This window comes from Gobius niger (assembly GCF_951799975.1).
Source record: "Gobius niger genome assembly, chromosome: 6".
Classification (NCBI taxonomy): Eukaryota; Metazoa; Chordata; class Actinopteri; order Gobiiformes; family Gobiidae; genus Gobius; species Gobius niger.
In genome coordinates this window covers 11,685,255-11,820,588 of record NC_136857.1, presented here as the reverse complement: position 1 = coordinate 11,820,588, position 135,334 = coordinate 11,685,255, and the positions used below count along the sequence as shown (strand labels likewise).

Here is a 135,334-nt window from a genome sequence, read left to right as displayed (position 1 = left end):
TTTGTTTTTTTGGGGTGAAGTTATGGTTGTATTTGTTGCAGAATCATTCATGAAGACGGTTACTCAGAAGAGGAGTGCAAGCAGTACAAAGTGGTGGTCTACAGCAACACGATCCAGTCCATAATGGCCATCATCAGAGCAATGGGCCGCTTGAAAATAGACTTTGGAGATGCAGCTCGGGCAGTGCGTACTTCTTTCATTTTCCTCAAGCTGCAGGCAATAACTGTGCCAATTTTATCACCTTATTTTCTTCCTCATTTTAAGTTTATAGTACGTTTCTACAATGCACCCATAAATATCCTCTTATTTTTTTCACAAGCCTTTTTCAGGAAATATAGGCTTTTGTTGGGGAACGGTGAATCAATACATTAACATATAATTCAGATTCATATTTTCCTCCTGAAGTATGTCCTTGGGGGTATTATGTGGAATTCAGAGAGCATTCAAAGAGCTCATAAAAGCTCCAGGGGTTATGAACTCTATCAACGGAGGACAATGTTACAGTAGCTGGTCTGCTCATTCAGTGCTTCTTATTTCAAACTTTGTAAAATGCTTTTGTATTTCACCAGGATGACGCACGGCAGCTCTTTACCTTGGCCAGTACTGCGGAGGAAGGGGTGATGTCTGCCGAACTGTCCCGTGTGATCCGCCGCCTCTGGTCCGATGAGGGGGTTCAGGCCTGTTTTTGACCGGTCCCGGGAGTACCAGCTCAACGACTCTGCAGCATAGTGAGTCTGTGTAATCCTCCCTCGCACACACAAACTGCAGAGGTTTCACACAGCTCCTGTCCAAGGGCAACCCGTGATCATAATTCCTTCAGTGTGATGGGTGGTAAGGCTGCCAGCTGGTTGAAAGGCTCACAATAACACCCAAGTGTTGCAGCTATTGTGGGATTTTGAGATACACAGTAGTGCAGAAGGGATAAATATTCCTGGTGAAATGTTTTAGGTTCAAACTTTCTTGTCAGATTACTCACTTTCAGTTGTATTTACAAACACTACCTTGAAGTAAAGTATATTATTTTGTTTTCATCCTAGATGGATTCAGAGAGCACAGATTTTTTCATTTATTTTTTTAAATACATTTTTTTGCACACAAACCATACAAAACCAACAGAGTTGAAGACTCTGTTTAACAAGACAACAGAGTTGAAGGAAAGGACGTGCATACATTAATGGATGGGGTGACCATAAAAGACCAAAAGAATGACATGAATTTGCTTTTGTATCATATAGGAGAGGGCACAAATTTGAACATTGTTTGCAAATGTGTGTTTGTGAGCTGGGGTTGGGGGAGATAAAAAAGTGCACTCTGGCCTAAAAACACAGGCCTCACCCTTTAATATGTGAAAACTAGGTTCCATCCCTGGACTGTGTGGACCTTTCTCTAGGAAGTTTACATCTTCTCCCCATGTCTCAGTGGGTTTCCTCTGTGCAGGATGGGTCAAATGCATTTGTGTCTTCAGTTCCTCCAGAATAGTAGATAGTAATAAGACCTTATTTATTTTTCCATGGTTCTGTGTGATGATAACATTTTTATTACGTGGGCTTTCCTGTTTTATGTGTTGGCTTAATTGTAGATGGAACATGTCATGTCGGTGCATGTTTTATTGCTTTGCATATTACTCCCTGCCGGAATAAAAGCCTTTGACTGTCCTTATATTTAGACATTACATACTGTAATAAAGTGGTTTGACTATATTAAGACAATTACTGGCTAGAATGTATGAAATTATGATACAAAGCAGTTCAGTTGCTGAAACATGAAGGCTGTGTCTGATAGTGAGGTTTCCTTTGTGAAGGGCATGGCTTTTGTTGTGAAAACAGCTGATCTGTCGTGGCTCTCAGTGCATTTTGTCCACACAATGAGACTCAAGGGCCCAGTGAAGCTAAGTCTGTTTTTACTCAACCCAATGCGAGCCCAGTGTTTATTATTCAGCAAAATATGAGCCCTTATTTAGTATCACTCTGCGCAGTCCCAGATGTCGAACAGACCTCAGTGTAGACATGTCCGAGCAAGAAGTGGATGGCTGGAAAAGCAGTGAAATATTTGGTTTTGTGATGTTGTAGTTGCATCACTCTTTGTTTTGCTGCAAATTTACAATTTAGATTTACATTTCATCATCACAAAGTTCAAAAACAAATCTTGGCTCATGCTTTTGTATGTGAAAGGCCCAAAGCTACACATGAAAATCAACCAATGACAAGTATTTAGCTAAATGAAGCTTCAGCGCAAATTCAACCTGGAAGACCTACCAGCTGCACTCATTCATCGCCTCATCACCGGAAGCTCTCACCAATCATCCAATCACAGCCCCAGCTCAAGCCGCACCTTCACAACAGCCGATCACCGCAGTGTCTCACTCCTGCTCCAGCCACTCATCGCCCAGGATCCCCTTCTCAAGATCCCTGGTCATCACTTAGCCATTTCCCAGCTGTGCTACGATCCTCCTCCACCCCTCCCTCCGCCTGGCCTCTCCTTGGCTCTGCTTGTCGTCGACGGGTCCGCCTGGGTTCGCCTTCTACCACCAGGAGTGTCCAGACTCCGGGGGAAGATTCTGTCAATTGTTGTTCAACGCCGTGCATTTTATATTGTTAATTCAATGTTCCGTCGGACCCCAAATCATGATTCATGTTCAGTAAAACTCTCCCATTCTGTCTCTGTGAGTCTTTTCAGGTTGAAATGGCATTTGTACTTTCACTAGAAAAGAGAAAATATTCTTCATAACTAACTATACGTTATAGTGATAATATTTAAAACTCAACCTGTCCATGGTTGTGTGTGAGAACTGTTCAATATATCTTAAAATGATCAATATTACGCAAAAACTTTCCATTTGAGGTTTATCCAGTTTTGTAACTCACATAGCACAGATAATGCTTTATCTCCTCATATTTTTGTAGCCGTGTTTGGGAATGATGTTGTTTCTAAAATGAACAAAGGCAGAGCGTTACACACGGGTCACGCTGCTGCCACGGTTCTGATGCTCAAACTGCTGTTTCAGATCATTTGCTTTTGCAATTTTGTAAAATAGAGAAGCAAAGGATTTTAGAGGAAGCTTGGATTATGCAATGCAACATGGGTTCAAACAGCTGCATAACTGATACACATTATTTTATTACATTATACAAACCTGTCCTAATCCTTCATTAGATAGATGGCCAAAAAAGAGCAGGGCTGAAGAGCATTTAGTCTCTTAACTCCCACCTGAACCGAGCACATTTTCTCCGGTTTTGCTTCTTCTAAAAGCTTCTTGCAAATAAGCACCAAAACAGAGATGAGAACGAGACATGAACGAGGATGAAAATGCAACAAAAACATGACAAAAGCCGCAAAAAAGCGACGAAAACAAGACAAAAATACAACAAACAATGCTGTCTTAACTTTATAAATTCTGCCGTACAGGTCCATAGGTTGTGAACTGTCCAGTCAAGAAGCTTTTAGATTTGGGTAATGCTGAACATGCAGGATAAGTGCTTGGTTAAGGCAGGGGGTTAAGAGGTTTAAGGGATGTTTCAGGATTTTGACATAGGGCCTAATTTCCTAGTTATCTAGAGTGTTGTTGATTTCTGGAGATTTTAGATTATTTTTTAATTCATGCAGTCCTTATATTTGAAGAGTTTAGTGGTGCTAGGCTAGTGCTAGGCTAGCGCATGGTATCTAGTAGCCTGCATTAAAAAACGTTGCCATATCTGATTTGTAGAAAGCTCCTTTGTGAATTCCATGTGTACTGTAGTAATGCCGGCCACAGGTAAACAAACTACTGTAGATCCGGTAATCGAGCAGACAGGACAGATTACTCTACCCTGCTCTGAAACCAGTGTTTGCAAATGCCTGGTGTAACTCTCTTGTATCATGTGTCCTGCAGTTACCTGAACGACCTGGACCGCATCTGTGAACCCGGGTATGTCCCGACGCAGCAGGACGTGTTACGGACCAGAGTCAAGACCACGGGCATTGTAGAGACACACTTCACCTTCAAAGATCTCTACTTCAAGTCAGTTCATTTGTGCTCTCTTTACGTATTGTATAAATGGTGCTACAGTGAGCCCAGAAAGTAAATGTTCCCTTTTACAAAGTCCTTTTTTTTATTAATTGTATGTAGTTTAGTTTCAGACTGCTACATGTTAAAAAAAAGTGGTCTGAAAACGCTCTGGACTCGCTGTAATTAAAGTTTATATGGAGTGAAACCCGGGGGCTGGTTTATTGTTCGAGTCAGCAATAACTGTAAAAGTCACAATAAAAGTTGCTTCTCAAGACAATTAACAAGCACCGAAGCTTTGTCTACGTTACAAGTGTGAAAGTGTGTATTTTAGTTTTACAATGTTGCTCTGGCTCTGTCTTGCGTTGGATCCTAGCAACAACAAAGACAAAACTTTGCCCTCGCAGCTCATATATCTACTGATGACTTCTGCAGTACTTTGAAGTACTTGTATTGCAAACACAGAGAGAGACAGAGTGAGGCCGCTTTGGAGTGCAGGTTTACATACTGTAGCTAGAATTGTTTTTATTGAAGATTTAGAGTCAAACAATGCACTGGAGCTGAAATATGTGCTCAAAGAAAAATTCTGTAAAATTATCTCCTGATGTAGTTGTTGCCAGTCAGTGTTGGGGGTAACGTATTACAAAAGTAACGAGATACAAAAATATATAACTTTTTCAAGGAATATAATGTATTACTTAAACAAAATACGGGAATATATTAGTCATTACAATTTAAGTAACTCGAGTTACATATATAATATATGAACACAAAAAGCCAAACTCCCCCAAACAACAGACAGTTGTCAGATCTGCAGTTTTCTGTAGTTTATGTCGTCAAACAAAACAGAGAAAATGGGTGAAAGAGAAGGGAAAGGAAATCTTTGACTGCAGTTTTGTTCAGTGGCATTATTACTATTTTCTGTTTATATTTTGCGAAATGTAACTCAAAGTAACTCAAAGTAGTGTAGCTACAATTTAGAACAGTTATATGTAATACAAACATATTACCTTTTTATAGCTGTAACAACTGATACAGAATGATATTTTTAAAGTGACTTGCCCAACACTGTTGCCGGTTGTATTAAAGTTAAAGTAAAATAAAGGTTTTTTTATGTAATGTAAATGTATCCCTGATCTTGTGGGTGTAGAAAATGAGAAAAAGCTAATTCTATGTGGAAAAAAGACAATGTGTTTAAATGAAAGCTGAAACACTAGCAAAATAGCAAAAAATAATTTCAATCACCCCAGCGTTAAGTTGTGCTCGCCCACCTCCAGGGGTCCCCGTACCGCTGGTTGGAAAACAACAACGACCCGTTCTGTAACTCTCAATCAGAGTTGCGCCATGTTTTAACATTCATGAAATGTATATCTGTGGTAAAAATCCATTTACTGCACCATTAATTGAAGGCACAGCCTCTAAACAAACCCACGTGAGAAAAAAAAAATCTTAACATTGTCATTATCAAACTTCAGCATTACTGCTACTGTTACAATGGTAGTAATGCAAATGTAGTAAGGAAGAGTCGCTGTCGAGGTTATTACAACCAAACCTTTATTTATTGCTAAATACTTCATTCCGTAAAACATATCTCATTTATGTATTGTTTATTCCTTGTTTCAGATTTAAGTAGACAATCAGGTTAATTTACCTGTTTGTGGAACCTTGACATTATGATCTTAGTACATTACATAAATTAGTTTTTTTTTACCTGTTCGGATTAGTGTTTTACTGAATTTGGGTGCATTAGGCTTTGGATTCATAAATCCAAAAGCCTGTCACTGGGTTTTGCTTTCCCAACGATGACCTCCATACAATTTAACTGATTGCATTGTGTCCATTTACATTATTTTGCCTCTCGGGCCTCCTAATAAATAACCTGCCTTTGTAACTGTAAGAAAAAAACAACTTTTGGATGATTAAAGTGCACAGCATTTGCCCATTTTAATTTTGTTTTGTTGCAGTTTCTAGTAGGACCAGGTGCAGGCGGCATAAACATGAGATTATGAAGGAGGGCACCAGTCAATCGTTTCTGTTGATTTAAGGGACTCATAAAACAACAAACTTAAATGCATAAAGAGTGTTTTAGTAAGAGCGAGTAGCTGCTGTTAAAAACATTCATATTTGACTGCACTTGTCTGTGTTTCAGGATGTTTGATGTGGGGGGGCAGCGCTCGGAGAGGAAGAAGTGGATCCACTGTTTTGAAGGCGTGACAGCAATAATTTTCTGTGTGGCGCTCAGCGACTACGACTTGGTGCTGGCAGAGGACGAGGAAATGGTAAAGACCCATTCTCTTCCCTCAATTCTGCAATATGGTTAATTGGTGGATCTAAATTGTGCTTTGTGTTTATGTGTACACTGTCCAGCCCATCCATGGGCTTCTTTCACATGACTTTGTTTCCGTAAATGCCATTTTAGGACCTTTGACATTTCAGAAGATGCTTCTTTTGAATTGCTAATTGGGTTGGTTGCTCTTTACTTAGCAGCACAGTCATAACGTGTTAATTGGATGGAAATAAAGTGGAAATGGAAGGATAACATGGGGTATGGGGTAGGATTACAGTTTACAATTTTTGCATCTCCCTGCACAATTAAATCACTTTAAAAAGCTCTATTTAATGGACTTTCATATTTTATTTCGGCAGTCCCTTCACCAGAATGACATTCTATTGTGCCCTATAAAAAAGTAGTGGACCTCCCCAAGGCGGTGCATGGATTGCAAGGGGGCCCAGAGCTTTGTCTTTTAGTAAATTTAAACCTGTATTACCTTATTTAAACCACGAAAGTAGGAGGTAGTTGAGTAAAAAGTCTCAGGTGTTTCTAGTTCTCACAGACCGTCCTGCACATCGATTGTTCCCTTGAGTTAATTAGGTCGTCTCAGCCAGAGTCAGACCGCCAGACCACCAGTGCCAGCACTGTGCTAATTTAGCCTCTGACTTCCTGGTTTGCGCTAGAGGAAAATGTGCTCTATTTTGACACAAAACAAATTTCGCGTGTTTAATGTAGATCTAATATGATGCCAAATGAAGTTTACTCTACAATAGCAATACTTGGTCTTTGTTTCAGAACCGAATGCACGAGAGCATGAAGCTGTTCGACTCCATCTGCAACAACAAGTGGTTCACGCTGACCTCCATCATCCTGTTCCTCAACAAGAAGGACCTGTTTGAGGAGAAGGTCACGCGCAGTCCTCTCACCATCTGCTACCCCGAATACACAGGTACAGCTTCGGCTATGAAAGCACACACTTCTCATACAAAATACAGTTGCACAAATATGTCAAACAGGGGCAGACCAGAATTAGGGCTGGTCGTCTTTTGGTGCTTCGGTATAATCCTAATAATGCTTTTTGCAGTGCATTATTATCAAAAGCCAGAGTAATAAAGCTCCAATTCACAAGCAGCGACTCCTTTGAGCAATGCCAGTCGTTTTCTATCATTGATCGATTTTCAGTTTTCTGGTCTGTAGGTCTCATTGTAATACATGGGAAGAAGTGAACTGAGGCATCTTTTTTTTTTTGTCATAAGGAGCAATACCTGAGTCAAGCAGGGAGTTTGAGCATTACTAGTTGGAGTATGAACTTGCAGGGAATCATAACAGAGTTTCTGCAGGGTTTTACAAGTTATTAAATGGATTGTGCCAAAATCCTTGACCTCTTAACCCCCGCCTGAACCGAGCACATTTTCTCCTGTTTGGCTTCACCCAAATCTGAAAGCTTACTGAAAAAAGTGTCAAAATAGCAACAAAGTGAGACAGAAACAAGGATGAGAATGCAACAAATGAGCGATGAAAACGTGATGAAAAACATGACCAAAAAAGTGATAAAATCGTGACAAAAATTTACTGCAAATTGACAAAACATTGACAAAAAAGTGATTAAAATAGTGACCATAATGTGTGATGAAATGAAACGCAACCAAAAGCAATGGAAGAAATGGCAAAAAAGTGACGACAACGCAGCAAAAATGTTTAGATTTCGTTTTGTTGGTCCGAGCTTCTCAAATGAGGTGTTAGATTTGGGTAAAGCTGAACTGGAGAAAATGCACTTGGTTAAGGCGGGGGTTAAGAGGTTAAAGTGATAGTTTATCATTTTGCAAAGTGAGGAGAGATAGAGTGAAATTTGAAAGTAAACGATCAAGCTCCCTCCCTCCCCTCCTGATTGGACCTGACAGGCCGGTTCACAGGAAAAGCTCGTCTTATTGGTCAACGCAGGAGGAGGTGGTAGATTTGGCACATTTTATAAAATTTGTAAAACATTTAGACTTCCGGACTATCACTATAAGACTTTAAGTTAATCACAAATCCCAATGGTGGTCTTGTTTCCAATTCTCTTTCCTCTGTTTGTTTAAAGAGACTAGATGCAAGTTGCATTTTATTCTCGCTACTGCCCTGCTTGTCTTATGCGTAACTGCAGTCTCTGTATCGAGCTCGTGCATGATGGCAACAACTTTTTGAGTGACAGTGCAGAGCAAGTTGTGGTGAATTGATCTGGGCGCATTCTACACATTAGGACATTGCTGGTAGGGAGAGGAAAACACATAATTGGATTTTTTTTTTACTCTGTGTAGTCCCTTTAATGTTTAGAAATTATATATTCTCCTATTTCTTTTTTCTTTTTCTTTGGCAATAAAATATAGAATTTAGCATTAAAAAACATTACATTTGACTGTCTTCGGCCTGTATAAACCCTGAGTAAGTCCCGCCCTCTCTTGTTCCTTCTCTGCTGTAGGTGGACACTCTTATGAGGAAGCAGCAGCGTACATCCAGTGTCAGTTTGAGGACCTGAACAAGCGGAAGGACACTAAAGAGATCTACACGCACTTCACCTGCGCCACTGACACCAAGAACGTGCAGTTTGTATTTGATGCTGTCACCGACGTCATCATTAAGTTCAACCTGCGAGAGATCGGCCTCTACTAATGCAACAGTACAACTGGTATGTGCTGTTAAACATTCATATGACCTGTGTGTTGCTTTAGGCATTTTGGACGATTGTCATAGGTCACATCTTATCAGATTTCACATTTTTAAATCTCCATTGTTTAAACCTTACACAGTATAATGACATATAACCATTGATTAGTTTTCAGCTTTTCTGCTGGTATTGAAATTGTAACGAAAGATTTCTTGCACTGGGCACTAGAGCTATGTTTTTGCTGTCTTTTATTAATTGTTCTACATACTGTCTTACTGTACTTTGACTTTCTTCACAGATGTTATGAGCTGAACAGCGTATGCCTTTCCCGCAGATGGCCAATTGTAAAATAGGTACCAATAAGGACTCTACCAGTATTGGAACAGACACAAGGATCTTCGATGGGTCTTTTCACAGAGATTGTGGCACTTTCTTGTGACCTCATTCTATCCGAGGAGTGAGAGGGTTTGTATCTGGAGTCCCGAAGTTTTACAGACTTTGTACGAGGGTTCTCAGCTGATACACCATGTTGATCATATGTACCTTGTTTGGTTACCCTCCGCACCACATTTTGAACTAATGTAAATGAATGCACTTGTCCACCCATGTAGCTTTAGGCGTTTGTGGTATTTACTTGGATGTTGTCGTTTTTGGATCATCACAAGGGTCGCTTTTTCCCACTTTTGGACATTGAACTAATAATTTATGTACAATACGCTTCTTGTTTTCCAGTTTTTATGTATATACAGTAACAATGATTTTATCTGTATTGTTTCAACCACGTTGTACTGAATAATATTTTTATACTTGACACATCACTGCGGCCAAGAGGGGACAGTTTTTGAACAATTATTACTGGGAAATGTCAAGTGTCAAGTCATGAGCAGTTCATATAAATAAATAAATAAATAAATATCCTGTGGATATTTATGATTTTAAAAAATCATGAGGCTGTTTTAAGATAAGGATAGATATTGCATATTGTGTGTTGCTAATCAACAGTCACTGGCTCCTTTAGTTTAAATATAGCAATAGCCCATTTTTTCAGATGTTTTATACATTTTGTTGTTGTTAAAACATTAAATAATGACACAAATGTACTTTTCTTATCTGTGTTTTTTGTGTCTGTTATTATATACATTTGTGACACTTTCCAAATTGTAGTTTAGTTGATTGTTCATGGACAATCAACATATATAGTACATAAAGTAAGGAATTATTTATGGATTTAGCTAATTCTTCCACAGATATTTGTGCTGATCATGTGATTTGACCTTGTGTACCCTTAACCCTCTGAGCTGAGGGTCAAGGGTACACAGACACTCACAGAGGATAAACATCATGTGTGAAGCAGGCGAGATCCTGTGATGCAGTTGTGGGAGTGTTGACATCTATGGTTTACATAAACAGCGCTGTCTGTACCGTCCTCTTTTCTCATGTAACTCTGAATGACTGATTAATTACTCTCTGATTGGTTCTGCGCTCAATGCCTTTATTGTAATCACTTTCCATATGTTACTGTTTACAGATCCCACACTTGCATAACAGCACTGAGCTGTTTCAGACCTGTCCCTCAGTGTCCCATGCTGTAATTTGATGATGTGCGGCTCAGAGCTTATGTGTTACACAAAATATACATAGAACAGACTTCTGCGGCCAATGTTTTTGAGAAACTCTTTAGCGATCTGATGGATTTATCACAATGGCTTCAAATCCTGGTGGCACCAATCCTACAAAACTATAGCTATCGTCAACATTTGGGGAAGATGAAATGAAAAGAAAGAAGTTGTTCAAACTCACATGTTATTGGTAAAAGACACGTCCGTGGAGTAACATTAGCCAAAACTCTGTGGAAAAAGGTTTAACAAAACAGCAGCAGAAAAACTTGGTAACTGCTGGAAAGCCGCAGTATTAATTTCGTCGACTAAAATATTTAGTCTTAATTTTAGTCTAAGTGGTATTTTTGACGACTAAAACTGAATTAAAAGTTTCTCATGAGACTAAAACTAAAATGTCCAGATATTTTAGTCGACTAAAATAAGACTAAATAAAAATGAAAAGGAGAGACTAAAATCATCCAAACTTCTATTGACCGTCTGAAAGAGCCTCATATTATGTAAATTCTCTGCCAAAGTATCAGGTCTGAGCTTTGTTCATGTGGAGCAGCTCCATGAAGCAGAGGAACAAGATTAAATATGATTATAATGAATATTATCAATGCAAAGTCGACTAAATTTGTGTTAAATTTAGTCAACTAAATTTACTTGCAATTTTAGTCGACTAAAACTAGACTAAAATTGAAGATATTTTTTTGACTAAAACTAGACTAAAATCGAAATACATTTTCGTCAAAAGAATAAGACTAAAACTAAATTAAAATATGTTGTCAAAATTAACACTGTACTATAGTACTTTAATATGAGTGCTAATTTCAGGATTTTTGACAAAGGGCCTCATTTCTTTTAATTGATGCAGTCCTTGTATTTGAAGAGTTTAGTGGTGCTAGGCTAGTGCTAGGCTAGTGCTAGGCTAGTGCTAGGCTAGTGCTAGGCTAGTGCTAGGCTAGTGCTAGGCTAGTGCTAGGCTATGGTAACTAGTAGCCTGCATTAAAAACAGTCTGACCCAAGCACAGTGCACCTGAGGCAAATCACTTATAACACTACTACTACTACTACTACTACTGATATAAATGTCTGTGTTGACTGAATAATGTTTGAAATATAACTATTTTGCATTTAAAAGAACTTATATTTGAGCAAAATCAGCTTCCTGGTTGTAAGCTACGCAGCGGCGGAGTGATCTGCTAGGCATTACTCTTTGGAGGACTACCCGCTGCAGTTTGCTTACACACCCAACATCGGAGTGGAGGACGCTGTCATCTACCTGTCGGAGCGGGCGCTCACGCACCTGGAGCACGCCGGGAACGCTGTGAGGGTCATGTTCTTTGACTTCTCCAGTGCCTTCAACACCATCAGGCCGGCGCTGCTGCGGGGGAAGCTGGAGGACGCGGGAGTGGATGAACATCTCACCGCATGGACCATCGACTACCTCACGGACCGACCACAGTATGTGCGGCTGCGCAGCTGTGAGTCTGAGGTGGTCGTCTGCAGCACCGGGGCCCCTCAGGGCACCGTCCTCTCACCGTTTCTCTTCACCATCTACACATCGGACTTCACATACAACACGGACAGTTGTCATCTCCAGAAGTTCTGGGCTGTTCAGGGCTGTTTGTCTAAGGGGAACGACCTGGAGTACCGGTCAGTCATCATAGACTTTGTGGACTGGTGTGAGCGCAACCACCTGTGCTTGAACACCAGTAAGTACCGCACACACCGCTGAACATCCAGGGGGAGGACATTGAGGAGGTGGACAGTTTCAAGTACCTGGGTGTTCACCTCAACAATAAACTGGACTGGTCCCACAACACCAACGCCCTGTACAAGAAGGGCCAAAGTCGCCTCCACCTTCTGAGGAGACTGAGGTCGTTCGGAGTGAGCAGGCCTCTGCTCAGGACTTTTTATGACTCTGTGGTAGCCTCTGCTCTCCACTACGCTGCCGTGTGCTGGGCCCCGGGCAGCACAGAGCGGGACAAGAACAGACTGAACAAGCTGGTCAGGAGGGCCAGCTCACCTCCATCATGGACAACACCTCCCACCCACTGCACGGGACTGTAGAAGAGCTGTGCAGCTCTCTCAGTGGCAGACTGAGACACCCTCAGTGCAGGACGGAGCGCTACCGCAAAGCCTTCATCCCCACTGCTGTCAGACTGTACAATAAGACTGTGAAGTAACGCCGACTGTAACAAGTGAATTTCTCCTTTGTGAGATTAATAAAGGTTTATCTTATCTTATCTTATCTTACCCGATGATTTTGAAGAGGTTTTTACCGCAGGCTACGAGTTACCGTAGACATGCGCTAGCCTAGCACTAGCCTAGCACCACTAAACTCTTGAAATACAAGGACTGCATGAATAAAAAAAATATATATCTACAGAAATCAACAACACTCTGGATAACTAGGAAAAATTAGTCCCTATGTCAAAAATCCTGAATTAACCCTTTAATATTTTCAAAACTCCATTGGTTTAACATTACACTAACTGAGAGTTTGATGTTGTTATGACGACGCCATAATCTCTTTTGTATGTTGTGGCGTCACATGAAAAACAACACATTTACTTTGCAATAAAACACAAAGACGTGGTGATGTTAATGCATCTTTATTTTATGTTTCTAAGTTTCATAAGAAAGGACAAAGTTGCCATTTTCACTCCCCATTTGAAATAAAACATCCTCCCGCTAGTGTTCCCTCCTTCTCATAGGTTTATGAATAATCTTTCAAAATAAAGTGCTCTACTCTTATGTACAAAGATGACTATCATGTTGGACTTCAAATTTAAATTTAAAATGAAATAATTACATCAACACTATTTACGATAGATACATTTACAATGTTTGGATTGTCATCGTAATCTGGGCATATCTGGTTTATTTACACAGTTATTTATAAAGGGTATTATCAAGACCACAGAAACTACTGTACTCAGAAAGAAAAGAAAGAAAAAAAAAGCATGAAAGCCAATGAAGCTAGTCAAATTATTTTAGCGTTCCCCAAGTTTTATTGCTTTTATTTCTTATTTTTAGTTTAAATTGTAAATAATAATCACAACACAGTAGCCACAGGGAAGCAATGAGAACAGAGTACTTCTAGTTTATTTTACATCATTCACTCCAGCAGCTTGTGTCCACAGATTTTGAGGTGTTGGGGCCCAGTGGGACGCTGTCCACTGCGGGACGCCCCGTTTGGAAATGGAGCAGGACTTGGCAAGGATAAACCTCTGCACCCCATATGTACACTTCTTCATGAATGCCAATGTGTGAGGGGTTAAAGTTGGATAAAAACTTCTGCAAAAGAGAAAAAATAAATTCGAATGAGTCATGTGAGAGCTTTTGTTGCCTAAGAACAAGGTTTGTCCAAGGACATAGATGAGTCATAATGCATAATAATGTCTTCTTCTTTTCTGCTATTTTCATACTGTATTTTTAATGCTCTAATTTGCCTAATCTGTTCACGTATGAAACATTACAAAGACAGAAAGATCTATGAATAGACTGAAATATAACGTCATCCAAGGTTTTTGTTCCTTGTTTTTTCTTCTTCTTTCTTACTAATGATTCACATAAAGCAAGCTATCATGGGTATTTATATTTTAATCTTATTATTGAGATTTAGTGCTTGGTTATTTATTACACATTTTCAAATGGCAAAACATTTTTATCTTTCTAACACAAACTTTCCTTGTTTCCAGATTGAGATTTTTTGTCTGTGATGAGAAGAATTTCATCAATAGTTAATCTGATCTGATTTGTGGGTCCTAAGAGATTAAAAAATTGAACCATTGCCATAACTATTAACCTCTTACCCCCTGCCTTAATTGAGCACATTGTCTCCAGTTCAACTTTACTTAAATCTAAAAGCTTCTTGACCGGAGAGCAACAATGTAATGCCTCATTTGAAAGCTAAGGCCTATAAAACTGATCTTGACGTTTTTGTTGTGTTTTCGCCATGTTTTTGTTGCTCTACTCTCACTCACTCTTTTCCCACTTTTTTGTTGAGTTATTGTTGCTTTTCTGGCATGCTTTTGTCATTATTTTGTTGCTTCTTTTGTGGGGTTTTTTATTGCTCATTGTGGCTTTTTTGTGGCTTTTTAGATTTCGGTAAAGCCAAACTGGAGAAAATGTGCTCGGTACAGGTCGGGGCTAAGGGGTTTTAACAAGTCAAAAGCTCTCAGAATGACAGATAAAACTTCCTCTGTTTTGTCGTTATGGAAATGTCTTCTAAGTCTTCTAACAACATGATTGCAACAGTTACCTCTCTACGGTCCGGGGCTGCTTAGAAAAGACCGCAGTCTTTTAGATTTTCTTTGATGATGATGTCTGTCACGGCGTTGAACACAATCTCCACGTTCTTGGTGTCAGTGGCGCAAGTCAAGTGGGAGTAGATTTCTTTCTGGCCCTTTTTCATGTTCAGGTCCAAAAACTGTTGTCTGATGTAGTTGGCGGCGTCGTCGTACGTGTTGGGTCCTGCAGGATTATCGGAAACATAAGAGTTGAAAACTAGTTGATTCATTACTTTGAGACATGTTTGAAGTGGGGAGCCAAAATGCTGTCATTGTGTGCCTAAGATTTTTTGTTTTGGAAAAAAAAAACCTCTGGAGCCCTGTATTATCCACATAATACATTATACATTATGAAGACATCATTTATATTTGCTGTCTCTTTCACCCTTTTGAACCGAACCTAAACTTTCCCATCCAAATCAAAGGAAACTCTGCGCCTGCTGCTCACCATCATAGTCTGGGAAGCAGATGCTCAAGTGAACCTTCTTGATCTTCTCCTCAAACAGATCCTTCTTGTTGAGGAAGAGCACGATGGAGGTCAGCGCAAAGAATCTGTGGTTGCAAATACTGTTGAATAAATGCAGCGACTCGTGCATGCGGTTCTGTGAGAGGGACACACACAGGAGTTAGTTATCAGTGGATTTATGCGCAAGGATCCCCACAGGCAGCCCTTGTGTCCAAACTCACCACTTCGTCATCCTCTACCAGCACCATGTCGTAAGCACTTAGGGCTCCACAGAAAATGATACAAGTGACACCCTCAAAACAGTGGATCCACTTCTTTCTCTCTGACCTCTGGCCTCCCACATCGAACATCCTGAGAACCAGACAAAAGATGAGAAACTTTAAAAGGGATGTGGTGCGAAATTCTGGGCCCTGGTAACAATCCCTTTAGGTGAATCATACCACACTTTTCACTTGTTATAGTAGCTTTTAATACACTAAAGTGCAGATAGTAAGAAAAGTGTGTATGCATTCAGAAACAATTCAGTATTTACAAGCAATAGTTACATGAATAAAGCAAAGGCAGACATATAGTGCTTTTTCAGATGCTTTATAATTTTGTGCATTATTCATTCGCTCCATACTTGGTGATGCCTCAGTAGCCACAGCTGTCCTTGGGTCGATTGCGCTAATCTGTGCCATCGGCCCCTCCGACCACCACCAACCCTTCACTCACACACTACATTCACCCAGACTACCTTGTGTGCCGCCAACTAGGCCCCACCCTGCTTAGCTTCCGAGCTCTGACAGGATCGGGCATAGTAAAGGCGGTATGGCCATGAGGCAGATTATCTTGCTATGTTCAACCACAATTCCAAAATCATTCCATTGTCAGTGGAATAGAACCTTTTTTGTACAGCACTTGTCGCACCGAAAGCGCTTCACACAGTCACACAGTCACACATCAATAGAGGTTATAGATTTCTAATAGTCATAGTGTACAAACCTGAAGTGCAACTCTTTGCAGGAGAACTGCTCTTCGATGATACCAGTGGTTTTGACTCGAGATCGCAGCACATCCTGTTCAGTGGGCATGTAGTCAGGCTTGCGGATTCGGTCCAGCTCCAGAAGGTAGCTATGGGATAGAAAAATGAAAATTGTATGTTATTTAAAGCAGAGATTGTGTTAGATATATTGGTTTTCTTAAATGTTTGAAATATTGCATAGAAATTTCATTGGGGATAAAAAGAGAAAGAGTCATGGGTCTACCCAAAAACGAATGTGTCTGCTCATCTTTAGCTCAGGGAAACTCCCTAAACTGTGCTCAGTTTGTTCCCCATTTCAATAAAAGCTGTATACGACAGTGGATACTTATACATCTTTGCGCTTTGAGTGCTAAATGTAACTGGCAAAGTGCTATAAAATTAGACCATTTTACCATCTAGTGGATTCAGGGAAACGTAAATTTCCCCCATACAGACCTACAGAAATATGAAACAATTGGGACTCATTTGTTACATCTTGTCGGCAGCAACACATGTATCTCTACACACATTCCAATGGTGAGATGGAGGAGCACTCACTATCCAGCGGAGTCGTTCAGTTGGAATTCAGCAGCCCTCTCGAAGCCAGCCTGTACCCCAGAGTCATTCCACAGTTTCTGGATGACATCAGCGAGCTCTGGGGGCATCGTGCCTTCTTCAATAGAGTCTGACAAGTTCTGCAGCTTCTGTGCATCCTCCTGTGGGTCACAACAGACACACATCAGCAACATTAAACCCATTAGATCATGGTGTTATTGAGTTAGGGGCCTAATCATGTCTGGCATTCATCTTTGATAGGTGTAATTGGAGACCTGTCCGGAGGAGGAGCCGAAGTCGACGCCCAGCATTTCCATGCCTCTGATGATGGCCAGAGCAGACTGCAGGATGTTGCCGTAGATGACAGCCCTAAACTCCAGCTGCTCCTCCTTTGTATAACCTCCTTGATGCAGAATCCTGGAGACAGAGAAAAGAGTGAGGTTATAAGCACTGATCAGAACGGTAATATTTAATGACTATGCTGTGTCTGTATGGGGTCTTATTATTATTGTCAGTTGAGCATTTTACCAAATTTTCCTTTATTTTGTCCCACATAAGTAGTGGCAGAAGTACTATCTTATGGTAGTAGTGTCATTATTATTATTATTATTATTATTATTATTATTATTATTATTATTATTATTATTATTATTATTATTATTATTATTATTATTATTATTATTATTACTATTGTTGTTGTTGTTGTTGTTGTTGTTGTTGTTATTATTATTATTATTTTATTGTATCTCGGCTTCTTCCAGCAATTTATGGATTGTCTCTGTCATGGACTTGTGAGCTGTTCCCATGAGGGCAATCTTCTGCTCCTCTTTGGCATTGGGATTGTCAGATGGGGTCCTTTAGGCTTGACCTAATAAATAAATTACTAAACAGGCAAGGAGTGTTGACAGTTCTATAAAAATAAAATAATTGTTTCTATTAGAAATAACATTTACCATCACTACTATACAAAAATACTAACGCGTCTCCTCTGACTGACAATGACTAACACTGCCCTCTGGTGGGGAGTGTCTGTGCACACAGGCATTAGCCTTTCACCCTTGGTAACACAAGCATGTGCTTGGACAGATCAGGCCGCAGGCCCGGACAGACTGGAAGTTGGAGGAGCAGCCTGGGCCTTGATGCTAACACCGATGACAACAAAAGCCTTCTCTGGATGCCACTCAAACACACACTCAAACCAGCCAAACTTACTTCATCTGTTTGACGATGGTGCTCTTCCCTGACTCACCAGCGCCTGAAGAAACACAATGAGAAGGTACATTAGCCCCCAACTGTTACATCTCAACTTTGTTTCTCTTTTGCCAAAACACGATATTATATGAATTTTAAGATAGTTATTTTTATTGATTTGTGTCCTGTCTGTCTTATTTTTAACATGCAGGTACAGAAGAACAAATCAATTTTAGGCCCATGGTTAAAAAATAAATAAAAAGAGTTATTGTGCAAAGTACCATGAGCCTAATATTCCCACAAATTCAGTGTTACTTTCAAATTGTAATATATTCTATAAAAGTAGTTACAGCTTTAAAACTGTAATATGTTTGTATTAAATATTACTGTTTCAAAAATGTAACTTGAGTTACTTTTAAGTTACTTTTGAGTTATTTTTGGCAAAGTATAAAATAGTTAGAATGCCACTGAGGGAAAGTACAGTCAAAGATTTTCCTTTCCTTTGCTTTAGTGATGTTTGCTACACACAATTGCAGATCTTATACCAATGTCCAACTTGATTTTTTGCTGCATTTTATTTGGTGAGTTTGGTATTTTTTTGCTAGTGCATCAGTGCAACCCATTTAAATGCACTTGTAGCTCGAGTTACTAAATTATTATGACTAATATATTACCGTATTTTGTGTAAGTGATATGTTATATTCCTCAGTAGTATTTTTTTGTAACTCATTACTTTTGTAATAGGTTTACCTCCAACACTGCCCATATTAAATAGACAGGCATATTATCATCAGCACCATTGCCATTCATAACCACCTCAATCGTTTCCCCTTTCATATCTATATTCAAGTTAAACAGGATTATTTTGAGTGTAAATAAATTTAGTAAAAGGGATAGATAGATACTCTGGCCCACACTTCAGCATAGTATAGCTAATAACTAAAGAAGAAGACGATCTACATTCTAGTTTGTTGATGTGTGTGAGGCGTGAATACAGCTTTCTGTTTCCCCAATCTTATGTAACAACCTTTTGCATGATACTCTTCAACGAAAAGACAACAACCAAATGAAAATATTGCAACTCAGACAGAAGGATGTGTCTGAGACATTTGTTTGGATGCACTGTGCAAACTACATTTTCCACAGTCTGGAAGCTCAGAAAGGGTGAATATGTCCAAAACGACACCCTTGAAATATTTATAGACAACGATTCAAGAGTCACAAATCCTGCAAAATGGTTGCTTGTATTTTCACTTGTTTAGCAGTAAATCATTGTTGCACCAAGTTATTTTTGAGTAGAGCCTGAGGGCAGATGGGAGCTAACCCTGTGCTAAACTCAACCTGCTAACGTCACAGACAGCAGAAAAGCTGCAGGCGCTAAGCTCAGACTTACAGTCCAACATTTTGTGGCCTTGTTCAACCCTTTTGACCAGGGGTTTGCTTTGTGGCAGGCTAAAGAATTAAAGCCGAATCTCCCAGTCGTTCCCCAAAGTAAGGCACCACTTTCTTCAAATTCCAGTCTTCTAACTCTAACATTATATACTTTATGATCTAACTAATTGGTAACAGAGCTGAGCAGCTTTGGACATAATGGGTTCAAAGCAGCTGGAAGCAGCTGGATTGTAAGGATTGTAACTGGCAGAAGACGGTTTGGATTTGGTCATCATCACACATACTACAAACTCATTCAGCATAAATATAGACTTGTGTATCTAGCAATTGCAACTGTGTCCACTCTGTTGCATTGTCCTTAGATGCATCTGCATAACATAATATCAGGCTCTAGCTCTACCTAAAGGAATAATAAGAAGGTTCACAAGACTTCATTATTAATGATTATTGCAAAAACAAGATGGAGCATTGGAAGATAGAAATTTATACACTTTCAATATTTATTTTATTGTTAAGCTATAGATGAAGCACCGTGTCATTGCCAAGCAGCCTATAGGTTGGTTCTACTCATTTCCATGTGCATTATGTGACTACCAACAACTGCACTGTTATACTACGAGACTTTACTGCAATGTTTATCATCTAGTTTTGTACATTAAACACATTTGTCAGTTATTCTGTAGTTTCTGCAGAGGGATCAGGGCAGAGCTCAGGTGGATCTGCTCTAAACCTGTTATGGCTAATCGGATTGACGTATCGCCGTTGTGCTGTGATTCATTTAGACCAAAGGCTGTGATCTCTTAAGCGCCAATGTCCTTCCATCACAACAGAAAAGTCACTTCATAAAGAGAATCAAATTACCACATTTAGGTTCAGTTGATGCTTATATTCTCTTTTAATTGTATATTAATATTTTTTATATACTAAGCTTTATGAAAACCCAGCTGAATCTTTTCTTGTTGTGAAGCAGTATTGTTAAAAGCAAAGGCTATAGCATTGTACAAAATTACACACCTCACTCAGACAGTGTTGTGTTTCTGTTTTGATGTAGCTCCAGTAAATGACTCCGCCAGGGCCTTCCAGAGTCTCCTCCTGTTGTTACTTAACTGTCTCTCTGTCTAATCAGTTCAATCTTAATAAACTAATGCACTGTTTTTCACATGGATCTGAACTAAATCCTCTGAGCATATCTTCCATAAGCCAGCTGGCTTGAGATGGTTAAAGCTCTTGGCTCTCATTCAAGATTGAAATATGCTGCAAATGACTTCATCAAATGCACTGAGACAGTGTCATTAACTAATGAGCTCAGAGCCAGTCTGATGCCGTCTGCTCCGATAACGAACTACAACCAGGTTTTATGTACATCGGATTGTTTCATTAGAAACCCAGACCTCTGCAAAGGCCCAACAGACCATCATGTTTTAGTTGTGTAACTTCACTTGAACCTCGATGACATCTCTTGCTGTTTACACAAGTTCTGCCTCTATGCACATTCGTTTATTTCCCATAGCGTATTTTTGTCCAAATGCAGAACTTAAACTACAGGTAGAGATTGTGCCCATGATAAACAAATCATGACCTGAACTTCACTGCATCTTCTACTCTACTAGACTGAAGCCAAGTGTCCACTTACCAAGCAGTAGTAGCTTGACAGTTTTTGCCTCCTTGTCTGCATCTGCCTGGAGTTGCTTTTCCAATTCCTTGGACTTTTGGTCCTCCGCACTGGCTCCTGCTCCCATCTCTTGATCGAGCTCCTCTAGGTCCTCTAGGATAGATATTTTGACAGTTGTCTGTGAGCAGTTGCAGAGAAACTGGGTGAAGCACTAATCGTGCTGAGAGGAGATTTCCGAGCGGAAGGAGATTGAGAGGGAGGCGCTTGAACCTCACTGGCTCCTTGCCTTCTCAGTTAGGTGATCAGTTACGACCCCCTTCAAGCTTTAATTCAATTCAGGGCTAGCCTTCCTATACAAATCCATAGTCTTAAGGCTGCGACTTATGTCTTGATTGGCCAGTCAATCCAATTAGTCTGTATGGACCAATAGTGAATGATGTACATCACAGAAGTGAGGAGGCAGCGAGTATCATCAACAGATCTTCATTTCTGATTGGTGCATTTGGTGTGGGCATTACTGGAGTTACTGATGTGGGCATTACTGGAGTTCAACACAATCACAGGGACTGCGATAACTTTGTCATGGCTTTACATGTCTGCAACAAATTGATGTCTTCTACCACATTCCTCCCCTGCTTTCTAAACTGACCATTTCCATTGACTCTTTAGATAAAACATAGTTTCGTTCCACTGACTGTTCGACTCTTGACTTGTGTTATTCACATGGATAGAGGCAGGCCTTAAGCGCCTGTAAACTACTTAAAGCTAAGTCGCTTTAATCCAGGTGGTGTGTTAGCAACTAAATAAAGCCACTGTCGCTGCAGCGCTCTCTTCTAAAGGGTCTCACCGGTAAATGTGTTGACCTAAATGTGCTGTACTGTGCTTGCATCTGAACAGGGCCTAACATCATATATATCCACATATATGTCTTATTTCATTGTTGGCTCATGAAGTCATCAGGTCAGGTCCCAGAGCATGGCCTGTCCTGTTCTCCTCTGGCCTATTCCACGTTGACTCTGTCTCAGTCAGAACTTTGCAGTTGCTTGATCTTAATACATTAATACTTAATATTGAAGTTGTTGTTGTTGTTATTGTAATTAAAGTGCTGTAAAGATGCTCACCAAAACACCACATCTTTTACCTGATCTTATCCATGACTTTATCCATAACCATCAAGTAATTCAGTGTTGGACGTGAGAACACTGAAGGAGAGATGTAAATGGTTCTCTCTGCATTAAATCATTGTTTGTATATTAGTGATACTTTAACTTTTCAAACATTTGACCAAAGACTCCCTTAATCTTTCTAGTACAAAAAAACTTCTAATTGAAGTACAAAAAACTCCCTTACTCTTTGTTTCTGCCGTTCTGACCAGTGCCCTTCATGGGGCCAGACACTCCCAGATCCTGTTCAGTGACGTCAGGATCAAATGAGCTCAACGGGGAGATATAGGATTGACAGAGACGGAGGAAAAATGACACAGCCCACTGTAACGCATGCAAATATCTTGTTAAAAATACTTATTGAATATGTGCAGAGATTAATTATAGTTGCAGTGGATTTACAAATTGCATTGAACCTTTACCAATGTTACAATAACATTTAAACTTTGGTCCTTTTGGCATTTGTATGTAATTACTTTGATGTTATTGCGGTTTTGTTTTGAAAAGTAAAACCCAACATATAGCGGTAATTATCCAGCCAAAGAGCAACTTTAACAAACTGTTCCAAGCGGGCTAATCGAGAGGGAACTAGTAATATCTCTCAGCCAATCTCATTACAGGACGGAGGAAAGCGAAGACCTTCTCTGCTCAGGCCTTGCTCTCCTGATCCTCTGTTAAAGGGATTACACCCGAAGCCTCAGAGCCACCCTCCGTCAGGGGTTTAAGTCACGGGCCAGAGGGGAGCAGCAGAGACACTATTGTTGTGTTTCTTTGATGTTGAAGTCAAGAGAGATTCAGATATATGAGCTGGACTAGACACTGATATCGGCTGTACGGAGCTGTGCAATAGTGTTATGAGCACATATATTACTTTAAGTGGCGGACATAACTTTATGCTGGAATTTGCCTTTAAAGTGCTGCAAATGTTTTGCCCTGAGATAAAGTTTTTTTTAATTTATTTACTGGGCCTATCCACCTGGTACCAAAACTTAAAGTCACTGCTTTCTGAACTAAGATGAAAGTTTTCTCGAAATAGTGGTGCCATTTTTTGTTGTTTCCAGTTGTGATCTTTTTCTATGAATTAGAGAATTGCCCATATTATCGCCTCTGTCTGACATATAAACATTATGAAATTAAACTCAATCTCAACTCACTGCATTAAAATATAATCTTTATTAGTTTTTTAAAATCAAAGAATTACAAAAGATTGATAATCCAAATAAATACTGTATATATTCTGTATGAACACCTGCACCGATCTGGACAAATCTTCCTGGAGTAGCGTTTTTCAGACTGTAGTGTGTATTAATCAAACACTCGTAACATAATAAAGTCTTTGTGTAGGTATTTATTTAGATAAGTTGAAAACAGCAACAAAAATGTGTCCACATGTGTATAATCTCCACAATGTTAATGCTTCTGAAGTCGTTTAACATCAATGGGCGAGTTAAGGCCCTCTCTCTGGGCCTGATGGCAAGGAGCTGACATTGCTGCAATAGCACCCTCTGGTGGCCATGGCAGAGTCCAAAAGACACTTTGTCAACAGGATTCCAATGGACATTTTGCATCTCCCTAAGTTACACTGCTGTAAAGCCTGGCTCCAAAGAGTTTCTTTTTTTAACAAAACGTGCTGTGACCCATGTGAGAACACTGGGCTGGGTAACATATTTTTAATGACACTGGTTTTTGTGCAGCAGAATAATAAAATGTAATTTTGTAGGACTACAGATGGAATTTAGCATAGTGCTAAATCTGGTGCAGCCATAATTTTTATGTAACTGCACATTGTCCTGATTAGATAAACAAAACTAAAAACTAAAAACCTAAGTGAGTGACAGGCTATGGAGCACTGTGGAGACTTGTAGTCGGTCGTCCCGTTCGTAGACTGTATATATAGACGGCTCCTGCTCACTCCTCCCCGTTTACCATGATGACCAGCATGTTCCTAAAAAGGGCAAAAGGGCGGGATCTTCACTGTAGACTCAGCCTGTGTCTTGCAGCTCCAACGCTAACAGTCCGGCCCTCATTAGTATATCTAGGTTTAAAATGTTTACTGTGACCTGAAAAATCAATGGTAGATATTTGTTAAAAAGCAAAATAAAGACATGCTTTCCAACACAACTTAAGTAATCAACCTTTAAAAAACAGATTTTATCTTATGGAAATTCCTAGTAAAATAAAGGTTAGATCAAAATGTATTTAATATTTAATATAATAATGATATTATTAAGTCCATATTGGACAATAGTCTGACGGAATCTTCATTTTCTCCTCACTCACTGTTCCAATCCAATTACAAACTCACCCTAAAATCATTCATTTTAATCACTTGTCATGACTTCTTTAAAGGGACACTGAGTAACATTTTGGACTATACTGTTGCCATCAATACAAAACATGCCCCTAATAACCAGCCCGACAAAGAAAATGCTATTTCTGCAGTGGATTTGTATTAATGGATTTGGATGAGATCCCGACTTTACCGACTCCCAGTTACAGTCATGCCTCAGGAGAGCTGAGCCGCTCACAGCAAAGGCACATGTTTGTTTGCACATTTATGAGGGATTTTTCAATGAGGAAAACATCTGTCATGAAATAAATGCTTAAATTAAATTGTTATGTATTGGGTGAAATTCTACGCGGTGTGGCTTTAAATAATCCCTCTTCAAATATAGGTGCATTGTGGGATGTGCCTCAGCTCAGTGGCGTAGGTGTGACTTTAGGGAATCTCTCTCTGGTAAGAGTTAAGAGTTCACTGCGTAGGCGTAATCTGACATTTAAACCATGAGAAACTTGTAACTCTCCCATTGTAATATCACCACATTTGTGTTCAACATTTCACCCAGAGATCATACAAACATATTTTTTTCTTATTTATATAACATGTTTTTGTTTGTTGTTTGTATTTTATTTTTCACTAATATTGCTGATGACAGACCACGGAATGAATGAAATATATTAGATTCCTGTTGAGACATTCTCAAAGCCTTCCAACCCCTTCAAAACTCATAATTTACTGTCATTATTCCTCCGCTAGAGGGCGCTAGCTACTACTACTAGCTTCCACTTCTGCTATCACTGATGGTACAGACATAAACAGAATGGTTGCTGAATCTGACCCCGTTTACAGTATTTGTGTTGTGATTCATATATAGATTTGATGCAAGAATTTAGAGATATATAGGCTGTATTATGTATTACTTTTACAAACCGTCTTTTTTCAATTCATGTGTTGTAAAAAAAAAAAAAAAAACGAAAAAGTTGCTTACTTAGAGGCTCAGGAAACAGCAACAAAAACAATAATTAGTTAATATAATAACAATATGTAGCCTGCCCTGTAGACCATTTTTATTTTATTTTGATACTGGTGGACGTTGGTGATAGAGCTTATTCTTTGGGCTGGTACATGCAGGACAGAGCTGAAGCAGAGACATGCCTAACCCTTTTTTCCTAAATGAACTACTTTATCACGACTGCCATTTCATTCCCACATTAATTACAACTTTTCTCCTCATTGATTTGTCGGGGGCACAGATTGGTGGTTGTCATGGCAACAGCAGCAGGCTTGTGCGCCTGTGCTGCAGTGTGCTTTGGCGTGGCGAATGTGCCCTTAGCGTGGCGGGGAAGCCGATGGTCCTCCATCATCACGCCCCCTCCATCCTGCTGCCCTCTCCCCGCGCCGCAGCTCTTCACGGGGGTGTTTCAGGGGGGCGGGGCCTGTTCCTCTGCAGAGGGATGCTATGCAGCCCCACGCTGGAGCAGCCACTGTGGAAACCCCTGCTCTGAGGCACGTAAGCATGGACACTCACTCTGCTCTCTGTCCCTCCTCCAGCTCACACCCTCTCCCTGTTTCTCTTACAGATTCCCAGTCTCTCCTCTCATTTCACTTTCCCTCAGCCCGGCGCTCCATGCAGCCCCTTCATCCGCAGGTCTGACTCACGCTTCTTCTCTCCTGTTTTCTTGTCATTTGAAGAAGCTGAACGGAACCGCACGCCCTGGTAACAGCATGTCGTCCAGCCTGCCCCTCGGGACGGCCACTGGGGCTGCTAAAAACAAGCCCCTCTCGCCCTTTAAGAAGCGTGGGAGTCTGCAGTACACCACCAGCACAGGTGAGTGAGCGACCCACAGACAAACGCCTTCACACTGTGCTGACCTTTTACCACTTATGCCTGTTAATGTAGCTACTTACCCTGTAATTGTAGTTCATGTAGGATCAGCACCAGCGCTTCTAAGAAAGAAAACAACCTCTTCGCTTTTTTGAAGGAATGAAACCTGTTGATTTACTTCACTCTTCACAAAAAACTGTAATTACTATATCAAATTGATTGAATTTGACACTTGTAACCTTGAGATTTACTCAAGGGATGCACTCCATAAGCAAATCATCCAAGCTTTAATAATTGGGTTATTACAGTGCAGCCCTTGCCACTAAATTACTTGGGGCAAAAATGAGATAAGAGGCTGTTAATTATAATAGCAGTATGCCAGGCTTTATTGAATGGAGTTTTGTCCCACTTCTATCAATATGCTTCAATTCAAATACAGAGAGTATGGTTAAGAGTATGGTAGAGAGTATATCAACGTTCTGGACTGTGCACCAAAACATACGCTACTTATACGTTTCTTGACTCAATGTTGACACTTATTTGGCTTCTGTTGCCATGCAGAGACATCATTTGCAAGCTCTCTATAGATCTTCTCCGTTCCTTGTTCAACCATTACAACATATGGTGGATTATGCCAGATTGCATGTTCGTATTAAGCAGCACCCCCACTCATATTTCACAGTGAATCCGCCTTGTCTGTTTCCTTCGGAGCGCGTTAGATAGGATGACAGTGTAGTTTATTGCGTCTGACAGTGGGTCGTGTGGTCCATAGTAAAGAGTGTGTAGGTTGGTACCTCAGGACCTGATCCCTCGGCTGAATGAGAGGATTAGTCAGCAGCACGGTGATGCATGCTCACTAAACATAAGCTTTCAGCTGAAATACAAAGGGCTGAGGGAAGGAGGATGACCCCGGATGTAACGTCAGTGATTTGAGTGGATCGTATTATTTTTTAGGGGTGCTTTTGTCTTTGAAAAGTCAGAAAGACACTGGCTGAATATGTTGTGAGATCTTTAAAGTAGGGCTGTGCAGTTAAAGGAAATCGCGATTAACACTATGACCAATCCCAACTTCTCAAGTATCGACATGGAGCTTTTTAAAGTTTATATACTTTTTACTTATGTCTGTCTTCATTTTGTTTTTGAACCATATCAGTAAAAGCATTTAAAAGCAAATGTTGAGATCAATCCAAATCCATTTTTGCCATTTTACCACTTTGCACAGCCCTATGTCAAAAGGTGCTGCACTATTATGCATCATTTGAGCTTTAAATACTTTTTAAAAATGCTCTGGGAAACTTCAACATTGGTATTTTAATATTCATAATGCATTCAAGTTAAAGTAACTCAGCCCTAATTTATTTTACAAAACACCTGGATTTATCCTGGCATGAAAGGGATTTTTGAGGGATTCTGAAAAGGTCAGAATGAGTCCACGGTCGGGAATCCAAACACACACAGGCGGTAGGGGTGTGTTTTTAGCTCTTGAAAAGACGACAGGCTGAATATACTTTTTTATGGGAGAACAGCCTCGTAACATTGTTTAAAAAATGTCAAGTAAGTAATCGCTTTGCACTGGTTGCCAAATCAAGTAACTCCACCCAATTCTGCTTCTTGTCCATCCATCATCTTTACATTTTACAATATCTATAAATGTCTTGTACATTCTTCCACTACACCTCCTAGTTTTAGCACCATTCAAGCCATATATTCAGTGTCCTTCTTATGTACCTGTGTATTCCAATCTGAATTTTGGAAGCCAACAATCGCTGCCCCTCTGTTTTCATCCTTCACTGTCTTTCACTCAATCCTACACTATCCCCTCCACCTTTTGCACTTTTACTAGTCAATGCCATTTGTGCTTCGGACATCACACTATCCGCCTGCTCATGCTTCTTTGTTACTGAAGTCTTCCACCTGCTTTCAAATAGTCTGCAGATAGATATGTGTTCATAAAGATTATTAAGCAATTTATTATTTAGCATGAAAGATGTCTTGTTGCACCTCGGTATCCAGAAATTGGTTTTGCAGAAATGTCAATGAAAATGTTGCCCAAAAATAAATACACAAACAAATCAGTGTTTATATTTCGTTATGAGCTCTACGTTTATGTCAAGTCAAATTTTAGATAAACGTTTTGTGATTTATTTCAACTGTCCATTTCTGTTACATAATCCATCCACAGTTTTTGTCCCTCTCAGAGGTTCTTGTTGAGGACACATTTGATGAACTGTTGTGCCGGGGCTGTGATTACCGTCAGAATTGCCACAAATCGATTTCATGTCTCCAGTGTCTACCCCATTATCAGGACACTTCCTAAGATTGTACTAGATTGGTACTTGGAGGCAGAAAGTGGCTATTACCGAAATCACTGCGGAGCTACAGCCTTTGACCGAGACTGCTGCCAGCGTCTTTAATATTGAGAGCAGACACAGGGTACAATGAAGCCCCAAAGGTTTAATATGTCCCGAACGAGATCAAGATAACCTTTGTGTGTTGTGTCTGGGAAGCATCCAGACAGACATTTCACTAAGCAGAGATGACATTTTGGTGACGCAGCCGCTTTTGTGTTTGGAAAAGGGCGTTTGTAGAGGAACTGTTTACAGTCACTGAAAACAAGATGCAGAGAATGTGACACCATTATCCCACGCATTTGGCTAAAAGTAGGTGATGATTCTCACGTATTTTTTACAGATATTGTACAAGTCAAACATTTGCAGATGATGGAAATGGCATTGTTGATTATTGATATTGATATGTTGAGTTTATGGGTGTATATTATGGGAGTTTGCATGTTCTCGCCACGTCAGTATAGTGCCCTTAGACTGAAACATGTACAGCAGGGTCTTCACTGGAGCCTGGACTGTTCACTGAATCTCGAGGGAACTGTCCTGGGTCGGTAAATGCTCATATGGAAGAGCGGTACTTGTTATATGTAGAAGGTCAGTGGTTCCCCAGGGCAGCTGTGGCTATGATAGTGGCTTAACATCAGTAAGTAACTAAGTATGGAGTGAATTAATAATAACTACAGTGTAACGCTTTGAGAAAATTACCAACACAAGCTAGTAATGTGCAATATAAGTGTAAGTAGTTTTTTTCCTACCAGAGCTGGTGTTGTTTATATTTTGTTATGTGAGGCTGCTGCATAAAGGATGTTGATTTGATTAAGTGACTTTTCTGACCATGAAGGACAACTGCACTGGCTTTGTTGTCCCACAGAGGCTGCTGTTGTTTTTATCCTTTGACCCTTTGAGGCTCCTGTGAGTGTGACCCTGAGGTCACCACCGACCAATGAGGACCGCTACTGTTGAGCTGTTTATGTTTGAGGCTTTGGTAAATGGATTTCTCACTAGTCTGTCGTATACCTTTAAAGCTGTTGAATTCAGGCTGCTAGACAGTATCCCGTAGCTTCAACTGGAGCAGAGAGAGCCTCTCCCACAAATTTAGGTTGTCGGCACGAATAATGAAAAATATGTCCCGTTTACAGACAAAATGTAGACCTTCTAAAAGAAATGTTCCTAAAATAAATCTTTAAAACATTAAACACTTGGGCCACATGTTTTTGGTTAAACAGTGAAAGTAACTCATGCCCCTAGAGGCCATAAGCGCCACTGCAGGTGTCGTAGCATGTTGCGTTTTTTTACTCATTTATTGTCCGTGAGAGTAAATACTACGCTGACAGAAAAGACAAACGGAGAGTGGGAATATTGTACATCCAATTACACAATGGAGATCATTTTCACTTAAACTTGGCTGGAAATACTGTTTAAGTGGCGCTAGCCCGCAGTTAGCTTTGCCCGTTAGCCTGTTAGCTGCTTCTTTGTGATTCTATTAGTGTGTATTGGTGGCTCTGACCCGTAGGCAGCGAAATTGCAATTGTGTTTTTCTGGCCAGATTAAAGACCTCCCAATCATCCATTTAACATTTGTATTACCCTCAGAGGGACTGCGGAAAGGATTTATTAATGCAAACAAGTTACTTAGTACTGCTTTAAGTAGTTAATCACATTCTGTCTTGTAAGTGCGATAGTCATAAGATTTGCAATTGAAATCAAGACTCGAGGTGTAGTGAGAGAAGACTGAAGAATCACATGCTGCTTCAGAACATGTTTGTAGATGCTAAAGATATTGTATATAATGCAGCTATAACTGCTGCCTTTTCAATGAGCTAATTACAATAGCAATTTTGATTTGATTACGTTTCATCTTGCAACCAGTTAAAAGACCATGGAACGTGATCATATTTTCAACCTGTTTCTCTTTGAATTATTAATGACAGATTCGATGCGGTTCTTCACCCAGTGCCTCGTGTCGTGATCATCTCTGTGCCCTGCTGGCACTATAAGGCACTATAATTTCAGTGCTCAACATTGATCGCCTAAACGACCGCAGCAGCTCCAGCCTGGTTGATTGGTCTAATAAGCATCTCTTGGTCCTTCTATCTAATCTAATGAGCCTTGTGGCTGTGAGCTGGAGAGACTATTAGACATGCCTGGATGAGTCACCCGTTTCAAAGGTTATTCACACTCTACAAATACAAATTTACTACTGTCAATCTGCCTCTTGCTCTTTTTTCCTTTTTCATGCAATGTCTCCATATTTATCAGGTTTTAGAAGGGTTTTTGTGGCTTGAACTCAGCAGTGGCGGGTGAATCACTTTCCGAGCTGTGAAAAGGCTAGTTCTAAGATTAGGGCACCACCCACTCTCCAGTCTCCCACTCAGAGCTCCATGCTGCGTTTGCACTTGTTGAACCACTTCAAACCATCACGAGCTCTGTAACTGTACTGGCTGCATCATTTGTAAAAGACTCGAGTAAAAAACACTCTCAAACAGTGATATGTTTCATAAATATTTAATGCACTATAACTGCTACTTTGTTCAGTCGCAGTTATAGTGCATTAAATATTTTGACATACTTTTTTCTTTGTAGAGCTTTACTGCTCATTTTGTTGATCGAAACACATTGAAGACGCAGTGAGAGGGATGTAATGGAGATGATGTACAACACTGATTCATTATTTCCATCTTAATACTACTGATTTTAAACTTTTAAAAGGTTATTCCATCCATGTTTTTTTTTTCTTTCCTGATGGGACCAGGATTCATTGGGCTCACATTGTGAAAGTGTGGTTCAGGGAGCGTTAGGGCTGCTCGATTATTGAAAAAATAATAATCACGATTATTTTTGTCATAATTGAAATCACAATTATTCAAACGATTATTTGTTGCCTTTAAAAAAGTCTTTATGTTATTTATATAATTATTCATTTAAAAAAAATGCTGAATATTTTCTGTTTTCTGAACAGTCATAAAAGTACAAATGATTTTAAGTATGCCTCGTTTAAGGAGAGGTCTCTGTTTCACACCTGCCCCCTGCTGGCCAGCCCTCACACCTGCGCAAGTAAACTGAGCAGCGTGGCCTGATGACATCATCACACAGCACTGTTTGTTGTCAGGCAAAAGCATGAGCCATGCATGTGAATAATCCCAGCACCATGAAATAATGCAGCTTTGCAAAAAAATAAAAATAAAAATAAAAACAAAACAAATAATAATAGTAATTCTTTTTTTTTTTTAGATTATGCTAATTTTGTAAATCGAATTTCGATTAATTGCACAGCCCTAGGGAGCGCGAGACATAATTTTCACACATGGATTGGCCACCACAGAGTCCAGATCTCAACAATCATTGGCAATCTTTGGCATGAGCTGCTGAAGGATTTTAATTTTCATATTGAGTGAAGCGCCATGAAAGTAATGTCTTTCACTTTCATCATTCTCCTGTAATGCCCAAGGTCTCAAATCAAACTGTAAGTCTGAGGTGCTGTTGAGTAAATCCTGGCTATCACGCTCATCATATCTGTAGTCGGTTGGTTAAAGGCTGGTGCTGTACATTCACAGAGCCAAGCACACATAGAAACAGGTGCTTTCTGCGTCGCTGGATTTTATACTGCTGTCATTGGTGGTGGCATTGCAGGTTGCGTTTTCACACCTCACTGTCTGTGAACATCAGCTATGGCCTCGAGGGATTCATGGTCTTTTCATTCAGCGTACAACTGCTTTAAAGTGAAGAAAGAAACTAGCCTTTACGTGAATGATCATGGCTGCAAAAAAAAGCCTGTCCTTTTTGAGGAGGAGAGCAAAATTACAGGCATTTATGTGTTATTTAGCGAGAGGCTATTATTTCGACATTTGTTGTCAGTTGTTTTAATTTTCACTTTTTCCGTTTTGTCCACATCAATTTGACTTTGACACAATCAAAAGGAACTACACACTACACACTAAATCGTTCTTTTTCTCCTCACCCTTTCCAAACCATTGTATAATAGCGGACCACGGCAGCACTAAATTATTTGGCGCCTTGCTTTTGCTGCTAGCTGTTGGAGAGTGATTGTTTCCATGGTGATGCAAATTTTAAGTTGAGTTAAAACCAGTATTTTGGATAAATGTCTGCTTTTACCATGTACTAAAGGACAAAACAAATTTTATTCCAATAACAGAAAATTACAAAATCAATAATAGCTCCTTTAACATGACCGAGTGTGACAGAGATATTGAGTATTTTGAGCATTGAAAATCCATGTTTTAAAAGAATTCTGTAAGAAATGGGGACACAGTGTTACTGGGAAGAGAAAAAGAACTCGTGGCCCTTGCTAAACCAATAAATAAATAAAAAACAGTATTAAGTAAATAGATGTATCGATTACAAATAGCATTACTATATGTCAAACTTACTAATTTAATACATTCGTCACAACGTTCTGGATCTTTTCTCTCAGTAGGGAATGTGATGAGTACGTATGGTGGCTCCATATACTGTACATACTGTGAGGTTCCTTTATTGCACTTGTGAATAGGGCTGATTAAGTCCACATGGACAGTCGCACTGCAATGGAGAATGAATGCGAACCTGGCATATCGCCGCAAAACCACTTCAAGCAACATAATAGTCACTAAATAGCCGGTTGTTCTACTATGATAGTCTGGTTTTAATGGGCTTTGTTGACACCGTGGGTAGGTGTGAACTTTGACCGGAACATTACCACGCATGCGTACTACCAATTCTGATTTGGCTTATTAAAATGCACTTGCACTCGTTTTGCCCGATTGCCTGTACTCTTATAGAATGCACTTTTAATTCATTTTTGTACATGTGCATCAAAAGTATTTGTTTTTGTTAGTAGAAATATTAGTTGAGGCTTTGCAATTAATGGGAATTAAACTGAAATCGCAATCTCAACTTTGGTTACAACAATTGACATTTTTAATCATCAGGTCTCAATGTTGTGGCAGTTGCAGCACCTCGTTTGGAGCAGTACAATGAGAGATGGTTAATTAACACGGTGTGAAAAGTGTTCATTAAGCTGTGGTTTATTTCAAATGTTTATACTAACTATGTCCATGGAGCATATTTGTAACAGCTTCATTATTTGTTTTTACTGTGAAGAAATTAAAATAAATTGAAAATTGCTGTCGCTTTATATGAGGAGCCCTATATTAATATTTGTATTAAGGGTGAATTATTATGCAAATCCACTTTATGGTATCAAGGATTTACAAGATGTTTAAACCTTTAGAGTCACCTATTCATTAATAGGATACATTTAGCTTTTTGCTTTGGATTAGCTCTCATGAATATACCGTATTTTGCGGACTATAAGACGTTCCGGAGTATAAGTCGCACCAGCCTTGGCAACTCCCTGGGCATGGAGGCGTAACTGCACCGTTGACAAGCCTCTCCTGGCAGCACGTTGTTCAAGCACCCATTTGCGAACTCGTTCCTCTCGCTGTGGCCATCTAGCCTTTAGCTTTCTTAGTTTTTTTCATCGCAGTAAGAGTAACCTCCGCCTTTCGCCAGTCACTCACAAGTTTCTCGCTCGCGTCACCCTTTCTTTCTGCCACTTGATTACTGTTTTTTAAAGGACTAGGCCACCGTTTTTACATACTGAGATATGTTCTTACCTTAGCTAAGACGAATTACCCTCAGTCACGTAAACACAGCACAGACGGCGTTAGCATTTACCCTCTCCTCCTCTCCTCTATTGCTCCAAACAAGGTGAAGATACAAGCTGTAAGGCGTAGTAATACCAGGAGTACTTCGACATCCGCGCTGTAATATCTTCACTTTACTGTGCTGATGCCGAAGTACTCCTGGTATTATTACGCCTTACAATATAGTATAGCGCCCTCTAGCGTATGTCAGTGTGAAAATAACTATCCTGTGAAATTATATATTTTGATATTTAAGTCGCACCTGAGTATAAGTCGCACCCCCAGCCAAACTATGAAAAAATGTGTGTGACTTATAGTCCGGAAAACGCAGTAATTATCAAGCGACATAGCAGTGTTTTCCAGTATGGCCCTGGTTTGTTATGCAACACACTGTGGATGGCCCTTTGAACAGGCCGCGTCTCTCTCACTCCTCTGTCACACCTTGTCACTGTTACATGTCCCGCTAGATCTCAGTCTTTGTCACACGCACTGATGACCGGAAACAAACGTGTCCAGTTAAATGTGAAGCCCCGTCACTCCCAGATGTGATGAAATAACAAATAACTACTACAACTAATCAGGCTAATTGTTACTAATGATTGACTGGATATCGGACACACCTCATTGTGATAACCTTTAGACGCTCGACTCTATGTTGTGATTCCTATGTTTCTCACTGGACTTTTGGGTGGGACTGGCCCCGGCTCTTGTGGCTCGTACTTAGGACTGTGCTGATTAGTGGACTGTGACATCTGCTGCTGCGTCTCTCATCAGCACCTTGCAGGTAAATAATGTACATTTAATTTTACTCTTTGCACATGACAATATGAGATTTTATTTATTACATTTAGTCAAGCTTTTTTAAACATATATTAAACACTCGGCTCTTATTTTATGTTTTTTGAATAGCAGAGAAAGAAGTGGTTGATTGAAAACGGTTTCCATCTCTCAGGCATCTGGTGCAGACATTCTTTTTGTGAGCTTTTGTTGTTTCCTTGGAAATAGGGATTAACGTTCAAGCAATTAGTGTTGAGCCTTTACTTGCCATTAGGGGGAGTCTTTTTAAGTCTTTTTCAATTGAATGTCAGAGCAGCTTAATTAATTTTCATCAAGTTTGTCTTTATACATAATTCAATTGCAGGTATTTTGTAAAGTTGGTCTGTTTGATGTGCGTTCATGTGTTTGCTTTTATTCTGACAGCTGACAGATTAACTGGGTCATCTATCCCAGGGGTGCTCAAACTTTTCAGGCCACGACCCCAAAAATTACCACGTGAACAACCCGGGACCCTCACTGTAAAAACAAATTAATAATGCAGTTATTAGTATCGAGCAAAAAACATTTAAAATCTTTGTTGTTTGACATTCATTCCCAAATGAATGAGGTTTTCCATTAAGAATAATATTACATTTTCAATGTTTTTCTATCCTTATAAAGAATGAAAAATTGTGTTATTTATTTTATGATCAGTTTGTAATTTTGTGATAATTTCTGTTGCTACAATTATCACCCCTACAGTCCCGCCCACCCTGAAACCTGCTCTTGGACATTTAAAGGGGCTAGATGCAAGTTCGTCATTTTATGCTCACTGCTGCCACCTCAGGTCTTAGGCGTAACTGCAGCTTCTATATTAAGCTCGTGCATGACGGCACTTCGGACCCGAATTAACACCTTTTTGAGTGACAGTGCAGGATTTTAGAGGCAGTTGTGGTGAACAAGATTGAGCTCATTCTATACACTAGGACATGGCTGGAACATTTAGGAGGAGGACAATACATAATTTTAACATTTTTAAACTCTGTATAGTCCCTTTAAGTATAACAGTGACGGTAATTCCAGCTGGAACAATTACTGAATATAACCAGATTTTGTCACTCATTGTAAGTCAAACATTCCGACATGAATGTTTGCTTAAGCGACTTTACTGTGTAGTGCTGTCACAATGCTCTGGTAGATATGACACAAGACAAGGATTTTGTAAAGCTCGTTTTGGGTCACACTATAGTTGCACCATCTCACTAACAATAAAACACAGACATTGGGTAATGCTATATTTTTGTGCTGGTAAAAATTGTAAGCAAGAGTTAGACTTTTATGCTGTGTTTTCGTGGAAAGGGTGTAGATCTCAGTCCAATTTGGCATTAAATTTTGCAGCCCAATTTTATTTTACTTCTATTCCTGCCCTGGTGATAATGGGGACAGTGTTCTGGCCCTTTCATTTCTCTCAAGTGTGAAAAAAGAGGTCTTTTTCTTTTTAATTCTACTGTGGTTCAAATGCAATCAACCCCCAGTGACATTGTCAGACCTCAGCGCTGAGAAGAGACTGTTTTCCACACGCACTCACAAACACAAACATCCCAAACACATGGTCCCCTCAGCAAAACATAGCCGGGACTGTCCCACACGAGCGAAAGGGGTGTATTTAACGCCACAGTAAGCATCTTGCACCGTGCAGCATCCTCTATGTCCGACCCTCCCCCCCCCTTGTCCCCTCCTTCAGTGGTACGACCCAGGAACATGTCTGAGTTATTTAAATGAGCAGGGAGAGCTCCAGAGGCAGAGCCAGTGCAGGGGAGCGACAGCTGGCCTGGACCACGAGGCGGACAGAGGGGAGGGCGCGCTGGGATGAGTTCATGGATCGGCTTGGGACGCACTGTGTATGTATGACACGGGACAGGCGAGAGCTGTAGCTTTGTGATGTTTGAGTGCTGCTTTTGTCCTTTGCTTCTCTCATCCTTCATGTCATGCTTCATTTCTTGAGCCTGTATTCAGAGGGACAGCACTTGCTATCCCGAACCAGTGGCCATTTGGTCCTTCTCCAGCTTCCATCCTTTATCTGCAGCCTGGCACAAGACTATAGGATACAGGCACGGTCCACTGGTCTCGTCCCGTACAGGAGCTGCCTCTTCGTCTCTACACTCCCCTCTCCTCTTCCTCTTCTATCCCACTCTCTGCATGTCCCATGGTGCCTTTGTGTAATTGCCCAGAGCAGTGTAGTCTGTGGAGAGGTTGTGCATTGATTGCCCCTCCAACAAAAAAACATGCATTTTCTTGCATTTTCAAGAGTTTTGTATTGGGAAAACAAACCAGCAGAGTCTAGCAGATCAATATGTTTGTTGCCTACACCTGCAACTGTGGGACCTTTGCTGAGGTGTTGTTTTTAAGACTGCCTGGGTACTTGGCGCTGGTTGTTATTGCTTTAGTCCACGGCGCCCAAGGGGGGAAATGTAGGAAATGGGAAACATAAAGCATGCAGCTGCAGAGTCAAAAGCGTTATAGTTTACAAAGACTTTGATTGGGCTCTTTCGAGGAGGCTGCCGTTTCGTGCAGTGAGTGGCAGTAATGATGAATGATGAAGCACCGAGCGTCATCAGAGACGCACGGCGGGCACTGCTTCCTGCTGCAACATCCGAGCAATGCATCAAAGTCTTCTAGCTGTCAGATTTACTGTAGCTTTGTCTGAAATAACAATATGAAGGTGTTTTAAATGCACTAGGCTGTTTGGTGGTTCCTTATATTTTGCGATTTGACATGGTTTTGGCCAAACAGTACAAGCACTATAGCTGTAATATGCATAAAACTTTGTATTGGCATATATATTGTAGCCTAGGATGAATTTAATATGTATTGGTTAAAGACGTTTCATCAATTTGTAGTAAACTAATGCCATCATGTGCAGACACCACCCACACAGCATATTGCATTGTCTCAAACAAATTGCCAGAAAGTATGATCTAAGATTTGGATTCTTTACTTGAGGCATTGATGTGTTGTCAGATCAACTAAAAGAAAAAAAATAAACATTTAGAAACATGTTGGCATTTGTTTATGTCTACTTAAGCTTAAAGTAGGACAACTAAGAAGTTCATGGGCACGATGATGGGCCTCTGTTTTTAAATCAGCGTTTATTTGTGCCTTGTTTACTGTGCTCTGCTGTTGCTGTGGTACAAGGAGCTTTTGGTGAGAGGCTCGCACAGCAGCCACTGGGAGTCCGAGGGGTTTTTTGTGTGGGCTGTAAAACCAAATGTGCAAAGCAAGCAGGCCGACAGGTGCTACTGATGTGTACAAACAGAGGTGTAGGTGGAGGAGAAACCGCTCGGGAATCCCCCTCCCACTTTGGTTTGTGCCAGTGATAATATATACCTTCATTAGTTAACCCTGGTGGGCATTGTTAATAGGGTTATGAATCTCATCACCAGAATCCATTTGTGCTATTGACTAATTGGTGATTGAGTCCGAGCATAGACAGCCCATGGGTTGTTTCCAGTCTGCAGTGGTAAGCATCTCTCAGAAGAGGGAATATATTGCTTCACAAAACAGTATTAGCATGGTAGTAGGATGGAAATAGCATATTAATAACGATCAAGAGTGATAATGCTTTTTTGCGTGTTTTATTTACCATACACTAACCACGTTTCCTATAAATCTACACTATGCACAATGAAACCTTCCTGTCGCCTCAGGAGGTTCATGCAAATACAGTTCAACCCAGTACATGCAGAATATAAACAGATTATACACTAAAGACCCAGGATGTGACCTTTGAGCTGAGTGACCTCCCTGAGTCCCTGCTAAAGCTGTAACTGTGCACAGGATCTCGTCTCTCAAGTTTCACCTTGAGAAAAGATGCTGCAAGACAAAACTAATTTAGAGATGGGAACGTTTGCTGTAGATTACTGATGATAATGTGAGAAAATGAATGAATTGCAAGTTAATTTAATGGTTTCATAGAGATGAAGTCTGGGTCATGGATAGAGCCAGGTTTAAATGGTGGGTTTTAGTGATTGAATAAACTAGTTATTATTAAAGGGGGGTATTATGCAAAATCGACTTTTTCAAGCATTACATCATGTTATTATGTCATTCCCTCATTAAAAACATGCCTGAAGTGTTGCCTTGGCACATTCACGTATTTTTGAGTAATCTGTAAAAACTCTGATGGCGGCCATTTTAGGGATAGGTTTGCCTGAGTCCTCCTAGGAACGCCCCCACCTCCTGGAGACGCCTCCGAGCTTTCGTCACCAGCCGAGTAACCAACCACTGCTCCTCAGCAGAACCCCCTCCCCACTGATGCCACAGACAGCGTGTGGAGGGGGCGTGCCGGAAAGAGTCAGAGGTTCTTAAAGAGACAGAGGCCTATTTCAAGACATTCACTACAGCCATTTTGAGAGAGCAATTTTATACAAGGCAGTTATTCTAATTTACTGCATTTACAGACCAACCGAAGGTTGCGTCATCATTGTAGTGTGCTATAGACTGGTGCTATGTGATTGAAAAAAGCATAATACCCCCTCTTTAAAGAAACTGAAAAAAATCCCATATAACTCTATATAGAAACAATGATTCAACTAAATAATAAACAGCTTCTTACATAGATTAGGCTGCTTCTTTATTTCCGGTTGAAAATGTGTATGTGGAGTGAGTAAACTGGCCCAAAACTCATACACAAATGGTTTTGCCTGCATTGTCTCCCCTTAAAGTGCATATGACTGTAATATGCATGCAGTGGAAATTGGTTTGGCAAAGCTGAAGCTCGTTTGACCTCTTTTAGCAGCTTAGAGGAAATATAGAGCTCGGATTCAGTTCCTCCCCTGCACGTGTGGCCTTTCAGATCAATAAAAAATTATGGCGTGTACATATTCGATTGTTAATTTCCAGTGACTTGCTCCTGAGCAGTGTTGGATGAGGCGTTATGTAACCATAGATGCAAGTGATCCAAATATAGACGCCATTAGGGGATTAGCCCAGGGTCCGCTTGGCTTGGCTCTTGTGTGTCCCGGCCTGGATGGGTGTCTTTGCCGCTGGTCGCATCCTGCCCTCCGCTCTGTCGTCTGCTGTTATCTGAGCAAACTGAGATAACAGGGACACTGTGTCACGCACAGATGAGGCTCATCATAAAGTGCTGTGTGTCTGTGAGTTGACATTGGTGAACTGGATAGGACGTGTTACAGTGTTTTCACAAAGTGGATGCTGACCTATATTAGAAGGATGCCTCCAAATCTCCTTGTTGTATTATGAAAGCATTATTGCAGTCGACGTAGTTTAGCTGCATGAACAGGAGGCCAGATTGACCAAGATGCTGGCCCTCAATCTGGAGATATGGATCCCTGATAGGAATTCAATTTGTGTGGCTTTTCTGTGATTTGTTTTGGGTTTTATAGTGAGATATTTTTATTAACACTGAAAGAGGGAGCCACTAAATTCAAATGTTAGCTCTGGTCCAAACTCATTCTTCTTTTTCTCACACATTTGCCACCATCCCAATTCTTCACAGGCACAGGTTTATAGGAACATTTCACAACTTGCAGTGTCACTTTGCAGGGTCACTGTCACAGAAATGCTTGAAAACGAGCCTCAAAGTTCATGAAATTGATACAAATGTTTTGTAATTAGATGTTTTCCCACAAATGTCTCAGTTTACAATAAACTTAAGGAGGACAAATATTTTTCCATTCCTTTACTAGAAAAAATTCACGTATTGTGCCTTTTAATATTATACTAGTTTCTTATAATATTAGGTCAGATGCTTTACATCAGGGCTGGCAACGTCAGGCCCGCGGGCCAAATCCAGCCCTCCAGCACAGAACCTCTGGCCCTCTGGAAGTTTTGAATAATTTTGAAGATGACACAAATCTGAGATCAAATGCCTGTTAGAGTACTCTACAAATGTGTGAAATACAGTCAATTCTTTCAATTAGGTCATAGGGCCGTGTACGGTCCATTTGTTTTCAATACCGATACCTGAACGATACTTTTTCAGATACATATACTCAAATATTTGTCATCTAGAACCAGAAACAGAACAATAATGTGTGGAAGATCTGCAGATTTACAATTAATCTCCATTGTCAAGAAATGTGGAATAAAATGGGGGAATAATTTTGGGGTAAAATTGGGTAAAAATAGGGAATAAATTGGGGTAAAACTGGGACAAAATAAAATGATAATAATAAAAAAAATGTTTTATTTTTTTCTAGACTGGTATTGTTTAACTGTACCCAGCCTCTATCATGCACCTACAACACTGGCATTTGAAGAAAATGGTGCTTTACTTAGGGAAGATTGGGAGGTCCTCAGTCTTTTTACAGTGACCAAAATTGTCCCTCGTTGAGCAAACTTGTTGTTTTCATCTTGTTGCAACTATTGGTCAACCTCCAAGTTTTCAAATAGCTGCCCTTTGCACTTGGAATTATTTTAAGCCCTAATAACAGATGGTTCAACGTAACCCACCGCTTTTGCCATTACTGCATATCTCAGTGCAGATAACTTCCCTTGTGCTCAGTGTTATTTAGACACTTTTTACTCATTTGACTGCTTCTCATACAGCAGCTTTGATAACATATTTCAATAATGTCATAAAATCCACTCCACTCATCCACTGTTTGTTTTCATTGATTTATAAAGTGTCTGTCCCATTGCTGCCTGCGGAGGGCACACCTGGCGAAATTGAGATTCTAACCAGCCTATGTCTCACTTTTTCCACTTGAATGAAACAAAGCAAGTTTATTTTTATTCGCACTGGTCACGTCGCATCTGGCAACACCAACACCACATCTGCCAAACATTCCGAACATTGTGCCCCCCCATTTAACCAGCCTCTGAGAACCAGAACCTTGTAGTTAAAGTGCCTTCACTCCCACCTTTTCACACAAAGTCCCCCCATCCCTCCCCCTCATGAAGTACATTTTTGCTCGTTCACTCTCATTATAATTTGCCAGAAGAGCTTGTTCACCTAATTGCCTGGTCATTTCAAATCAGTGCTTGTCGTCTGGATCCTTGGCCAATTAGTTTATCCCTGTTGCTCCAATACAGTATGTGAGCTCTGGTAAGAAGAAAAAAATAGTGTGGGTGGGTTCATTGAAAAGGTCACAGTAGAGTGGTTTTAGATGTGATTTTTGGATTCAAAATTGCTTTCTTGTGTTAGAGAGAAAGTTGGTGTTGAGGGGGACGTGTTGATTGGACAGTGTTGAGCGGGAGGTGAGGAACACACGCCGAGTTTTGGTAACTGATCACACGACCACCTCTTAATATAGATAAGATACAACTTTATACATCAGAAGTTTCATATTCACCCAATTCGCCTCTGTTTTACCGGTCTGTTTTTCTGTCCCTCCAGCCTTGCAGCCACTTTAGTCTCCTGCTGTTTGGGTGGGGGTGACACGGGTGGAGTGAAATGTGAAAATGTCCTGAACCCTGTGAATGCCATTCAGCTCTGCTCGTGAAACATTGCTTTTTCAGTATTTTATCCACATGTCACTTTATTTTGTAAAGTGATACCACAGCTGTGAATTTTCTCTCATTGCAACAGCCAATTCTGTATTTGCAAGCGAAATAAACAAGTCCGTGGCTGCCCCATCATCATCATCATATCTCATATTAAAAGTAGTGTTTTCATGTCACCTCTGTAGATGATGGTAATTTTTGTGGGGTGGTTTAACCTCTTAACCCCCACCTGAACCAAGCACATTTTGGCATTACTCCAACCTAAAAGCAAGAAGAAAACGAAGATGAAAAGGCGACAAAAACATGTTTAAAAGTGACAAAAAAGCAACATAAGAGCAACAAAAAAGTCACAAAACCTCAACCAAAAGTGGCAACAATGGAAAAAGATCAGTTTAAGTCAGTTTTGTAGGTCTTAGCTTTCAAATGAGGCGTTACACTGGCCTAAAGGCTGTAAATTCTAGTCAAGAAGCTTTTAGATTTTGTAAAGATGAACTGGAGAAAATGCGCTCGGTTAAGGCGGGTGGTGAGAGGCTGAAGAGACACTATAACTGCACTGACCTTGTGTTGCCTTATACTGTATATCATGAGGACGTTCCTCTTTTGAAAGAGAAAAACCTTCAAAATTCAGTCACTGAGCTTTAATTACTGGAGGCAGAGCTATTTTGCTATAGGATCTAATAAACCTAAGTGGGCTCATTCTAATTTCGATTTGGTCTTGAGAACCAAGACAAAAAAAGTCCACATAATATATTGTAAACATAACCGCATTTTCTTTTTTTGTATTTATGAATAAATCAACATTAAAATTGCTATGTCGTGCCATGTTTTCTCTCATAATTTGGGGCACAAATAGGGCATGTTTATGAAATGTTTCCTTCCAATCTTATACCAATCTTATTTAACCTACTGGAGGGTATGAATCCTAGCTTGGGCAAATTTGAACCTGTGTCATGCCCCCTTTCTTTCTCATTTCCTTTCCAGCTGCCCTCTTCCTATAGACACAATCAAAAAGTAGAAGAAGCAATTCATTTCACCTTATAATGTAGTGTTTTGCCTGCTGTGACCTCTGTCTCCGTCTAAAAATACCCAGACACAGAGTGAGCTGTCATTCTAGCACTTCACTGCATGAAATATTTAGCGAGACAGTAAATATTTTAGCAACAGGTGCATTGTTACAGAAAGACCAATTAACAACAGCGTGGTCGGGAGTGCCAAACCTTGCCACGGTGCGGAGAAGCTGGCAGCTGCCCCTCTCAAAGACCCTCCGCTTGTTTGTCCCCCTTGGCTTTCCATGACGACTGCGTCCCTATAAACTCCGGGTGCAGTTGAACAATAGTGGGGTATTAGCCGGTGATGTGCTGATGGCTCTCCACCTGAATGCTCCATTGTGTCTTGAGGCACCAACAGCCGCTGAGCTCAGAGCAGACTCAGGAACAAAGACCTAACAGGCTGAGCTTCGTTTGAACATCGCAGAAACATGCACTAGTTTGGCTCTGAATTGTAGCGGAGCGTTTGACAACAGGTTTTTGAACTCGAGCAAATCCAAATGACACAGATTAAAGCATTTTCTTCATCTTTGCCGTCTCTCAGCAGTCGACCCGCGCGGTAAGCGGCACCTGCTCACCTCGCAGCACTCCTTACCCGGGATCCCAGTGGCTCTAAAGCAGTCCATTGACCTGCGCACATCCATGGACGGGAAGTACAAGGAGATTGCAGAGGTATTACACAAATAATACTTTGAAATAAAATGATTTGAATATAAAATTAATGACTTAGTCGAAATCGCAATTTTAGTGGTTGCATTTAGTAAATTGCGAGGAATGCTGTTTGTAATATGATGTGTAAAAGCATCTAAATTATTTTTCTACATTGGGATTTGTCATTTGTGCAATAGGTTAGCAGGTCATATTTTAGTGTTCTCTCAAATGTTAACGCTCCTGGACGTATTTAAAATGTGAATTTTGATTTTTAATACATTATCATCTCAAAATCATCACAATTACAAGTTTTCCCTGAATACTTAGATTGGATGTAACCTAATAGTGATGCACAAACATACTGAAAATGCAACACCAGCTTTTGCTTTTCAACCACTTACATAACAGTGATGCATAATGTATACGGATGTATATTCATGACTTCACACAGAAACATCTCAGACGCTTAACATACAAGCATTGGGCTGCAATCAGATAGAAATCTCAATTTCAATGGTCACAATTAGCAAAAACACTTATTTAGTGTCCTCTGTATATAACAATAAAGATTTATCATGTATTAAACCTGTTGACTATTAAATAAACCTATATTTTGAAAAAATAATCACAATTCAAGACATAATATTTACGCAAAATTTGCGGGAGTTTTTTTCCAAAATGTTGCAGCCACATCACATAGTAATTGAGTTCAGTCTTAAATACAATTGTATTGATGTTTATTCATCAGTGCAGGTATTAATTTTCAGTGGCTTCTTCTGCACCAATCACCTAACACCACCCACACCAGATACACATGAATAGGACCTCTGCCATTGCACTTGATTCAAATCACTGGCAGTGGTTGTTTCGTTGAATTTGCTTGTATTGGTTGAGCGTGAACATTTCTGGGTGTCTGTGCAGGAGTTATTCTCCCGCAGTCTTGCTGAGAGTGAGATGAGGAGTGCCCCATATGAGTTTCCAGAGGACAGTCCCATCGAACAGCTGGAGGAGAGACGGCAGCGCCTCGAGCGCCAAATCAGCCAAGATGTCAAGTACGTCCTTGATGTGTAGATTAAGAACAATTGGTTAGAAGAAGAAGCAAGTTTCAACTCCAAAGTTCTGAGAAAATACTCAGAAAGAATGGCTTTAATAAAGTTTCCTTAGTTACTCCTATTAACTAAACTGCTAAGCCTTTTTTTTTTATTGCATTAAGACTTTCAATCAAGTACATGATTAAGAAGCTTTAGAGAATTTGGAAAAAAGACACACTAGTGAAGCCATGTCACAGGTTAATTCCTCTAAATACAGATGCTATAACCACATCACCTGTACTCTCCGTGTGTAGGTTTGAGCCCGACATCCTCCTCCGCGCTAAGCAGGAGTTCATGAAGACTGACAGTGCCACTGATCTGGAGTGAGTGTGGCTATTACCGTTTCATTGTTACAACAGTGGACATAAGAATATGACCTGATGTATTGATCTGTCATTAGATACATGAAGGAGCAGAGCCAGGCGCCTGACTTTCCGGAGAGAGAGCTTGTCCCGGAGAAAGAGTATCAGAGAGTCAGTATTTCTGGAGAGGAAAAATGTGGGGTAAGGCTGATAAAGAATACAAACTGTGCATGTTTGGCCTGAAAAACATCTAGTTATTTTTTCTTTGTATATCATCCAAGTGCTATGGAGGTGCCAAAAGTGTTGAAACAATGCTATGTAGTATATTTTCTCTGTGTTTATTTGGTCTGAGTTATCTCATAGTTTTCTTTAATTATATTCCCTCTGTGCAGGTTCCTTTCACAGACCTCCTGGATGCTGCTAAGTGTGTGGTAAAGGCGTTGTTCATCAGGCAGAAGTACATGGGGCTGTCGCTGCAGAGTTTCTATCGGACGGCAGCTCGATTCCTCCAGGAGCTCAGTGAGAGGCCTCTGGACCTGGAGCTGTGCGAGGAGGACATCCCAGAGACCTCATCCACTGCTGGTGCGCAACTACACTCAGTCGATACTGTGCACGACTCGTAGCTTTGTGGAGGCCAGATGTGGGATGTTTTATTTGGAGCCCTGCATAGACAAACATTGATCTCATTTATGCTATTCCTCTCTTTATAATACACCTCCAGGGATCACTGCACCTCTTAGAATGAACAAAAGAAATAAATGAATGACATTTTTTTTACTTAAATCTAAAAAGTGACTTGACAGAATGAATATAATACTATCTATATTATCTCTATATAATATCGCCTTCAAAAAGGTTCATGTGTGAAAAGGAGAGCCGTTATAATAGCAGCATATTAAATCGCTACTCCTCGCTAACCCGTAACAAGGCCCTCCCACGGCCTTCTCACCCCATCTGTTCCCCCTCCAGACAAGCTGTGTCCCATAGAGCTCTCTATAGATCAGGCCGACGGTGTACGCTGCTGTCCCACGAATGTAACTCCGTCTGTCTCTTTCAGGTGCAACTGTGCACCCACCTGCTTCTAAAACGCACCCCTATGACAACCATGACGGCATCCCCTCTGACGTCGGCTACGGGTGCAAAATGGTCAACGGCGTCATGCATGTGTACACCAGCAGGGGCACTATGGACAAGTGAGAGGATTTCATTACTTTGTGTATTTACGTCACCACTGTATAGTATTCTATACATGTGAGTTTGTTTCCTCATAGTTTTTTTTTTTCTACATTGTGCTCTTTTCTTGTGTGTCCTTGAATCTGTCATAGCAGAAATATAATTTACCAGACTAGACTTAAGCAAATGGAGCTGTCAGACTTGGTTCCTCATTGTTTACCCATAATTCATAGCTCATATTCATCTCTACTTGACAAACAGTGCTGTGCAATAGAGAAGAATAGTTGTTTATTTCAGCCCATTTATTCCTTTGAAATATGTGATGCAGTGAGATGCAGTCTCGATGAATGAAAACGGGTTTGCTTTTTGTTTATTGTTTGCAGGAGCACAGAGCTGGACCTCCCTTATCCAGACCTGCAGGAGTACATCGCTGACATGAACGTCATGATGGCGCTTATTATCAACGGCCCAGTGTAAGTTCTGCCTCTCTGTATCTTGAAATGAAAAACACAAAATAACAAGCCTCATTTTAATTCTATGTATAATTATATGTCTCCACAGCAGATCTAACTCAAATAGTATATAAGGGTTGGCTTTATACTTATATAAGTACATTGTAGCTAAGGGGCTAATTTCCCTGCATTGTCACGCACTCACAAACACGATCATTTGTCTAAAAATTATCTGATAATTGCAACTTTTGATGGAGATAACTGTGCAGCCCTAAACAAAGAGAAACAGCAGGGAGGCTTTGTTTGGTTAAATACTGTAACTATTTCTTTTGAGCCAATAATTGAACATGATCTAAGTAAATATTCGCCCACTCTTGTTCTTTCCACAGAAAGTCCTTCTGCTACCGCCGCCTTCAGTACCTGAGCTCCAAGTTTCAAATGCACATCCTTTTAAACGAGATGAAAGAGCTGGCAGCACAAAAGCAAGTCCCCCATCGAGACTTTTACAATATTCGTAAGGTAAACTCCGCAGCTGTTCATACGCTCACATCAGAAAGAGGCTGCTTTAGAAATGTTAATGAACCCCATTGTGTACATCTAGGTTGACACACACATCCATGCGTCTTCGTGTATGAATCAAAAGCATCTGCTACGCTTCATCAAAAGGGCAATGAAGAAGAGCCAGACAGAGATCGTCCACATGTCGCGAGGGAAGGGGCAGACGCTCATGGAGGTGTTCGAGAGCATGCACCTCACAGCCTTCGACCTGAGCGTGGACACTCTGGACATGCACGCAGTGAGTAGAGTGGCCATTTGACGTCACTACTAAATCAGGACTCAGTATATAAAGACAACATAATTTACTGTATGCCCTTTATGCAGTGGATCTGGGAAGTTTTCAAGATTTATTCCTATTCCTGAGATTTGACACTGAATATGTGAAAAGTAGTGTTTTATTAAATATTTTACACTCAGGCCTACGTTTATAGATACTATGCCTTTCTGTATCATGGGCAATGAATGTCGTTCACAACTGGGTCTGCAGTTGTTGTATTAGGTCTGAATACTTCCAAACTCTCAAAATCTCTCTTTTTATTGGATTATTCTGTGTATATTTTTTCAAACAGACAATACATTTTACATGATTTAAGTTGCTACATCATGCAATAGATGTACGAAAACTTTCTGAACCCACTGTATATAATGTAGATGTGCTGTTTGATTGTTATACATTTCAAATTTAAATATGTTTATTGACGTTCTATAGCATATAACCTTTATTTGAGTTGAATTAAGCTCTATTTGCACACCAGTGTGAACATCGCTCTTTAACCTGTTGTTTGCCGAACCCCCGACCAGGGGCAAGGGTTAGGTTTAGGGTCAGGGGGTAATGATTTGGGTTAGGACCGGCAAATGTGATGTAAGGCAGCACGTTCACACCAAAGTTGACCAAACGCGTTAAAAGCTTCAGGTTTACATGCAAAATATATGGTGGACATGCATCTAGGAGCATCGAAAGATCCCACCGTGTGTCCCGCGCCTCCTGTGCAGCGCGTTTTGAAGCTTTTTGTGCGTCATAAATAAATAAATACTGGGGGAGATCCTGGCATAGACCATGGGGTATAATTAAAGATCCATTGGACATGGCAGTAGCAAAGAGGCCACGAGGGACTAGTTAGCCCCAAAACAGCAGTTATTCTTCAGGCAAGAGCTCCTTCCAAGACACAGCTATGCTTCAGAACACACGACGTATCGCACAACGCTTAATGCATGCATGGAAAAATAGGATTGGTTCTATTTTGAGGAATGCTTGTGAGTTGCCTCTGGTGCGCGTTACGCACAGCTCAGTGTGGCCACTCCAATTCACCTTCAATCAAAACGCGTCAAAAAGGGAATGCATTTACGGTGAGCAGGGTCATAAATGCGCAGAAAACGAGTCACCGGCGTCTTGACACTCAGTGACATCGTCCAACTAGGGGCTTTGGGCGCGATTTTGAAAAGCGCGAACGTACCATAACTCTAACCAACCCTATAATGGCAGATAACAGGTTAATATGTTGTGAAGCTCTATTCAAAGTATTTTCTATCTACACACAGTATTCTGTTGCCAAGCAGCTGTATAGCCTGCTGGTAAATGCTAATATGGTGCTCATTTGTATTCAGGACAGGAACACATTTCATCGCTTTGACAAGTTCAACTCCAAGTACAACCCGATCGGAGAGTCCATCCTGAGGGAGATCTTCATTAAAACAGATAACTACATCGAGGGCAAATACTTCGGTCACATCATTAAGGTGCGCACTGTATAAACACCTGGTAACACTAGGTCATAATGGTAGAGGTGTCTGTGTGCCTCTAGCTCCCTCTGCTGACTGCTCTGTGTCTCTGCTCTCTCAGGAGGTCATGGCCGATCTGGAAGAGAGCAAATACCAAAATGTGGAGCTGCGACTCTCTATTTATGGGCGCTCCAGAGACGAGTGGGACAAACTGGCCAAGTGGGCAGTCAAACACCGGGTCTATTCCAACAATGTCCGCTGGCTCGTCCAAGTCCCGAGATTATTGTGAGTAGTTAATGAATATGAAGCCGATGACTTATTCATACCAATGATTAAAGCTAATTGTGTATGGTCAAATAAGCACATTTATCATCTATATTTATATGATCCTGATGCATCTTTTCTCTATCTAAAGTGATGTCTACCACACAAAGAGACAGCTTTCCAACTTCCAGGAAATGTTAGAGAACATCTTCATGCCCTTGTTTGAGGTCACAGTGGATCCCAGCACCCACCCGGAGCTGCACCTCTTCCTGCAGCACGTAAGACTGACAGAAATGCTGGACACTAAAATTGCGAATAGAAATGTAAAGGTTTGAAATATGAACAAATAAAACTCACTTACAGGTCTGTTTTTATTTGTAAAAGTTTAGATGCGGTAAATTAGTTGCCCACACCTCTGTATTAGCCTGAGATTGTGAATATAGAAATGTGATCAACTTCTCAACATAATATACTAATGATAATATACATAAACGTTCTGAACCCACTGTGAAAATGATGTCCAGTCTTGCCTAAATATTGTTTTTTAATGCATTTTTTGTTGTTAGGTTGTTGGTTTTGACAGTGTAGATGACGAGTCCAAGCCAGAGCAGCATATCTTCAATTTAGACAGCCCTCTCCCCGAAAACTGGACGGAGGAGGACAACCCGCCCTACTCCTACTACCTCTACTACATGTATGCAAACATGACCGTGCTCAACCACCTGCGCAAGTGAGTACACCCTTCCCCCCCATCTGTTTAGCATCGCCGCAGTTGCTATGGAAGCAGAATCAGCGCGTCACCGTGACTGTGCAAAAAAAACGAGCCTCGTCACCTTTTTACAAACGGTGCATAGACTATTTAGGCAACATGTATTTCCACATTCTTCATTACATGAGGGAGCATGTTTGTTGATCAAAGGATTATGCGTTAAGATTGACAAACATTGCATCTTGTTTATGTCGTAGCCATGGCCCTTAAAACAAACTTCGATGTGAATTGTCTGTCACTGATGTTGCACAAAATGAGGCTTTATGTTTATGGATTTCAGGGTGAATAATTTTTGTCTTGCAATGTGAAACTAAAGGACCTGTATTTTGAAATGAAGACGTTTCCTTTATAGAGATGGTTTATTTTTCTCCAATTTGCCCAATATTAATTTGCTAAACGTATGTCATATCCATTTCCTTTATTACCGCCTTACTACTAAGAACTATCTTCTTCTTGGCGGAGGGATATGAGATCACTTATAAAAGTCACTGTCAGACGTTACTGGCTGTTCGAATAAAGTTTCCTGGCAAGCTAAAATAAATAAATCATCTTACAATAATAAACTGCAGTGTTGAAAACTGATTATTTAACCAGCGGTTTGGTGATTCAAGCCATCTTGTGTCCTCAGAGTCCTTGCACTTAAAAAAAGTTTTTGACTAAAATGCGCTTACGTGATAAGGTTGTTAATATGTAGCTACAAGAGTATATTGAAATCATTAACTTTTATAGTAGTATGTCTATTTATTTACAGTTACAGTTTGACCGTTGCAAAAATTAACATCACAAAATTTACGCAGGTGTCGCTAAATTGAGACTAGATTTCATCCCAATTAGATCTTGATACGGTGGAATTTGAAAGGTCGAATGTTGATGTTTATGAGGCTTGATGTGAGAAGTTTGAGAAACACAAGTCAAAGCTTATACTTGGCACATTTTTTAAGGTAATCATGCAAGACAGCTTCTTTTTTTTTTTTTTTGCATCTTATTCTAAGATCAAGGTAAAATGTCACTGGGCCTAACCTGCTGTTGCTGTGTTGTCCCAGGCAGCGGGGCTTTCACACTCTGGTGCTGCGCCCTCATTGTGGCGAGGCAGGGCCCATCCATCACCTCGTCTCCGGTTTCATGCTCTCAGAGAACATCTCGCACGGACTGCTGCTCAGAAAGGTGAGGTAGCTATACTACGCTGGTCCCTATACGTCTTTGTCGCATCATTAATTAAAAAATTGGCTACTGAAATGTTTTAATGAGGTGTGAAAAGATGCTGTTGAAGGCCCCTAGTGAACAGTATATTATACAAAGGAAGAGATTAGTGGCAGAAAGGCTTTTGCACCTAATTATAAAGTGACAGCCTCAGATAGAGCATAATTAACTTTATTATTTTTTATTTCTCTCTTGTCCTCTCCAGGCTCCCGTACTGCAGTATCTGTACTACTTGGCCCAGATCGGCATTGCCATGTCCCCCCTTAGCAATAACAGCCTCTTCCTGAGCTACCACCGCAACCCTCTCCCTGAATACCTGTCCCGCGGCCTCGTGGTGTCCCTCTCCACCGACGACCCGCTGCAGTTTCACTTCACCAAGGTCAGAGAGGACTTCTGTCAGTCAGTTTGATAATTTCATGGGGACTGAGGGGTTAAATTCTCTTATCATCTTTGCAGGAGCCGCTGATGGAGGAGTATAGCATTGCAGCTCAGGTGTGGAAGTTGAGCTCCTGTGACATGTGTGAACTGGCCAGAAACAGTGTCCTGATGAGTGGCTTCTCACATCAGGTTTGTGCACTATAGTGAAGTAATGTGCCATTTATTTTTTTAGATTAATTAATATAATAATAATAATAATAATACATTTTATTTGAAGCGCCTTTCAAGATACTCAAGGTCATTGTACAACAAAATGCAAAGGAATTACAACATTAAAATCACAATACATATTAAAGCTAAAAACCTAAAACACAGTGTAGGGTGTAGACTCACAAGGGGCCATAAGTCTGTCTGAACAGGTGAGTTGTAAGAAGGGTTTTGAACTGGGTTATGGTCTGTGAGGTTCGTATGTGTTTGTGGCTTTGTAAATGAGCAGAAGGACTTTAAACTGGATTCTTTCCTGAACAGGCAGCCAGTGAAGTTGCTGAAGGACTGGGGTGATATGAGCTGAAGGTGGGATCCGGGCTATTCGTGCTGCAGAGTTCTGAACCATTTGTAGTTTATATAGGAGTTTATATGAGATTAAAGGGACTAGACAGAAGTTTGAATTTTTATACTCGCTACTGCCACCTCAGGTCTTGCACGTAACTGCATTATCTATATTAACCTTGTGCATGACGGTACCCGAAGTAACACCTTTTTGAGTGACAGTGCAGGATTTTAGAGGCAGTTGTGGTGAATAGGTCTGGGTTCGTTGTTCACATTAGAACATGGCTGGAACATAATTTTAACATTTTTAAACACTTTTTAGTCCCTTTAAAGATGTTTTGTTGTATTTTAGGGTTTTTGAAGGCTCTTTTGCAGGGTGCTACATTTTTCTAAAAAAAAAAAAAAAAGAATGATGAAATCCTGATGGTTAGATAGGTAGATTGTCCCACGGGGGGGGGAATTTGTTTCCACAGCTGTCACAGAGGCACACACATAAACAAACAAAGAACAGTATCAACTCATTTCAGCACATTACGTAAAAATATGCAGGATTATACACAAAAATTACTGGCTGTTTAATGCATCTATTTCGGGGGGGTCAAAACTTTTTTCCCACCTCGGAGTCCTGTACCTGCAGCCTGATGGTAGCAGAACGAAGTGTGTGTGGAGAGAATGATCAGAGTCCATGGCTATTGTACGTGCGAGGCGTGTGACTGCTTTCTTATTGATGACAGAAGGGTCTGTAATGGGGAGATTAATGATTTGATTGATTTGAGTTTGTGAGACCTAGGTGATTTTTTTCTTGTATTTGATGGTGAGCATGTTGAAAAAGCAGGTGGAACAGCAGAGCAGGGGGGGTTGAAGGATGCTATTGTACAGGAGAAGCAGAAGGTGTGGGGAGACACAGAGAGTGCAGAGTTTACGGATGATATAGAGTTTTTGTTGGGACCGTTTGTGATTGTCTGTAACATGTTGGTCAAAGGTGAACATATTGTCCAGTGTGAGTCCAAGGTACTTAAACTGGTTTACTCGTTCAGCTGTCTGATTGTGAACAGTGACGTGCAGTCAGTGGAGGCAGGGGAGGCAGAGCCTCACCTATCAATCTTGAAAAGAGGAAAGGGTTAATTATAAAATAAAATAATATTAATATTTGTCAGCTGGTATGTGTTTATTAACCCCTTTTTCCATTCGAATCCAAAATTAAAAATGATTTTTTTTATGAACTATTACAGAATTTCCGTAAGTCCCATTCAAATACAGGGAGGAGACGCGCCGTGAGGCAGCACCTTGCAGTGCCGCTCAGTCAAGCGTGTATTCCGTGTAATCCCTCACAAACTACGCGATGCTAAAAACCTCTGTATATCGCAAATAAAATGCTTTCAAATACTCCAATTATATGCTCTGTCTTTCCAGGATCATAAGAATGTATGAAATGTATTTATGAAACGTGTTTTAGGCTCGCAGATTAATCATAAAACCTCAGCAAAAAATCACTGGGTGCGGCAAACAGTACGCCTGACTCATGGCAGAGGGCGCTTGTGAGCCCTCAGATTCTTGGGCCGCCGCCGCCAATCGCCGAAACACTACAATTATCTTCTTCGTTCTTTATTTACAATCTGTTTTATCAAAATGGAAGATTACATTTTCAAACTGAGAAAATTTGCAAATCTGGACTTTCAATCAAAACAAGAGGTAATAACCAAAGGAAGACCAACGCCGGAGCTGAGAGGATTACTTCAGACCACGGGAAAGAACGTCACTCGATCTTTTCAAACGGAGTGGTACACCCGAAAAAACTGGCTGTGTGGATGTTCTACGAGAAACCGCCTTTTCTGCTTTCCTTGCCTTCTATTTTCAGCAAGTGACTGTGTTTGGACGCAAAATGGATATTGTGACATGAAGAATTTGCCCAGAAGCCTGAGCAAACATGAACGATCAACTACTCACATTCAAAGTCAGATAGCTTTGAAAACGTTTGGGGTTTCCCGGATTGACTTGGCTTTGAACGAACAGCGAAGACTTAACATTAGCCAACACAACGCAAAGGTAAAAGAACACAGAGAGATCTTAAAAGACCTCATCAACGCAACCTGTTTCCTCGCTAAACAGCAGCTTGCATTTCGTGGCAACGATGAGAGTGTTGGCTCTGCTAATCGTGGCAACTATGTGGAACTACTGTATTTGTTTGCTGAGAAAGACGAAAAGTTAGCTAAACATTTAGATACATCCACTGTGTTCTCTGGCTTGTCAAATAGAATACAAAACGATCTCATTGAAGCAATCGGTGATGTCATTAGAAGTGATATTAAAAATGAGATTAACGCAGCGTCGTTTGTTGGAGTAGAAGTAGATGAGACAACCGATATTTCAAACAAAGCTCAGATCTCGGTAATTTTGCGTTATGTAGCCAAAACTGAGGCGTCCTGTCAAGTGAAGGAGGCGTTTTTGGGTTTTGACGACGTGAGTGCAGATAGGCGAGCTCCCGCTATAGCAGAGTATGTTATGGGTGTGTTGGAGAAATACACTTGTGTTGAAAAGCTTGTGGCGCAGACGTACGATGGGGCTTCTGTGATGGCCTCAGACCTGAATGGGGTGCAGGCTAAAATTAGAGAAAAGGTTCCCGAGGCAATGTTCACCCACTGTTATGCCCACAAATTGAACCTTGTGCTAATGCATTCAGCGAAGTCCATACCTGCATGTCGCGTCTTTTTTAAGACAGCTGAGGGACTCTGCGCGTTTTTTAGCAAGTCCACAAAGCGCAGCCACTTAATGGATGAGGTTGTGAAGCGACGTTTACCCAGAGCAGCGCCGACTAGATGGAGCTCTAATTCTAGGCTGGTTCAGACAATAAGCATGCACCAACAAGATCTACGTACTTTATTCCACATTATGGAGGAAAACCCTGACAACTGGGATAATGACACACTGATGATGGCAACAGGATATGATCGGTGGCTGTCAAAAGCATCAACATGTTTCTTACTTATGATATACGAAGACATTTTTAGCGAAACTGATGCACTTTTTAGAGTGCTGCAAAGCAAAGTTTTGGATATTCAGTATAGTTGTACGCGGATCAACGACACACTTCAAGTTCTAGAACGCAAAAGGCTGGAGTTTAACAGTTTTCATGACCGATTTGAGCAGAAATGCAGCGCACTTGACCTGACAGCCACAGGACGTGTAGAGTCAGTCAGAGACGAAAGAAGGCAATTGTTCTATAAAATTCTTGATAACATCAGCGATCAGATGAAAGCCAGGTTTGATAACTTTGGTGAGCTAGCTTTCCTTGGTTTAGTGGATTGCAGAAAATTCAATGAAATGTCACAACATTTTGACGACACAAAACTGCAGAGCCTGTCAAAATATGCAAGGTTTTTTGATTTTGTGAGACTAAAGGCGGATCTCATCGGACTGTACAGCTCAGAAACTGTGAGGAATGAATGCAGGTCTCCTGGACAGCTTCTCAGTTTTTTGGCCCAGAACGACCTCATCCAGACAGTTCCGGAAGCATCTAAGTTACTACAGTTGGTGCTCACAGTACCAGTGACAACAGCGTCTGTAGAGCGATCATTCTCTGCATTAAAAAAAATCAAAACATACAGTCGGAACAGGACTGATCAAGGACGGCTTTCATCCCTGGCATTGATATCCATCGAATCGGAGCGACTTTTAAAACTAAAGGACAACAAGGAGGACTTCTACAAAAAAGTTATTGACATTTTTGTTCAGAAGGATCGGCGCATGGATTTCTTGTACAAGTAACGGTAAGGGTGAAGACCATAAACTTTTATTATTTATTATATAAGATATGAAACATGATCCATTGTTTGATGTCAATTATATGATCAATAGAATATTATTTTGGGCTAATTTGTATTTGTAAATCTGATTCTAAAAGAGTCAGTGCCTCACCAGCTGCCAACCTCACCGCACGTCACTGATTGTGAATGATAGTGGGAGTCAAGTCCCGTGTGTGAGCGTGTGTGTATGAACATCTCCTTAGTTTTCTCCACATTGGGAAATTCACTGAGCACCACTGTGTGAAATAACTGAGTGATTGATGATAGGCAGTGACTGAATATTTAAAGTAAGTGTTGGTGGGTGAAGGACTTGAACAGTCATTTGTGTAGAGAGTATAAAGGACGGGGCTGAGCACACAGACCTGGGGGACTCCCGTGTTGGTCTTTTTGTGCATTAGACTGTTGTTTCGAGGCTAAACAAATCAATAATATCTTTGTGAGCTTTGTGAAGCCATAAAATAATTATTTTAAAAGCATTTAAATCAAACAAAAAATAACTAATTTCTAAATTTCTTTGAGCAAGCACAAAGCCAATCAGGGGCCATTTTGTTGAGCCCAGCTGGAGTGACTTGGGTTAGTTGTCCCAGTGGCGCCTGCAGAAAACTTGGGCACATTAATCAACCAGGACTTCTCACACTTTTCCTCAAGGTCAAAAGTTACTGGCTCGGTCCGAAGTACATGAAGGAGGGGCAGGAGAGCAACGACATCCGGCGCACCAACGTCCCCGACATCCGCGTGGCCTATCGCTTCGAGACGATGTGCGAGGAGCTTAACCTGATAACCCAAGCCATTCGCACAGACGCCCTGGAGACCATAGAGGAGGAGAGTCTGTGCATGGGAGCTGTGCAGGGACGAAAATGAAGCAACAACCGAAATTAATTACCTGTTTACATCCCACCGCTGTGTACAAATTTACATATCAACCAATGGCACCTGTGGAACGAGAACTCTTTTCTACTTAGAGACTATGAGAGAATATATGAAATAGCATCTATGTATGAACCGACTTGTGAACTTTATTTATTATTATTTTATCATTTTTTATTTTCCATGGCCAAACACTGTCTACAATTGTGTATGATTTGTGTCCCTTGTAGCAACCATTGAATAACACTAATAATCATCAAAAGTGCACAATTTAGAGGTAAAAACTAAATTCAGACGTCATTTTAATGCTTCCTAGTTACATTTCTTTTCTACATATTTAATCGAGAAGTACGTAAGTTGAATTTTTTTTTACATAATTTATGGTTTTATTTGATATATTTTGTTGTTTTATATTTAGTTGAATATATTTTCTCATGCTAGTACCACAACTGCTGCTAAATCACAATTATAAGCTACCAGTGCAATATGTTAATAGTTCTTCAATTTTGAGTCTTTCTGTCACCACTGCAGAACCTTACGCCTTCCTGCTAGCTAGTTCTTTGAATGTACGAATTACCTTTGTTTTGTTCAGAAAGGATAAAAAGGAACCTGTGCTGCCGACTCGGCCATAGTAATATCTGAATAATCAGTTACTTTTTCCACTTACTTCTCCTTTAAATATTCATCCCACCCTGACAGAAATGAAGATGGCACAAAATTAGGCAAATGAAGACAGAAAGCTGAAAACAAAAATCAACAATTGTAACTAAGGGAAAAACATACCTCATGCTGTATCTGGGCTTTAAAAAAAAAAATCCACTTTGTACTGTATTCCTATCAACACCTCTTCCACTGCTGCTCTTTTTTTTCTTTTCAATCTCTGTTATTGCATGACCACAGCATGCCGCTCGTTTGGAGCACTGAAACTATTATAAAATGTTCAGGCAGAAAACCTAAAGATTGTCAAACGGTGACATTTTGGGGAAAACAGCAAGTGAACAATGCATGGTCTTGTTTATTCTCTTGCCAAATGGATGATTTTGGGGGGTTCGAAATAAGTTCACGTCAAACTCCTGTCTAGGTTTCTGGTGTTTTCAATGGGGCTACAACAGTCTGTGTATGTAATGTTTGTGAAATCTTATTTAAAGTGTTGCGTGTCTTGGGGAAAAAATAAATGTTCTCAAAATAATGAAGGTGTTATTTCATTTTTTTCTATTGTATTATATAATTGTTTTGAATTGTTGTGCTTTAATGTTACAAGACTGATTTTTCTTATTAAGCACTTGTTCTGCAGTGGTTATTCTGTTAAGTACATCATTTAGGCAAATGTGTGGTGCATGTCCAGTATGAAAATGTGAGCGCAACAACGAGTCCATTGTTCTGTGTCCAGATCATTACCCTCCACTGGACATTTGACAGACACAACAGGAATATCAACTAATTATAAACCATTTCAACATTTGCAAGTGTTGCCCCCTCGAAATCACCAGGGAGAATCAGTTGGCTTTTCAAAGTTTATTTCGAGCTCAAATAGTACAGAAAAGAAAAGTGTAAACATAGGTCCCCTGTGAATAAAGGATAAAATAGTTTAGCGTACTATGGATTAAGTTAAAATGGACAAACAGATAAAACGACACTTACACGTCCCAGATGTAACAAGGCTTAGGCCACGGCCCGACTACTGCGCCACAGCTTCTGGACTGAGGCTGTGGGCCTAGCTCTTTTAAACTAGTATCAACAGGTCACGTGATGGGCGCGCTTCCGGTTTCAATTAATAAAAGACAGTGTGTAATTTAGCGAAAATAATAATAAATACTGTTATTTACAGTGAACCATTTACCAACAATAAGAAAGCGCTTAAATACTTTGTCGAAAATGGGCTGACAACACCCTCCCCCACTAAAAATAATGTTAACCCAACATTCCCTTAATCCTACTGGGGGGTCTTACTTGACTTAAACCATAAATTGTAGTAAATAAACAATTTGAACCACAACAATACTTCACAAAAGAGTCCAGGCTAAATGAATAGTGTCCGTTATCCAAGAGTCCTTTGGCACGGCGGTACGCGCAGGTTTAAAGGTCCATTTCCGTATTTGGGTAGATAGTCCGTTGAAGCATTGGTGGGCCCCAGAATCTTCAGAATTGACTCAAGGAAAATACCTTCTACCCAAGATTTTGTAGCAGCATAGCAAACCAACTTAATAGCACGTACTACTGAAACAATAATTAAAGTACATTTACTACTATTGCACATATCTCTATTGCACACAAGCCACATACTTTAAAGTGCAAAGTGCAAAGTGCAACTCAATTAACAGGTACATAAAGTGCATGTTACTACTGCATTACGACTGGGAATTAAAAAGGATATAGGTTGGCCGAGGTGCTGAAGAAGCCGTCTCGGACCCTCGCTGGTTTGGACACACCGACAGGACAGGTCTGCACTTCCCGGACCGTGGGCTCACCAAGCTGGTCGTAGGTGTACAAGCGCCTGGGCCGTCTAGTTCTGACAGGTCTTGCAGATCCCTCCGAGGAGTCTGAGGAGGATGCCTCTCGCTCAGATGAATCCGCTTCCTGCACTGGCTCTGGCTCCGGCTCAGGGTCAACCTCTGGGATCAGGATCACCCCTTCAGCTCTCTCCTCAGCAGGTGCAGCTCCCTGTTCCGGCTGTCTTGGAGTGGGGACTCTAGGTTGGAACTCTCTGGCAGTTGGATTGAGCGGCTGAAGAGCGGGTTGGGGTGGCAGGACGAGATGGTAGTCTACCTCACTAGAGCTCTCTGTACCTGCAGGCTGGATGTTGCACTTAACACTTGTCCCTCTTCCTGGCGACGTTCTGGTTCTCCTGCTTCTCCTTTTAGGGTTGGGGACGACAGGCGCTGGTTCAACCAGGTAAGGACAAGGTAAGAGCAAGTTTCTGTGCAGCACACGTCTTCTCCCTACAGCATTCAGAGGCTCAACCACATAGACAGGGCTTCCAGGGCCTTTGCTCTCCCTCACCACATGGACAGTGTCCTCCCAGTGACTGCGGAGCTTCCCCGGACCACCTCGAGGCGTGAGATTTCTCACCAATACATGGTCACCCGGGTTCAGCGTGGAGCTCCAGGCGCGCTGATTGTAATAATCTTGGCCCTTTTTTGCAGACTTCCTCATGTTCGTCAGGGCAATGGCATAGGCTTCCTGCATTGCCTCTCTCCACTTCTCCGCATAGCCAGCAGGGGTCTGTTTCTCTGCGTCACCGAGCTTCTTGGGAAACAAGAGGTCAACTGGGAGGGTTGGTTCACGTCCAAAAAGCAAGAAGAAAGGGGAGTACCCTGTCGCCTCGTGGATGGTGGAGTTGTAGGCATGAACTACTTTGTTGAGGTGCTCCTTCCATCTGGCCTTTTGTGTCTCCTCCAGTGTCCGCAGCATACTCAACAGAGTCCTGTTAAAACGTTCGGCAGGGTTAGCTTGGGGGTGGTAAGGTGTAGTGCGAGAGTGTTGAATACCACCATATTCCTGGAGCTTCCGAAACAGCTGGTTCTCAAACTCTCTCCCTTGGTCGTGGTGGATCCTGGATGGAAACCCAAAGCGTGGGATAAATTCGTCAAACAGCTTTCTGGCAGCAGTTTTCCCAGCCTTGTCTTTGGTTGCGTAGGCCTGAGCGTATTTAGTGAAATGGTCCACTAAAACCAGGATATACTCTTCCCCTCCGTTGCTTTTCTCCAGATGTAAAAAGTCTATTGAGACCATCTCGAATGGTGCAGAAGTTTCAATGCTTTGAAGTGGTGTCCTTGTGACTCTGTTGGGCCTTTTGTTTTTGATGCAGCTGCAGACACGTGTGACATAGTGCTCCATCTCCTGCCTCATTTTTGGCCAAAAGAAGCGCTCTCGGGCCAGGGCCACCATCCGGTCAGCACCCAAGTGTCCCATCTCCTCATGGAGGTACTTGTACACCAGGGGCTTCAAGGGCTCTGGCACCACCAGTTGCAGCCTGTTGTTGGTCTTCCTCCACAGGAGTCCATCTTCACCCAGCTGCAGCTTTGGCCATTCTCTCAGGAGAACTCTGACTTGCTCACTCTCTGCAGCTTTGTCTCTGTACTTCAGGTAAGTGTTTTCTCTTTTCAGGTTGGAGACCCTCTGGATGGCTGGATCTGCATTCTGCTGGGCCTGGATGTCTTGGATGGAGAAGGGCTGAAGGGGTGGTACAGCACTGCCATCTGGTGGTAGGACATCCACATTACAGGTGACAGCAGAAATCCAGTTGATCTCACCTGTTTGGCTGCTTTTGACTGCTTTACAGATGCTGTCCATGACCTCCGGCTCACACTCTTCCGTGCACTCCTGCATGATGGTTTTGATGGGCTTAGGTCTGCGAGAGAGAAAGTCAGCATCTGTGTTAGCTGTTCCAGGTCTGTACTTGAGTGTGAATCTATAGTCTGCCAGCTCTGCAACCCAGCGGTGACCCGTGGCGTTGAGTTTTGCCGACTTGGTAACGTAAGTGAGTGGGTTATTGTCACTGTAGACTGTGAAGTGTGGCGCGTGGAACAGGTAGTCACGGAAACGCTCTGTGATGGCCCATTTCAGTGCGAGGAATTCCAGTTTTCCTGAGTGCAGCTTGTAGTTCTTCTCTGCAGGCGTCAGGGTTCTGGATCCGTAGCCAATGACTCTCAGTGCGCCATCTTGTCGCTGGTACAGCACAGCACCGAGCCCTTGCTCTGAGGCGTCAACATGGAGAATGAAAGGCTGCTCGAGGTCTGGACATGCCATAACAGGTGGATTTGTAAGTTGGTTCACAAGCGTCTCTAAAACTGCTCTGTGTATTTCTGTCCACTGAACCGGAGAGGAGGGTGGGAGCTGAGCACCTGAATGTTTTGTCCCCTTTTTGTGGCAGTGTTTTGGCTCACCTTTGGGCTTTGCCAGCAGCTCATACAGTGGCTTTGCAGTCCTGGAGAAGTCCTGGATGTAAGCTCTGTAGTAGCTCAAGAATCCCAGGAGCTTCCTCACCTCTCTCACTGTAGCTGGGGTCTGGTACGTGAGCGCCTTTACTGCCTCCACCTCTCTTGGGTTCATCCTGTATCCTTCTGCAGAGATCACACGACCAACATACGTTACTTGTGGCTTAAACAACTCACATTTTTCGGCTCTCAGCTTCATCCCACAGGCTCTCTGTCGCCGCAGGACTTGTCTGACGTTTTCCACATGTTGGTCAAATGTGCGGCTGAAAACAAGGACATCATCCAGATAGGGCACACAGACTTCATCCCTCAGATCTCCCAGGCATCCCTCCATGTGGCGTTGAAAAGCAGCCGGGGCATTTGAGAGGCCAAATGGGATCCTGGTCCACTCATAGAGTCCCCATGGTGTAATAAAGGCTGTGTATGGTCTGCTCTTCTCGCTCATGAAGCCTTGGTGGTATGCTTTGCCCTGGTCCAGGACGGTGAACCAGGAGTTTCCACCCAAGTTTTCCAGGATTTCTTGGATCCTGGGGATGGGATGACGGTCTGGCCAGGTCTTCTCATTCAGCAGCCTGTAATCAATGCATAACCGGAGAGTGCCGTCCTTTTTCCTGACGCAGACTACCGGTGAAGAGTAAGAGGAATAGGACTTTTGAACCCAACCTCTACTCAACAAATCCTGAATGTGAGCCTTGACTTCCTGATACAGGTGTCGGGGTATGGCATTGTATGTTCTCTGGACAGGAACAGAGTCTTTCAAATTAATGTCCATTTGCAAACCAGTGACACAACCAGCATCCCACTCATCTCTGGCAAACACGTCACCCTCCTCCATCAGCATCTGACGAACTCTGTGCTGCTGCTCTGCCGAGAGGTGACTCAGATCTACAGGCGGGACCCAGGGCTCCCTCTGTGGTGCTTGACTGGGCTGCTCCGGTGAGGATGTGGCACTGCCCTCTGGTGACTTGGGCTCTAGTGGATAAACAGCGTCAACACTGTGTAACCAGCCAAGCGTTGTGCGGCCACAAAGTTTAATATCACTGTCTGTTGTATTTTCAACAGTTACCTTAATCCTTGTATTCTCTTGATGTTGAATGAGCTGTTCTCTTACTTTGAGTCCTGTGGGCCACGGTGTCTCCGGGTTAGGCTCCAACACGACGTGAGTTCCACAGAGCAAACCTTGCTGTAGATAGTTGCATTGCACTTGGATGGCGTTCCTCTTTGGGACAGTAACTGGCATTCTTCCCAGACGAGCAATGTGGGGGTTGTTTTCAGGTGACGGCTTCTGTAAAACAGTTAGAACAGCCCTCGCAGTTTCCTGACCCACATCAAGTGCTGAACAAAATCTCCTTACCATGTGACCAGAAGGAAAACAGCTTCCAAGACCCTCATTTGCCAAAGCCAGCTCCTCAATTACATTAAATCCAATAATAGGACGTTCCAGATCTGTCGAGGCGACTAAGATAGGAACAACTACAGGTTCATCACTCATCCCAGCAACAGCATCTTGTGACAGTGCAAACTTCACTTCAATCCAGCCCTGGTATGGAATCTTTGTCCCATTTGCTGCGGACAGATCCAGCCCTCCTTCCTCCAGTAACTCTTCCACCGGCCTCACAGTAACATCAGGTAAGTGTCTCAGTTTCCACTTATCTCCAATGATGGACACTTGTGAGCCAGTGTCCCACAGCACTTTGGTGTCAACATTGTTCATTGTGGCTCGAACAAGGCACCTCCTCCCCACCAGCTTAGCAGTTTGATGTTGTTTACCAGTGAGGGGAGCTGTGGTGCAGAATATGTCCGTGTTCTTACCAAGATGTACGCTGGTTTCGATCTTGTTGGTGGAGGCTGTGGTGTTCCTAGGCGCTCTGCGGCAACCAACGGCCCAGTGGTCTATGCTCCCACACTTGTAGCAGTGGTCGCATTTCCCCCCTGGATTGGTCCGCTGGCACTGGTGACACTGCCGGGTGGGGCGTGTCCTTGGTGGTGGTCTGTTGTAGCTGTGGCTGGCTTGTCCCCATGGTGGTGGTTGTCCGGGTGGCTGGTGTAGGCTTGACAGCTGAGTGGTGAGATTCTGAATGGCTTCACAGATTGCTTTGTTCCCCTGGTCTACTTTCTCCATCAATGTGTCACGTTTTTCAAACTTTTGCTTTTTATAACTGGTAGAGTTACTGTCATAACTGCTGCTCTCTGAATCAGTGAAATGTGGATCTTTACTCACCGCTAACACCTTGGCTCTGGATTTGCTTGACAGCTTGCCCTTCCTCTTCATCTCCAGGTTGTAGGCGGCGGTCATTTTCTCCAGCAGAACTTCATCAGTTATTCTTGGATTTTGCAAATATGGCTTTAAGTCAATACGGATGGTGTTATCTTGGAGTCCGGTAAGTATGGTTTGCAAAAACTGATTTTGGATGAGCTCTGGGCTGTACTTCAAGCCAGTGTTTGCTCTCTCTGAAGCAAAGAGTATCTGTTGCCTCAAGTCCATAGCTCGAACTAAAAACTGGACTGGAGTCTCTCCGTGATCTTGTGCAGCACGAGTTAAGGAGTGGTACAGCTCATTAGCATCTTTTTCAACAAAATGAGTCCGCAATATTTGTTTCAGAGCTTTCAATGACAAATCATCTCTACTTTCCAGATAACTTCGCAGTTTTGTTCCTGGAATAATAGCTTGAAGGACTGCATCAATAATTTCGCATTCATCATATCCCTTCTTTAATGCTTTTGTAATTTGTCTTTCTAGACTTGCATATCCCAGCTTATCCGTTTGATTATGTTCACCAATTTGTCCATTAATTTTCAAGTCTTTTCTATACATTGGGTGAACAACAGTTTGAGTTCTTTCAGACAAATTATTAGCGGCAGTAAGCGTGGTGGCAGAGGTGCGTGGTCTTACCACAGGTTCCGTGTTGCTGGGCGCAGTACCGGCTGTGTCCGCCAGAGGGCGGCGTGGCGACGTGGGACCAAACGTAGACAGCGTTTTTCTCAGTTCATCAATTCTGTCATGTATTTTCAATAACAATGACATTCCTCCATCTTCAAGCGACGTGACATCCTCACACTCCAAATGCTGCAGAATTAGCCTTCTCAATTTGCGAGGTGAGTTTTTTTCTTCATCTTCAACATTGATTTCAAGTGTAGTGCATATTTTAAGAAGTTCCGAAGCAGGTAAGGCAATTAGCTTTCCCTCGATTTCTTCCAGCATATTTTCCCATTCAGACACTTGTTCGTTAAAGTCTGGCATGATTGGAAAGTCTTTTACCTTGGCTTTGATCGTGACTTAGGGTGGGTTGTGTCGTCTTCCTTGACCTCGCTTCCGTTAGCATTAGCTCCGTGATAGCTTCGTGTTGGCGTCTCTCGTAGCGTATTCCACTCACGAATATAGTCCACACACGCGCTCCAGTAGCCACAATCCACGGTAGCGGTCCAGGTCATCCACAAACTTAATCCAACCGGGCTGAAACACCAAGATTTTGTTGCCCCCTCGAAATCACCAGGGAGAATCAGTTGGCTTTTCAAAGTTTATTTCGAGCTCAAATATTTACAGAAAAGAAAAGGTAAACATAGGTCCCCTGTGAATAAAGGATAAAATAGTTTAGCGTACTATGGATTAAGTTAAAATGGACAAACAGATAAAACGACACTTACACGTCCCAGATGTCACAAGGCTTAGGCCACGGCCCGACTACTGCGCCACAGCTTCTGCCCTGAGGCTGTGGGCCTAGCTCTTTTAAACTAGCATAGACAGGTCACGTGATGGACGCGCTTCCGGTTTCAATTAATAAAAGACAGTGTTTAATTTAGCAAAAAGATTAATAAATACTGTTATTTACAGTGAACCATTTACCAACAATAAGAAAGCGCTTAAATACTTTGTCGAAAATGGGCTGACAACACAAGTTTAAACTGATAGACTTTAATGTGTTTAATGTCAGACAATACTCTAATTATGTGATGCATCATGTCATTAAAACCTTAAACTAGATAAAGCAGAACACGCATACAAGCATTACAGCTTCACTCCACATCATCAATAAAGATAATGCCTTGTCACGGCAACAGAAAATGCTGTGTCATGGTCAAAAATGCCAAGTCATTAGGTGTGTTTAAGATGAGCGAGGCGCTGCAGGCGGCTGCAGGCGAGCGGTGCATGCCGGTCAGAATCGCTGTGACGCCACCTGTGCGACGGTGCCCGTATTCTCGTGAGACCGAGGCGGCTGGAGCGCCTTGGGTAGGCGAGCGAAGTTGCTTTTCTCCGCCTCGCTCGGCTGGCTGAACTACAAAGGCCAAAGGGATTGTGGGAAATGAAGTGCCGTAAACACGTACGCTGACAGAGGACTGACAGATGATTGGATATGAGTTGTGTTTAGATCGGAGACGTGTTGCCCTGACGCTCCGCAGCTCCTGCATCCTCTTTTCTCATCACCAAGATCTACTTACATCTGCAGAAATGCTTCAGAGTCTTCATATTTGACAGAAAGTGCCCGTGTGTTCAACATATGGCCTACATTTAAATATGCATAAGTTTATTATTCTAATCCCAAACTGTAAGAGGAGAGTCTGTTATTTTAGCTGTAGTGATGGGGCGTCTGTTCTGGTGTGTGGGAGAAGCAGAAATGTGTTCACAAACTTTTAAAATAGTTTTATTCCCAACTCTTTCTAACAAACGCGAGACGCTGCGTGACCTGAGGCTCTTCTCTGATCTCGGGGCTGAGATGTGTCTGCCTTGATTAGAGGCGCCTTTCTCCGCCCTCTGACGCCACCGCCTGGTCTCGTCTGGAATCGAGGCGAGGCGCCTATTGTGCCAATTACATGAGTTAGCCTTGGCACATGGACCACGTGGCAAAATGTTTGAGGCCATTCTATAGATCGGGTTAGAGCCAGTGTTAATTTTGACAACATATTTTATTTTTAGTCTTTTGACTAAAATGTTTATTACTAATTTAATTTTAGTCAAGATTTAGTCAAAAAAAAGTTTCCATTTTAGTCTAGTTTTAGTCGACTAAAATTGCATATCAATTTAGTCGACTAAAATTAAAACTAATTTAGTCGACTTATATTTATAATATTCATTATAATCATATTTAATCTTGTTCCTCTGCTTCATGGAGCTGCTTCCACATGAATAAAGCTCAGACCTGTTCATTTGGCAGTGAATTTAAATGATCTGAGGCTCTTTCAGACGGTCAATAGAAGTTTGGATGATTTTAGTCTCTCCTTTTCATTTTTACTTAGTCTTATTTTAGTCGACTAAAACATCTGGACATTTTAGTCATAATTTTAGTCTCATGAGAAACTTTTAATTTAGTTTTAGTCCAATTTTAGTCGGCAAAAATATCACTTTGACTAAAATTAAGACTTAATATTTTAGTCGACGAAATTAACACTGGTTAGAGCTATCAGGAAAGGAAACACCTGGAAACAATTGCATCACTTTATTTCCCTATTCCACCCTTTCAATTGTTTCTGAAGTCTGCAAAAGAGATACATTGACATTACATAAAGTAAAGACACAACTGCAACTGTGATACATAATTTAATTAACTTGGTGAGAAGTCAAATCTCACCTGTTCGTTTAAGAAAATGTGTCACCAAAGTCCTTTTTTTTTCTTTTTTTAACTGTGGTTTCTGTTTTCCCTCGTGTTAAAGCATTTGACAGGATTCATATGTTTCTATGGCGACGGGAAACCCTTCATGTCATGGAAAGAAACATAGATCTAACTTATCAATAGATCTGACATGGCAGCTGGTAAAGAAGAGAAGACAAATGGCGCACATAACAAAGGAGAACCGGTTTTTCCATAGCGCCCTCTATTGCCCTGAATAAAGAGGACAGTCCGAATTTGCCACGCCCCCTGTGCTCTGTTATATATCCAGGACAGCATAGCTTTCTTTCGCAGCTTCAGCTCCATCTCCTCCACCACTTATTCTCCGTCCATCAGCGCCTCACCTGTCTCTGCATCTCACCTGCATTTGTCTGCATTTACGAGTCCAGAATGACACTGACACTGGCTTACTGGGACATCCGCGGGGTAAGTGTGCATGGCTTTCTTTTGTTGCAAAACTAGCTTTGCCCTGTGCAGCTTTTTAGGCTACAATGTAACCTCTTGCAAGTTGGTATTCGCGTATTATTTATTTATAGCCTTACCTCTGTGGCCAACACGAGATTCTTCATCGAGTGCTGCTTCAAACTCCAGGAATAGCGACAGCGGGTCCTCACAGACTGGTTGATTAAAATGAAAGTTCATAAATGTTATGCAACGACGTCCACGTGCGTCATTTTTCAACTTGGTACCAGAGCTATCGCATTTTAGTCTTCTTTGACTATGTGTAACTTCTGTTTTTGTTTTTGCTTTGTTTTCAACTCAATAGCATGAGAACTGAAGTTAAAAATGAATGAACAAAGCAAGTAAGCCAGGTGTTATGACAAAATTGGTCCTCGGGTTTTGCACCCCACAAGTGCATAAAACGGGAAGTTAGCCTATGCATGTTTTTATGATAAAGTCTGAAAGGATTTTTAAATTTTGAAATTGGCGTTAAAGACAATGAAAACTTTAGATCTATACTCATGGCGGTTCTCTTTGTGTGAACGGGCACGCCCACTTCTTTCTCTGGGTAAGCTGTCACATGAGCACTGATCGCAGGTCTCAGTGGTATTATAGGCGTTATAGCGGCCCATACGGCAGATATGAAGGGAAAAGACAATCGTGACAGACAGCACAGAGCCAAAATTTAAAGTTTGAGCGGCCTGTTATCAATTGTCTTTGTCATGTTATATCATCATCTTCTTCATCATCATCATCCATCATCAGCTCATGTAAAGTCACCAGTGTAGAGGCATTATTTCTCTTGGGATTAAGGCACGTTCTGTCTTGTTTTTGCACTAGTCCTGAATGTAAACTAATCCTATGCCTTTGTGCTTCTTGTAGCTTGCTCAGCCCGCTCGCCTGCTGCTGGAATACACCGGCACCAAATATGAAAATAAGATGTACAGCTGTGGCGAAGGTAGTAACGCACAACTTCTGATACACTGCTCCAAAACGAAAATAAAAAAATACAATCAGGCAAGAGTCCGCAGATAACCATGGGAAGAGGTCAGCTGAACAAATGAGGCCTACAGAACGCAAATTAATGATCAGGTCCAAGTTTACAGTTTGTCTGTTTCCTCATGGCACATTGATATTTCAGGATGGCAATGTCGTAATTCATTAGTCCTGCCCTTAGCTCCATTTATGAAATACAGTATATAGATGTGTCACATCAAAAATGACTGAAAGTCTATTGTGTCTTAAAGGAATAGGCCACCGTTTTTACATACTGAGATATGTTCTTACCTTAGCTTTGACGAGTTCTTTAGGACCTGTCTGATCTTCCCCCGTGCCTTCAATTACGTAAACACAGCGCAGACGGCGTTAGCATTTAGCCTCTCCCTCTCTCCACTATAGCTCCAAAACAGGTCAAGATAGAAGCTGCCAAGCTCTTCCACGTTTTCCCTATTTAAATATGGTTACGTGAAGTGTTCCACTACAAAGTATAATTACACAAAATTAAACAATGTGGATTTTCTAAGCGGATAAAAGGGGGAACTATAATGTAAGGCGTAGTAATACCAGGAGTAGTTTGGCATCCACACAGTAAAGTGAAGATTACTGCGCAGTAAAATGAAGATTACTGCACGGATTTCGAATTTAATTTAATTTTGTGTAATTATACTTTGTAGTGTAACACTTCACGTAACTATATTTAAATAGGGAAAACGTGGAAGAGCTTGGTAGCTTCTATCTTGACCTGTTTTGGAGCTATAGAGGAGAGAGGGAGAGGCTAAATGCTAACGCCGTCTGTGCTGTGTTTACGTAATTGAAGGCACGGGTGAAGACCAAACAGGTCCTATAGAACTCTTCAAAGCTAAGGTAAGAACATATCTCAGTATGTAAAAACGGTGGCCTATTCCTTTAAGTGGGAAGAAAAATCAATTGATGGAATATCAAACCCTGGTCAAAGAGTTTTAGGTAAAGTCCTTTATTTTGTGCCACTTGAACGTGGCGCATTGGACAAAATTAGAAGAACTGAACCCGCTCTCCTCCCTAACAAAGCACAGTGTCATATACAGTTAAATCCAGGCAGTGCATCTTCATCATCTTTGAGACAAATTCTGCAAACTTAAGCTCTATGTGTCCCACAGCTCCCAAGTTTGACAAAAGCTGTTGGACTGATGTGAAAGATACCCTCGGGATGGATTTCCCCAATGTAAGCGACTTTCTCAATATTTACTTTTATTTTTGAAGAAGTAAACCAAAACACTTTATTGTCACTGCAGCTGCCTTATTTGAAAGATGGAGAGCGCAAGATCGTTCAAAGCAATGCCATCATGAGATACATCGCCCGTAAGCACAACATGTGTAAGTGTTCATTCATTCACCCTCAGACAGCAGTCACACTCTAAAACACCACATTCACACTCCAGTGAGTTAACAATGTAAAGATAGTCGGTGACAATAAAATGCCATCTAATTGTTACTGGTCTGTATCCTGATTGTTGTCATAGGTGGAGAAACTGAAGATGAGAAGGTCAGAGTGGACATTATTGAGAACCAGGCAATGGACTTCAGAAACGGTTTTGTGATGTTGTGCTACACACATTCTGTATGTTTTTTTTAATTTTTATGTGGAGATATTGGATAAATAAGTGAATAATATCTGTTATCAATTGATTTGTTTTATGCGTTTTTTCAGAACCATGACAGTAAGGCAAAAGAATACAAAGAAGACAAACTGCCGTGTTCATTGAAGCAGTTCTCTCACTTTATGGGAGACAGAAAGTGGTTTGCTGGTGATAAGGTATTATTCACTCTTAGTCTCCCTCTTGCACGTTCACATACAGTTTGCGGCAGACACTCTGTAATATGAATGTTTTGTTTATGCAGATCACTTTTGTGGACTTCCTAATGTACGAGCTTCTGGACCAGCACCGCATGTTTCACCCGAGTTGCCTCGATAACTTTAAGAACCTCAGTGATTTCCTTGACAGATTTGAGGTGAGTTTGAATCCGATGGCTCTGCAGGTTCATATTCAGTGGTCTGAATCAGTATTCTTTGTCTTCAGGCTCTGCCCCAGATCGCTGCTTACATGAAGTCCGACCGCTTCATGAAGACTCCTGTCAACAACAAGATGGCCAAATGGGGGAACACAAAGGAGTAAAAGACCAAACAAATAAGTAAAAGCAATTAAAAAGATTTGTTCATCAAAACATGCCGTAATAAACTAGGGAACGAGTTGGTTGTGTTGTGTGAAATTGATCAAAATTATGTAGAGAAGTAAGATTATTTTGGATTTTGTAAATTGAAACATTTGTATTTGACATTTTTTGGGAGAAATAAAGCTTAATACAGACGTTTTTGTTGCATTTTTCAAAATGACAATGTGGCACCTCATCTTGCAGCAGCGTTTCCCAACCAGGGGTAAGAGGAAAGTCTACTTATTTGATCTGCAATTTACAAAACAAACACCCAAAGATCGAAGACATTCTAGGGGCTATTTCTCAGTTTGTCTGAGCTATTTGTCAGTTAACTTTTTGTTTTATTAGTCACACATTTTGAGTTGTGCAATTTCTACCTTCTTTTTTGTTTCCTAAGTCACCTATGTTTTATTTATTTTTATAATACGTTCTCTAAAATGCGAAGTTAATTCTAATTTGTTTATTTTGTGCTTTATTTTGTTTGGTTATTCTACATTTTCACACCAAGGGGATATAGGGGAGTAACGCACAGTCCAGCACGCACCTGGGTGGGCTAGTGGGTTTTTACCAGTAGAGTAGGAGAGGCAGCAAGTAGGCCTTAAATATGATACTTTGCTGTTCGCCATCTACCGGTAATCTGGAAATAAACCATTTTGAAAACTAAGTTTGTTTGGACTTTGGACTCTTTTGAATGCTGCTGCGTAAAACCAAAACCCATGATGCGTCTAAGAAGTGTTTATTTGAGTTAAGTCCTAAGTTTGGTTATGCCTAAATTTGAGTTCCCTTCGTTTTTAGTAGACACATAATCACTACAGACATTAATTTGTAGACTTTGCCCTGAATTATGAGGGCAGTCCATTGTCACGCCCCCTGTGCTCTCTTATAATTCTGCACAGTATGTAGCTTTCTTTCCTACCGCAGCTTCAGCTCCTGCTTCTCCTCATTCTCCGTCCATCACCTCACCTGTCTCTGCATCTCACCTCACCGCCGTCTGCAACTACGAGTCCAGAATGACACTGACACTGGGATACTGGGACATCCGCGGGGTAAGTACGCATGGCTTTCTTTTGTTGCAAAACTAGCTTTGCCCTGTGCAGCTCTATAGGCTACAATGTAACCTCTTGCAAGTTGGTATTCGCATATTATTTATTTATAGCCTCACAGCCTTAACTGTTGCCAAATTGTCAAGATTCTTCATTGAGTGCTGCTTCAAACTCAAGGAATAGCGACAGCGGGTCCTCTGAGACAGATTGATCAAAATGAAAGTTATAACTTCACAAATGTTATGCAACGAAGTCCACGTGCGCCCTTACTCAACTTGGTTCACGAGCTGGCACATTTTAGTCTTCTTTTCCTATGTGTTACTTGTTTTTGTTTTGCTTTGTTTGAAACTTAATTGGCTGCATGAGCAAAGCAGTTAGGTGTTAGGACAAAATTGGTCCTAAAGCTTTGCACGAACACGAATGCAGAAAATAAGAAGTTAGCCTGTTCATTTTTTTATGATAAAGATTGAAAGGATTTTTAAGATTATAGAAATTAATATTTAAGACAAGGATAATTACAGATCTGCTCATGGCAGTTTAATTGTCATCACTTTGTATGAATGGGCAAACCTACTTTCTCCGGGAAACCTGTCACGTGATCGCAGGTTTCAATGTTATTTTATGGCAGATATGGAGGAAAAGGCCAAGACAGAGTAAATATTAAAAGTTTGGGCTGCCTGTAATAACATTCTCACTAATGCGGAGTCATGCTGTCTTTGTTTTGTTTAGGGTATAATAATTATCATCTTCAGCTCATGTGAAGTCAACAGTGTATATCTAGGCTATAGGCCTAGTAGGGTGGTCCTTAATCCCATGTACGGTTTCCAACCGTGGATTATTTATTTAAACTCCAACCCCTGAATTTAATAGTCACGAAAACTCTGAATCTGAATTATCGATCAAGCCAGGTTTAAATTTATGGTTTTATTTTGTTACAAAGACTTTTTCAGAAGGGATTCTTTCTTTTCTATATTTTCATTTCAAATCATATTTGCTTTATTCACTCCCAAATACAAAGCATCTCTAAGGGTTCCCGGGGGTAAAACTTCAAGGTCGATGAGGCAGGGGTAAATATAATTCATTGAGAGTATTGAAGCCAGTGGCCCTGTGCCACAAAGCCACTAGGATGCACCAGTTTGGTAGAAGTTTCAGACGCGTGTTTCCTTCCTAAATGAGCCCAATACTCAGAATATGTGCAGCAAAATGTCCTTTATTTCCTCATGTAACATGGTCAAAAGACTGTTTCTCCTCACAAGTGCAACACATCACAGCCTGATTACACCCTTTAAATAGGCAGAGATCACACCCTTAACCCTGTAGTGACACCTATAGGCCAAGTGGTACTTTGGCCACTACAGAGAGAAAAAATCACCAGGAGAGTTTTCTGTTTTAAGGACCACCCTAGAGTAGAGGCAATATTTCTGTTGGGATCTTGTTGTTGCACTAGACATTTGCACTAGTCCTGAACGTAAACTAACCTTATGCCTTTGTGCTTCTTGTAGCTTGCTCAGCACATTCGTCTGCTAATGGATTACACCGGCACCAAATATGAAAATAAGCTGTACAGCTCTGGCGAAGGTAACGCACAACTTCTGATACACTGCTCCAAAATGAAAAAAATATAATCAGTCCGCAGATAACCATGGGAAGAGGTCAGCTGAATAAATGAGGCCTACAGAACGTAAATTAATGATCAGGTCCATGTTTTTTGTTTGTCTGTTTCCTCATGGCACATTTACATTTCAGGATGGCAATGGCTGAATTCATTAGTCCTGCCCTTAGCTCCATTTATGAAATACAGTATATAGATGTGTCACATCAAAAATGACTGAAAGTCTATTGTGTCTTAAGTGGGGGAAAAAATCAATTGATGGAATATCAAACCCTGGTCAAGGAGTTTTAGGTAAAGTCCTTTATTTTGTGTGACTTGAACATGGCGCATTGGACAAAATTAGAAGAACTGAACCCGCTCTCCTCCCTAACAAAGCACAGTGTCATATACAGTTAAATCCAGGCAGTGCATTTTTTGAGACAAATTCTGCAAACTTAAGCTCTATGTGTTCCCACAGCTCCCAACTATGACAGAAGCTGTTGGTTTGATGTAAAAGAAAAGCTTGGGATGGATTTCCCCAATGTAAGTGACTTTCACAATATTTACTTTTATTTTTGAAGAAGTAAACCAAAACATTTTATTGTCACTGCAGCTGCCTTATTTGGAAGATGGAGAGCGCAAGATTGTTCAAAGCAATGCCATCATGAGATACATCGCCCGTAAGCACAACATGTGTAAGTGTTCATTCATTCACCCTCAGACAATCATCAGTCACACTCTAAAACACCACATTCACACTCCGGCGAGTTAACAATGTAAAGACTTTCAGGTTTGTGTGCAGACACTGTGTCTCTGAAACCATAATAACAGGACATTTATTGCAATGAAGTGACAATAAAATGCCATCTAATTTTTACTGGTCTGAATCCTGATTGTTGTCACAGGTGGAGAAACTGAAGATGAGAAGGTCAGAATGGACATTATTGAGAACCAGGCAATGGACTTCAGAAACGGTTTCACGATGGTGTCCTATTATGTATGTTTATTTTTTATTTTTTTAGATATTTGAAATGTGAGAATACTGGATAAATAAGTGAATGATATCTTCTATAAATTGATTTGTTTTATGCGTTTTGTCATAACCAGGACAGTAATGTGAAAGAATACAAAGAAGACAAACTGCCTTGTATGTTGAAGCAGTTCTCTGACTTTATGGGAGACAGAAAGTGGTTTGCTGGTGATAAGGTATTATTCACTCTTAGTCTCCCTCTTGCACGTTCACATACAGTTTGCGGCAGACACTCTGTAATATGAATGTTTTGTTTATGCAGATCACTTTTGTGGACTTCATAATGTACGAGCTTCTGGACCAGCACCGCATATTTCACCCGAGTTGCCTCGATAACTTTAAAAACCTCAGTGATTTCCATCACAGATTTGAGGTGAGTTTGAATCCGATGGCTCTGCAGGTTCACTTACAATATACAACAAGATTATTTACAGCAATATCATTTGTTTTAAGGCTCTGCCCCAGATCAAAGCTTACATGAAGTCCGACCGTTTCATGAAGACTCCTGTCAACAACAAGATGGCCAAATGGGGGAACAAAAAGGAGTAACAGACCAAACAAATGAGTAAAAGTAATGCATGCCATAATGAACTAGGGAACGAGTTGGTTGTGTCTACTTTCATAACCCAAAAATGTCTACTTTTTGTAGAGTTTTGCCTGATCAAGTAAGTTTATTTTGTAATTTGAACCATTTGTATTGTACCAAACATTTATTGGGAGAAATAAAGCTTCTTGCTTCTTGCATTTTTCGAAATGACAATGTGGCATCTCATCTAGCAGCAGCATTTCCCAACCAGGGGTAAGAGGACCCCTGGGAGCTCCTGAGCCATCAGCACCTTAAAAGAGCGTAACACTTGGGTATAAGCCCATGCAACAGAACTACTGGGCCTCAAATCCTTGACAAGTAAAACTATGTCAAGGATTTGCCCCCACGGATGGATGGATAGTCACACATTTTGAGTTGTGTAATTTCTACCTTCTTTTTTGTTTCCCAAGTCACCTATGTTTTATTTATTTTTATAATATGTTCTCTAAAATGCTAAGTTAATTCTAATTTGTTTATTTTTTGCTTTATTTTGTTTGGTTGTTCTACCTTTGCACACCTTGGGGATATAGGGGAGTAACGCACAGTCCAGCACGCACCTGGGTGGGCTAATGGTTTTTTACCAAGGAGTAGGAGGCAGCTGGTAGGCCTTAAATATGATACTTTGCTAGATAATGCTAGTCTGGTAATAAAGCTTTTTTGAAACTTTAAGTCTGTTTGGACTTTAGACTCTTTTGAATGCTGCTGCGTAAAACCAAAACCCATGATGCGTCAAAGTGTTTACTGTAGTTAAGTCCTACGTTTGGTTTTGCCTAAATTTGAATTCTCTTTGTTTCTAGTTGACAAATAATCACTACAAACATTAATTTGTACACTTTTCCCTCTGGGCAGTCCATTGTCACGCCCCCTATGTGCTCTTATAATTGTGCACAGTATGTAGCGGTCTTTTAGCTCCTGCTTCTCCACTCATTCTCCGTCCATCAGCACCTCACCTGTCTCTTCAACTAACTCACCTCACCGCCGTCTGCAATTACGAGTCCAGAATGACAATGACACTGGGATACTGGGACGTCCGCGGGGTATGTATACATGGCTTTTGTTACAAAAAAAAAGCTTTGCCCTGTGCAGCTTTATAGGCTACAATGTAACCTCTTGCAAGTTGGTATTCGCATATTCTTATTTATAGCCTTAACTCTGTGGCCAACACGAGATTCTTCGCTGAGTTCTGCTTCAAACTCCAGGAATAGCGATAGCGGGTCCTCCCAGACAGATCGATCAAAATGAAAGTTCATAAATGTTATGCAACCATTTCCGTGTACTTTTGCGTTCATTGCGTTCATTTCGGTGTTTAAAGCAATATGCAAAAAAAAAAAAAAATAGTTTTTATATATTTTTTGTACTGTTGACTATTTTGTTTTTTTTTCATTTGTCTATATAAGACATTCACTCGATGATAGACACTGCCAACAAATAAAATACAGCTATTTGCCTTAGATCTTTTCTGCGACAACTCGAATACCCAGAAGTGAAACTGTCTTGATTAGAAGAATAGCGCAAATAAAACTTTAGTAGATCTGAGTGTGGGATTAAAGATAAATTCCAAATGCTATTGACCCGCGATCAGCATCTGGCTTTCGCTCTGCTCACGTTCACAAACACTTCGTGCGCTCTGGCCATGTGACGTGCCGTTTAGGCAAGGTTATTCCAGGAGATGTGCCCTGTGCCAAATGTGCACAGGGCGTTCTGTGGACATAGCGGGGCTCGTCTAAGATAAGATAAATTAAGATAAGACAATCCTTTATTGATCTCACAATGGAGAAATTCACTTGTTGCCATCCATGCGCACTCAGACTCCGCAGTGCGAGGACAATGCTAGACTGGCATAAACAGATGCGTAAAGATGCCCAAGGTACAAGGGCCCGCGCCGACCTATTGCTATCTGAAGCCATCAGATCCTGGGTGGAGTGTTCGTTCTGTATGTAGGTTACCTGTTGTTCATTTAAGCCTTCCTACGCTGTCCAGCCTGCTGATGCCATATCTGCCTCATGACAAACACCCACCAGCCCATGCTTTGGCACGCTTTACGCATCTGTGTCTGCCAGTCTGGAACAAGCAGCGCCACTTGTAAGGCTCTCAGACGCCCAGACACACTGGCCACGTTTTCTACGCGTTTATGAACCTGTTCTGTGTAAAAGTATTTCCTTTTTGACGCGTTTTGACATATACTGCATTGAAAGTGAATTGGAGCGTCCACAGTGAGATGTGCGTAATGCGCGCCAGGGGCAACGCACAAGATTCTCACTCCACAAATACAAAGCATCTCTACGGGTTCCCTCGGGTAAAACCTCAAGGTCGATGAGGCAGGGGTAAATGTTATCCATTGAGAGAAAAAATCACCACCCTAGTGTATAGGCAATATTTCTCTTGGGATTAAGGCACGTTCTGTCTTGTTGCTGCACTAGACATTTGCACTAGTCCTGAACGTAAACTAACCTTATGCCTTTGTGTTTCTTCTAGCTTGCTCAACACATTCGTCTGCTAATGGATTACACCGGCACCAAATATGAAAATAAGTTGTACAGCTGTGGTGAAGGTAACACACAACTTCTGATACACTGCTCCAAAAAAAAAAAATACAATTAGGCAAGAGTCCGAAGATAACCATGGGAAGAGGTCAGCTGAATAAATGAGGCCTACAGAGTTAAAAAAAAAGAAAATAAAAAAAAGAAAACTAGAAGAACTGAGCCCTGAAATCAACAAATGTGAATGTACAGTCCACTCTCCTCCCTAACAAAGCAGTGTCATATACAGTTAAATCCAGGCAGTTCATTTTCATCATCTTTGAGACAAATTCTGCAAGCTTAAGTTCTGTGTGTTCCACAGCTCCCAACTACGACAAAAGCTGTTGGTTTGATGTGAAAGAAAAGCTTGGGATGGATTTCCCCAATGTAAGTGACTTTCTCAATATTTACTTTCATATTTGAAGTAAACCAAAACATTTTATTGTCACTGCAGCTGCCTTATTTGGAAGATGGAGAGCGCAAGATCGTTCAAAGCAATGCCATCATGAGATACATCGCCCGTAAGCACAACATGTGTAAGTGTTCATTCATTCACCCTCAGACAATCATCAGTCACACTCTAAAACACCACATTCACACTCCAGTGAGTTAACAATGTAAAGACTTTCAGATTTTCAGGTTTGTGCGCAGACACTGTGTCTCTGAAACCATAATAACAGGACATTTATTGCCAATGAAGTGACAATAAAATGCCATCTAATTTTTACTGGTTTGAATTCTGATTGTCACAGGTGGAGAAACTGAAGATGAGAAGGTCAGAGTGGACATTATTGAGAACCAGGCAATGGACTTCAGAAACGGTTTCACGATGGTGTCCTATTATGTATGTTTATTTGTTTGTTTTTTAGTTGAAATGTGGAAATACTGGATAAATAAGTGAATAATCTCCGCTATAAATTGATTTGTTTTATGCATTTTGTCATAACCAGGACAGAAATGAAAAAGAATACAAAGACAAACTGCCTTGTATGTTGAAGCAGTTCTCTGACTTTATGGGAGACAGAAAGTGGTTTGCTGGTGATAAGGTAATATTCACTCTTAGTCTCCCTCTTGCACATTCACATACAGTTTGCGGCAGACCCTCTGTAATATGAATGTTTTGTTTATGCAGATCACTTTTGTGGACTTCATAATGTACGAGCTTCTGGACCAGCACCGCATATTTCACCCGAGTTGCCTCGATAACTTTAAAAACCTCAGTGATTTCCATCACAGATTTGAGGTGAGTTTGAATCCGATGGCTCTGCAGGTTCACTTACAATATACAACAAGATTTTTTACAACAAAATTATTCGTCTTCAGGCTCTGCCCCAGATCAAAGCTTACATGAAGTCCGACCGCTTCATAAAGACTCCTGTCAACAACAAGATGGCCAAATGGGGGAACAAAAAGGAGTAACAGACCAAACAGATGAGTAAAAGTAATGCATGCCATAATGAACTAGGGAACGAGTTGGTTGTGTTGTGTGAAATTGATCAAAATTATGTAGAGATGTAAGATTATTTTGGATTTTGTAAATTGAAACATTTGTATTGTACTACATATTTTTTGGAAGAAATAAAGCTTAATTAATGTTTTTGTTGCATTTTTCAAGATGACAATGTGGCACCTCATCTTAAGGGGTCCCGTGAGGGTCTCATGAGCCATCAGCAGTGGGTACTTGAAATTATTTCAAATTTAAAATAAGCTGAAACCTGGGTGTAAGCCCATGCAACAGAACTACTGGGCCTTAAATCAATGACAAGTAAAACTATGGCTTCTGTTGCCATGGTGATATACTGACAACACAACATTGTACACAGGGTTGATCACTTTCAACATATGGGGTAGGAGCGAGGCAAAAGGTTGGGAACCACTGATCTAAAGCATGAACACATCTTTATTTGATTATTAATATTCAATGGTGAAGCGCAGCTACAGAGTTTGAAAGTCTACTTATTTGGTATGCAATTTACAAAACAACACCCAAAAATCAAAGACATTAATTTGTAGACTTTTTAACATTTTCCATTCGAACATACAATAGTGAAGCCAGTCTTATCGACCACAAATGTCCATTATTTAATCGCAGGGACAGACTCTTCAGTAGCGACCGTGATAAGGTCCTGACGGTTCACTCGCAAGCTGCAAGAAAACAAAACATTTCAATCAAAATGTGGACTATCTTAAATACTGTACAACAAAGGAATGAGGTTGGCAGAGTTATACAGGTGAAGTCAGTCGGTTATCCCTAAAACAGCTCATAAATAAATCCCCATATATGAATAAAGAAGAAGTAAGAAAGGGCGTTTTTTGTAATTGTACTACAAAATTGCATTCAGGTGTTGGGTTAGTTTAACCATATTGTTAAAAATATATAGCCTAAAACAACAAATACAGAACACTTGCATAGCCCAAAATAAAATAATGCAACAGTACTGTTCAAAAATGAGTAGGTATTGTATTTTTTTTTAAAGTGAAATCCACCCCCGGCCCTCTGAACATACAGATTAAATATCCTGCCGTTCAGTAACAAAATGGCTTCATAACAACCAGTCATAATATTAAAGTGGTAGAATTTTGATGTTTTATTTCCTCACACACATTATTCCACAATACAAAATCCTTTCCAATTTGTTTAAACTATTATCCCCCTTCTGTACTCTTGAATACTTTTTGCATATTATTTGGCAACATGGGTGACTATATCACTCACTGCGATGGCGGACTTTATGGCTTGGAGCTGGAAGAACACTTTCCCTCCGTCTTCGGGACACACAGCTCTGATGTCATCTTTGCTCATCCCCAACAGCTGCCGGCCGTTCAGCACTCCCAGGCTTCTCACGGTCCTGCCCCACAAAAGAATTATACACAACCTCAAAACTCTTTCCGTGAGTGTTGTATGTATGGACGGGCTCATATTGTAGATTGTGATTTTCAAATGCAGCGCAAAGGGTCAATATAACTCAAAAGGTGAAGCCTCTTTGAACAAAATCTTAAAAAAAAAAAAGACAATGTTGATCTGATTAATGCTTATCAAATATTGGGACACACTGAAGCATTAAAGAGACTAGTTGGTCATTATATACTCACTACTGCCACCTCAGGTCTTAAGCGTAACTGCAGCTTCTATATTAAGCAGTGCAGGATTTTAGAGGAAGTTGTGGTGAACAGGTTTGGGCTCATTCTACACATTAGGACATGGCTTGAACATGTAGGGGGAGGAAAATACGTAATTTTAACATCTTTGAACTCTGTATAGTCCCTTTAAGTTGCCTTGTGTACAAAATGTGTGGTATGAATAAAGTTGTCTTGCCTTGCCATGTTAATCTCTGAACACATTTTCTCCAATGGTACCCAAATCAGAAAGCTTCTTGACTGGAGCGTACATCATATAGGCCAGAGTAATGCATTGTCGCTGCATTGTCCTCACTTTTTTGTCATATTTTAGGTGCGTTTTTGACGATTTTTTGTAACTGTTTTGTTACTTTTTCATCATTTTTTGTTGCCGTTTCGTTATATTTTCCACTTCTTTGTCACCTGTTTAGTTGCTGTTTTGTCGCTCTTTGATTCTTTCTTTTTTTTGCTACGTTTTTACGTCTCATTTTTGTTGATATTTTGACAAGAAACTATTCTTTTCAACTTTTCAAGAAGCTTTTAGATTTGGGTAGAGTTGAACTGGAGATAATGTGCTTGGTTCAGGCGGGGTTCAGAGGTTAAACAATATTAATCTTGAGCTTTTGTGGTCTGTTATTGTGGCAAAAGTTTAAGAAAAGTAGCCAATTTGTGTGCACTTATGCCTAAAATGTATTGGATGCAGCTTCGTCATACAAGTAGTTAAAATAATATTGTTTTTAATGGAGAGTAAGAGTATAATACAGCCTATATAGTCTTTTTTCAATTGTCCAATGATATTATGTAAAATGTACTGTTATCAAGGACTAACTAAAAAAACACAAAATTTGGCATTTAAATTAGCGCTAAAGCCTGTTTTTTGGGGTTATTTCGGGCCATTTCAAAAGCCTGGTGCGCCAAAAGGGAGAAAAATCAAAGGTGCAACTGACCCATAAATGTTTATCAAGAGCCCTGTTGTTCAATGATAGACTTTTCTTTTTTAACCTTTGCTTCAATGTATAACTCCTGGACAAATGAGAGCTTCCAAATATATGTTCTCTCTACGGATTCACTGTGCTTAGAGAAAAACCTTTACATCTTCTGTGAATAGGCCAAGGACTTACAAGGTGCAAACCATTTAAAGCAGGTTAAAAATATTTATATTGTTACAACTGAACAGCAATTACTTTCACCCGTGTTTCTACTGAAAGTAAAATTTGAAACAAAACAACTCAAACACATAATTTTTTACTCACATTTTAGAGAAACCCTTGTATGAAAGCCAGGCCGAGACCTCTGCAGAAGAAGAGCTCATGTCCAGAGTCACAGAGCCATCTCTCTGTAAAAAAAAATAAGATGGTGAAACCTTAATACCAGATTGATAAACTGTACGGCATAGGCAACCTGTCCCATCTGCGGTCGGTCCATTGGCTCCAGGACATTTTGGGGAACATGGCCCTCTTCGTTGCGTTTGTTACGAACAAGCCACCACTGCCTATTTTTCTGAACCACCTGTCAGACACCAACAGAGTTAATACTCGGAGCTGATAAAAATGTCCGCCCAGAGTTCTTCTTAGACTCACCTCAACCACATCCCCCTTCATGAGGTTGAGCTCTCTGTTGTTTCTGGCCACGAAATCGTAAACGGCTGTCATATACTCAGGTTCACTGCCTCTGAAATGACCACAGGCATATATACAGTACCTCATAATCAGGAAAACAACAGTATTGGGTTGGTTCATAAAGTAGCCGGTTTACCGTGTAGGAGGTGGCGGTGTGCCCCATCCATTTTGCTCGTTTGGGGGAAATCGCTGGCTGTTACTCCTGCTCGCGGGGCGGGACGTACGGCGAGACGGAGGTGGAGGCTGCCAACCGTCGTAAAACTCTGGGATGTACGGCTGGATGTCTTCCTCTGGCCACTGGGACCTGTCCGGACAGAATATTAAACGCTTGAAAAATGCTGCAGCTTTGGCCAAGGAGGAGAAAGCGATTCCTCTCCTGGGACGTACAGTCATTTCACGTACAACAACTGATTACGGTATGTGTGATGATTACTCACCTAAATTGCAATTCAATGTACATAATACACCAGTAAAATAATTTTGAAGATGGTTTAAAGGGATATTTCAGGATTTTTTACATAGGGCTTCATTTCCCAGTTATCCAGAGTGTTGTTGATTTCTGGAGATATATTTTTTTAAATTCATGCAGTCCTTATATTTGAAGAGGTGCACTGCGCTTGGGTCAGACTGGTTTTAATGCAGGCTACTAGTTACCATAGACATGCACTAGCCTAGCACCACAAAACTCTTCAAATATAAGGACTGCATGAATTAAAAAATATATATATCCAAAAATCAACAACACTCTGGAAAACTAGGAAATGAGGCCCTATGTCAAAAATCTTGAAACATCCCTTGAAGTGGTTTTAATGTTTGGATTTGCAGTTCTTTTTCACTGATTGTCGTTAAGTCCAGTTTTTTCCACTTAAGAAAACTGTCGAAATTGAAGTCCATTTTATCAAGGCAGCATTTTGTGACTGTAGTACATGCCTTTGTAACGACCAGGTTGGATTACTGTAACGGTCTTTATGCTGGTGTGAGCCAGTGAGCTGTCTCTCGACTGCAGCTCGTTCAGAACGCTGCAGCTCGGCTTTTAACAGGGACACGGAAACATGACCATATCTCACCGGTTTTAGCTTCGCTCCATTGGCTCCCAGTCAGATTTAGAGTTGATTTCAAAATTCTTCTCTTTACTTTTAAAAGTCTGAATGGTCTTGCCCCCTCCTATCTGTCTGACCTGCTTCAGTTTTAGATAGATAGAGATAGATAGATGATACTTAATTGATCTCACAGATGGAGAAATTACATTCGATGAGAGAGCATCCGGCAGCAGCACCCATTCAGTGCGCACCACTCTTTTCTTTCGAAAGTTACAGAAAAAGTAAAAGCAAGTCTTAAGCACATACACACACATTAACACATAACACATTTTTTGGATGATACACAGTACGTGCGGGAAGCACGGTGGAAATTTTTTCTTCGATACAAAAAGGGAGGGGTGGTGGGGGGCTAGCAGTGGTGAGGCGAACTCAGAGGGAGGGGGGGTCGGATAGGGGCGGGACATTTGGTGTTGTGCAGTATGAGGCTTCTCTGCAGAGAAACCTTGAGATGTTTATCTGTTTATCAGCCCGGCGTCAGTCCTATCAGTCCTTTCCCCCGTGGCTTGGCCTTGGTGTGGGATGTCGACATTGCACAGGAAAGATAACGGCCCAGCTGCTCTCCTGTGTTCCATGGAGGGTGAAAATTATTCAGATTTTAGCTTTAAGTAAATCAATGTGATTTTTCACCGATCTTCAACATTATTCAAGCATCCGCAGCAGGTAGTGGCCTTCTCAGTCCATCCAAAGTTCTGCAAAGCCCCGAGATCTGTCCCAAGACCTCCCGAGACGTCTCCCCTGACTTTGCCAAGATGTAATCCATCCTCCGTAATCCTTCCTCGTAACGAGAAGAAAGGTCCTTAATCAGTTCCTCACTTTTTGTTACTTTCCGTTGTAACTCCATCACGCTGGCGCTTACCGCTTCAAAACGTTCTTTAATTTCAGTTGACAGCCGCGGGGTCTCCTTTTTTGCTGCCAATTTGCCAACTTTGCGATAAACCAGGGCAACTCCTTGTCCAATAAGCAGGTACCCTGTTACCATAAGCCCAAAAAGATAGATGTCTTCGACATCTTCCACAGAGAAGGGGGCCAGACATACAGTACAACCTTCCACTTGTTCCAGGCAAGAAGCCTGTCCTCTTTACGCTCCCTCTCGTGCTCAGGTCAGCGGATCAGCTGCAACTGGTTGTCCCAAAAACCAAGCGCAAACTTCGGGGAGATCGGGCCTTCTCTGTTGCTGGCCCGTGGCTGTGGAACCAGCTGCCATTAGAGATTTGACAGGCCCAGTTCCTACCTGTTTTTAAATCTCTCATAAAAACGCACCTTTTTTCTCTGGCGTTTAACGCAAATTTATGTTGTCTGCAGTTGTTGTTGTACTTTTTTCCGCATATTTTTTACTGTAAATATTTGTATCTGTTTCTGTGTGCGGCACTTTGGCCAACTGTACAGTTCTTAAAGTTCTTTATAAATAAAGTTGGTATGGTATGGTATAGTACCCTTTTCTCCAGAGCACCAGCTACTTCATACTTCCAAGACCAACCTTTGTTTTCGGGTGTTTGTTCACCCTTCTCTAATATTTACTGTTATTCCTGAGCTTGAATGTTGAAACAATGCTATTTCCCCACAATGAGACTGTGAGGGGCCCCACAAGTTGTCAAATATCTATCACGTGTTTCCTTATAACTGTCTCGCTCCGTTTGTGACTGTGAGTTCATTCACATGTGTCTGACCTGGGGATGGTCCAGTAGTCTCCGAGGGACACCCACAGCTGTTCCTCCTCCGGGGAGACCACGGAGCCCAGCAGCTGCACCGTTGGGTCGGTCAGCAGTGGAGACAGCACTGAGGGCGGGATGTCTGGGGGATACTGCGCCATCAGCTGGAGAGAATGAGAACACCATTACAGTGGGTTCAGGAAGTATTCAAACCCTTCAATGTTAGTCTCCTATGTATTTTAATATTAAAGTCTGGTGCAGAAAAAGTAGTTAAAATGTATTTCATATTCTTTAAAATCTACACTCACTAATAAAGAGGCTGTACCTTTCAGTATCACAGTCAATGAACGTTGAACCTCGATGTGGAGCAAAACGTCTGCTCCACTTTTGTTTTATTGTTTGAAGACTGACCTACAATTGTGTGAGTGTTGTTTAATGAGTCTACTGTTATTGCTAGGGTCTGAACACTTGTGTTACTTTGAGTCATTTTCATTGACTTTTTAAATGTAGGGTAGTTTTCTTCGACATAATTTAAAGGTGCATTATGAGTGGTCAATATGGTGCCTTTACTTTCGATCACAGTGGTCTTTACCACGCGCCAGGATCAATTGTTTGTAATGTTTTTGACTGCGGAAGGACCCGCTAACCAGAAAACCTACAAAACAATTGATCCTGGAGCATCCTAGAGACCACCGTGATGCAAAGTAAAGTCACCATGCTGAGCACTCATACAGGGGCTTTGTCACTACAAAGTCAAAAACGCACAAATATCAACTTTTTTTTCCGCATGGAAATTTGCACAAGGGGGGGTATTATGCAAAATCAACTTTTTCAAGCTTTACATCATGTTATTATGTCATTCCCTCATTAAAAACATGCCTGAAGTGTTGCCTTGACACATTCACGTATTTTTGAGTAATCTGTAAAAACTCTGATGGCAGCCATTTTAGGGATAGGTTTGCCTGAGTCCTCCTAGGAACGCCCCCACCTCCCGGAGACGCCTCCGAGCTTTTGTCACCACCTGAGTAACCAACCACTGCTCCCCCTCCCCACTGATGCCACAGACAGCGTGTGGAGGGGGCGTGTCGGAAAGGGTCAGAGGTTCTTAAAGAGACAGAGGCCTATTTCAAGACATTCGCTACAGCCATTTTGAGAGAGCACTTTTATACAAGGCAGTTATTCTAATTTACTGCATTTATAGACCAACAGAAGGTTTCGTCATCATTGTAATGTGCTATAGACTGGTGCTATGTGATTGAAAAAAGCATAATACCCCCTCTTTAAGTCTGAAGTGAACATTTCAATCGAGTGCGTTTAGAGCATAGTTTTAACCCGTGCTCCACACCGTTATTGAGGCTTGGAATCTTATAACCAACTCTTTCACTATAAGATTTTAGTTTTTGTTGTAAAAAGTACGAATTCAACAAGAAAAATTGGTCTGAGGGCCACATTGTGTAGAATATGTACAAATGCGTGTGATGTAACATAACAGCAGCTTGGCAGTGAGCGTTGTATCCTGCTTGTATCACGGCACTTATGTCTATATAGATAAATCAAATGAGTACTGAATTAATCCTTACATATGCCAGAATGTTGAATATAATGTGGACATAGTCGTCGGCAGAGGGCTCGTTGAGGGCTCCCTCCAGCTGTCCCTGTTACATAACACACATCCATTATAGTACATTGCTCAGAGCCACTAAGGGAGAAGAGAAAAACGATTTACCAGAAGATTGAATCCATATTTGACTTTCTGAAGACAGGCTACGTACTGGTCCCATGACGGCAGAGTGACTGCAGGTTGTGCTTCAGAGGCTATTAAAATGTAACACATGAGTAGCTCTTTGTCATGACACATAAAACGGAGAATAATAACGCACTGTAACCTTTTTTCTTTTTTGACTTCCGTTTCTTTTTCTCTGGGTTCTGAGAAGCTGCATTCAGTGCTGAAGTCACAGTTTCCATGAAGATCTCCAGGTCACTCAAAACATGGTTAAATATGTCCTAAAAACATAGTCACACCAAAACAAACTTAGGTGTGAGGTATGAGGTGTACACTGAAAGAAAAATCCCAAACAGCAAATCCACTGGTTGAACATAGTAACCGATTAACCGACATATTAACAGATATTAACCAGAAGCCAGGTCATAATATCTCCATTTTGACAGTTACAATTCTGGCCTGTCCCTCGGTATTAATCTATAGGCTTGTTATAATGATATGAAGTCACATGAACAAATACACAGTCTGATTTGGCAGTAATGTGAACAGTGATGTGAACTCACTGTGTTTCTGTCGGTGTCTGAGAGCGGAGGAGGCCCTGGGTCCATCGGTAAGTCGTACGGCTCCTCCACTTCAGGAGAATATCTCTCTGCACAAAAGCAGATCATTGGAAACTTTGTTAATTTTTACCCATAAGATCAGCTTTGGACTTATTTAATGAAAGTGCATTTTGACAGTACCTTGCTCCCTGTTGTTCCACTGGGGGGGCTCTGGAGATGGGGTGTACTGGTCTCTCAACACGGCGCGAGGGCCTTCAGGGCGATACCCTCCTGAGACATGTGACCCAATGATATTCTCCAGGTTGGCCCTGAAGAGAGAGGGGGTGAGTCAGGTAGCTTAAAGTAAAAAGTGTCTGTCATTGTGTTGACTGTCCCGACTTTCACCTGATTTCTGACTGGTCTGCAGGTCTCGGGGCTCGTGGCTCCACAAAACCTTGTCCTCCTTTTTGAATAGCTTTGTCCAGGTCAGCCTTTACGACCTCAGCCTGAATAAACATGAGTATTATAATAGTAAATCATAATAATACATGTAATTTAATGGTGCCTTTCAAAAACCTTACATGAGACACAAGACAAAAGTCACAAAAGGATATTAAAAGCAAATCAAAGAAAGTAGGTGTGTTTAAATAAGTGGGTTTTGGTGGGTATGGTACGCTTTTTAGTTGTTGTTTTTTTACAGGCAGCAGAAAGTTAGTGCTTTTAATACCATATTAATGCTCAAATAATATATTTGTAATGCCACAAACGCAAAAAAGTGGATATTTTATTTCCTCCGATCCAACCATCCAAACATCCGATCCAAACATTCCATCAAACAGAGGAGTGATGAAATTTTCAATATTCAAAGGCAAATTGGACACAACAGACAACTTTTGTGCAAAGAAATTCAGCTAAAACTGCAGCCGAATTACACCAGAGTGTATTTTATGTTTTAACAAACATATGCAATACAAACAGATGGCAATGTTATTATTTTCCATGAAAAATGTATTTATTGCCAGTTTGAATTAAATTGAATCCTTTTTTTAATCACATTATGGCCTTTATTTTGACTAAATTAATTTAAAGCCTTTTAATGCGCCACAGATTCCATAAGGAAATGTGTCTTCTGCAGTGGACCCATCCTTCAAAATAAGGTTTAGTGGGCGGCTGCAGTGGAGTGTAACCTATTATGCATATTTTGGGTTATAACAGGCCTACATAATGCCTTAACTCCAGCAGTAAATGCATAGTAATAAGGTAGTAAAATAAATTAAAGCTCATAATAGGTTCAGCAGCCATGTTGGTGCAGTGCTCACCCCCGTCTCCTCACACTGAAACATGTAAACCTGGGGGATGCGTCTGTTGCGCTCCTGAACGGTGAGTGTGAGCACAGAGTTGTAGGCGCAGGTGTCCAACACGGCACTAGTTTCAACGATACTGTTCAGAGGCAGGGAGTCCAACTCTGACTGAAAACACAGTGAAAAAGGCGAGGATAAGGACGATGTGAATGAAACTGCAGCAGAAGTGTGTCTTTCATAGCATGCTGTACACACAGTACATAAAACTGTCTGAAAACCTTGGTCTCGATGTCTGAGAGCACCAGATGGCCTCCCTGCAGATCCAGAATCATCTCCTGGGACCACACTCGACCTTTAGAGTCCAACTTCTTCAGTTTGGCCACACAGTCACTGATCGAGTTCACTTCCCGACCGTCCATATCACAGGTAAACAAATGCTTTGAAAACAAAACAAAAAACAGAAGCTCATGAATGAGGGCAGAATTCAAGTGGCATCAATCTGATTTTTACCTCGACTCTGACACTAAGGTTGTCCGGTTGGTTGTTCAGTGTTTCAGAGTACTCTTTTCTCTGCACTAAAGACACACAGAAAACATTATCAAGACATTTATAGCCCTATCAAAACAATAAGAAATCTGCTCATCCTGATCTTTTCCGTCAGATATACTGCATGAGCTACAGATAGACAGATATAAACTGTATTGATCCTGAAGGAAACTGCAATATTGTCGGCTGCTCACATTCACACAGCACCGTAAATAAATTATTAAAACACTAAAAATACAGTAAAAAAAACAGTACAAATTTAACGCGACGATGCATCAATTAAAATCTTTTGGCTAAGTGAGAGATTATTATGCAGTCTAATGGCACGAGTGACAAAAGACAGTGCTGGGCCTTCTCTGTGAAGGCCTCGTGCAGAGGGTGTGAGCCATTTTTCATAATGGCCCGCAGTCTGGACAGAGTCCTCTGTTCAGCCACGCCCTCCACAGGGGCCAGCTTTAGCCCCACCACAGAGCTGGCCTTTTGATGATTTTGTTCAGCCAGGAGATGTTCTTCTTGTGGTGCTGCACCAGAACACAGCAGCATAGAGGATGGAGCTCGCCACCACTGACTACAGCCTGGACTGGCTTTTCTTGTAGAGATGGTCTGTGTTGGTGGTCCAGTCCAGCTTATTGTCCAACATGACCCCGAGGTACTTGTAGGACTGTACGATCTCCACACTGTGTCCCTCAATATGCACTTAAGATGGTTCCTCCTACAGAAGCTTGTCCTTCAGTTTGCGCCATTTGGGCCCGCCTTTTACAGACAGGTGTAAAACTCTTCACATGCATCATCTGCAGGGTCACCACTGTTGCTTCCTTGGAGCACATTTGGTAGAGAACAGGCATTTAGTTGATTTAGTTGCTATTAGAAATACTAGTTTTATTATGTTCTTACCCATGTTCTTACCCACTCCCAATTAGAAATGCTTATGGTTGCAATATACCGGTACCTAAATATGGCAGGAGGACAAGGCAACACAGCTACCTTTAATTTCATAGTGTTTCTGTGTAACTTTACATGGTCTCTTCCTGCGGCCTAATACCCTCATCCCTAAAAAGATGGGATTGGGCATAGCAAAAGCGGTTTGGCCACGAATCTTAGTTATAAACTCAGTGATTGAAAGGTTATGTTCAAATGCAGTATAAGAAGAGAGCTTATTCCACTGTAGTCCTTTCTTAAAGTGTGAAACATTTTTGATTTAGTGTGAACATACTGTAGATGGATTTCCCTGTGGGTCTGGTCATGTTGTTGTTCTTCTGCACAGGAGAAGCCCTCTGGTCGTCATTATGAAAGCTTCGTCTGTGAGAGTAAAGGTCTTCTGGAGAGAAACCCCTGAAACAGCAAAAACTCACACTTGTAAAACTGCAACAAGGTGGAGCACTTCGACTGGCCTGAAAATCCCTTCTCCGACTGCTATAAAATACTGAATGACAACTTTCAGGTAAAGATAAGGCAAATCCACAGGGAGCCATAAGAACTGGGAGGAGTACATACGATACACTTAACAGAAAGCATTATTTATGTGAATGTGAAATGAAACCAACTCACCCTGGGGTGTAGGAGAACTGCTTACTGCCAAACATTGTCAAAGTTTTAGTGGTTCAGTAATAACCACACAGAAACCTGTACAACACATACATGCAAAGTTATCTAACATGTGATAATGTGGAAATGCTTGACATGAAGTTGCAGGAGATCTGTATTGAAAGCCAAAAAGCATACATTTTAGTCATCTTTTTTTGTCCATAAGTTAAACAGGCAAGGCTATATCTCCAGAACTAAATATTAATACCATAACATTTTTTAAGATGAGCTGTAAAATGACTTCTATAGTCCCAATTATGGCTGCACAATATAAGAAAACATTGAATACTTGATAGTATAGAGTACTGCGATAAAGCATTTAAACTCATCTCATCCCATGAAATCCCATGTTGTGCCAGGCGTATTGTTTTAAATGTTGTAATCTGTAAAGCACTTTGTGATACCTTTCGGTACGAAAAGCGCTTTAGCAATAAAGTTTGATTGATTGATTGATGAAATAAAAAAGTATATTTTTTTTCACCACATTGTGTCAAAACAGAAGTTAATTTACTAAATATAGACCGAACCAAGGCCAAAATGGAAACAAATTAGAAAAAAAGACAAACTAAACCATGTGTTTTTGTTTCAGGCTGTTGACAAAAATGAGTAAATCTTAGTCAGATTATTGAAATTAGGAAGATCAGACAATAATTTGTGAGATTGTGGCATCATGTGATATGGGTATATTGTATCAAATAATTGTGATACTCTTTCAGCCCTAGTCAAAACGGTTCACTTTCATAATATTTAACTGGACTTTTCAATAACCCACCTAAACATGACAGAGATGCAATGAAACAAGCCCCAATATTTTAATATTTAGAGAAGCAGAAAACCTTCATGTTGGGACCACTCCCAGACAAGGCCTGAAGTTAAACCACAGCAAATTCAACGGCACTACAAGTAAACACCCTTAAAACTTTCACTCAAACTGCTGTTTCTGTAAATGTGTCTTTTACCTTTTGTCTCAGCTCTGATCCCTTTTCATTGTCGTTTATATTTCCAAAGGCAAAGCGTAACACTGGAGAAGACACAGCAAGAAAACTTCCTCAATAAACCGCGGGATCAAAGTACAGCAGTCGTTCAGGTGACGATTAGATGACGAGGGCAGGCCTTGGGTTTGGTGCTGCACTGACGAGTCCAGAGGTAAATATAATTGTCAGTATCTGTTATGAAGGGTCAAAGGTCCTTTCAAAGCCCCAGTTAAATATACTTGCACAATTAATGTTTCTGCCCTTTACAGACGTCAGCTATAAACAGATTCAGATGCAAAGACAGACACTGATAAAAATAAACACAGAACAGTTTTGAATAAGAGATCTATTTATTTTACCATCGTCTGACGTGTAAATACTGTACACACCCATATTATTCACAGAGACACTTAAAAGAAGAACTTTTCTATCTGAATGAAAAGGAAAAAGTCGGCGTCTCCTTTTGGTGGATGAGTGAGAATAATCAGCCTTCTCTGAAGACTGAGTTTAGGCTGTGGCTTTGGCCTGAGTGACCTTGGCCAGAGCTTTCAGGTCTATGATGCACTTCGCAATGCTCTGCTTCTCCTGAAAGAAGAACACAAAGGAAACTTTAAAGTAATTTATTATGTTAAAATCATAAACAGTTTGTTAAAGATAAAATGCTCCATACTCCATAAATATTGGGACATCGACTAATTTCTTATGTTTTTGGCCCTATGAAAAAAAATATGTATGTAAACTGCAGACTTTCAGCTTTAATTTGCGGCCATTTACATCCAAATCGGATGAACGGTGTAGGAATTACAAGCGTTTGCATGTGGGCCTCCCACTTTTCAAGGGACCAAAAGTCTCTTGACTTGGCCATTGAATAACACTTCACTTCTTTGCCTTACAAAGGTTTGGCAGTAGCTTTGGGTCACTGTCCATGTGCACTGTGAAGTGGCGTTCAAGCGTTTGGCTGAATATGAGCACACAATATTGCTCGAAACACTTTCAGAACTTTGCAGAATACATCCTGCTGCTTTTGTCAACAGTCACATCAGTAAATACATGAGAACGAGTTCCATTGGCCCATACAAGCCATGATGCTGCACCAACATGTTTCACTGATGAGGTGGTATTTTTTGAATCATGAGCAGTTCCTTTATTTCTCCAAATTTTTCTCTTCCCATCACTCTGGTACAAGTTCATCTTTGTCTCATCCGTCCTAGGATGTTGTATCAAAACTGTAAAGGCTTTTTTAGCAAACTTTAATTGAGGCTCACCAGTGGGTTACACCTTGTGGTTAATCATCTGTATTCTGTCTGGTGAATTCTTCTCTTGATTGTTGACTTTGACATACATACACCCAGCTGTTTCTGATCTGACCTACTGTTGTGAAGGGGTTTTTTTTCACCGGGGAAAGAATTCTTTGGTCATCCACCACCTTCATCATCCGTGGTTTTCTGGGTCTTTTGGCGTTGTTGAGGTCACCAGTGTGTTCTTTCTTTTTAATAATGCTCCAAACTGTTGATTTAGCCACGCCTGATATGTTTGCTATCTCTCTGATGGGTTTGTTTTGATTTTTCAGCCAATAATGGCTTCACTGATAGTGATAGCTCTTTGGATCTCATATTGAAAATAATAGTAACAATATCCAAAATGCAAGAATCACACTTGAAATGAACTATGGACGTCTCATCTGCTCCTTATAAATGGGATGAGGGAAGAGCAGACACCTGGCCATGGAAAAGCTGCGCAGCCACTTGAAAAGTGGGAGTCTCACATAAGAACGCTTGTACTCTCAAATGAAAGCTAAAAGCCTGCAATTTATGTATATGGTGTTTCATTTGTAAGCGACTGTGGTGGTTAGAGCCAAAAACATTGAGTCGATGTCCCAATATTTATGGACCTGACTGTATATAGCTTCAAAAAACATGTACATTTTAACCACTTTGAGTTTCAAACCCAAGAAACTTTCCAAAATTTTACAATAAACAATACAAATTGTAATACTGCAATTAAAGTGAAATGCCTAAACAGTGAGTGTACAAGTGCAGACCTGCTGAGGTGTGATGCTGCCAATGACACTCTTCTCGACCCAATTGATCATGTGCTCCTGCTCCATGCGGCGGTGCAGGTCCTGGAGAGCGATCTGATAATCGAGTCGCCTCTTCACTTCATTTGTGACCATGTGTAGCCTCTCCCTGTAGTTGGTCTCTAACAGCATCGCTACATTGTTCTACAGCAAATCAGAACAAGAAAAATACAATATGAACCTAATCATCTTTAGAGACTAATATGAGAGACAAGGCGCATACTATGTCTTTAATCTGTAATGCAATTCATACCAGTGTTCAAAACCCTACATTAATAACTAAATAAAAACTGATCCAATGTTTTAAGTTTACCCTCTTGGCGTCAAAGAGCATCGACCTTCCCTCTACTCTCCACTGCTCCTTCTTCTCATTCTCAATGCCTTGAGCATAGGTGGCTATCGCCAGATCCTTCACCTCCTGAGCCTTCGCAACTTTCTCCTGCAAAGCCACAAAGAGCATTATGATATGGTACAGTCATATATGTTTCTTGGAGGATGTCTCTGTAAATCAGTCTCTGAATGTAAAGTAAGAAGTCCTAACCTCATTTATTTTGTCTGCAAACTCTGCAACGGCTGGACCAAATTTCTTGACAGCGTAGATAAAAACTGCTCCTATAGAACCAGCGACAAAGGTCTCGTGGTTGATGACGTAGATTTCCTTGGACAGCAGGTAGACGAGTAGACCAGTGCCAAGCATGTAGGGCCCTACAGAAACAATGAAATACATCATGTACTATGAATAAAACCCTGAGGTGTAAATACTCAAACTAAATCAAGCACTAGTTTACAGACCAGTGACTCCAGTTTTAGGGTACAAGAGCTGGAACAGCTCTTCTGGGAAGATGCCATGGCGGACTTTGCCTCCCTTCTCTGGCAGCGGGGGAAGTGGGGCCAGACTCTGGGACGATGTATGCAGGGAGCGGGATGCTTGGACCAAACTGCAGACAGACAAAACATTAATTGTTTTTCTTTATTATGCGTCTCTTCATTTTTTTTTTTTACAATTTTTAATCAAGGTCGACCAATATCATGCCGCTAAAAGGCCAATATCACCAGAAACATGCACCAGGTGCATATTGGCATCAGTGTTTACTGCAAAGGTTTGTTGACCTCTAAGTTTTATATTGTTGACATTGCGTTAGTTTTCATTTATCCCTATATGTGAAGCACTTTGGGCATGAAACATTGTTATAAATGGGCATTATAAAAAAAATTAACTTGACATTGACAATAAATAAGTCACATATGCAAAAAACAGTGTAAGCTAGCACTTACGCTGCTCCAAGAGGGCCACTGCCTTTCAGGGCATTAGCTGTCAACAACAAAGGGGACATACATTAATTTACAATGAAACAAATGCAATCCAGAACAAGGACTAGGCACATCCTACTGTATTCCAAGTATAAAATAAATGCATTCAAAACACATGACAAATCTAATAATACTAAGCCAATCAATATTGTGCGTTAGGAGTGCGCATGAAATCGTCTGCGTGACAGGTAGGGTGAAATAACTTAAAGAATATTTTACATTGTGATTATTCATCACACTTGAGCGTTACGATTAGATGCAGTAATGCGAACGGGAGGTGGGAAGACGATGTTCTGTCGGAGCCCTTCTGTCAAAGGTGACATTTGCAGCACCGAACAGTTAGCTAAAGTAAGCTCATTTAGCTTCAACGTAATAATAAACGCAACAGATCGGAGGCCGAGACCTTTCAGACTATCTTAATTTAAATGTACTGAATTTGTAATGTGCACATAAATTGCTATTCTTATGGGAGCGTGCAGACTTCTGTCGGGTAGTTAGCATTAGCTTGTCTCCCATTCAATGTGTGGCCTTCAGTTTACCCTTCACGTCAAACTCCGGCGAAATATTTATTTTACAGCCAACTGCAGTAGCTTATCCCCAAAAATGAACCAAAGATGTACGGAAGTGAATTACCTGAGACAAATACGAGCCTGGACAGCATGTTTACAGGATGATGTGGACAGGGCACCCTTGTTTCGGCCTTTTCGTGCCCTTCTGCTGAGAGCCGCAAAGATGGCGGAAATACCGGATCTCGCACTGAGATATCGCGAGAAGAAAACTCAATATGTAAATCTCTACGGGTCCGTTAGGTGGCGCAGTTTTATGTTTTTAAGTTGCAGTAGGTTTTGTGAGTGACTTCTTCACAATGTTTAACCTCTTAATCCTGCCTTAACCAAGTTTAGCTTTACTCAAATCAAAATCCACTGTTACCATGGAGATCCCCAGTTGTTCTTAGCTCTTTTACAGTGCTCCCTCTCTGAACTAAAGAGACCTCACATCAATTTTCAATGTCTCATCTATCCAGAGGCTTGTAGTACTCTACTACATTTACATAAGTACCACACAACACAAGTAACTTTTTGAAGAAATTGTACTTCTAAGTACTTTTTACTTCTACATGAGTAATATTATAATGTGCTCTTTCCTTTTCAATTATAATCTGTGCTCTTACTGTAGTTTATCTCGTGCACCTTGTCCTTCAGAATTAGTCTTTCTGTATTTTCTTGGAACTTTCTTTGGAAAATCATGATTTACACATTATTTCATGTTTTGTTTCCCACAATTTATGGCGTCATTAAAAATAAATCAGACCTTTTTGCTCAAACAGTTACTCAGTTACTGACAGTAGTCAAGTGACATTATCTCTGAGTACATTTTTACTTTTACTTGAGTAATCGTTCGGGTCACTACTATACTTTTACTTCAGTCAAATTATTTGAAACTCTCTATTTTGGCTACTCTACCTATCTCTGCATCTATCCTGCCAACAATAAAAAGTATCCAGTAGGGTAGGGAAATGTAAAGGGTCAAAAATCAGAAACATGGTGAGGTCCAATCAATTGCATTACAGTTACAGGCAGGCTGCAGTGCTAGAAAGAAATAAGACATAAGAAATAAGACATACCAAATCAGTAAATAGAGTTAGAAATGAAAGAAAATAAATAATATTCTGACCACAAGCAAAAGTCAGCACTTCAATAACGTTCTACTTATGTGCTCTTTCCTGCAGACTTCAGGGGACTGTCTGTGTCAGTGTGTGTAATCTTGGGGCCCACCTGTGCATGGCATCAGCTCAGAGTGTGTGGCTGCTGAGATAGAGGAACATTTGACGCTGTGGTTCGCTCGACTTCCTGTAAATTTACGCACAACTGAACAAGCTACATGTGAAACAGACACAACTATTTGCAGAGAATGACAAAATGGATGGCTACTTCGACTACTGCAAGGCGTCCCCTGCGCTCTGACATGGAGCTGTAGGTAAGTATCTGCAATGGATGGTTAATCTTAATTGGTGTTTTCAAACTCCTGCAGATTTGATACTCTACCTCTTTGGCCTTTCCCGCTCTTAAGAACTTGATGTGCACCAAGGAGTAGCAGCTGTCCAAACTCATATCCCTTTTTGCACTTAAAACTGAAAATTTAACACTGTTAATCTTTTGTAGCTACCACAAAAGATTAACAGTGTTTGCTTTACCTTTTCTTAAACATTTGAACCATGAAAACAGAATGAAAAATGAATGATTTGCAAATGGATTATAGGACTGAATGAATGGAGAGAAAGTCTACTGTCCTTTGCTTCATTGGTAAATATATAAGTCTATAATTGCTTAGTTTGGAGCTAAACTTAATTGTGAGCGGTTGAGCATTTCAGATAAATGAGAGGTACTTTTTGTTCCTAGATTCTTAACTATAGACATTGAGCACATTATCTTGTCCATATCAGTCTACTTACTTTAGTAGACTAGCACTAGAAACTCGGGCCTCGTAATAGTACCAGAAAAAGTAAGCGAAAGTACTCGAAAAATATGTTATTATGAAGGGAAATAAAACCTCCCATTGTACAACGTTCAAATTATTCAGGTATTGCATTGTTTTCTATTGAGAGTTTTCTGTAGTTTGTCGGCTCTGCCTCTGCACTAGGGCTGGGTAACATTAAAAGAAAGCAGTATGGTATAAAAGAAAAGTTTTAGATACTACTGGTATCAAAAAATAAATAAAAGTATCGAAAGCAAGTACCGAAAAACATGTATCTTTAGAGATCAACGTATGATGCCTGCTGGTCCAGGGACAGCATTAAAGGGAGGTACTTGGTTGTTACAGCTCAAATAATGTTTTGTGGTTCTAGATTAAACATACTTTTGTATAGATATCAATAAAAGTATTGTTCAGGTATCGGTATTGTAAACCAAGTATCGTTAAAGTACCGGTCTTGAAAAAATGATTACGGTATGCAGCCCCAACTCTGCACAAACCTCAAATGATCTGTCTCTCTCACCACAAACATTATTCAGTTCAGTGCAAGTCCTCAGTGTATAATTCTAGACTATATTTCTATTAAAAATGAATGCACATTCTATCTTTCAATAGTTCCCAGTTCATGGATCTGACATGGACGCTGTGGCTTCTGGCAAAGTCCACCTGTCTACGCTAAACTTTGAAGAGAAATCCCTGATCAGAGCCGAGCAGCACGAGCACCGCAGAAGCCGAAACAACACTACGTCCTGCCGGAGCCCCACGCGAGACATCGACACAAAACTGATCAAGAATGAGCTCAAAGAGAAGAGGCAGCTGGAGTTTCTGAAAAGGAGATCCGTGAGTCCAGAAATGTGTGGCTCAAAGTCGGGCGAGAGACGGTCAAAGAGGAGAGCGTCGCCGAGAATATTTACAATGAGGCGCTACGTCTCGGAGTCTGTGGACACGAATGCATCCAGCCCCGCTGCAAATGGACGGGCAGTTATCATTTCAGAAAGGAGTTTAAGTGAATCTCCCAGCTCCAGCAAATGGGTAAATTATTCAATGTAGAAAAGATCGCGATATCCAATAACAGCATCACAATACAAAATAAAAAACTAAACCATTCCAACAAAGTATGTTCCTTTAAATACCAAGCAAATTGTTTCTTTCACCAAATTGTGGCAAAACAAGCTCAACATGAGAAGTAGAAGTAAATTAGGTAAATCATGACTTCGCTTTTGCATATATTTAGGTGTTTTTGTTTGAGGCTGTTACCAATAAAAATGTGTAAATCTCAGTCGGATGGAAGACCCATAACTTTGCCGACATCGAGTGCAGCCCGAATTCAGTATGTCCTTATTGAATGTAGTCGAAAACCTACATTTTCATAATATTCTTGCTCCTCAGACATCATTGTGGTCAGACCAAATAAAGGACAATACATCTGCGTCAAAAACTCAAGACTCAAATGTACTGAAGGGGAAAAGCACAGTGAATGGTGAGCCCTGAGCATGTGCCATTGTAGCAGGTTGTAAATGATTTATTACTCAATCATCTTTCTTCTGTCCCAAGTGAGAACAACAAAAAGCCTTCGATCCGAAAGGGTTCAGCAAAGACTGACTCAACAAAGCGAGTTTATTCAAGTGAAGAAGCTGCTAAGAGAGGCCAGTGTCCAGACAGAGTGAGTCAAGTGTGAATACAAAGTGGACCATAGAAATGAAATCCAAATGTTATTCATTTATACTCATTGTGTATGTGCAGGTCTGGCTTTGTTACAGTCAGGGAATCAGTAAGTCATGGCCTTTTTCAACATATTGTAACTGTTTATGTGATAACCATGGTGCACTGATCAAGTCTCTGTCTTTTATTGCAAATTAGGATCTACAGAAGTTGGCGGACTATTTACAGGTAATTATTGTCCACGGTTTACACTGTCTTATTACGCATCGTTTCTCAAAATATTGCTAGCAATTGTGCCAAGGTTCTCACTGAGACGACTGACTAATGGACAGTTGGGTGGGTATGCAGACGATGTCACAACATGACAACAGCATGGCAACAACAGCAACCAAAGAAATGTCGATGTTTATGAGTACTGAAGTTTTGAAATATTATTTACGTAACATCATACTCTCCAAAATGTCTAGGATATCTAGGAACCTGAGTTATTATTGCTAAGTAAGCAACATAAACCCATTGATCCAAATCTGAGCAGCTTTCACTGAAGCTTTTCAATACTATTACGCTAGGTATGTATTAGTAACGTATGTTGTTGTTTTATGCTGTGTGTAAGGAGGCCCTATGGCGGGAGGAGATCTTAAAGAAGAAGCTGGCATCTCTCCAGGAGAGCACCGCCAACCTCATGAACTCCACTGATAACATATGGACCGTGAGTCACACAGACACTGCTACAACTTTTCCAATAAACAAATGAACATTTCCCGTTTTATAAGGTCACGTTGTTATTGCCCATTGTCAAACACTTTTCAATTACATGACTTTTGAGTGCAGTCTGAATGGGGACAGTGCACCGTGCGGTTTTGAAGCTTCCTTTTTCCGCTGCAGATGTGAGCAGCTGAAGAGCGAGCTGTCAGTCTTGAATAGGAAGGGCGGGGCTGGGCTGTCTGTTTAAGTACAGTATCGTACAAAAAACGTTGATAAACAGACCTATATGATTTCTGGAGATTTGTACTTTTCATGTGGTCCAGTAGTATCATTCCTGCACATGCATAATGTTTGCTATGATATTAAGAACATTAAAATAATGTAGTAATGAATAACAAACAGATCGAGGTTTATCTGCAAATTCTATTTTAAGAAATGTAATCCAATCTAGTTTACGCAATATAAAAAAGCCATATAGTCTATAAATGCTTCTAATGTGTTGCAGTGTAGTTGATTTACAGTGGCAACATGGCTAAATTAAATTAGATTCCATTTATCTTACTTTTCTGTATTCCTCATGAGCATCACTGTTGGCTTCTCTGTGCACCAATCAGTTTGCTTCAAGCTTGTACATTTCACCACAGTTTTGAGCTTCAATCATACTTTTGCATGTGCTGCTCTCAAAGTACAAGCCAACCATTTCCTCTGAAACCCACACAGAGCCGCTGCAGTGAAGACCTGCTCAGGAGCAAGATCCGGGCCTTGGAGGCACAGCTGCAAGTCTGTCTACAGGTAAGAGCCACCACAGCTGCATCTGAAACCATGCACAAAGCAAGCCACTGCTGAGTTCAGATTTAGATACATTTTCATGGCATATTTTATATTTTCAATAATTTCTTCATCGTGATGTGGGTTCTTGACTTTGGTGTTGTATTTCATTGAGTAAAACATGTCGGTTTTTTTGTAGAAATTTCCAAAGGATGCCGTGAAAAAGCTGTTCTTACAGATGGAGAGGCAGAAGTTGATTTACGAAGACAAGGCAGTGATTGCTCTGCAGAAAGCCACACAGGAGAAAACCGAGGCTGTGACCAAAGCAGACACGCTCCAGGTGCTTAACACCCCAACCGTGAACACAACAGTGAACACACCAGTAACAGGTCGACCAGGTGCCAAAATAAATACCTCAACAGGATAAATTCTGTTGTTTAAATTATACATTATCTGTCGAATGGTTTTCAGAAAGTTGGTAAAAGGAACATGAGATCAGTCCAGTAAAAAGCACTGTAATAGTAATGTAAGAATATAAACATATTTGAAAGTATTTAAAGTAAGGTGTTTTTATTGCCTCTTTATCCCACACTACAGGGAGCTCTAAACACAGCACTGGCCGAGGCTCAGCGATGGCAGTGTATCTATGAAGAACTCAAACTCAGCTCTGAGCAGCTCAGACTGAAACAGGACCAGAGCAATGACCAACTGCAAAGACTGCACGACCAACTTGAGGTATAAATCGAGGAGGGCGGACGGTGTGAGATTTCGACCAAAAAGAGTCTGAAGCATGTGTGAGTGTGCGTGTTTTGCCCTGCAGCTGTCCCGGGTGAGGGAGGGAGAGCTGACGGAGGAGCTCGTCTCACTAAAGCAGCACGACCAGGAGCTGCGGTACAACATACGCCTCCTAGAAGAGGACAATGACGTACTTAGAGAGGAAATACAACAGTTAAGAGGTTAGTGATACTTCAGCTGTCATTCAGAATCTACTGTATTGAGTTGAAGCACAAACAGACTTGTGGTTTTGAATTTGTGCATTTTACAGATGGCACAGGTGAAATTGAGGAACTCCTGGTGCAGCAAGTTTTGACGTCAGAAGAACCAGAGCAGCGTCCAAAAACTGAGAGGTCATCCGAGGTCGAGGAACAGCTACAGCACACTTTAAAGAAGCTTCAACTCAAAGAGAAAGAGGTGACAAAAGAACCTTTAAGCCAAAGTGGAATATTTATGGATACAAAAGACACCACGACCAAGTCACTAAACAGTAGGGCTGGGACGATCCACTTATATCACGATCCTCAGGGGCCGATCCGATATGTATTGCAATACAGTTAAGAACAAGTCTTTATGATGTGTTTCCCTTAAAATGTGTAAAAAGTAATGTTTAAGTTTTAAGGTTATTTAAGTTTATAAACTAAGAATAGATTTTGGTTTGTTTACCGAGGTATAAATTCATCTTTGGCTCACTGACACATAAAAACACAAGACTAGGGACAATACAAACATGGCCAGTAGAAAAATGCATAAGAAAAACAAACATAGAAAAATAAAAAATATTACAGAATATTTCTGTGGCGACTGTGTTTAGATCGCTGTATAATTCCCACAGCACGGGGACAAAATACTTCCCCCACTACGTGATTAGATTGAAAGGTGCATAAACACAAAATGTGACTAAGTGTGTAACTGTTACTGAAAAACAAAGGAGTTGCATGATAAAAATGCCTCCAAACATAAGTATTGAAAGTACGGCGACACTTGATAAAGCATTGATACTTATTGTGACCCAATTCGATATTTTGTCCCAGCCCTACTAAACAGTATGGTGTAAATGTGAGTTATGATTCCTTCAGGGATAAATTGCAATTTGAATAGACGCAGTTTGCAATCAAAATTAAAGGTAGTACAAAAATACTGATACAATACCCTGTCTCTATGGGTTTTATTATCTTATAAAACCTTCTAAAACATGTTTGAATAGCTAATGAATAGTATTTCTATAGCATTTTATATTTCTGTTTCACTGAAATGTTAACACTCCAACGTGTGAAATGTGTCTTCATTTTAAAGAAATGTATTTGCAAGCATAATACTTCTATGAAATGGAAGATGCAATTTCCAAAATCAAGATGCCTTAAACTTGTTGCCTCTCTTCTAATTTTGCTACCAAAACCTTTATGAGAAGAGCCCAATCTTTTTATATTGTAGAAACATATATATTACTGACATAATGGAGGTTTAAAGGTGCATTATGTAACTTTTTATGCCCCAAATAAAGTTGATATTAGTGCGTATTTGACCGTGTAGAGTGGTCAGCATGGCACCTTTACTTTCCATCACAGTGTCTCTAGGACATTCCAGAATCAATTGTTTGGAGAGTTTTCCCTGCTGGACCCTCTCAGAAAACCTAAGAAACAATTGATCCTGGAGTGTTGTACAGACATCCGTGATGGAAAGAAAAAGTGACCTGCTGACCTCATACTGCTATTGGGCCACATAAAAGGTAAATTACAATGTTTCAGTTTTTTTTTTTTTGCATAAAAGTTCCATAATGCACCTTTAAATAACTCTGTGAGGTGTTAAGAGTCAACAAAGCAACAGACCTTTTCTTACTTTTTGTCAAAGGAACACCAAAACCTAGCTTTACAGTGTTGCAAATGCCCCTACTCTCTAAAACAGTGTGTCTGTTTCCCTTTTGCAGTGTGAGGTGCTGCAGACAGAGTTGAGTGCCATGGAGCAAGAGTGTCAGTCCACACAGAGCCGCCTGTCCCAGTGCAGAGAGCAGCTCAGACAGACCACCCACCGCCCCAGGACAACGGTCAGTACATGTGTATGTCGACTATGAGACACTACAAACATTCCCAATGCATTTCAACAGTGTAATATTTAGAATATTGTTAAAAGTGTTTCTTTATTGATCTGTAACTTAAATTAGTGATGGGCAGGGGCAGGGGTTAAACATGTCACCAGAGTTGCCAGGTCCATTGGGCGGCTTTGAACCTATTCTGTGTTCGAATTTTTTTTTTGCAGTGCACTGGGTCTAATCTAGTATAACACATTGTGTTAGATCAACTCGATCGAGGGGCTGAGGAAGTGTGGGAGCCGATAACAAGTTCCATTCAAGTTCCAATCAACTTATTATCCTGACTTTCCTACACATTTCTCACATCCCCATTCTTCACAGAGATGAGTTTATTGACATGTTTCAAACTGTCACAGTAACTAGCCTTTTTGCTTTTTGAAATAAAGGCTTTATAATTAGATGAACGTTGCATAAACGTCTTGTTTTCCACAAATGTCTGCCTTAACAAAATAATCGGCTTCTGGAAAACAAAATCAAGTACAGGGCCTTTAAAACCTTAATGTCTTTGGCCAGGCCTGGTGCCACCCCTGGGAAAAAATGCTGGATGCCCCATTATCAAATAATCCACCCCATAAAACCTTCATATTCCATTTTAAGTGCCTTCCTTCTCACTTAATCATTACCACAGTGTGAATGTTAAGATGCCAACTGAAACATTGGTCAGTGCTGATAATTATGCAACACTTTTACCTCCAATGGAGACCGAAAACACACACATTTATTCACACAAACACACACACTCATAGAAAGGTAGGCCACCTGCCATGCCCAAGGGCACAACAATAGTGTGACAGACGGGAGTTAGGTTCGGACCAATGACCTTTAAAATCAGTGCCAAATACTTTAACTAACCTACTGTCATGTTATGTCACTGTATGCTTTTATTTGACAGGGACAAAAACACATTGACAAAGACAAAGTCAGGAAAGATGTTTGGCCAGGTTTTAGCACAATATGCTAATTTACACTTGGAGTCCACGGGAAGATTGATGTTAAGAAAAGAAAACGTATACATTTACAGAATTAATGACATGTGAACTAATTAATTAGCTACTTCATGTGAAACAGCAGACCCAAATCGTCTCACCAAAGCCTTTCCCTGCCCTCTGTTGTGTCCAGGCGGGTGGGTGTTGGTGGCTGGGCCTGTGCCTGTCCCTCATGGTCCTCTTGGCTCTGGTGGGCGGGATGCTGTGGATGTGGTTCCCTCCGTTCAGAGAGCAGCTGCGGGACTTCTACTCCGACTTCTACACCCGCATCGAGGACTATCTACTCAAAATGTCCTCCCCGCAGCACTCAGGCTGCTTCAGACCTGTTTGATCCTCAAGTGGTGTTTAGTTTTTTTTATGTTTATGTGAATTTAGTTCAGCACTTGGAGCAAAGTGGTGCCGTTGTGATAATATTGCCATTGCACTTATTTGTAATGTACTGTATCTTTTTTTAATATAAGTGAAAAAATAAACATATTTTCTGTATTATTTCACTGAGTATGGAATAATATGGTTAAGATAAGATGTTAAAAACTGTAGTGACAGAGGGCACGATGAGAGTGGCTGGCACAGTCGTTCGAGTGGAAATGAAGTCAAGTCCAGTTGAACACAAACTTCACAAATGACAATAAAGTATATCAAAACCTAAACAGCATCAGTGTTTAATATAACATTAGTCTTTTCCATCGTCTCATTTTCATTTTTTGTTCTACCTTTATTCAACTAGGTAAATCACTGAGAACCAATTCTCATTTACAATGGTGACCAAGGTCAAGAGGGGCATTTCAACAAGATACAACATTAAAAACAATGCACAAATGGCAAACACACAGAACCATCCAATACATCTTAAACATGAACAAAACAGAAAATACAATTACCATTCAAATGTTACAGTCTCCCCGTCTCTCTCCCTCTCCATTGTCCTCGTGTTTCCAGTGTTTCTCTGTTGTTCCATAGCCCTGCATCAGCACATCCAGCTCACAGCCAAAATTTACCTGGTCTTTCCCTGAAATTGCCACGACTATTCAAAGAGATCGGTCCTCCCTTCTATAGGGATGGTCTGTGGGTCAAATTCTAGCTAAAACATCACAGATTAGCGCAGAGCTTCCTGTCACACATTTCACCACCCATGGGAACTTGCTAAACAGCTTTAGACTTTGACAGAGACTTTGACAGAGATGCGAGATGAGGAAACCACTGCTGCTGCTGGTGTTGGGGCTGTGTGTGTTTAACGCTGCACAAAGTCTGAAAATATGTGCTTTCAACGTGCAGAGCTTTGGAGAGGCCAAGTCACACAACAAGAAGGTCATGAGCATCTTACTGAAGGTATGTCAGAGTCATTTAATGAGATCAAGATCACAGCACTAGTGAGTAATACACTAGTAAGGAGAAATACACATGAAAATGCTGACAGTAACATTAGCCACCTGTTTTTGATGTGTTAAAGATGGGTTCTACTTTACTTTAGATCACATTAATAACATGGTGAAAGATAGAAATAGTACAGTAACAAGAGAAAAAAAAAGAGAGAAATAAGGCATTTTGCAGCCCTGTCTCTGTGTTAGTATCGAGAATAGTCTTTAGACTGGCTTAGGGTTAGGATTCATAACGTCATATTTGAGTCATGTACAATTACCATCATCTCCATGCTATTACTGGGCTATGATCAGTCCAAATACTTAACTTTTAGAAGGTCTTTCACAAATGAGCAAAACATCAATTATATATAACCTAAAACCTTTATAATTAGTTTAAGTATATAAGCAACAGAAACTATTGTGTAGACTTTATTGCTTATAAATACTCCAATAGTATCAGCGCAGCCAAAAATAATACCCAATTGTTACTGAGGCCAAAAACTACACTGCAAAAAGTAATCTTGAATAAACTAGTAAGTAGCAATAAGTAATCCGACTCTCAAATCAAGGAGAAAAGACTTTGTACTGTGATACAAAAATAAATATTTTGAAAAATACATTTTACACTACCTTTGATTCATTGTACCTGCCAGATTTAGAACAATGTAATGTGCTATGTAATAGTGTGTAATTTAGGTTAGATACACAATGGAATACTGTGTATTAGTACTTTTGTGGTACATAATGTAATAAGACATAAGACCCTAACCTTAAGCCCTATCACTAAAGGTCTTAGGAGTAATACACAATAATTCCATTGTGTATGTACTACATCGGTACAAGTTTTTACAGATTGTTACAAAGCAGATTACATTATACTCAATTTAGTTAGGTACAATGTGTCAAGGTACTGTAAAATAAAGTGATAACAAAAATGTATTTCAATTTATTGTTTTATGTTATTTACTTTTTCATTTAGTTATTTGTTTACCTTTTTACAAAATCACGACGGATATTTTCTTTTTGTCTAAAGATCCTTTCTCGGTGTGACCTGTGCCTGATCCAGGAGGTCAGAGACTCAAAGGGAGAAGCGATACAGTCTCTCGTCAATAGTCTGAACAGGTACTGGACAATACCTTTTTGTACAATATGTCCCTCTTACATGCCGTTATCCTAAACAAGGAAATGTTTTGGTTCTGTAGATACGACAAGTCAAACTCATACTTGTATTTACAAAGTGAGCGCCTCGGGAGGAAAACTTACAAGGAGCAGTATGTCTACATTTACAGGTAACATACCACTTAAACCAGCGCATACTCAAATTGCCCCCAGTGTTACAATACGGTTGTATTTGCTCTGAAGGGACAACGTTCTAAAGCTAAAAGACCAGTATCAATATCCCAAACTGGAGGGGGACGGGACCAACGAGACCAACGTGTTCTCCAGAGAGCCATTCATCGTCCGATTTCACTCACCAACAACATGTAAGACAAGAATGATAATATAGCCAGTAAGAAGTGGACGAAGTCAAAATAAGAATAGAAAATTAAATGGAATATCTCGTGCGACATTTTTCCACAGTGATAAAAGACTTGGTTCTGATCGGTCAACACACCTGCCCCAAAAACGCCATGAAGGAGATCGATGAGCTGTACACTGTGTTCAAAGGCATTCACAAGAAATGGAAAACAGAAGTAAGACCAGCCACTTTAGCGATACGACATTCCATTGATATAATTATGATGAATATTTTCCACATCTGTGCTTCAGAATGTGATGATTTTGGGCGACCTGAACGCTGCCTGTAACTACGTCACACAGAAGGGCTGGAGGAACGTGAGGCTGAGGGGAGACCCCAGGTTCCAGTGGCTCATCGGAGACGACCAGGACACAACAGTGAGGGAGAAGACACACTGCGCCTACGACCGGTCAGTGTCTGATTCGTGTGTTTTCAGGAAAAATTTGCAGCCTACTGTGTTACTATCAAAGTGTGTCGCTACTTCGTCCAGGATCATTGTCCACGGTCGAGAAATGATTTCCAGCACTGTTCCAGGATCTGCTCAACCGTTCAACTTCAAGGAGAACTTCCATCTCACTGAGGAAGAGGTTCGATCACTATAGCTCACATCAGTCATTCAGTTTTGAAGAATTGAGTATGTTAATAATTGTTCACTAATCCCCAGGCTCTTGAAGTGAGTGACCATTTTCCTGTGGAGGTGGAGCTGAAGCCCAACCATCGCTACCTGCTTCGCCACGAGCTCTGATATACAGCTCGATATGGACTTTCATTTTTATTTTGACTGTATTTTGTATGTAGAATGCTATTTGTTATTAATATTATGTCAATTTGATTTAAATTAAAAAATCACAATCCACAATGTCAACTAAATGTAACATTTTGGACAATATTGTTGCCATCAACACAAAACATACTCCCAATGATCAGCTCGACACAGAAAATGCTATTACTGCAGTGGGTGATCAAAGAATGGATTTAGACAAGAACCTGTTTAAAGCAGTACTAAGTAACTCTTGCCCCAAGGCTAGAGGCCATAAGCGCAACCGCCGGTGTCACAGCAAGTTGCGTTTTTTTTTAAACTTATTAAGTGTCGGTGAGAGTAAACACTACGCTGACAGAAAAGGCGAAGGGAGAGAGGGATATTGTACATCAAATTACACATTGGAGATCATTTTCTTCACTCAAACTTCGCTGTAAATACTGTTTAAAGTGGCGCCAGGTGCTAGCCTGCAGCTAGCTTTGCCCATTAGTCCAGTTAAGTCAAGGTAGTCAAGTTGCAATTGTGGTTTTCTGGCCAGAGACACCAGGGGGAGATGAAAGACCCTCCTATCATCCCATTAACACTTGCATTACCCCCAGAGGGCCTACGGAAAGGATTTATTAAGGTAAACAATAGGGCTGGGACGATCCACTTTTGTCACGATCCGATATGTATCACGATACTCAGGGGCCGATCCAATACGTATCTCGATTCAGTAATTAATTATGATAAGTAATATGTCATATTAAAATGTGTAAAAAGAAAACAGTCACATGTCCAAAGTTTATAAACCAAAGGTCATTTGGTTTCTAAACTTTTATTGAAGTGTTAAGATTGAAAAATGCATTAACACAAGTGCTGTTATTGAAAAACAAAGGAGGTTCTGATAAAAATGCCTCCAAACACAAGTATTGAAAGTATTGCGATACTTGATAAAGTATCAATACTTGGTATTGCAGCACAAAGTATTGCGATCCAATATTTTATCCCAGCCCTTGTAAACAAGTTACTTAGTATTGCTCTAAATCTCAAATTCGACTGACTTTAGTCACATCTCCATGGAGACGAGCTGGAGACGTCCCCACTCCCGTTAAAGTTCCAGTCAGGCCTTAGGAGAGGTGAGGTGCTCACAGCAAAGGCTCATGTTTGTTTGTACATTTATGAGGTATTTTTCAATGATGAAAATATCTGTCATTAAATAAATGCTTGTATTTCAACTTTATTTATTGGGTCAAATTCTACACGGTGTGGCTTTAACTCGGATAATTGCTATACTTCAATGCCACGAAGACAACCAGTAAGGAGCAGATCCGTCAAGAAACTAATAGCAAGCAGAGCAACAATGTTATCGTGGGGGAACGGGGAACACACATTTTGAAAATGTATTTTGGGTCCTAAATCGGTAATACAGGCTAAATTAGGTGCATCATGCCCACAAACTACTTACCTACTCAGCACCTGTCTTGGTAAATGACCCCCCTGGTGTTAAATGTAGAATTCATGCAGACGGTGCATCTGAAACTAAAACCACATCAAAGCCGCAAACATTTCATAATTACAATTTTTAAAGCAACATAAAACCGTCTTTTTTCCACAGTATCCTGTCACATCTTTGCTCTTGTCACACCTTTGCTCTTGTGACCTCGGCTTTATACAAAACAGTTAATACTATATTATGACATAGTTTATGTTCAAGAGCAGCTACCTTTATCTAGTGCAACATTTGTTTGACAGGAAACAGTTTGAAGCAACTCCGACAGCGCAGTTTGTTTGAGGTCTCTTCCTTTCAGAGACATACAGTGTTTGAGTGAAGGTGATGTTTTTTACAGCATATTTTCAAACCTATTTGTTGAATTTTAAACATGGAAAAAAGCCTCGAAGATCTACTCAGTGATGCATTTTCAGGTAAGAACCATTTTCACCCTGCATGCACATTTTTATGCAACATTACTAAACAGCTCTCAATCCATAATAATAGTCAAAATCTTCGCAAAATGTTAACGTCATTTGTGAATGCACGTATATTTTCAGAAACCTCTGTTCCTTCATTCCCCGAAGATGAAGAGCTGGATTTTGAAAGTTTAGATTTCAAAGACGATGAGACTATTTTAAGCCACAGCAACAGCACTGTAGAGCAGGAAGACAACTCTCCTTTGATGGAAACTGCTTCTACATCGGTTTATCATAACAAAAGAGAGATTTTGGATGCTAAAAATAATAGCGAGGTGTGTTACTCAAGCTCAGAGGAAGGGTTTGAGGAGGATGATGCAGAAATTGATGAGCTTGGAGATTTTGTATATAATATTAACTGCAGTATACAAGACGACATGGGTTTAAATCAAAACCAGTGTATTATAGATCAAGAAGACATCGCGTCTATCCCGGAAAGTCTTTCTGCAGACGCATTCAATGATGATCAGGAAAAGTTATTGGCTAAAAATATCCAAGATGTCGAGGCCAGTGCGAGACCAGAGGATTGCACAAGCTCAGAGGACGAGAGCGGAGAGGGTGAAAGTAAAATTGAGCTGAAAGCTGGGGATTTCGTTGAGACTGTTCACTGCGGCAGTGACAATGAGCAGGTCTTTGCAATGGGACAAGATCTGGGCCAAAAGGACAAGGATCAGAATAGCAACCAGGAAGAAGACGAGATAGAAAATAAGTACTATTTTAAGAGCATCCGGAGAAGTGAAGGTGATTTGAAGATGCAAGATGATACTAGTGAGGAGGAGGATGAAGCCAAATCAACAAAAACTACGTTCTTCCAAGTCGAATATACTTTGGAGTATCCGGAAATCCCGTACGATGGAGTAGAAGAGTTGACCGATGATGTGGTGGACAAGATGGAGGATTTCTCAGGAGATGAGCACCAAGAGGCCGGAGAGAGTTTTGCGGAGTATCCATCTGACTTTTCCTCATGTGAATATGTTGACGATGCAAGAAACGCCCAAGAGTGTGACCTCGAATCGCAGCTTGATTGTTTGGCTCACAATGTTCTGGAGGCGACAAGTCAAAAAGGCATCGAAGAAGTAGAGACTGAAGACAGGTTTTTAAACAAAAAACCTATGATAGATAGCATTGGTGAAAACGACACTGATGGAGATGGGGAGTTGTCCAACAAACATGAGATGGGTTTATTGGAAATGACGAAACAAGATTTATATTTCATGCTACCAGAAAAGGAAGACAATGATGTGCTTCAAAGTTGGACAGAAGATGTGTTTTCAACATGTAGCAACTCTGAAAGAAGCTCGAATGCAGACAATACAGGCCATGCCAGGCTTGCAGCAGATCGATGTATGCCACTTATGAAGGGGGAGGAAGAAGAGGTCCTGACAGCAGTGTTCTCCAGCCGTGGGTCGGTGGATGACAGTTTCTTTTTTAATGAAGAACCATACGTCTCTGATGCGACAGAGGAGCAAATGGAGGACGACGAAGAGGAGGAGAAGAGGAAGGAGCAGGAGAGGATCCAGGCTTTTTACAGATTTTATGACGATGAAGGAGACAGGCACGGAGAAGGTGAGTCAAGAATTATGACTAGAATAGCGCTCAGTAGCTTATTAGTGGTTCTCGTTTCTGTTGGAGCCCTTTAAGCAGTGGTTCTCAACTTGTGGGGCGGTACCCAGAAAAGTGTTACGGATCATTTTCAGTTCATGTGCCAAAATGATTGACATTAGATCATTTTTTAACGCTAGTCCTTAGAAGCCTGAAGAAGCACTGTGTTTTGAGTAAGGGATAATGTATAGAACGCTGGTCATTGTCGGTACTTATTTTCCCAGCGTTCTATACATTATCCCGTACACAGAACAGGGGTCATGACCTGTTTTGCATGGGGCGCCACAAAGAGATCATACCTCATACCTGATTGTGTAACCACTAGATACAACACTGATTTAACATTTATTACAAGTACAAATTCCCTTTCTTTTGCAGTACAGTGCAGATTCTATGTATGAATTTATGGTTTTATACCCTTTGTTCATGTGTCACTCAATGTATTACATTTTTGCAACTGAGTCTGCGGGTTTTTCTTTTACCTGTGAGGGTATATGTGTAGTGTTGTAAGAACTAAAACAATGACTAGTCATTTTACATGAAAATTGAAATCACACAAACTGAAAAAGCGCAAAATAATAATTATAAATAGATATCATGTTATGAGTAGTAATAGGCTAGTAATAGTAGTAATAGAGAGCAGACTGTCTGACGTTTTACTTAGTAACTCAGTATTCATCCAATGTTTCAGAGAGACAAATAAAGGTTCAGTTTTGGACGGAGACACTGTCCCAGGTGATTCATTACGACACTGACAGGTGAGTGGACTCAAGTTCACACTCTGGGTCCTTGTAGTTTATGTAAATAAAACGTCCGTTCGCCTGTGCAGCACCGAAAGAGAGTCACTGAGCAGTTCTTCAGATGAAGGGGAGAAGGACTCAGACCAGAACCCTGAACAAACCTTTGTGGTAGAAACTCCCTCCTTGGTTCCAGATGAAGAGGATGCATCATTGTCCCAGGAGGCTGAGAAACACACAGATCATACTCAAAAGGACTCGCCAAACCTGCCAGAAATAATAAATCCAGAGACTATCAACAAACCAATCTGCAAGAAAAACCACAAGGTAGGTCTACAGGGAATCCTTCATATTTCAGAAGCCACAGTTTTGACTCCTCACACTCTTTTCTTACATGTTTGTGTGTTTTTTGCAGTGTCTCCCTGCGCTGAAGTTGATTTTGAGCCTCTTCTTGACAGTTGTGTTGGGACTGGTCATGTTCTGGTGGTGGATCACAGATGGAGAGGAGTGGCCAGTTTTTGTCCTATAAAAGTAAAGAAAAAAAAGATACTTTTGCAAACTTTGTGCGAATATATTGTAGTGGACCAAAGAGGAGGCAATTGTTGTTGTACTGTTTTGATTATTATTATTATTACAATAAAAAGTGCTTTGAGGGAAATACATCATGGTGGTGATCTGTGAACTAGCTAAGTTTTCTACCAGAGGTAAAACAAAATTCACACGTGCTTACATGTTGTAAACACATTATCTGTTAAACTCACTCAATAGTTCAGCCTCCACAGAAACATATCCAAATGATGTCGTGGTAAATCCATGGGTAAATGTGACAGATAAATTTACCTTTGAACAAAACCACAAAACGCATTTTGAACACCAGGTAGCAGTCTGAAAAACTGTGCTGTGGTTTAAACACGATTGAGGATAATGTGCGCAGAAGAAGAACGACGCCCGCCTGATTGTGCCGATGTTTTAACACCCACAGGTTCCCGCACGGGCGGTGCTTCCGCCTCCAGCGTGTGTTTCCCACTAAGAAAGTTCTCAAACATAAACGGCCGACGCTGTAAAACAAAACGGACATGAGGGGAGGAGTGAAAAGTGTTTTCGTTTTACAATCAGTAACTGAAGCTTGGCTGAAAGACAGGACTAAACAGTCTCTTTGTATTAGTATTGAGAATCATTATTAGATTGAATTATATGGCTAACCTGAGCGGAAAGTCAGCGGATGAACTCCGTGCGCTGCTGGACGAATATGGGATCAAACACGGGCCCATCGTTGGTGAGTTGAACCAGCTCAAGTCAGAGTCAAAAGTTGGGATGAGTCATATGTTGGCTATTTTACTTTGCACAACTTTGATTTAAATGAACTTTCTCACCGTTTAGACTCCACCAGAAGTCTGTACGAGAAGAAACTACGAGAGGCTATGGCCAATACCAAGAAATCATCACCAGACAAAACATTCTACAGAGAAGAGGGTATAATACAAATGTACAACTAAAGTAGTACTTTTGGAGTGACAAAGTATTAACGATACAATACTAAGCACTGGAATGCTTGGTCTGATGAACTCACTATTCTATGTAATAACACAGAAACAACATCATTAATTATCTATCATCGTGATATAAACTGTGCATTTAGGCTTCAGTCACACAATGTTTTCAATACGATGATTAACTAAAGGCCAGTTTCCATTCTTTGCTTTTTATAGTCGAAGAGGAAATCACATATGTGACCAGAACTCCGGTAAGTGCTTGTAATTTGTGGACCTTTTAAAATGTAATTTAAAATATTTTTCTTTAAAAAATCAATGTAGGTCAGAGGAATGCTTGCAGCAGACAGGTTAGTTATTTGAAAATCATTACAATTTATTGATCTAATTACTAATAAGCACTGACAATATAAGTAAAGCATTCTTGTAATGTTGTCTCCTTGCTATTGCAGTGGCGCTTATATGAGATCAAGACCTGACCAGACTGAAAGAGAATATCATGATGAGTGAGATACATTATTACTTTTTATTATAATTGAACTGCTGTAAAATGAACATAGCAATTAAATTAATCCACTGTTTTGTTTTGTTTTTCTGCAGGGCATCATACTCAAACTATTCCAGATCCCCACCCGATTTTAGAGGAGCTGAATATGAGTACAAGTATGTTATCGCTCAAAATATATACTTTTCTTTTTCAGGGTTCCCACATGTTTTCAATGTTGTATGTTTTATTCTTCTGGACGAATAGTCTGTGACATTGTTAAAGTTCTATTCTGGATATTGTTCATAACTAAATTGTTATAAATGATTATCCAGCTCTAATATTTCTTTTGTACCAATCTGTTGCTTTCGGTTTCTTGCAATGAGGTCAACATACTTTGGGTCATGCTTTGGGTTGTCGTCAATTTGGCAAAAAAAGGGACAAATAAAACTCGCAATAATTCTGAAAATAAAAGGGTATCATGATTGTGAGATCTCTAAAATGTTCCTTTTTAGAAACTATGGGACCCATGTCCCTGTGTATCAACTATGTGTTGAGTGCTTTGATCTCTGATTTCAGGCCATACACCTACAGCACCCCGACTACCCATAGAAGCGCCTACTTAAACTCAACACCAGCGACGTCTGCAGACATTAAGAGCTCGCCCGCTCCTCCAGCCCCCAAATCCTCCGGGCTGGTCCCAGCCTGGATCCAAGTCGTGTTCTTCCTTGTGTTGCTTATTTTTCTCTACATTGTATTTTCCAGTATGGAGTCAAATGAGCCCATCAAAGGTATCGCGTAGTTTTAGGTCGATGATTCTGACTGAGTTTTTAAATGTATATTTGTAATTGCTTGGGTATTGTTCATTGTTTGCTTTGTAAAAATCTGAAAAATGCTCTGCTGATCTTTTTACTGAAGCCGTTTGATCCACTATTGGAAATGCAAGAGATAATTTTGTAAAGATCTTGGTGCCAGATGAATATTTGCTTGTTCACGCTTTAATTGTTTGGAAATATCTACTTTACTGTGTGGTTTAATGTAGTTTTATTTCACTTGTCACGGATGGTGATGTTAATTACACTAGTTTTTGCTTCCGCTTCACTGTAAATTGTTTAATCCTGGATATAAATCAAAAAGCAAAGATGAGCTATTTCTACATATTACAGCACTATGTTCATTGTTGTATATCTGACTTTTCAGCTTGAGCAAATAAAATTTTGATTGTGTTTTTTAAGCCAGAGTTAATGGGTCAAAATCATGCGGCACTGATTCGCACTAGTGATGGACTAATGAGGCACGACACATGTATCAAGCACACGGTGTCATTTAAAGAAATGAAATATCACCACTGACACTTGCACTCATTTTGCATCATATTGTGTCACACGCAACGAGCTGCAGGGGGCGCCAGTTCAATAGGAGCAACATTAGACTCATTTTGTCTTCTGGACTTATGTTACTCAGCATTTACTTTGTATTTAATTTCACAATTTTATCTTGGTCAGTGCCTTCATTTTGAGATCATTGAATCACTTTTACTTAATTGTAGGTGTTTCTTTTATCCGTTGGTTCTTACTGAATTATCAATAGAGAATTATTATTATTTTAACAGTGTGATACAGTCATAGAGGTGTTACACACAGCTTGAGGTATTATCTGCACATCACTGATCCGCACAGTTGGTAGTAATAAAAACTATTGTCGTCTCACTAAAGTTAATCATAAGTATAGCTTTCATAGGTACATTACAATTGGCCAGAACAGAACCTTTTCAGATACACAAAACAGATAAATCGTTGCAAAACTTATGTTATTTGCCAAAAGTCTTGCTCTAAATAAGTTGGTCACATTTAAAACAAGGGTGATGACAGCGGAGGGCGCAGTGTGATTTGGACTTTTCCACGTTTTTAAAAATAATGTAACAAGGACTAGCTAAAGGGTAACCAACTCCTCAAAATATATTGTAGTTTACATTACTCCTCTCTTAAATTAGAGAAGGAGAAATAGAACAAAGCACGGTGTTAGTTTCTCTTTTTTTATTTAGTATCTATGTACATACTTGAAACAAGTATTTAAAAAAAGTGAAATACAATCAATGCATAGTAGACATTTCAAGTGATCATTGACGACCACTCATCTCTAACCTCCAGCTTTAAAGGTACGGTTAGTGACACTTAAATAAATAACAGTGCATTTGTACAATCTCAAATACAGTTTCCTGGAACAAACTTAAAAAAAACATCCCTGTATATGTGTGGCAAACAAAAAATAACCTAAACCTCTGTTACATCTTAAAAATTAAGAGTTTATTCTATCAACTTAGTGAATAGGATGTCCAGCCCCAAAGTGTTCAGTGGCTCATTCAGATGTGCAGTGAACTGGTCCCACAAGTGTCCAGTTCAGTCAGTTGGACGTACCCTGCTGAAACAAGGTGAGGGATGGGGGGAGGGCAAAATAAACAACATGAGTGAAATAATGCATAGTGCTGTGTAGGTAAACATTTATTATACGTGTTCTACCAGTATTAGTATTATAGGAGTATTGTTAAAAAACAAAAGAACACTATTTTTCTAATTTGCTTTAGCACCAACAACACAAAATAACAAACACATCACTACAATTATAACTACATCAATACTGGTTCTATAGTGACAAAAAACCTACCTGTGGTTTACAATCCATGGTCATAGCTTGTTAATCGATAAAGCAACATAAGTGTTGTCCACACCTGTAAATTAAAGTTAAAGCATTAAGCCACAGCGCCAAAGCACGGTCGTTAAAATGGACATCACGTATCGTCTCATTTGTGCTATTTGGCAAAGTACAATAAAATTTAATCATTTTCATACAAAGGTTGGTCCCAACAAGTATGCCTGGTCAGACCGGTTTGGCCCCGGCCTTGGCAGTGGAGACACTTGCCCCAAAGGGTTGACCAGGCACTGAGCTTTTTTTTTTTCCTCATAGGATGGTTGATACATGAACCAATCACAAGTCATGAGATTGAAACCTTATACATGTATCAACCAATTAGCTTAGCCCTGACCCTGCCCTAGCCACTAACCTTAACAATAGTGGGCGGGTGCTTAATCTTATTACATCTCTGATTGGACGATGAATGTCCACTGTGTACTAACTATCCTATGGAAAGAAATTTCTCAGGCTGGGTAGGACCTGCCTGCGAAATCCTTACATTTACAATTACAATGAGGGACTCTCTTCTGACATGTACAAAAGACTCAAACCAGAGGCTACAATACAAAGCACCTGGCTGATGCACACCAGAGAGTCGAAGAAATCAAAAGAAAAGACCTTTTACTAAAGACACAAAGACAATCACAAAATTCCAACAAATTGTTTTTCTCAACACAATTTGGAAACTCGTCTTACAAAATATAATTAAGAAAAACTGGAGAATCCTACAAAGTGACCCTAGCCTCCTAGTGGTTTTTCAGGAAGGTCCCACTTTTGCCTTTTGTCGCACTCCCAATGAGGAAATCAACTTTTCACCGTACCCGACGATGGCTGATGGCCTGTGTTGAACGCTTTGCTTCTTTTCCCCTTTTTTTGTGAGTGTTTGCTCTTGTTACATGTATCTCATGTATGTTGTATATGATTGTAACTTAAGCCACACAGTCCACCAGCTACTTGTTATTTCTTATGGTAGTTTTGGAGTCAGGTTGGTTTCATAATCATTATATATGATGCATCATATTAGGAGCCCTTGTTTTTGTTATTTTCTTTCATGTATAGTACCTTGTCTGGTCATGTGACCCATAAAAATGAGCCATCAGAGCATCTACCAAAGACAAATAAAAGTCCTTAATTTAACTGATGGAACCCGCTGATTCGCTTTCATACTACTCCAAAACTATAATATAAAGCTCAAAAAAGTTGATTTTGCTTGATAGTCTCCCTTTAAAACATCTACATCACAGACAGACATTAACTCACAGGTTCGAGTCTCTCTCTCCAGTTCGGATGGCTGCTTCTGTTTGTTACACAGGACTTTGGCAACAATTATAATGAAGGCAACAGCTACAACAAACGTGAGGCCCGACACCAGCCAGCTGATCACCATCGGGCTTAACAAGGGGTCTGGATCTGTGGGTGAAAACAGGATACAGATTTCTGTAATTATTTTAGTAAACTGGAGCACATTCTTTTTTACATTTACTCACTTTGATTATATTGGAATATTATTTGACAGACAACTGTTTCACTATTTCCCCCCAAAAATCACCTGGATTTGGGCCAATATTTTTAGTCTGACACAATTACATAACTACGATATTCTTTCACCCAGACATTGCTTCTTTAAAATGACTGAAGGTTTAATAAGACCCTTGAATTATTTGCTGCCAGTTAAAAACAACATTTATTTTCTTTTAGAAAAAGAAAAGGTTTCCTCCCATTTTCCCCAAGTCTCTTTATTTACCTCTGACAGAGATGGGCAGTGGCTGACTCTCCCGAGACACAAAGGTGCGGCCGCCGAGCTGGACTCTGTACAGACAGTAGTAGTAGCCCTCGTCTGAGGTCTGAGCGCTGGGAAAGGTGAAGGTTACTGAGGGGTTGAGGGCAGGAAGAGACTGCCGGACCGTCCCGTTGGAACGAACCAGGCGCAGCTGAAAAGAGGCTCCGGGATACTGCTGCAGAGTGGAGCAGGTGATGTTAAAACTGTGGCCCCTGATCACCGACCCGGACCGGGCATCCATCGAGGTGTTGTACCAGTGGTGTGGGGTCAGCAGGTCAACTGAGAAGGTAAAATATATTGCAGTTAATAACACAGGAGGTAAACAGCAGTCAAGCCCAGCCTAAAAAAGACACATTAAAATCATGCAGCAATTTTACAAAATACAATGGAACTACAAACAATTGCCTATATACACATAAGGAGGTACATAAAACAAGCACGTATACATAAAAGAAAATAATGCAAATAATTGAATCCTGTAAGAATTTTCTTGTATAAATGTATAAAAATACATTCTGGTCCCTAAAGAGCAGAATGCCATCATTTGCACAATGTTGCCAATGCAGTGCAGAGTTCCGCACTTCGCTCAGTATCTTTTTTTAGAAAATGATCAGGAAACAGCTGTCCTATTTCTGCAATCAGACAGTTTTAAAACTTCAGCGACCCATATTTCAGTCATTTCTCCTGTCAAGCAGCTGAGGGGCAGGTCTATCTCTTTCCATTTATCTTTGCTGTAGTTACCACTCTGCAGCAGAGACACACATATCATGCAATCGCTCGACTGAGGAGATTAATGACTGAGTTTAAAGTTTGGATCCAAGGTTCAGGTCCAGATGGGAAGACGTGTGGGCCCGGGTCTGGATTTTTGTCCACTAATCCATAACTTCTGACATACACAATACAGGGTTAGTCCGTCAACAAATATATAACGGTTACAGAGTGCCCTGGGGAGCGGTTCTCCACAACCAGCTGCCTGCATCTCAGACCAAACAGACTGCAGGTGTGTTTTGTTCATTTTATTTATGTATTGGAACCTCATTTAACCAGGAAAGTCCCACTGAGATTAAGAAAATCGTTTCCAAGGAAGTCCTGGTCCCGAAGGGCAACTATTGTACTGAAGTACCCAGAGCTGAGGAAACCTACGCAGGCACGCAGAGAGCATGCAAACTCCGATACAGAAAGGCCCTGTCCGTCCCGAGGAATCGAACCCGGGCCTTTTTGCTGTGTGATAACAATTCAGGTGGAACCTCACCCACTGTGATGTTGATGGAGTTGCTTGGTGGGGAGCGAAGTAGATGTGGAGGGAAGTCGCCTTTGATCCTGTAGCGACAGCTGTAGCTGCCCTGATGAAAAATCTCCACATCGGACAGGGTCAGCTCAACCCCTGACTGGCTCTGCTCCACTCTCTGAGTGACCAGTGGAGTCTGCAATCCCTCTTTATAAAGGTGAAAGTCATTCAGATGGGACTGTCCCACCAGAATGTGGCAGCTGAAGCGCACAGACTCCCCAGATAAGAATGCAGAGTGGGGAGAGAGCAGCGTGAGGGTGGGCATCAAAAGAGGTCCTGTGCAAGTGTAACACATACCTTGATTTTAAGAAATGCATGTCATCATTATTATTTTTTTAAAAACTTAAATGATCTTAGAATTCACAGTCTGTGGTTTATGATCGTACCTGAGCATTTGACGCCTGCATCATTCTGGTGGGTGCATTGGAAGTCACTGTTGAGGACCTCAGAGCAGCGGGAAAGACTGGACTCATGTCCTGAACACTGAACATGTCTGAGCAAGATTTGTCCAGAGCCAGTCCCAAAGGCTGGTCCCTGGACGGGATATTCCGCAAAGCCACAGCCCAGCTCCAAACACACCACATGGGCCTCTATCAAGTCCCAGCCTTTGTCACAGACTGTGCCCCACTGGTCATTGCGGAGCACCTCCACACGACCTGAGCATTTATCATCACCGTCAACCAACCGCACCCCAGCTGTAAAAAAAATGGTGCAGAAAAATACCTTGTTTTATCAAATACTGTGTTTAGTTTAACCATTTACTAGTTTCAATGCTTACCGAAGGTAGCTTCATTTCTCAGATAACATGACAAACCTGAAACAAATTCAATTCAGCATGTACTTCAGAACCATACAGATAAGTTGTACATACATTTTGATGTGTTTCGAATAAAAGTTGAATATAGATCTTAATCAAGGTATGCATGAATAGACTCAGTTACGATTTATAATGAAAACAGAGCTACAAAACAACCACATCTGCGTAATATACTGACGCTGTCATCGCAGCTTTTTAGCTTGTGTCATGCTTTACACTTTAAAATCCATTCACTTACAAAACCAATACAATCAAAAGATTTTTCCAAAATCACGACACTGTATGCGGTAATCTAGTAGCATTGCATAACATAGGCAATATGCCAAGAGGTTAGCTGCGTAGTCCTTTGTGCCTGTCAAACATTGCGCTTACCTGTCAAGAGAATGAAGACAAACCTAAGCATCTTCCCCCTTCCATCAGACGGCAGGCTGGTAGATGTAAATTGACTCTTTTTTGCAGATGGGACGCTGACAAAAACTTACGAACAGCAACGACTGCATCAGAAAGCTAGCAGCTAACAGCTAGGCTAATAAGTTCAATTACAAAGTTTGACAACTTCGTCTTACAAAATAGACAATAGATGTGACAGCAAAATATTGCTCAGCGCATACTACACATAAAACACGGCGTAAGTGCACAGGAAATCATATTTTAAAAAGCACAATCTCCACTGTAGTCGTAAACGCTGCCTGAACTAAACATAAAAACATGAGTTACCGATGATGTTAGCAACAGTGGAGGGCGACGGGTTGCCAGGTAAAAGAAGCAGTTTCCAGTCCAGTTAATCCTCGCTGTGACATTTGTGAGCATAGGGAGCTAATAATATGTCATACTTTCCTTAAATTAACCAGTAAGAACTACCCTATATCTGTTTTATATATACGAGTGGACACTTCTGTGTTTTCAGGTGGTGGGATGATGCTTATCAAGGCTCCAAAGGTGACGTACTTTAACGATAGCCAACGTCACTCCTTTTCCTTTTTCCGATTCTTTTATTTTTTCCCCCCCAATTATTATTATTTTTATATTTTGTTGATTGATTTTTGTTGGTTGTTGTTGTTGTTGTTGCCTTTATGTACACCAACAACTGGATCATATAACGATCTGCTGTTCTCTGCCGCCAGGGGTCAGCATTAGCCTATTAACCCACACTTAAAACTATTACTGGGCACTGAGGATTATTTAGACAAACGAAGTCACCTATATCATTGAGACCAACCAATAACTTTTAACAACTATGCAAAAAGTACACTTCTATTCTCTTTTTGATCTCCACTGAAAATAAGAATAAAAGGGGTCTCTCTTCACGTGTGCCTACCTGTTCAGTGTAGACCAAAATGTGTGGCTCCAACCCAGGGCCCCCACTCACTACCATACGGTCACCACTGCAGACAATAACAGTTACACTGTTTGGAGTGTATACTAATTATGTGTATTGTTTAACTTTTTAAATATTGTACTTGATTGTGTTTTGTATACTGTATTGTGTTGCGTTTTGTGAAATGTGTAGCCTCCTATGGACAAATGTTGCAAAAAACAATGTATCTGGTTTGTCCAACGCAGTTGTTATGTCCATATCAAATAAACAAATAATAATAATAATAATAATAATAATAATAATAATAATAATAATAATAATAATAATAATAATAATAATAATAATAATAATAAGTTCATAGAAACAAAATCAAATTTATATTCATTTAAATTATTGGATACATAAGTTATTAAATAGTACATTGTAAAAGTGACAAAAGCTTTGTGACGATGTATAAAATAGATGTGCTTTGTCTGTCATTTGTCTTATTAAGAATTATTTATATATTTTTATTGAATTTAGTAGAAATTATAGGATTCTCATTATTTCCTGGTTTGTTTCTCTTAATTTATGTCACTGCTGATACATGACTCAGACTTTTACTCTCAGTTACTCAGTACTCACAATACTCATGCAACATTTTGTTCAAGTTTTACTTTTACTAGAGTAATTATTTGGGTCACTACTTCTCACTTCTACTTGAGTACACATTTTGGCTACACTTCCCACTGCGCTCTACTGGACTTCAGTGGTATTGTCCAAGGGTTCTGAAACTTTTCAGACCGGGACCCCGAAATTATCATGTGATCAATTTGTATCAAGCACTGGTTTTGTGCGTTTTTGTCTAAACTAGGGATGTAACGATGCACTCAAGCCCCAACTCGATTAGATTTTAAGTTTTCTATTTAAAAAAAAAATATATAATTAATATGGCTTTCTGGTATTTTATAACCAAGATGTTTCTTTTATTTTAGCATCTGCATTTTGTCGTTGGAACAAATTTTAACTGCTGTCTCGGTAACATAAAAAGGAAAAGACGTGAAAATGAATTAATCATCTTGTTGACTGTTTTTTTAATTATTTTTTTACATCAATTCTATTATTTTTTATTGACACCTTTTAAGCAGATTCAATTGATTTTCGATTAATCGTTACATCCCTCGTCTAAACTGTTCCTCTTGGTCCATCATGTCATTTATAGATTTGTTTTAACTTCACCACTTCATTTAAGTCATTAAGGAAATAACAAGTGTGTGTTGTCCAGTTTAGAGTCACCCAGGGCGAGCGGTATGATGACTGAGTAGATGAACTTCAGGCTTGTTTTTCCAATCTCCAGCCGATGCCCTTTCAGTAATTCTAAAGTCAAACTATAACCTGTTTTGTAGTCATTAGTAATTTTCTCACATACTGACTGACCCAAAGGTATGTGGACTGAGTCTGAGTGCTTTCCCACATTTCACAATAAAACCACAGAATAAAAAAAAAAAGGAAAAACAAAGAAAACATGCTCATTTATCTCCAATTCCCGTCTTGTAGGATGTGACCGGTTCCTCTGCGGACCACTCAGTGTGGTGTAATGTTAAACATGTGAATTATTCGTCACTGGGAGCAGTTTCCTGTTGAACAATGTTGTAACTACTGATTATTGCATATATTACATAGCTGACAAATTATACATTGAAATGTTCCATACAATAAAACCATACAAAGAAGTAAATTCTGCTGGTGAATGGATTACTTTCAGATTGATTCAACCGGTTTGCGTTGGAGATGTTTTTTTAGTGCTTAAAACAGCTTCAGACAAACCCTGACTGAAGGTGTTGTCAACAAAAGTTCCTGAAATTTAGCACAATCACACATTTGAGTCATTCTTGGGCTCATGCGTCATTCTGACCATTAATGAGCCGATCATGAGATCATCATAACTTTTGTCACCTCATGTAAATTATGTTACATTTTATATTGTAAAAGATGTATTTGAATGGCCTTTTAGAGACATTGATTTTTTATTTTTTAAGGTTTATTTGTGCACATTGTTTCAAGGGAAGCCCACCCACTGCAAAGGACAGTAGAGGAGCTGAGCAGCTCTTTCAGTGGGAGACTGAGACACCCCCAGAGCAAGAAGGAGCACTACCGCAGTGCCTTCATCCCCACTGCTGTCAGACTGTACAACAAGACTGAAGTAACAAGAGCAGTAGTACCTGTATTTAATTCACTTACCTGCGTCACTTTATCAACCACTTGCACTATGATGTAAACCTGCACTGCTATATATATATTTACTGTTTATACTTTGGTCCCCACAAAGTCATTGGTAGACATTGTACATAAGATACCACTATTTCACTAATTAACCGTTTGTTTATTTTTCTCACATTTTCTGCCTATTTTCACACCCTGAGTGTTTCTAAGAGCTGTGTGTGACAAATAAATGTCTCCATTGTGAGATCAATAAAGGCTATCTTACCTTAAACCTTTGTTTCCAGAGTTCTATTTAATGGTCGAAAACCAAGAGATTGAGAACACCAACCAATTCATTTTCCAGATGCATTTATTGAGCCACTGGTCAAATAAGCATCGATGTTATTTTGTAAAACAGAAGTCTTTTTCCATACAGATACATCTGTATATTTAAATATATTAATGAAAAATAAGGTGAATCTCTGTATTTGAACTTCATAACAGCACTTTGTATTTGAGAAGGAACAGAAGCAATCGCAGTTCTGTGGTTGTTGCAATGAGTAACTTACTCGCAGCACATTATTTGTCCCTTCATTATTAAGCTTCTACCTGTTTGTTTTGTGCATTCAGATACAGCATACAACAAAAGAAAAAAAGCACAACCATAAAATAACAAAATAACTTATAACTTAACACCAATCTTCGAAGATGACCTCTTTCACAAGTTTGAAGTTTGAGAAGTACTGTACCATAACTTTACATTAATAATCTCAGACTTTCACTTAAATAAAACATTAAACTCTTTGGTTAACAGTACAAATTGCTTCAGTTTCACCAGAAAAGTCTCTAGCAGCATCATTCAAACTTCAATGTGCTACATTGCAAGTCTCTTGGTCAGCACCCTTCTTTTTAGTGCTCTCCATGATGTAGAGAAAAAGGTGTCCTCACTTCGCATCTCCGAGCAGGTGCATAATCAGTTCATAACTGGACAGGACGATGGCCGTGTTGGGGATCTGCCTGATTAACTGTGGAATGAGTCCTCTATAGAAAGCTGTGTAGCCCTCCTCCACAGCTATTAACCTCCCAGTTTGGAAGAAATACTTGTATTTGCTGCCTTCTTCCCGCAGCCTCGTCCGAATTACCTCTGTGCAATGGCAAATAGGCAAAATTAGCACCACATGACAACTTAGGCTTTACAAACACCGATGAGATGAATGCTTACCGTGTGGGTAGGCGATGCAGGACGCACAGCCCTTTGAGAATGCAGCAGCCATCATTAGACGAAGGAAGTCAGTCGCCCCTTTTTCAGCCTCACCGCTTGGAGAGGCAAACTGGCTTTGTGCGAGGTGCTTTTTTAGTGTTTCGTAGATTAAAAAGCAGATCATAGTCTCTGAGATCCCGGCGTAGGACGCAGTCAGGCCTCGGTAAAAGCCCCGGACACCTTCTGTTTTATAAACATAACGGGCGCACTGCAGTGCATTCATCTTCTTCTCACCTCTGGCCCTAAAAGTAAAAAGAAGATATGAACATTAGAGATGGGCCAAGATGGTAAAAACAGAAGCTTCTTAATATATTTGTTTCACTTTTCAGCCCACGAGTTCATAAAATCCACACAAATGCTTTATACTGTAATTGGATGCACAGTGTTTTTCCAAGACATGTCTGAGTTAACAATGCACAGAGTTTGTTTCCACTTCATTACAAGAAGGGGAAAAAAATCAGGTATGGTGCCTGTAAGTTACTGTAAACATGTCGTATCAGTGTTTTGCTCCTCAACAATAACAGGGAACCTGCATACACAGACCCATAACAAAGATTGCATTAGTCGTGTGTGATTGGTCAGTGTACCATGGGGCGTTTGTGCTGTGGGACAGGTGCACATTCTTTTAAGAACAGACAGGCCTCTGCCTCCTCACATGACACGACTGCCACTCGCTAATGCAAATATAGACTCTTCCCCTTCAGGACACTGCGTCAGCACACTGCGTATTCATGGTGCCAGGTCACACGGTTGGGCTCAGCGCTGCAGAGGCCAAGGACAAGTGGGGGCCTGACCGGTTTAAACCAAAGGTCTCTTTTGAGGTGGATACACGTCACAGGGGGCAGGTCATGAGAGTCACCAGAGCAAAGAACCTCTAAAAACACCCTTCCTTAAAAACAGGAGCAGCAACTACAATCATTTAATTTGTACAGGCACAACATAATAGTACTCTGTCCTCTACCAGGCGCAAAGTTTAACATTTTTAATACGGTCACATTTCATAATGGACTGGAGTCTTAAATGTGCACATTTCCTCGTGGTTCATAAGACTGATCAGATCAAGCAATTCAGGTTGCCCCACATTTTGAGAATCAGTGGATCTTATTAGTGAAAGAAGCAGGAATAAAATAAGCACATACTTTTTCTCCAGCTGCATCCTGGTCTTGACCATCCAGATTGGGTTCATGAGAGAGTTGGTCACAAATGCTAAAAGGTCCAACAAGAGAAATAAGAGACTAATTCAGTTTAAGCCATTTCCTGGCAAAAGCATGGCCATAACATTTAACATGATTTATGTAATTTCTCAATGAAATAAAATCAAGCAAGTTTTAGTAATTTAATAATCCCAGCATATATGCTCACCTGCAGCGCCTGCAGACGACATGTGCACCAAGCCGCTGTTGGGGACAAACAGGCCATTGAACAACTCCTTCGCCTTTGAGTAAGCAGCAAAGTATATGGCTCTGAAAGACAAAATTCCAACCGTTAGTTTAGTTCAAGTTTATTATCGTCATCATACGCGTTAAGTACAAAAGTACCAAAGACAATGTTAAGAGATTTGCCCTGGCACTTTCTCTGTTGAAAGAAAAATACAACAACAAACAAAGCATTCCAACAGTGGATGCAAAAACCTCAGCTCTCCTTTAGGCTAATGTCTCTGAAACAACATGTCCGAGTTTTGAGGTTCTGCAGATGACTGACTCCCCAAAGGGAAGTAGGAAAGGGGTAATGTGCAGCATGACATAATGCGGAGAGATGTTTTCTCACAGCGCTTATCATACAGGTTCTGTGTCTGAGGCAGAGGTGATCCAATAATCCTAGACGCAGTTTAAATCGTCTCAGCACGGTCATGTGATTCGTTACCAAAACGAAAAACAGAACATTTTCAATAGTACATCTGTAAAAAAATGGATGAGTGTTTCTTTATGAATACGTTTAATAACTTATCAGGCTGAAGTAACTCTACAAACATGACATAAGATCTAGTTTCTAACAGATGTGTCCTTATGTAAGTGCAGTTCGCCCTCATGGTGTGACTTGGGAACATTCCGGTTCATTGGACAGTCCAAATAGCAAAGCTGCTAGGCTTGTGCGGAGACGTCCGAGTTGGCCATTGGGAGTAAAACGCAGAAGCTACTGATTAACCACAGTGACAACAGGTAATCTTTGTGGGGAAACAGTCTCAAAGTCTCTCTGGCTACTTCCAATTTTGCGAGCACTTTCACATCAACCTCAAACGGCAAAGTTTAGAGTTATTACGACAGACTTTAATGACTTTACAATGGGATTCAGGATCAGTATAATAGAAGTTTTTTTAGGTTAATACACAATTTAAATAATTTCAAAAACCTCTCTACACTGTTGATCATTTAGAAATGGCTTGAAATAAAAGGTAATACTAGGCAGATTTAATAATTACTAGTTCCTAAAACTAAAAAGATTGTGCCACTTTTGAATTTCACATTTTCTATTCAATCCATTGGTTTTAATCATTGCTTAAATTCATTACACCATTATAATAAGGATGACTCATTTTTTATTTCAAAGGATTTAAACTCCACAAATCATCAAACCATATTGACATTTCATTGACCTCTTTATCATCAGAGAAACTACATAAATATTGAAACAGTTGATTTACAAACTAAGCCAAAGTTCCCTGGTGATGCATTTCCTTAAACAAATGTTAAAGTTTAAGCCGAATGTATGAACACAGAGGGCCAACCGTGCAGGCTGCAAAAACAGATAACATTTAGAGGCGATTAGCTGCTATAAAGATTAACTGACTGCAATAAGCATTTGTGATCCGTTATGGTCATCTCATGAGTTTAGGTCATGTAGCTTATAGTATTAATGCTGATAAATGTCTTTATAATAATAAAGACATAATAATTTATTTGACTCTGTTACCAAGTTTAGCATCAAACTATGTGAGGGAGACGCAGCACTCAGACCAGATGACCAATGGACATTTAAAATTACAGTGGCAGCAGCTACAGTGACCAATGGCATGTCCGTCTTGAGTGTCCAGAATGCCACCTTATCCGGCTGCTACGAAAGCATAGAGTCTAGCTTGACTTCGAACCTGGCACATTTAGCTGTGCTAAAAAGGTGATGCAGATACGTTTTTTTGGTGGCAAACTTTTGTTGTTCAGCATTTCCTTTACAGCAACAACACATCCTGGTGATTAGCAAACCTTCCTGCTCTCCAACTTTATTTAGGATTGGGACAGTAACCATAATGACCACTATTGGCTTCAGCGGACTTATTGTAAACCCTGGTAAATTTCAAAAACACTTTACTTCCGTTTACATTTACATGTAAAAATATACAAGTCTGTTGCCGTGACAACACCTTCCTGTTTACAAAGCTGCTGAGGCTGGCAACTACCACCATGCAAAGTAACACAGGCCTCCTTTGCTCTGGTTTGTATGTGGTTAAGCCCTGAGGTGCACTTGTGCATGGCAACAACAAGCTCCTCTGAGAGATGACGCCTCAGCTTCACTCTTGTCAAACTGAGACAGCTTATTTTTAACCATTAATTCGATTTATTGTCTTCCATCTGTGTTTGCTATTGAATTATAGCTGAATTTTCCATTGTGGGATTAACAAACGTCATTTACAGAGTCCATCTTCTACTTCTGTCTAGAACGTGTTTCAAGCTGTATTTATTCCTGGCATTAGGTGGATCTGATTAACTAAAACACAAAACACTGCTAATGTCCCTCTGAGGCAGGTGTGCAATTCCTTTGATGACATTTAGCTAATTTTGGATGTCATGAAATTAACCGTTATCTTATATAAGACGACGACAGTAGGTTTTAAATAGCAAAATTTGAAGACCAAATGAACCATTGAAAATGCTGACCAAGAGCCAAATAATGTAAGAATGTACCTATTCTTTTTCATTTTAATAGTTTACTCTATGAATGTTAATGAATGTTTAATATTTGTATTTACCTCGAGGGAGCAACACCAACAAGGTTTGGTCCCAAGCCTCTGAACAGCGATCGTGGTCCCTCTTTTTCGAGGATTGACCTGAAAATACATAAACCGTGATCAATAAAACACATTTATATGTTAAACATCTACCCACACGGAGCAGCTGCTGGGGACAAAGCCTGAACTGGATCCAACCTGATTGTGCCAGACGTTTCCTGCATCAGAGTGGCCCATTATGAGCTGACAGGGTAGTTAAATATGAACAGGGTGAATCACACAATGTGGGACTAATTGTACTGCATCATGCTGATGATCACTTTCCATGAATGTGGGAAATGAACAGGAAATAAGCAATAATTTCTGTATCCCACCCAATGTGGCGGAAAAGTGAGGTTTGGGCAGACAATACAGTTAAAAATGTTTCAACAAATGAGAGTGTTGTTTGAATTGTCTGTTTAACAAAAGTGACAAGTTTTACTTCACTGAAGTTGTTTCCATTTTTACCCTTTGAAATACTGTATAAGGGCATTAAGAACAACTATTATGGCAGCTGGTGTCTAGCATCAGACGAATGGTTGAGAAATAGTTACTGGAGTGCAAACTGCAGAGCGGGTAACCATGACTTGAAGTAACCTCGTCCTGTGATATTTGACCCGACCGCATACACGCACGTCTGCAGGCAAGACTTGACCATGTCTTTTTCCCATTAAACCTATTTAGGGAAGTGATCTGGTCATCTCATGATATGGAGACAGTTACATAAGCACTGCTCTGCGCTGCATTTAGCGTGACTGCTTCGGGGCAGCCCTTGAATATAAATCTTGCATCACCTCATGTACCTTCACATACTCAGCCTTAATGCCAAACGCAGAGACAGCAAAGGGGGAGATGTAGGAAGTTAGACGTAATGCTACACCTCCAACACAATATTCTTACATAACTTGACTGCACGTCACCCCCTTGAACGACACAGGACAAGTAAAGGGTGCATGACATTTTTGTGTACATCGCATTCTGTACATTTGAAAGGCTACTGGCGCGCCATCACATTTAAGTATCAATGCTTCACTTGGCTCCTCTGTCATTTGCTGCACAACCTCTACACAAATACTGAACTTTTCATTCAAACATCAAAACTATTTACCTTCATGCTAAGATACCAGTCAGTCCAGTTTATTTGGAGGGCAGTGTAACACAACACTGACAGACCTCTTGTTGTAACATATAGGGGCTATTTTTTCTGTTAGAACGGGCACTAGAGTCAAGAAGACCAATCATAAAACCTGCATCCACCGGGGCCTCTAAAGCTGAAGAAGGAGTTTCTGGAATCTCCTGAAAGGGCATGCTTCATGATGCCCACAACAGATGTAAAGTAAAGAGCAGGACAGTGTGTACTAATCCTCTGCACAAAACGAAGCGAGAGATTAATGGCCTTAGTGCAGGGTTATGTAATCAAAAATTACAGGTTTGAAACCATCACAGCAACAGCATAACTCAAAACAAAAACATGTAGGTAAAGCTGTGCCTGAACATAAAGACACTGCCCAGTGCCCGGTCATTAAAGAAAATATTGGGTAAAGAAATTGCAGTGAAAATCTTAGGCTAAACTGAGCTCGGGCTGCACAATCTTAAAAAGATTTAGTATGTACAACAGTGGTTCTCTAACTTCCAGTATCGTCTCATCATATATTTGACACTCCAAGTACCACCAGGTCTAGATCAAGATCAAATCAGGATTAAACTGGGTGTAAAAAGGGATGAAAATAAACATAGACTAACTTAAAATCAGGGGGGGAAAAACGGCTTACTTTAATGCATTACTAAAAGGAGGAATAAAAAAAATATCACCAATTAAAAATGAATAAAGTCTAAAATTACAGTTGACCTTGAGTGCCACTTAAAGAACCCCAAGGACCACAGTGTTGAGAACCACTGTTGTAGATGATACATTTCCCACCACAGGCTAGTGTTTAACCATGTGATCTGTGAAACTTTGACTTTGGAGAATTTGTCCAGTAAAAGTGCATTGTGACCACTTCTGTAAAGGTCATGTGTACCTTTAAATACTCAGCCCTTGTTTGGTGCTTGCACTGTGCCAGCCACTATACAATATATAATATATTATAAATTACAATCTCACCTTAAGACTTGCAAGAGGCTGGGTGTAACGGTCCCGGGGCGGATGACACCAGTGCCTGTGCCACTGAGCTGCACCTGGAAAACGGGCCGGAGAGTGAGGCCTGACGACTGCAGCCTGGTTTTGAGCACCTCCAGAGGACACGTCACGATGGCTCCCACCGTACCACTACATCTGTGAAACAGACACATTTAATAACTGTTTATTCATCCAAATAAATGTTTAATCACACATCTTTATAAAGGATTTTTGATTAGGTTTAAATTGTACTATAAAACAGTGCACATTCTTTTGCCCTCAAAGGCCACGGAGTCATCTCTCACGGCTCTAAGCTTCAACTACACACAACACAGTTGTGGAAGTACTGGCCAAGTACAAGTCAAGTATGGTCAAAAAATATCACTGGCTTTGAGATGAGATCTTCTGCACAACTCACATGGATCCTTCCAGGATCATTCCATTGTAAGATTAGCAATGATGGTGTTAATAATGGCTTACAGTCGTTTTGCGCATAAGCTTCTCAGAGCGCTACACTGCGGTCATTATTCATTTACTCGGTGGTCGTAAGCTACTGCTGCAGCCATATCTGCCCTGGGGTGGACTGACAGAAGATGGGTAAAGTGTCTGTCCAAAGGGCACAATGACAGCCTGCATCAGCCGGAGCTGAGACTCTAAACACAAACCTCTTGGTTAAAGGACTGCTCTACCATCTGAGCCACGTCGTGTATTAATGATTTTGTGATTTACTGTTAAAATCCGTATACAAATATTGACGTCACAAGTGCAGTAAAATTGACCTCCGACTTATTTTTCAAAGAAATATCTGAGACAGGTTAAGGCAGGTTAAGTACGCTCCTGCTCTTATTATTACAGTAAAGCACTTATATTTAAAAAACAAAATAATAATTTGTCTTATTAAAAATAAAAAATAAAAATCAGCCTGACTAAAAACTTGTTCTAAATAAACCTGTACTTCCAATTGTGTCATACTTAGGGTTGTCACCCTAGAAACGCTTAAGAGACTGGAAGGATTAGAATAAGCTGCTGTGTCATTTTTAAGGGAGTCAAACTTATTACGGACAGAAAGTGCTGACCTAAATCCAAAGTCAAAGCATATTTCACCTCCATTAACGTTAGCAATGTTATTGGACAAACATCATGGAGGCCACATGATGTAATGTTTGTCCATACAGCTAATGATCATTAAATAGAGAGCATGTGAACGGGGACCTTTGAAATTATGGAGCAATACCAATTGTCTGTGTGCAATAAAAGTTATACAATACACTGCATGCGCAAATTTTGCATTTCCCCCTATTAAATAGTTGTAATATTTCAACTATTTTTTTTCAAGCATTGGCAACTAAAATCCAAATGCAATATATAAAGGTGTAGAATGGTTGAATGGCAGGTGTGAAGTACCAAAGCATTTCAAGGGACACAAGTGAAGCGAGTTGTGTGACTTGTGTCATGTGAAAAACGCCAAACAAACTTCCTTTCCAAGGGTAAAGATGCAGTCATTTTTGTAATATACATTTATTTTGGGATTCTTCACTCAATGTCTACCATGGCTGAGTTTAAACAACATTTCTTGATAAAATGAATTATTTTTCATAATTCTCTGAATCCAGTGTACTGATCAGAAAGCTCTCGTGAGAGCACAGTTACGTAAGAGCGAAGGACATCACGCAGCTGAAGGCAAAGACTCCCGTGACTGCGCCACGTTCAGCCAAGACTCAGAAATGAGGGGGGAAAAAATCTAATTGCACACAATATCTATATTGTCTACTAATTAAACATTATAACACAAATAGTTAATACGAATGTCCGGCAATGTTATGCAAGTAACTTGCTAATTTTAGCCACCGAGCCCGAGCTCTGCTAGCTTCAGCTACAACGGATGCAGCGATAGCTGATGTAATAAGATCCTACCGGCTTCTCCTTGAACACCATAAACAAGCCACTTTATCTGGTATCGGACTATTAACACAATATACAGAATAAAAATCATTAACCTACGTTAGCTACTTACACGTATACATTCATCAAATACACCCGTTTTATGCGTAAATTGGGCCGTTTTGACCAGTTTTCACGTTAGCCTCGAAATGCTAACTACATTTTAAATGTGCTCACACGAGGTCGCAGCACCTCTCGATGTACTGTTTTGAAGATTGTCGTGAGTAAATGGAACATTGTAGTGGCGATCTGAACTATAAACATAAATCATGTTTCAATTCAAACTGATACATTAGATTTAGCGCCACTTACCCCCCTGCGAAGAGATGTAGTAGCGTGTCTTTTTGTGCCATTTTGGTTTTAGCCGTTCTTCTTCAGCTGGACACCATTTTAATACATTAAATGACAAAAAAAAAAATTGTTTCAGATATTTCCGATGTTCTGAGCCGCTGCGCTTATGTTCCCGCTTGATCGACGCTCAAGAGCTGTGTGGAGCAGCGGCGCTGTCAGCGGACACGCATGGCGGACACCGGGGACAGGCTGCTATGATGACCCTGCCGCACTGACGTCACAGGGGACATACGGGGGTGTTGTCTGTGACGTAAGGCCATGTGCGTCGTTTGCATGTTTATCTCCTCCCCTCTGGAGCGGTTCAATTTCATAAGAGTGCGCTTCTCTGATCACAACAACATCACCTTGAACCCACCATCGATGTCACCTGCACTTTATGACACAAAAAGCCAGACATTTGAGGAATTTAAGCGACAACACATTTGTTTGTCTGAAGATGAGAATGAAAACC

The 135,334-nt window shown here is 40.6% G+C and overlaps 14 protein-coding genes across 19 annotated transcripts in view; 9 read left to right on the top strand and 5 right to left on the bottom strand.

The window, feature by feature from the left end:
• Positions 1-9,653, top strand: part of gnai3 (guanine nucleotide binding protein (G protein), alpha inhibiting activity polypeptide 3) — a 14,006-nt gene extending 4,353 nt beyond the window's left edge. Inside the window, 8 exon segments of the mRNA XM_079557678.1 lie at positions 42-183; positions 570-683; positions 685-728; positions 3,869-3,997; positions 6,132-6,261; positions 7,050-7,203; positions 8,713-8,919; positions 9,197-9,653. Of these exon segments, the coding sequence (XP_079413804.1) occupies positions 42-183; positions 570-683; positions 685-728; positions 3,869-3,997; positions 6,132-6,261; positions 7,050-7,203; positions 8,713-8,903 (904 nt within the window). The 3' untranslated portion in view covers positions 8,904-8,919; positions 9,197-9,653.
• A 3,843-nt stretch (positions 9,654-13,496) lies between these two features.
• gnat2 (guanine nucleotide binding protein (G protein), alpha transducing activity polypeptide 2) lies at positions 13,497-21,195 on the bottom strand. The gene is made up of 9 exons (XM_079558912.1): positions 21,038-21,195; positions 18,034-18,076; positions 17,097-17,238; positions 16,825-16,982; positions 16,248-16,376; positions 15,485-15,614; positions 15,246-15,399; positions 14,770-14,981; positions 13,497-13,802 (listed from the first exon to the last, which is right to left on the bottom strand). The coding sequence occupies exons 1-8, from the start codon at positions 21,141-21,143 to the stop codon at positions 14,791-14,793; spliced, it is 1,053 nt and encodes a 350-aa protein (XP_079415038.1). The 5' UTR covers positions 21,144-21,195; the 3' UTR covers positions 13,497-13,802; positions 14,770-14,790.
• Positions 21,196-25,801: 4,606 nt separating this feature from the next.
• Positions 25,802-57,661, top strand: ampd2b (adenosine monophosphate deaminase 2b). Of its 5 annotated transcripts, none has more exons than XM_079558907.1 (19): positions 25,802-25,966; positions 26,153-26,288; positions 44,091-44,215; positions 45,116-45,246; positions 45,540-45,608; positions 45,686-45,788; positions 45,980-46,169; positions 46,645-46,780; positions 47,144-47,233; positions 47,602-47,731; positions 47,814-48,008; positions 49,376-49,507; positions 49,611-49,774; positions 49,905-50,031; positions 50,320-50,483; positions 51,566-51,686; positions 51,928-52,101; positions 52,179-52,289; positions 57,101-57,661. In XM_079558907.1, the coding sequence occupies exons 2-19, from the start codon at positions 26,186-26,188 to the stop codon at positions 57,311-57,313; spliced, it is 2,478 nt and encodes an 825-aa protein (XP_079415033.1). In that variant the 5' UTR covers positions 25,802-25,966; positions 26,153-26,185; the 3' UTR covers positions 57,314-57,661. The 5 variants fall into 5 exon arrangements, with proteins under 5 accessions (XP_079415033.1, XP_079415032.1, XP_079415034.1 ...); XM_079558906.1 differs by having other exon boundaries at positions 25,803-25,966; positions 44,088-44,215; positions 57,101-57,660; XM_079558908.1 differs by having other exon boundaries at positions 25,817-25,970; positions 44,088-44,215; positions 57,101-57,660.
• A 10,479-nt stretch (positions 57,662-68,140) lies between these two features.
• LOC306964259 (glutathione S-transferase Mu 5-like) lies at positions 68,141-71,645 on the top strand. Its single transcript, XM_079558252.1, has 8 exons — positions 68,141-68,285; positions 69,183-69,258; positions 70,436-70,500; positions 70,571-70,652; positions 70,799-70,896; positions 70,987-71,091; positions 71,178-71,288; positions 71,357-71,645. Exons 1-8 carry the CDS (start codon positions 68,250-68,252, stop codon positions 71,450-71,452), a joined length of 669 nt encoding a protein of 222 aa, XP_079414378.1. The 5' UTR covers positions 68,141-68,249; the 3' UTR covers positions 71,453-71,645.
• Positions 71,646-72,434: 789 nt separating this feature from the next.
• Positions 72,435-75,729, top strand: LOC306964777 (glutathione S-transferase Mu 4-like). The gene is made up of 8 exons (XM_079558929.1): positions 72,435-72,535; positions 74,035-74,110; positions 74,602-74,666; positions 74,737-74,818; positions 75,029-75,120; positions 75,231-75,329; positions 75,416-75,526; positions 75,607-75,729. The coding sequence occupies exons 1-8, from the start codon at positions 72,500-72,502 to the stop codon at positions 75,700-75,702; spliced, it is 657 nt and encodes a 218-aa protein (XP_079415055.1). The 5' UTR covers positions 72,435-72,499; the 3' UTR covers positions 75,703-75,729.
• Positions 75,730-76,630: 901 nt separating this feature from the next.
• Positions 76,631-79,853, top strand: LOC306964778 (glutathione S-transferase Mu 4-like). The gene is made up of 8 exons (XM_079558930.1): positions 76,631-76,776; positions 78,215-78,290; positions 78,581-78,645; positions 78,713-78,794; positions 79,011-79,102; positions 79,209-79,304; positions 79,391-79,501; positions 79,582-79,853. Exons 1-8 carry the CDS (start codon positions 76,741-76,743, stop codon positions 79,675-79,677), a joined length of 654 nt encoding a protein of 217 aa, XP_079415056.1. The 5' UTR covers positions 76,631-76,740; the 3' UTR covers positions 79,678-79,853.
• Positions 79,854-80,270: 417 nt separating this feature from the next.
• Positions 80,271-91,435, bottom strand: eps8l3b (EPS8 signaling adaptor L3b; the record flags this gene model as incomplete). The annotated part of the gene is made up of 18 exons (XM_079558383.1): positions 80,271-80,403; positions 80,975-81,107; positions 82,629-82,711; positions 82,765-82,884; positions 82,956-83,046; positions 83,131-83,298; positions 85,762-85,907; positions 87,324-87,398; positions 87,470-87,558; positions 87,630-87,747; positions 88,030-88,115; positions 88,207-88,334; positions 88,411-88,511; positions 89,325-89,474; positions 89,585-89,743; positions 89,817-89,881; positions 91,066-91,184; positions 91,401-91,435. The coding sequence occupies 18 exons, from the start codon at positions 91,433-91,435 to the stop codon at positions 80,362-80,364; spliced, it is 1,908 nt and encodes a 635-aa protein (XP_079414509.1). The 3' UTR covers positions 80,271-80,361.
• Positions 91,436-92,748: 1,313 nt separating this feature from the next.
• Positions 92,749-96,570, bottom strand: atp5pb (ATP synthase peripheral stalk-membrane subunit b). Its single transcript, XM_079558712.1, has 7 exons — positions 96,432-96,570; positions 95,763-95,799; positions 95,280-95,425; positions 95,029-95,192; positions 94,801-94,926; positions 94,452-94,631; positions 92,749-92,995 (listed from the first exon to the last, which is right to left on the bottom strand). The coding sequence occupies exons 1-7, from the start codon at positions 96,457-96,459 to the stop codon at positions 92,918-92,920; spliced, it is 759 nt and encodes a 252-aa protein (XP_079414838.1). The 5' UTR covers positions 96,460-96,570; the 3' UTR covers positions 92,749-92,917.
• Positions 96,571-97,634: 1,064 nt separating this feature from the next.
• On the top strand, positions 97,635-105,754 carry traf3ip3 (TRAF3 interacting protein 3). Its single transcript, XM_079557915.1, has 14 exons — positions 97,635-97,775; positions 98,886-99,302; positions 99,660-99,750; positions 99,825-99,933; positions 100,014-100,041; positions 100,131-100,160; positions 100,546-100,641; positions 101,358-101,429; positions 101,605-101,745; positions 102,003-102,140; positions 102,226-102,361; positions 102,451-102,596; positions 104,107-104,223; positions 105,388-105,754. Exons 2-14 carry the CDS (start codon positions 98,907-98,909, stop codon positions 105,583-105,585), a joined length of 1,698 nt encoding a protein of 565 aa, XP_079414041.1. The 5' UTR covers positions 97,635-97,775; positions 98,886-98,906; the 3' UTR covers positions 105,586-105,754.
• A 419-nt stretch (positions 105,755-106,173) lies between these two features.
• On the top strand, positions 106,174-108,931 carry dnase1l1l (deoxyribonuclease I-like 1-like). The gene is made up of 8 exons (XM_079558722.1): positions 106,174-106,583; positions 107,649-107,737; positions 107,818-107,904; positions 107,978-108,099; positions 108,197-108,309; positions 108,386-108,543; positions 108,625-108,721; positions 108,799-108,931. The coding sequence occupies exons 1-8, from the start codon at positions 106,443-106,445 to the stop codon at positions 108,877-108,879; spliced, it is 888 nt and encodes a 295-aa protein (XP_079414848.1). The 5' UTR covers positions 106,174-106,442; the 3' UTR covers positions 108,880-108,931.
• A 1,738-nt stretch (positions 108,932-110,669) lies between these two features.
• On the top strand, positions 110,670-113,828 carry LOC306964547 (uncharacterized protein). Its single transcript, XM_079558601.1, has 5 exons — positions 110,670-110,799; positions 110,926-112,410; positions 113,138-113,204; positions 113,276-113,510; positions 113,599-113,828. Exons 1-5 carry the CDS (start codon positions 110,757-110,759, stop codon positions 113,710-113,712), a joined length of 1,944 nt encoding a protein of 647 aa, XP_079414727.1. The 5' UTR covers positions 110,670-110,756; the 3' UTR covers positions 113,713-113,828.
• Positions 113,829-114,141: 313 nt separating this feature from the next.
• LOC306964389 (emerin-like) lies at positions 114,142-115,183 on the top strand (the record flags this gene model as incomplete). Its single annotated transcript, XM_079558382.1, has 5 exons — positions 114,142-114,459; positions 114,564-114,656; positions 114,893-114,927; positions 114,998-115,023; positions 115,126-115,183. The coding sequence occupies exons 1-5, from the start codon at positions 114,378-114,380 to the stop codon at positions 115,181-115,183; spliced, it is 294 nt and encodes a 97-aa protein (XP_079414508.1). The 5' UTR covers positions 114,142-114,377.
• Positions 115,184-117,225: 2,042 nt separating this feature from the next.
• On the bottom strand, positions 117,226-122,434 carry LOC306964679 (uncharacterized protein). Of its 2 annotated transcripts, none has more exons than XM_079558772.1 (8): positions 122,106-122,434; positions 121,695-121,730; positions 121,303-121,611; positions 120,881-121,192; positions 119,593-119,907; positions 119,109-119,258; positions 117,822-117,885; positions 117,226-117,575 (listed from the first exon to the last, which is right to left on the bottom strand). In XM_079558772.1, the coding sequence occupies exons 1-7, from the start codon at positions 122,134-122,136 to the stop codon at positions 117,842-117,844; spliced, it is 1,197 nt and encodes a 398-aa protein (XP_079414898.1). In that variant the 5' UTR covers positions 122,137-122,434; the 3' UTR covers positions 117,226-117,575; positions 117,822-117,841. The 2 variants fall into 2 exon arrangements, with proteins under 2 accessions (XP_079414898.1, XP_079414897.1); XM_079558771.1 differs by having other exon boundaries at positions 117,235-117,578.
• A 3,167-nt stretch (positions 122,435-125,601) lies between these two features.
• Positions 125,602-135,079, bottom strand: slc25a33 (solute carrier family 25 member 33). The gene is made up of 7 exons (XM_079558619.1): positions 134,845-135,079; positions 132,577-132,747; positions 130,455-130,532; positions 127,856-127,956; positions 127,633-127,699; positions 126,455-126,735; positions 125,602-126,376 (listed from the first exon to the last, which is right to left on the bottom strand). Exons 1-7 carry the CDS (start codon positions 134,883-134,885, stop codon positions 126,177-126,179), a joined length of 939 nt encoding a protein of 312 aa, XP_079414745.1. The 5' UTR covers positions 134,886-135,079; the 3' UTR covers positions 125,602-126,176.
• Between the last annotated feature and the right edge of the window lie 255 nt (positions 135,080-135,334).

Bases quoted from the DNA above. Each gene is read 5' to 3' on its own strand.
- LOC306964679 (XM_079558772.1), bottom strand. From the start codon at position 122,136: ATGCTTAGGTTTGTCTTCATTCTCTTGACAG. The intron at 121,731-122,105 runs GTAAGCGCAATG...AATTTGTTTCAG, and splicing joins TGTCTTCATTCTCTTGACAG to GTTTGTCATGTTATCTGAGA. The intron at 121,193-121,302 runs GTACGATCATAA...ACACTTGCACAG, and splicing joins TGCAGGCGTCAAATGCTCAG to GACCTCTTTTGATGCCCACC.
- LOC306964259 (XM_079558252.1), top strand. From the start codon at position 68,250: ATGACACTGACACTGGCTTACTGGGACATCCGCGGG. The intron at 70,501-70,570 runs GTAAGCGACTTT...TTGTCACTGCAG, and splicing joins TCGGGATGGATTTCCCCAAT to CTGCCTTATTTGAAAGATGG. The intron at 71,289-71,356 runs GTGAGTTTGAAT...CTTTGTCTTCAG, and splicing joins ATTTCCTTGACAGATTTGAG to GCTCTGCCCCAGATCGCTGC.
- LOC306964777 (XM_079558929.1), top strand. From the start codon at position 72,500: ATGACACTGACACTGGGATACTGGGACATCCGCGGG. The intron at 74,111-74,601 runs GTAACGCACAAC...GTGTTCCCACAG, and splicing joins GCTGTACAGCTCTGGCGAAG to CTCCCAACTATGACAGAAGC. The intron at 74,667-74,736 runs GTAAGTGACTTT...TTGTCACTGCAG, and splicing joins TTGGGATGGATTTCCCCAAT to CTGCCTTATTTGGAAGATGG.
- dnase1l1l (XM_079558722.1), top strand. From the start codon at position 106,443: ATGAGGAAACCACTGCTGCTGCTGGTGTTGGGGCTGTGTGTGTTTAAC. The intron at 107,738-107,817 runs GTACTGGACAAT...TTGGTTCTGTAG, and splicing joins CTCGTCAATAGTCTGAACAG to ATACGACAAGTCAAACTCAT. The intron at 108,310-108,385 runs GTAAGACCAGCC...TCTGTGCTTCAG, and splicing joins ACAAGAAATGGAAAACAGAA to AATGTGATGATTTTGGGCGA.
- LOC306964547 (XM_079558601.1), top strand. From the start codon at position 110,757: ATGGAAAAAAGCCTCGAAGATCTACTCAGTGATGCATTTTCAG. The intron at 110,800-110,925 runs GTAAGAACCATT...GTATATTTTCAG, and splicing joins ACTCAGTGATGCATTTTCAG to AAACCTCTGTTCCTTCATTC. The intron at 112,411-113,137 runs GTGAGTCAAGAA...CCAATGTTTCAG, and splicing joins AGGAGACAGGCACGGAGAAG to AGAGACAAATAAAGGTTCAG.
- traf3ip3 (XM_079557915.1), top strand. From the start codon at position 98,907: ATGGACGCTGTGGCTTCTGGCAAAGTCCACCTGTCTACGCTAAACTTT. The intron at 99,303-99,659 runs GTAAATTATTCA...CTTGCTCCTCAG, and splicing joins CTCCCAGCTCCAGCAAATGG to ACATCATTGTGGTCAGACCA. The intron at 99,934-100,013 runs GTGAGTCAAGTG...GTGTATGTGCAG, and splicing joins GAGGCCAGTGTCCAGACAGA to GTCTGGCTTTGTTACAGTCA.
- atp5pb (XM_079558712.1), bottom strand. From the start codon at position 96,459: ATGCTGTCCAGGCTCGTATTTGTCTCAG. The intron at 95,426-95,762 runs GTAAGTGCTAGC...GTCTGTCTGCAG, and splicing joins AGTGGCCCTCTTGGAGCAGC to TTTGGTCCAAGCATCCCGCT. The intron at 94,927-95,028 runs GTTAGGACTTCT...GTGGCTTTGCAG, and splicing joins TTGCAGACAAAATAAATGAG to GAGAAAGTTGCGAAGGCTCA.
- ampd2b (XM_079558908.1), top strand. From the start codon at position 25,920: ATGCAGCCCCACGCTGGAGCAGCCACTGTGGAAACCCCTGCTCTGAGG. The intron at 45,609-45,685 runs GTGAGTGTGGCT...ATCTGTCATTAG, and splicing joins GACAGTGCCACTGATCTGGA to ATACATGAAGGAGCAGAGCC. The intron at 48,009-49,375 runs GTGAGTAGAGTG...ATTTGTATTCAG, and splicing joins ACACTCTGGACATGCACGCA to GACAGGAACACATTTCATCG.
- gnat2 (XM_079558912.1), bottom strand. From the start codon at position 21,143: ATGGGAGCAGGAGCCAGTGCGGAGGACCAAAAGTCCAAGGAATTGGAA. The intron at 17,239-18,033 runs GTAAGTTTGGCT...CTCTGTCTCCAG, and splicing joins ACCATCGTCAAACAGATGAA to GATTCTGCATCAAGGAGGTT. The intron at 16,983-17,096 runs GTCTCCAATTAC...TGTGACCCACAG, and splicing joins TCGGCTCCTCCTCCGGACAG to GAGGATGCACAGAAGCTGCA.
- slc25a33 (XM_079558619.1), bottom strand. From the start codon at position 134,885: ATGGCACAAAAAGACACGCTACTACATCTCTTCGCAGGGGG. The intron at 127,957-130,454 runs GTAAATACAAAT...TTTGTCTTTCAG, and splicing joins GTTGGTGTTGCTCCCTCGAG to AGCCATATACTTTGCTGCTT. The intron at 126,377-126,454 runs GTAAGCATTCAT...GCCATTGCACAG, and splicing joins CTGCATCGCCTACCCACACG to AGGTAATTCGGACGAGGCTG.
- LOC306964778 (XM_079558930.1), top strand. From the start codon at position 76,741: ATGACAATGACACTGGGATACTGGGACGTCCGCGGG. The intron at 78,646-78,712 runs GTAAGTGACTTT...TTGTCACTGCAG, and splicing joins TTGGGATGGATTTCCCCAAT to CTGCCTTATTTGGAAGATGG. The intron at 79,502-79,581 runs GTGAGTTTGAAT...ATTCGTCTTCAG, and splicing joins ATTTCCATCACAGATTTGAG to GCTCTGCCCCAGATCAAAGC.